Source organism: Gopherus evgoodei, chromosome 6, assembly GCF_007399415.2.
Source record: "Gopherus evgoodei ecotype Sinaloan lineage chromosome 6, rGopEvg1_v1.p, whole genome shotgun sequence".
Taxonomy (NCBI): domain Eukaryota; kingdom Metazoa; phylum Chordata; order Testudines; family Testudinidae; genus Gopherus; species Gopherus evgoodei.
The window spans coordinates 63239507-63370063 of NC_044327.1; the positions used below are offsets into that span (position 1 = coordinate 63239507).

Genomic DNA, 130557 nt, shown 5'->3' on the forward strand with positions numbered 1-130557 from the left:
ACTCCAGTACCTACAGTCTCTCCACTCACACTGTGATGCCAACAATTTATTCCTTCTCTTACAACCTTGGGGGCTGGAAAGGTGCAAATTAATTGCTGGGCGGGGGGATGGGCAGGTGTGTGTGTATGTGGGGGGAAATACAGAATTAATTAATTGATTAGAGTTTTGGAAGAAGCTGGAAGCTCCACATCACCAGGCCATCAGTGCAAGCGCCTGAAGCAGGGGCCAGAATCAATTTCTTCTATAAATGTGGGAAAGATCCATGCAATTACTGGGGGTAAGCAGCGGGGGTTCAAAGATCAAAAACCAAAACACACCATGGAACCTTTTTTGAAAATCTCATGCTGTTCATGGTCTGACTCATGAATTTTGCACCTTTGGGACTGGTGATCCTGTAACGCTGTGTTATAATTGGGTCCCCTGGCATAGTAGGATGCATAGTAAGGCAGGGACAGTGGCTGGTAGGGGAGCCCAGGCCCTCCTATTCCATCAGGCTCCAACCCAGAGCCTTTTGAGGGCAATCAATGATCTGACAGCCAGGGGCACTTAAGGCTGCCCTCCCTGGGCCACTTCCTACCACCTCCCTGCAATTGTCCTAAGGGTAAGATAGTGTGAAGAGTGTCCATTCACCAAAAGGGGCCTTCCAGCAGCTGTGCAACCTGGGAGCTTCCTTTCTCTCAGGATGGCAACTGCCTTCTCCTGTGGTGTGGGCCTCCCTCTTGGGCCAGATCAGGCTTAGAGCTTTCCCCTACCGGGGTAGTCCAAACAAAACAAAGGGAATTAACACAACCCAGAATTCGTATGAGAGGGATTGGGGAATGCTTCCCTATCAGACTCTCTCTGTAGCAGGACTTCCCTTCCCTTCCCTCAGGGAAGGACCTTTGGACAGTTGTAACAAATTCTGCTGTTCCTTCAGATCTCCTTTGCTGGAGTTACAGGGTCTGCTTTCTTTCCTGGTTTACCACCAAGTGAGCTGTTCTCCTGCCTTTTAACTCCTCCTCCAGCTAGTGCTAGTGCCTAGTATGGGGTTTGTACACCACACCACATCTTCCTTCCTCCTTCTTTTCCCCATTCTCCTCCTCCCATTCTCTTAGGTCTCCTCACTTTCTCCTGCAGTTCCTCTCACTTTCTTCCCCAGTCTCCCCTCGCCCCTTGAATCCGGTTCCTCATGCTTCTCCCCCATCATGCCCCTCTTCTGCCCTCCCTCCCCTAATATACCTTCTCTTCTGAGCCTCACATATCTCTCTCCTTGTAGTACCTGCTGTTCACTTCCGACCTCAGCTCCTCCTTCCTGCCCCCATGGCCACTTCACCTTTAGCACACCCACAGCAGCCCTTCTCTGACTCTGCCCTCCGGAGACAGTCCCCTGCTGCCGGAGACACTGAGAAGGAAGTAGCAGCACAGTAACCTATGTTTGCAAGACAGCATAGTAGTAAATCTGAGAAATGTACTTGGGGCAAGGAGCTGAGTTTGGGACAACTGTGAAGAGCACATGGGGAGGCAAGGACAAGCCTTATCTCACACCTTGCATCATGATAGCTACAATTTGTCCTCACAGCTCACCACCTACGACCTCCCCCATCACAGCCCAGCACCTATAAGTGCTTCTCTCAGTGGAGCTACGCAATTATGCCAGCTGAAGTCCTTGACCTCTTTTCCTACCCAAAACCTATCCTTTCCGTTCATTCCCGTTATCTACAATCTCTTCTCTCCACACCTTGCCATCTACAACCTCCCGTCCTCATCCATCTCCCACACACATACACACTGACAGCTATATGTACCTCAACACCTACATACACCCTGCGATTTTCTCGCCAAACCCCATGATTTCCTAGTCCTGAATACTTCACACTAAAGTCACTTTCAGCACCAAGCTGCCAGTCAGCAACCTTCCCTTCACCTCCACCATGCTCCAGCCAGCCACAGTCTCCACGCAGTAACAGCAACTTCTCCAAGTCACTTCTCTTCCCTGGCTGCATCATCTATTTTCCTGTTCTGAGCCTTTACTCTTCATAGTCACTCCCCCCTACTTGTCACCCTACTACTGTTGGCCACTGAGTCTGGGGGGGGGCCACTAGCAGTGCGAGAGAGTACATTCTGGTTGGGCTCCCTCTCAACCTCTTACTTCCCTGGCACTTCCTAGTAGAGATGTGTGGTTTGCTGAAAATTCAAAAAAAAAAAGTTGAGTAAAAATAAAATAACTTTGCATCAAACCATAAACATTTGTTAAAAAAAATGGTGAATTAATATATATATATTTATTTGCAAAAATCACTTTGTGGATCAAACAAAATAGTTCATTTGACTTGAAACAAAATGTTTCTTTTTGATTTTGAATTAAAAAAACTTAAAAAAAAATTAACTAAAATTAAAGAAAATTTTAAAATGAAAATTCATTTCAACCTGAAAAATTGAAATGTTTCATTCAGAAAATGAGAACCAAAACATTTTGGTTTTTTTAGGGTTTTTGTTTGTTTTGGCTTTGGGTTTTGTTTGTTTGTTTGTTTTTTTACTGAAACAATTCTGCAAAATTGACACATTTGCAAAATGTTTTGGAGTCACCAATCTATATTTGTTGCCGGAAAAAGAGCTTTGGTCAAAAATTTTCACCCAGCTCCACTTCCTACTCTAAGGCAGCTTGCCAATGAATGGCCTGTGCCAGTCAAAGCTTGGCATTCCCACCTCCCTTAACTAATTGCTGCTGCTGCAGCCTACAAGGAGCACACAATTCTTCATGCTGGGCCTGGCAAAAAAGCACTCTGAGAGAGAGACAGCCTCCATATAGGTGAATGCAGTAAAATGTGTTTTGTAGACTTCATTCTCACAGAAAACTGAATGTAAAGTGTGGTGATGGGTCATTATTTTTCTATTCTAAAACATATGTATCATAACACATATCTTTTTCCATAAAGAGAATTGATACACTGATTGTGATGTTTTGTTTTCTCTAATGCACCTAACATTAATTGGGCTTTAGCTGAACTGAAATGAGAACAACTGTAATAAATGAGGAAATAATAAATACTACAAACTATATATGTGTTATTGACATGCCTTCAGAAAGATAACAGAGGAAATTTATACCAATTTCTTTTTACATATTGATTGCTGCTTCTCTCTTGACCGGAAGAGACCAAAGAGATTAGTTCCATGATGACTTGTCTTGCTGCAAACTAAGGGCAAGCTAACATCAAAAGAGACTTACACCAAGCAGGCTGAAGTCGTTTTTCTTGACAGCTCAAGTATGAGAGAGATCTGACATTAACTGTGGATCAGCCTCTAATGTTTATAAACAATTATATTTTTAAATCAATTGTCTTAGTTCTGGTCCAATTTTAGCATGCCTGAGTCCATAATGGAATGTAATTGAGGCTCTCTTTCTCTCATAGAAGATTTTGCCTATGATAGCAGGCTGAAAGGGCAGGGCTAGTACTAGAGATACCATGTTGTTATTTTAATCTTTGAACAAATCTAAGTAATTCTCTCTCTGCTATTCTGCCTCTACAGTTATTTCAAACAGAATTACCTGGAAAAGGGATACGTTCTTAGACATGTTTTCAACTATCTAGTCTCAGCACAGCAAGAAGCGATATGAAGAGGTAAAAGATTCGCCTTCCTTTTCTTTGAGTGGCTGCCAACAGTAAGAACCAAGTAATTCCGTGTTTTCTTCCTGCTATTTAGTCTCAGGCTTGAAAAGAGACGTACAATATGGTATAAACCCTAGGAAAATCAATCACTATATTGTTGCTGTAAGGACACAAATGGTATGTTATTAAAGAAGCACACAATTAATCAATAGTGATTTTGAAATATTTTCTTATTTACAATTGCTTTTGTAAATATGTACAGATTGGTGATTAAATTATTAGCATATTTTTACTTGGTAAAAAACCTGACATTTCTGTAAACAAGAAAAGGGGAGAATGGTTACAAATAGCAGGGAAAGACAGTGGTTTGGATAGGCTGGCTGCTGAAAATTAGGTACATAAATCCTGCAGTGAGATTGGGTAGAGCGGTGCCCACCTGGGGGTAGCCTCGGTGTCATTCCATTACTTCTCCACCTCACACCAATCCTGCAGGCGACCAAATCAGTCCCTGCATCTCTATGAAGAAGCTCTAAGTCATGCAAGCAGGGAGCAGCTCCTTTGCTATCCATGAACAGTGGAACATATTGTATTCTGCTCCCAAACTCTTCCCATCCTGGAATGGGTGCTGGGGAGACCAGGAATGTCTAGCATAGAGCTGGCTATATCAGCATATACATCCCCTGTGCTGACAGAATCCTCCAGTACTGCCTTAAGGCAGCTTTAATTATACTTTGCACTATTGTGTGCTAAAAATAGAGTGTAGCCTTAGGAGCAGTGGGAGGGGCTACCCACCCCAAGCATGTATCCATCCAAGACCATAGGCACATACTCAGGGTGGCTAGTCTTTCCTGCTGCGGGCGCTGCCACAGCTATATGTCTCTTCAAGCTGGGAATCGCAACCCCCAGTGTCAAGTTTAGACATACCCTAAATTGAAGCTAAGGATGTGGCTGTCAGCTTCTTTGGATGTGCACTGGGAACCCAACAAAGGATTTTCCACATTGAAAACTCCGATTTTGAAATCCTGGATATTGCTCTGTTTGTGCTCTTTATTTCCTTTATAACACTGCCTGTTACTTCCTCACTGGGTTTCCCTAGGGTAATGTAATATTACTTTCTCTGTTTATAGGGGTAGTAGTGCAACTTCATTTTTTCATAATTTGTTAACTATGCAAATAAACAAACCCACAAACTAATACACTTCAACAAAAGCTAATAGACATGCTTTAATACTAATAGCCTGAGTTTTATTTGGCTGTCAGTCATCTCCATTAAGCCTAGTAATAGGCAGGAAGAAAGTAAAACTTCTACAAATTTTCTAATGGAATTTAGTGTAGATGAAAAAGCACTCAATGTATACAAACTTAAGCTTTTGATTCCTGGAGCACCTTTCCTCTGAGGATCAAGAAGCACTTCACAAACAAATGTTCAAGAGTTAAAGTTCCCTAACGCTGCTCTAACTTACATATTATTGTCCCCATTTCCTTTTCACAAATACAAAAACTGAGGCTCAGTATGATTAAGTGACTTGCCTAAAGGTCACACAGCAAGCCAGCAGGGGAACAGAGAATAAAGCCCAAGTCTTCTAACTTCCAGTCCTGTGTTTTAATTACACGGTTGATTCCTCCAAACTTCTGACATATTTATGCATCCAACGAAGTGGGTATTAACCCGCGAAAGCTCATGCTCCAATACGTCTGTCAGTCTATAAGGTGCCACAGGACTCTGCTGCTATTTAAAAAATGTTTCTGCAGATTTTTCTTAACTTTATTTAAGAATAAGTCTCTCAAGCATCATCCTGTATGGAAATAAGATAGATGCAATATGCAAATAGTTTTCTTGCATGTTTTCTGTAGAATTTTATCCTTCCACTGTGAATGAGGTCGGCCTGGCTTTGTGGTTAGAATATTTGGTTTTGAATATAAATCATGTGCTTCATCTCTTTATTAAATGATAAAATAGTATAAAAATGCTAGCAAGCTATATTCTAATATATATTAGAATACATATGAGAAACAGATTTCAGAAGTCAGTCATCTATATTTTTCCGTAACCAATCAGTAAATCTGGCTATGAATTTTCTCCTTTCCTTATTTGCAAACTTTGCAAACTGCAGTGTTTCAGTAGTAGCAATCTGTAGATCCTTGTCCAGAGTAGTATTGTAAAAAAGCTGCAACTAAAAAAATACATAAAGTTAGTCTACAGAGTACTTTGAGTGGAAAAATTGAGTGCACTTTCAACAGATGTCTTAGACAGAACTAACTGTCTAGATAAGAGCTTGTTTTTTACATTTAGGGTTTAAATTTACATTTAAGGTGCAATCCTGATCTCACTGAAATCAATGGGAGTTTTGCATTTGACATCAATGGAGCCAGAATGTGACACTTAAACCTTTAGTTTAGGAAGGTGCCTACTCTGCAAAGCTCCTATACCGTGGCTTAAATGTTCGAAAGTGACAAGTGATTTGGAGGTCAGAAATTGGGATACCTTAAAGGGGATGATTTTCAGAGTGGGAGTGCCCAGCACTGCAGAAGATTGAGCTCCTTAAAGATGAAAGTAGGAACTCTGGCTTCTGCAGATCTTTGAGGCTTCACTGGCCTGGCACCTTCTTTTCTCTTTCAAAATAGTTCATACCTATAGTTACAGACAGCAGAGTTCTGGGGTAAGAGTCTGTGCTGTGCCTCTTAGAAGCGCAGCATAGAACACACAGCCCAGAGGAAGGGGGTTAAGGTGGCTTTAAAGCACTTTTATGCCCTCCTGATCTTGGGTAAGTCTGTGGGCTGGAGGGGCACCCAGTGTAACTTATAGGCTTGCCAAAACACGTGTAACTTTACTGCAGGATAACTAATGCCTGTTAGCTATCCTGCTGTAAAATCCTAGCACAGACAAGGCGCTGTAGTCTTACCACTTGGTAAACTCGGTGAAGTCCACCAGAGGCCAGGGTATAGTGCTGACCTTGCCTAGCTCCTCATGGTAAAAATGTCAGTGCCTTGTCTCCACTAGGATTTTACAGTGGGATAGTAAAGAGCATTAGTCATTCTGCTGTAAACCCCCCCACACACTTTTGTTGCAAGGAAGACAAAGCCTAAGTCAGAGTTTCTCAAATGTGGTCGCCAGAGGCTTTTCTTGCGGCCACAGCCTTCTACGCAGTGATTTGGGAGGTGGAGCGAGAGCAAAGCAGCGGCTCCTCCCTAGGGGCCACCAGCAGTGGTTGGGTCCTGCCCCACTCTGGAGACACACAAGCTGGAGGAGCAGTCAGTCAGTGAGATCTCCATGTTCCCAAGGGTGGTGGAGTTGGGCTTCAGCCCTGGGGTGGCAGAGAGCAGGCTTCAGCTACAGGACTTTGGGCTCTGTCCCCAGGTGCTGTCCCCTGGGTGTGGGGCTTTTGGCTCCATTCCCTGGCTGTACAGTGGTGGGCTCTGGCCCTGAGCTCACCCCCGCCATTATCTCTGGCCCCCGCTGCTTCCTCCAGTCCCCATTGCCCCTGGCCCCCATTGCCTCTGTAGTCACCTCCCCATCCAGGGTTTACTTTGTCCCTGGGCTTGTAGGGGCTGAGTAAGTCTGCTGTGAAAAGTGATATTAACAAACATACAAATATCACTTTTCAGAGCAGACTTACTTACAGCTAGCAAGTCTTAAAAAAAACCAAAAAGCAAAAGAAATAAGAAAAAAAGACAAAAACATTCAAAGCACCTTATTTGTATTGCTATTCTGTTAGGTCCAGTAAAGAATAAATAACTGTACATTATTTTTATTATTGAGTCTGGAAAAAACAAAACCCTTACATAGATAAATTACAATGCTTTGGACATGGCTGTGTGCGTATCTGTTTGTTTTTCCTAAAGTTAATTACGTATTTTAGGAAAAATTGTCAAAGCGGCCACCAGCAAGAGTTGGTGGCCACATTCTGAGGCCACTAAAAATTTTGCTGTGAGAACATGTGGCCTAAGATATGGTAGCCTCCAAGGGAGCCTCTGGGTCTGGGCTTGGATGGCTAGCTCGGTCTCCACTGAAGCCACAACCTCCACACTGCTATTTTTAGCTACCTCTAGCCACTCTAGTGCAAGTCTGTCTACCTGGGCTGGGAGGCATGCTCGGGGTCCCCTTCACACCACAGCACCACTTCTCAGCATAAAGAAGCCAGAGCAAGGAGCTCTATCCAGATGTATAACATTTTAGACATCAGCTTTAGACACCAGCTCCCATGGTACAACTAGAAACAGCTATGATTTATAACTTGGGCTGGTTTTAATTTTTTAGACTAGCCTATGCACGAGATCTATGGACATCTACCTAAAGAGTGGTAGAAATGTTGCAAAAAAGAGAGAGGGGAGAGGCATTTGTAGGCTAGAAAGATCCGAAAAGGCTTTAGTCTGCAGCCATGAATGTAAATTTAATTTCTTTGAACTACTAATTTCCTGAATGGTTTTACTTGTACATTTCTGGAAAATACAATCTTTAGGACTTTTTCCCTGGAATAATTTCCCACCATTACAGCAGCTCCACTGGTGGCAGTAAAAGTGGTCGTACAATCCTAGATTAGGCTTCTGGCAGGCACTGACATTTTAATCATCATGTCATCTCAGTCTGTTCACAGCAGCTCTACACAACATGTTGTTAAAAACATCAGCAGCTACTATTGCCTTGACTACACAATTTAGGGTAACCAGACATTTTGATATTAGGGGCTTTTTTTTTAATACAGGCAACTCTACACCTTGAAAAAACAAAGGTGTCCTGATTTTTCACACTTGGTGTCTGGTCTCCCTAACACTATTGTTCCCAGAGTTGCTCCTACCAACTGAGCTGCTAGCATTGGTGGAAATTTTCACAGGCGGGAGGGGAAGGAGAAGCCTATAGTAGACAAGGATTAGGAGTAAATGCTGTCATTTTTGTTACAATCAATATTTATTTTTATGTCTAACAAAAAATTTAAACTCTGTTTTAACTGAAAAGCTAACTGCAACTTTAAAATTCCTCTGCAGTGAAATTATATTATGTATACATGTAAATACATTATAGGGGAGGTTGCTAGTTCTGCCTGTTAAAAATGGTTCCCAGTGCCTGCTTTCAGTTGCTTAGAAGTTGGTAAAACCTCAATAGTTTAGGCTGAAATTTTCCATGTTCTGAGTCTGCCTCAGACTGAATTTTTTGGAAAATTTCATCCAAAATTGTTTAGCTGTTTCAAAGAATGAGACTAGGGAAAAATACATTATTTTCCACATGTTAAACATTTCTAACAACCTTTTTTTTTAAACAGTCCTAGTGCCCTCAAGCTTTGGAACAGAGACTTGAAATTTGGCAGAGTGATCTTTGTGTCACAGATGTGCCTTTTGCTGTCCCCATGAAAATCCACTCAGATAAAGCCAAATTATAAGCCTTTGGGGGCAGCAGGGAATCAGATGGCATATGCTCAGTAGATACTTCTTTGATTATAGCAGTTAACTCTCCAAAGATTGTGCCTGCTCGAGCCTCTCACAGCTCCTACCTGTAACCAGACGGTTCATGTGCCATCCCACAGAGCTAATAAGCATGCTCCAGCCTAGGGCTACAGGGGCCAAGCCAACCTTTCCCTCTAATGGCCAGGCACCACAACTGAGAGAGGAAACCTGTCTCTCTTTTGGCATCAGTGGCCCTCTGCTGGGCTCAGGAAGCCATCTGATCCAAATGCACAGGGGGGACAAAAGCTAGACCCAAGGAAGGAAAGGAAGTAGACTGGCACAAGGAGTCTGGTGAGACTGGGACTGGAATAGGGAAAGAAACTGTGATTGGGAATTGGTGGGGAGACTGAAAGTAGTTGAACAAAGGGACTGGGTCTTAGAGCTGGAAAAGGCAAGGACAGGTTGGGTGGGGAGGCTGGGAGCTCAGGGGAGGATGCTGTGATTGGTTGGGCAATGAGACTGGGAGCTGGAGATTGGTTAGGCAGGGAGGCTGGGATTGGGAGCTGGGCAGGGGAGCAGAAGCAAGGCAAGGAAACTGGGACTGGGGGCCCGAGGGAGGAGAGGCAGGGTAGGTCTGGTTGGGTTGTTTGAATGGGATTAAAACCTTGGGAGGGGGGAGACAAGAGGCTAGAGTTGGGAGCCAGGGATAGGGATGAGAGGTGGAGCAAGGAGAATGGGAGTGCAGTTGGAGAGAAGAAGTTGGGGTTGGTTGGACAAGGAGACTGGGAGCCAGGCGGAATGGGTTGGGCAAGAAGACTGCCACAATCATTTGTGCAAACACTCACTCATGCAGTGGTGACTAACTACCATTTGCACATGCATTCCTCTGGTGGGGGGAGGAGGGGTGAAACTCTGGGTGCACATCTGTAAGTTTATTTCTTGTGCATTTTTAACATCGACAGACCTTGGTCGTCAGCAGGTGGGACTGAACCTGGGACTTCTGGAGCTTAGTGCGTGAGCCTCTACCCCATGAGCTAAAAGCCACCTGACCGTTAGCTAAGGCTGTAGACTCATTTAACTCTCTCTCAGTGGTCTCAGTGCCACTAGCTGGGACAGAGCACCACACCCAGGAGGTGTGTGGGTTACACATGGTTGTAACTTTTTTAAAATCACTGATCTCTGAGCAGAGCTGCAATGTGGGAGGAGGCTTAGGGGACCCAGGCTTGCCTTTGGACCCTGACTGGAGTTGGAAATTTGGCCCTGCTGTCCCCATCCTCAATCAGGATTGAAGGGTGGCCAGGCCAAATTTGAGTTGTTCTGTGACACAGTGCACCTACTTGGCTCTCCCATCTTTGCAGTCCTTTTGGTGCCTATGGGCATTAGGCAGCCCCATTCCCCAGGGAGAAGTGGAGCAGGGGGCACTGGACACCCCCAGGAAAGTTAGAGGATTAGATCTGTGCTTTTGGTGCTTCCTTGAGAAGCTGATATGAAGGAAGAGGATGAGGACAAGGGCTCCCACGACAGTTTGCCTGCTGAGGAGGATGGTGTCTCACTGAGTAAGAGCACGGGGCTGGGTACAGGGGAGAGAACTTGGAGCTGGGGCATGGAAATATGGGGGGAAAGCACAGGGCTGGGTGTGGGGCAGTAGGAGGGGTTTGTGTGTAGAGCTAGGTGCAGGAGGGAGAAACAGGTCTGGGTGAAGAGGCAGTGAGGGATTTGGGCTGGGTACATTAGGAAAATTCTGGTTGCACCCTTATCTCTATGTCTCAACAAAAACCATAATGAGTTTCCATATATTTATTCAATACATTTCATGCTTTCCTTTTCTTTTTAATAAATATGTAATTAAAAAAAACTATTTACAAATTGACAGCAAGGTTTAAATTAGTTATTTATCGAATGGCATATAAGTAACTTACTTCTTTGATCTGTAAGTCTGTATTGACAAAGTTTTCCATAACTCCCAATAATTTCTGAAGTATTCCATTCCTATGCCTATAAAGTAATAGAAATATCATTCAGGAAGAGAAGCATTTTGATAATATCTTGGTAAATATGCCATCAGCCTGCGTTCCTCTTCTGCAAGCATTTTCGCCAAGCCTAATCTATTATTATGTTGAAACTATTGTCTAAACTGAAATTTAGGAATCTGAGTTCTCTCCTGCACCCCCCCCCTTATTTTAAGAAATATTCTCAGAGTTTAAATTAGTGAGGCAGATATCTATGCTGGATGCAGAGTGCAGTTTACAAATAATTTTCTTTTCTGTAAAAGATTTGCTGTCAATCTAGAGTAAATAGACAGGAATCATCTGACTTGTCTAATCAGGTAAACTCTGCCATTTTTACACAGCTAAAAATCATAATCAGGTTAGAAGAGACTAGAGAAATATGCTCATCCATTGTCAATCACATGCAAATAACCAGGTGCAAGAGTTTGCAGGAGGAAGAGAAATATCAATGTCTTGAATCAGAGCCATGGCATATTGTGATATAAAAGATACTAGGGACTCTATCCAGGCCTGGAGTAAGCAGGTTAAATAATCATTTAATTCAACGAGAGTTATGCCCCTTCATCATTTGGCCTGATAGGATTAAAATGTAGTTTCAGGTATCTCAGTGTTTTCTTATTGGCAGTGGTTTCATTTGAAAGTAATGGACCAGATTCACAGCAGGTTTCACATAAGTATAACTGTGCAGTGATCCACAGTGGCACAAATTCTGCCAGGGGACAGGTTGTGGTGGCAAAAGCTGCCACAACTGGCCCTAAACTGGGTTATCTTTAGGAGCTAAGTTATGTTGCACACACACAAAATCAAATGGCTGCTCTGTTATACCACAGTAATGGTCCTGCTGGGACCATTCTGCCAGCCAGGGTTAGCAGGAGTGCAAGATGCTATAACCACATCCCATCCCACTGTTGTTCCACCACCTATGCTGGGGAGGGTAGGAGCACATGGGGTAGATGAAGTTATCCCAGCTTTATGCCATACAGGATTCCCCTATGATCTAACATTTCCAAATAAGAATGCGTTTTCTTACTATATAAAAACTGACTGCATGTTTGCCATACAATTTGTCCCAGGCTTTACTCTGTAAAGAGGCTGAACTGGAAAGTTTCATATTCATACACAGGAAGCCTGTGTGTCTTAAACCATTATATTGACAGCCTTGATAAACTCAGGATGGATCAAACTAAAGAGCAATAGCATTTTCCATCTGAAAGTTTGGATGGAGGGCCATCAGGGAGCCGGGGAAGCTCCCGGAACTGGTTACAGCTGGTGAGGACAAGCTCTAACTTATACAAGTGGCATAAGGTCCTTAAATGACTGCAGAACAATGGAGTATCAGCATAGCAGTGCTATGCTCTATCATGTCTCTTCTGTCCCCACCCTCACCCCCAATATACTCCCTCCATCTCCTGACATGCCCCCCCATTCCTCCCATGTCATCTGATCCAAGAGTGTTCCTGCCCACTTACCCTTTCCCCCATGTCTGACCACTCTTCAAACCTCCTCTGTTCATTCTCCTTGCTTCCAGAATCATACCACATACATACTAATCCTTTCTTTTTTATCTGCCCCCAACATCTCACTCCTAGATGACCAGCCATTCTCCTGCCACAATATCCGGGTCATACCCTTTCCTACTCTTACCAATGAGTTATAGGATCCAACTACCTTCCAGTGCTTCCAATTTAAATATCTGTGTTGTATGGAGTATATAGAACTCTGGAATACACCAGATTGCATGCTATTTAACAATAAGAAAAACCTCACATGTTTATAATGTTTTCGCCACAAAGCACTTTATAAGGTTGCACTGTGAGTCAGATTTTTAAATACTCACCATCTTACAGTTGAGGCCAGATTTTCAAAAAGCTCAGCTCCCATTTAGTCACCAAAATAGGGCCCAGATTTTTTAAAGTGGGTCAATATCCCTTAACTCCCATTGAGACACTTACGGGGGGACACATACTTCTGCTGAGCTCTTTGAAAATCCAGCCACTTATTTTGGTGCCTTAATGAAAGCTGAGTCCTTCTGATATTCTAGCCTTTTTATGTAGGAATCACTTAGACCACCATGGAAATGCAGGCACCTCTGGAGTAGAACATCTGCCACTGGGCTCTACAGCTCAAACTTAAGGTAGAGAAGAGAGTCAGAGAAACAACTGCAGAAATAAAGATGAATGACATAATTTGGTTGCTTACCATACCTTTCATTTAAAAGTAGCCAATTTTCTGTTACAAATTCCCATGCTATCCGTTGGCCAATCTCAGTAGCTGCCACATTTGAAATGACTATGGATATATTATCAGAAGACAGTAATGAATTGTTGAGTGAGTACTGCAAATATCTGTTGGAAACATAGAATAAAAATATTATTATTTAGAATACAAACATTGACCTTTTGAGCTGCCTGTATTGTTAGAGTATCATGTTTAATATAAATATTAACCTTTCATTACTTACTAACTTTACATTCTCAATGCAGAAAAAGTGTTGCACAGGGTATGGACATATTCATTTTCCTTATCTTTGCACTCCTCAGAAAATGTTAGGGGCAAATTATCCCTTCCACAGAAAAAAATCCATGGACTCATCCTGTCAGGAGCAAGGCTGGTGTCTGCCCTCCTGCAGAGTTAGCAGGCAGCAGGACCCTTCATAGAATCATAGATTATTAGGGCTGGAAAGGACTTTAAGAGATCATTTAGTCCAACCCCCTGCTCAAAGGGGGACTATCCACAAATATCCCCCCCAAGGATTGAACTCACAACTTTGGGTTCAGCAGGCCAATACTCAAACCACTGAGCTATCTCTCCCCCCACATCAAGATACCCAGGAGATGTGTGGCATTTCTGTTAAGTCCCTAGTGCCTAAGGAGTGCTTCCTACCCTCCAGAGCAACATGACTGCCAAAGAAGCTGCATTCTCAGAGGCTCTCCACTGGTAGCTGCCACATGCACAGGTGCATAAGGCAGGCGCAGGTCACCTGAATTTTCTCTGGCTGCACACCAGAGACAGGACTGTTAACTAATTTCTAACTGCAGAATATTTACTCTTTGTGAGACAGAATGAGCCCATTTTGACTTTCCTCTTCCTAAGTGACTTTGCAGACTGCCATTTGGCAAAATGCACTGGAGTCTCACTCTCTCAGGCACAGGGAGGAGAAGGCCATCAGGGAGCCAGGAGAAGCTCCTGGAACAGGTTAGAGCTGGTGAGGACAAGCTCTAACTTATAAAAGTGGCATAAGGTCCTTAAATGATCGCAGAACAGTGGAGCATCAGCATAGCAGTGCTCTGCTCTATCATGTCTTTTCTGTTCCTACCCTCACCCCTAACATGCTCTCTCCATCTCCTGACATGCCCTCCATGCCAGAGGAGCGGCTGCCAGAGTAGGCAGCTATGCTGCCTCTGCAAGCTTTGTATCAGTGGAGTTTACCCCAATAAGAGAGAGATGCTGTGCTTGCCTGTCTATCTTGTGCTTCTCAGTGGTGCAAAGTGGATATAAACGATCACAGAATCCAGATTCACTATATTTTTACTTATAAACTAAGTAGATTTTCTTTGACTCCATTGAGAAATAATAATGACGGTAATTATGGACTCAATAATGCAATGTTTATAAAGCCATTTTTAGGAGTAGCACTGCACTTTAAACAATGGGCAACTTATTATTGAATTAATATCTATTTTTGCCCTTAAAACCAAGAAATTAGTGATTTACTGTTAAATACATTAAAAATATGATTTGATCAAAGTCACCTGTAAAGCAACCATGACTCTCTGGTGCAACTCATGGCAAAGAGCATTATATCCTTATCTATTCCTGTGGAATTATGATGATTATACATTTTCCATGCGAAGTCCCATTCTTTATCACTTCCCATTGCAACACCATAACAACAGATTGTTCTTTTAATAGTAAAGGGAATGCTGTAAAATAGAATAATAGTTGTTGACACCATATTGCTATAAAATGAAAACAAGCAGCAGAAAGTTATATATTATGTTCACCAATCACAATCTAAAATACTCACAACAGAGCACTAAGCACAGAACAAAAATCTGAAAAGCAACTAGATCTGAGGACTGCATTTTTACATTTATTATTCAAGCATTACCACAACAGTGATGCTTCAAGGTGAACTGAATAGCTTTTTTAATATAGCTGGGCAAATAGTTCATATTAGCCAACATAATTAACACCCTTGTGTCACATCACAATATGGTGATGTCACATCCTAATATGATGACATTTGCATGAAAACACCATCTCAGAAAGGCCTTTTGGAAGGGCCTATCCCAGCAGTGCAGGTGATAGGAAAACACTTTCCATTTCAAGAAGAGTGTCATATGTTTCGAGAATGCAAGATGAGAGAATGGTCCCCTCTCCTTGCAGCAGATTGTCTCCCGTTATCCACACTTCAGAGGGTGGTACCTACAAAGTGATGAAGAATTTTGCAAAAAAACCCAAATCCAAAACATCTTTGGGCTCACCTACTGCTACCATTTTACATGCTGAGACCAGAGTGAAAATGCTTGTGTTTCTTCTGCAACAGTCAAAAGTGTCACTAACCCTAAAACAGCACAGGGTGGTAAATCTTTTTGGTGTTAGCAATATTAACTATTCTACTGAAATAATAACATATCATACATGTGAAGATCTCTATGCTCTTTACAAACATTTTATATCAACTGGATTTTTTGGTTGATTCCCTATGGCAGGAAGGGGCCCACTGATAGAAGACTCTGAACATTCTATTTACCTAATGTCTCTGTATTAAATTACTTACCATTAAAACTAGCATAGTCTTTTTTAAATTTCATTTCCTTGTTCTAAAAGAATAGGGCAAAACAGAAAAAAGGAACACCATGGACAGGAAAATAACTGAGGAGAAACAATGGGGCAGGGAACCTAGTTCTGGAATGATAGAGTTATATCATTTTGTTTTACACAACTCCATGACTTTGCACCTCAACCATTCTGAAAATGCAGGAGAGGGGAGGGGAGTCTATCTAGAGCACTATACACATGTGCAGCACACAGCTCTGTAGATCTGCAATGCAACTCAGTTCTCCACTACCACGGGGAATAGGTTAGGTCCATATTGCTCCCATGAGTAAAAGGAAGAAAAACCTGGAAGATATTGGCTGGTGGCTGTGGGAAGAGGGGAGCAGGGGCTCCACAGCATGCACTTTCCACAGATCCTATAAAAACCCATTTCCCCAAGTCCACTTGATTGGAGCTCCATGGGTCAGGAGGAAGTGTGCCTAGACAGAAAGGGATCAGGAGTCAGTTGCTCTCCATAGCAATATCCCCTTTCAAGCCTGTGGGGATGTCACTATGGAAGATAATGACATTGTCAGCCTATGGCAGAATGACTGCATTGTGGAAGAAAAGGAACTTGGGGGGTAGCATGAATGCACTGTGTCAGCACCCAAAAGGATTCCTCTGCAGCTCTTGTGTCTGTTACAGGCTTGGTGTGTTCTCCAGTTCAGTGTGTAGAAAAATTGTCCCTCCCTAAATACTGATCAATCTGGAGGGGGGACGGTGGGAAGAGATTCGTGAACTGAAATTTAGGGAGCCTCCTCACCCCATGCTATTTTTTCTCATTAAAACTTAGTAATGAACATATTTGAATCACTTATAGCTTCATAACTGCACTGGTTTTTCAAATATAGATGGCAGCCATTCCTTAGTGAGGACTTGCCATATGTGAAGATTTAAAGACTAGCTGTCATGTGAATTAACTGTGTGCAAAGAAAGAAAGGTCTTATTCATTATGAAATCAGAACAAGTAATATTTTTCTCCACCTAACTCAAAAACGGAAACTCAAACTTTTGAAAAAGTGGGATTTTGGATTCAGACTAAGCATGGAAAGATGAATATTTCAAAAAATTTTGAATAAGACATTGATTTTGTCATAGAGGTCATGGAAATCATGACTTTGAATAAAGTCTGTGAAATCTTGGCAACGGCTATTAAAACAGATTTGATTCCTGCCCCGCTCCCCCAGCTGAGTGGCATTGTGACCTGATGTATGGGTTGCAGTGCCACTAGGTTTGAACCATCCAATTTCTGTCTCCATCTGTGGAGGGGTCGAGGTGCAAAGCCTGAGTGGTGCTGTAACCTAGTGCTCCAGATTGCAATGCCTGAAGTGGGGAGCCAGGCCCAGCCCCTTGGGACAGGAATTCCACTGTAGGTTAAGTGTGGGATGGGCTCACTCTACAACTTATGCCCAATTGTAGCCTCACCCTTATTAATAACTACAGCTGCTTTTGCTATTTAATAGCTTTTGTGTAGGTACATGTAGCAAGAAATACATTACTTGGTGATCCTCATCCTTCCATAATTTATTCCCCCCCACCCCTTTGCTGTGAAATTTACTACAAATTTCTGTGCCAAAATTGTAGCCTTAATTATGAACAACTGAAAACAGGAGATTATGATTAAAATCATCTTGCATCCTTAATTGCAGTATTTACAGCTAACATTACACAATAATAAGAATATTCTGTTTTGGATACTAAATAGTGAGTAACATTTTAAAGCTTTCAGTTTACCTTTAAAAGAAGTTATTATGAGGTCAGTCATTACAAAGCTACTTAACCCCCGCCCCACAAACTTTAATATAAATACTACAGGTTCAGCTGACTTAGCCATGTGATTATATGAACAAAGATTCAAATAACAGCCAACAACATTTTTGTTCACATTTATTAACTATACGATAACAGGTAAAATAAAAATAGAAAAAGGATAAGAATAATAAACAGAATATAGACTCACCAGTGCCAAAACTATCATAATTGCATAGAAAAACAAGAAAAGAGGAAGGGAAAGAGAAGTGAGAATTACAATATGCCATATGGGCTTTTCTGCAGTGAAATACTCTAACACGGTTTTGTTGACAAATATAGGCCATCTTTAGTTACATAAAAGCGCAACATGCATTTTTGATTTCAGTTTGTGAAATCCATTTAGGATGCTTCTGGATATGTTCTTATTGTGGATTTATTTGTTTTTACCATATTACACAGCCTTAATAAAAACCTACCAAAAATAAAACATTGTAACTTTCAAGTTTCCCCCACAGCAATGCCATATACAACTGTAAAATTTCCCACAATGATGCTATATGTCACCATTTAGACTACTGTTGAAGCTGTGACAGTCACACAGTAACATAAACAGTGTATGCAATGTAACAGAGTTAATGTCCCTGTGGGAACATGCTTTTTAATTGCCTGTCTTTTTATTCATTTACATTCTCAACCTTAATGTTGTATAGGGCAATGGATGTCATGGCAGACTGGTACTTCTGCATTACTTATTAAAATCCTGCCTAGAACCTTGGTCCTGCCAACAGCACTCATGTGCTGCTTACACGCCCTCTTAGAAACCCATTGAAATCAATGACACTCCAATTTAGAGTAACCTTTTGCCTGATCAGGCCCTGGGTCTGTAATGGCTAAAAGCTGTTTACAATGAATACTGTAGTTGTTAAGCAGCACATATGAAATGATTTGGTATGGTCAAGTGTCCACATCACAAACAACCACCACAACTGGCAGCATTTGGCTCAGCTAAAGATTAAATGGGTGCAGACGATACCCAGAGGTTAGAACTGAGGCAAACTGACAGAGTGCTGAGGGATACTTCCACAGCCCTGTCTGCACTTGGCCTCTTTGGTGCTTAGACAGAGTTCAGTTTCCAGGGCAGTCAATCTGCATCCTTCATGAAAGTCAAGTTTACCTGAAAAAGCACTAAATATTATATCAGTGTAGGTTTTTACAATTTAGGTCTTGCCAATCTATATAGGAAGAAGAGAAGTACACAAGGAACCTTCCCTACACTGGCCTGTTAAATTTAAATCTGATTTACACATACATATCTATAATATTACAGTATCATTCTTACTCATTGTCAGGGTTCTCCATCCACTTAGTGTAAAGTTCAGAAGATAGGTTTAAACAGTCTTGGAGACCCAGCCAACATGCTGTATTAATAATTTTTTCCAAATGAATTCTTGAAGGGAAGTAAAAAAAGGACACATTACACATTTTGCATTATTCCAATGAATAATTTTTAACTATAACATAATTTTATCAAATTACACTGTATCTTGGGAAGTCATCTGCTAATAACAGCAGGTTCAATAATAAAAACATAACCAAATAGCAGTCTCATTGCACAGAGATGTTTGTAGTGATTAGCAAGGTTTAAATGTATTCTAGTCCCACCACAAACCTATCTGTCCAAGTTTTTACACTGCACTTGCCACTGTGAGATCTGATTCTATCTTTATAACAGTCATGTCTCAGCAGACATGTTAAGGATTCAATGGCCATGCAAACTGAACTACCTCTAATCTTTAGAAGTGGTTCCTTTAGGTCAGCTCTCAGGTACAAAGGAGCAGGAGGACCTAGTTGCCCTGCTAATAGCTATGATGCAAAAATTCTACGGATAAATCAGGGATATAATGCTCCAGGGTGTTAAATCACGATCATTCTCTAGTACTAAATTTACTAACCCCCACCCCCCATCCTGATAAAACAGGCAGCCCATCTTGCTGCTGCTATTTCATTTTAAAATTCACGTCATGCACATTTATGGTACTGCATTATTAACAATAATGTTTCAGTTACACTGAAATTAATTAAAATATCTTTCCTGCATACTGTTTTCAATTTGCATTAAAGTCTTTATCATATCAAATCACTTCAAATTTGATTTTTTTAAAAAATACTTACTGATCAAAATAGTCATCTGCCAAAGCATCAAAATTTTGACGAATAATACTTGCATAATAATGGTATATTGGCAACATTCTCTTTAACAGATATTTCTTTTAAAAGAAGAGAAAGAGAAATTACTTTAGTTTACATATGACATTGCTGTATTTTTCTCTACTTATTTATTTATTTTGATCATTTTAAAATTGGAACTCTGGGTACAGGTGCAAAATGTAAATAAAACATAAAAATTGGAATCAATGTCCAAAATACAAAATTCTCCCTGAACCACTCACACAGAGGTGTTCCCATTACAGCTCCCTTAGCCCTGGAAGATCAGATGAATTTTAGAACTTGATATGAAGATTAAACTCATGGAAGAACAGCTAAGAAAGCAAGTCCCAGAGAGCAGGATACTGGAAAAATCCCCTGCCTCCTCCATATTAAAAATTCAGCAAAGTACTTAATCACATTTATCTTTAAGCATGTAATTTGCCCCACTGAAGTCAATGGCACTACTCAAAATTAAGCACATGCCTAAGTTCCTGCTGAATTGCGGACTAAATAAGGGAACTGTTAGTTCAATTTCCTCAAATGATCTCACTGGTTACCATACAGGGAGAGTGGCAGCCTGAAGTATTTTGTACCTAAACTATTTAGGACATGACAGGTTAAAACAAACTGGAAGCCATTACAAATCACAGGTGTAGTGTGTTCTCTAGGACAGTGGTTCTCAAACTTCTTTTTTTGCAGACCACTTGAAAATTGCTGAGGGTCTCAGTGGTCCACTTAATGATCTTTCCAAATGTTGTTTGTACTGTTAGCTAACTATTGTAAAGCACTATATTAAAAAAAACCTTAATAATAATTAATGTTTTTTTTGTTCTGCAAATAAAAGCACACAACTAATATTTTAATATCAGTAGTCTTACCTTTCTAATGCGATAGATGTGCCCTCTCTCCCCTGCCGCAGCAGCCTCTGAGCTGGGACTGGGAAGGAGCGGGGTTTCTCCCCTGCCACAGAACCAAGGTTGGGAAGGAGGGCCATCTCTCCCCAGCAGCTGCAGCCTTGGAGCTGGACAAAGTCGCCTCTTTCTCTGGCCGCTGCAGCCTTACACATCCCAAATTCCCCTGCCCCTCATCTCACTTCCCCCTCAAGGCCACCACCTCACCTTACATGTGCATCTTCTCCAAGGTCCAGGCACCTAATCAGGGGAGCCACGCCTCTGCGGCTCCACTAATTAGGTGGGTGGCCCTTTATTCCCTCGTGTGTGGCTGCCCAGGGGCACACATTAGAGGGAACTATCCATGGACCACTTGAATGGAGTTCGGGGACCACTGGTGGTCCACGGACCATACTTTGAGAACCTCTGCTCTAGGAGAAGCACTGCTATGCAAGCAAACAGTTGCATTCTGTACAACTAATGGTGGTTGTCAGGCTGATGCATGTGCATCTACTTTTGACTGATTAATAGACAAATCAAATAATTAGCTTCCATTTCTTAAAAGAAAAAAAACACTGAATAAAACTTAAACGAAACAGTAATGTACCTTGTGGTACATCCTTGAGCATTTATAAAGGATTCATGTAGGATATTGTCTTTTAAACGGTCTAAAGTGTCCAATATTTAACAAATTAAGATGATACCTTTAAAAAGGGATATAATTCATAGTTGTTCAGAATATTTTCCAAATTGTCAGGTATTAGGTTTGACAGTACTGAATACCACACAAACATTTCATCTTCTTTGGCAAGGTACTTTGTTAGTTCAAATGCAGACTCAATCTCAATATATCCAGCCCTATTTTTAAAAAAATACAGATCTGAGTATAGGTATTCAAGTTAAACACACATTTCAACAATGGTATATTTAGATAACTGATGAAAAAACATCTAGATACTGTGGGGTCTAGGAAAGAAGACAGACAATGAGAATAAATATAATACAACAGTGACCAGTTTAAGAGTCTGATCCTGCAAACACATACTGCTGAGCCACGTGCTGTCACCAAGAGCCAATGGGACTACTCAGCTAACTCAAAACACTGAGCACACAGTACACTAAGGTGTGTTCGTAGGATCAGGCCCATGTCCACTACTGCCACTTTACATCCTCACTAGGATAAATTGAAGATTCCCTCTATATTTTTATGTAATAACATTTTGATTAAATATTTTAAAAAGACCATAAATATTGTAACAACAGATTTTCATTATAAACTGCTTTGGGGAATAACCATCACCCGAAAAGCTTAAACAATTAAATGGTAATTCAGGGATATTTAAATTTAATTAATTAATTAATTAATTAATAGAATGGCACCAATACACTCTAGGCCAGGGGTAGGCAACCTATGGCATGGGTGTCGAAGGCGGCACTTTTAAGCTGATTTTCAGTGGCACTCACACTGCCCGGGTCCTGCCTACCGGTCTGGGGGGCTCTGCATTCTAATTTAATTTTAAATGAAGCTTCTTAAACATTTAAAAAACCTTATTTACTTTACATACAACAATAGTTTAATTATATATTATAGACTTAGAGAAAGAGATCTTCTAAAAACATTAAAATGTATTACTGGCATGTGAAACCTTAAATTAGAGTGAATAAATGAAGACTCGGCACCCCACTTCTGAAAGGTTGCTGACACCTGCTCTAGGCTAACCTTCACTCTTTGCAGAGGGCCCATCCAAAACCCTCCATGGGAAGCCCCGCCATAACTATATGTGAGGAGCACATTTTACACATCCTTGTTACAGGCCAGCCTGTGCCCTCTGGTTGGAAAACCTACAGAAAGTGGGCGGAAGAAAACTCTAAGGTTCCCCTGACAGAGTTCCCTCCAAACTCCTCCAGTGCTGTAGGGTGCTTTGCCTACCTATAGATTACAGTGATTCTGATACCTTTGTGGATCTTAGGTATCTGGTGGACGCATAGGAATAACCATTGACTCCTGGGCTCCCTGCTGTTTTCCCTAGCTCCCTGGCAGCATGGCTCCAATGAAACTGTTATGCCCCCACCTGCAGCTGGTCTTGGATATCCCTTAAAGGAATTTTCCCATGGGGAGGGGGAGGGAAGGGAACAGTGCAAGAAAGTTAAGTTTTTTGTTGGTTTTTTTTTTGCAGAATCCGAACACTTGTCAGGGCAATCCCACCCCTCTGAACTGTCTCTATCAGTGTCAATAATGAAAGAGGCCATGATAATCATCTACAAGTAGTTGGAAGATTACTTATCAGGAACAGAAAGGAATTGTTGAATACAATGAGGTGTAGTTAGAAACAACTGAGATGAAGTAAGAAAAAGGACATTTAGGCTTAACATTAAGAAATGTTCCTAATGGGGATCTATATTAGCTTGCAGAAAAGTCTCTTGATGGAAATTGTAGCAGCTCAACTGCTTGAAGCATATGAGCTGGGACAAACAGTTAGAAAAGATACTGTAAGGAACTACTCCACACTGGCCAGGAATGGACTAGATGACCTAAATGATTTTTAAACTGTTCCCTGGTGAAGTCTGTCTTCTTTACAGGGTATTTATGGAGACAAAGGAGCAAAGTCAAAATAGGAATGTGAAGTATAAAAGTGTCATGTAATAGTGCATTAATAACAATTTTCTATCATAGACTCAAAATATACTCACTGTGCCAATGTAAAAGCATCATCTATCAAATGTAACCTGTTGACAACTGGAATGGCCTGCAGAAAGCATTCATCTGGTGTTAGTAGATCAAAGATATCATTTTGAGGAAAGCATACTTAGTTATGTTTTGAAAGTCTGGAACAAACCCTGCAATTTTTTCTCAAGACAAACTTTATAGACTTCAGTGGCAGCTTTGTCTGAGTAAGGATGGCAGGATTTGGTCCCATATTTTGAGCTGAAATAATTTACTCAATGTGCCTTTAAGAACAATTTTTTCTGTGTATGTAGACTTAAAAAATTCTACATCTGGTACCCATTTGCAACAGTTAATGAACTGCTAAACTTGAAAAATCCTCTGAAATATATGCAATATTGCAAATTGAAGTGAGGAAGCTCTACAGTATCTAAAATAAATCCTGATTTCTTCAGCTTGACAATGACTTTTTTCCTTTTGAGACTCCAATTCATAATCAAGTCCTCACACCAGTCCAGATGAGCATCTTACATTTGTTCTGAATTCTGAGTTGTTCTGGCTACAGGAGACCATAGGCAGAACTCCAGTTAGTAATTTTGTTCTCCATTGAATAAATCTTCAGGCTAATCCTGCACTGGATTATGTGGAGTGCAAAAATTATTTATGTTGTAACCAGAATCTGTAAAAAGAACTACAGGCATCTGGTTCTGGTGCAAAACAGACTATGCACCCAGCAGCTGAAAAGACACCTATCGTGCCATCATTTATGCACGTTTTGCAAATTCTGCAACCAGGAAGCAGAGTAGGAGCACAGCTTGCCCACCCTCTTACTATATGATTCTCCTCTACACATGTATTTTTCCTTCCTATTTCTATTTACAGGAGTAGCTTCTAGATATTTAAAGCCTATAATATATCTTAGCATAAACTTAGTTGGGCAATTTTGTCAGGTAAACCTGTATAATGAATTAAATTGCAAATTTCTTTCACACTGTTCCTTTGGTAGAGTTTCTGCAACAGCCTCAAAAGAACTTGCATGGGGGTTGGGGGTTGGTCCAAGGAATCTGTGGATTTCCTGCAAGCCAAGTGAATCTAGCATTTACCAGAGTCCAGTTCCATTTGTGTCAAAACTCCTGGCCCCTGCTTCTCTCTCTCCTGCCTGCATAGCAGGAATGCTCCGACATGTTCCCACGGATTTTCCCACTGACAAATGCCAACAGAGGATTCAAAGCATGGATTGGGAGCCCACTTAAATTTAGGCTGACATTCAGAATTTGTGTGATCAGGAAATCCATACAGGTTTGAAGGAAAGAAAAAGAATGCATCTTGTCTCCAACCCTGCCACACCCATGGATTGCAGCTCCTCCAGAGCAGACTCCATAAAGTCAAGAAAGCAATACCAATAGGAGGCATTTCCCCTTTCCATGTCTCCCCATTCCTATGCCAATATTGTTCATTATTTCCTATACTTCGTAGCAGAAGCAGAGTGGTTGATTTGGCCCTGTTGAACTATTTTCAGTGGCCTTTACATTTTCTAAACATTGTAATTAAAAAGTGATTCATGGGGTTTGGGCTACACCATGCAACTCAAGTGAGGCAGAATGCAGGGGTGCCTTAAAGCTCATCTCTATGCTCCCTTTACTCTGAGCCCAAGTTTTGCTCAGCCAGTTCTCTGATGTAAGTCAGATCAGCATGAAATTGCCTTAAGTTATATTAACTTTCAATGGTCACAAGGTGTTGAAAAGACAACCAGGGATTAGCAGAACATTAGTAGAACTGGCTGGAAAATGGAATTTTCCTCCTGCAAAAAAATTGAAAATTTTTTATGAGAGGAAAAACTCTGAAAATAATTCCATTTTGGGAGAACCCCGATGGAATTTTTTCAGCTTGTTCCTGGCTACCCAACTCCCCAGGGTGCTGCCTCTCGTGGCTGCCCAAGTCCCCAGGGAGCTGAGCAGACTCAGGGAGTCAGGGAGATTTTCATCAGAAGTTTTGATGGAATCAACACATTCATGTGGAATGATTCAATTCTGTTGAATCAGCATTTTCTGGTGGAAAAGTGTTCTGTCAGAATGTTTTCCATCAGTCTATGTGCAGGTAAATCCCAGCAACACCCATACACTGGTAAGGCTTTGCAATGGCTTGAAGTCATGGAAGAACCTCCTTATACTGGGAAATCCTTCCAGGGCTGATTAAGACAGCTTTACAGGTAGAATCTGGTCCTATGTTAATGAAAACATTTTCAGCACACACTTGAAATAAAAAGCTACTTTAGTCCCACTTTTGTTCCCACTAAAGTCAAAGTGAATTTTGTCAGTAACTTTAATGGGCACAGATCTGAAGTCTTTGCATGTGATGCACTAGCTTTCAATTATCAGTTAAAGTAACTACTGGTAATGATTGCAATAAGAAATCGATTGTATAGAATTTGTTTACCTCATTGATAAACAAGTTATCTTACCTTTGGGTCTTTTTCAAGCAGTTTTGCTAATCTCTTCAAATGTAATGGATCATAATTAACTCTGTAGTATCCAGCCATATTCACATTTAACAAAATCCAGTCATGTTCTGAATCTGTTATTTGCATTTCAGGAAACATTTCTGTGGGGACATTTGGAAATGGAAAGGCTGTATCATTTTACCAATAACTAATGCAGGTATGTAGAATGTTATACACTGCTATGAAATAAGAGCTCAGTTTTAATCTGATATATGTGCATGTACATCACCACATCATTAAATTATATTGCTACTATGCATGAGGCAAAAGAACTCAGCCAGTTTCTCAAGATTTTATGAGTTACAAGCTCACATGTGGACCCAGATTTTGCCTGGTGGGAGCACAAGCACCCCGGCAGGGGGAGCACATGACCCCCACATGCACCAGGCCCAATTGCACACTCTGTGTTCTACAGAATACAAGAATTTATCCCTTTAAGGCACTTTGCAAAGGAGGCAGGGAGGAGACAGAGCCATGGACGCATCTTGGTCCTTCACTGACCAAAGGAGTTGGCTGGCTGGCTGGCTTGCAGAATAGTGGAATGAATGATTCAACCTCCTAATGGATGGAGACTTGCTCTGCCTGTGTGCCAAGATCTCTGGGAGAAACTGTGTCCACCTGAGGCTCAATACATTCTGGAATTTTCCCTGGAGCAGCGTGCCTCCACACTGCTCCCACTGTTGGCCTCTATCTTCAAGCCATAACAGGGCTCACTGTTATCTTAGATTAGAATTGCCTCCTTATCAGCATTCAAATATAAATCTAAACAATTGTGGGGGCAACAGAATGGGTAAGTTTATGCAACAGTAGCAAAACATCCAACTAAATAGTTTTGTTGTAAACACAAGGCCCAATCCTTCAGATCTTACACAGTCTGATCACTCATCAAGGGCCTGATTCTGCCATTGGTACTTCATCCGGATCTTCCTAGACTAGGAAAAAAGTGTGGTTAGCCAGTTTGCTAGCCAGAGTCTAGGATAGACTTTGAGCAGCTAAAACAATTTTAAAGGTGTTAAAACTGCACCTACACAAGGTGCTTCAAATGTTTCAACTGCAGTTAAGCTAACCTGATTTAAAAGAAACAAAAACAAAACAAAAAATTCAATCTTTTTCCCTAGTCTAGATAAGATCATGGAGTAGTACTGATGTAAGTAGCATCAGAATAAGTATGAGAATAAAGACTGCAGAATCAGATTTTAAATGGGTGTTTTGAGCGAGTGGGAACTACAGGATTGGGCCCTGAAAATTGCCACTAAGGCCTGGTCTACACTACGAGTTTAGGTCCAATTTAGCAGCATTAAATCGAATTAACACTGCACCCATCCACACAATGAAGCCATTTTTGTTAACATGAAGGGCTCTTAAAATCGATTTCTGTACTCCTCCCCAACAAGGGGAGTAGCTCTGAAATGGACATTGCCAGTTCGAATTGGGGTTAGTGTGGAAGCAATTCAACAGTATTGGCCTCCAGGAGCTATCCCACAATGCACCATTGTGACCACTCTGGACAGCAATCTGAACTTGGATGCACTGGCCAGGTAGACAGGAAAAGCCTCGTGAATTCTGGGTTGAGCTCCCAGTGCCTGATGGGTCAAAAACATTGTCGTGGGTGGTTCTGGGAACATGCAGTCAGGACCCTCCTCCTCTCTCTCTCCGTGAAAGCAACGAGAAAAAATTGTTTCTCACCTTTTTTCACTGTCACCCGTATGTCTATTGGATGCTGCTGGCAGACACGGTACTGCAGCGCTACATAGCAGCATCCCTTTGCCTTGCCTTGTGGATGACAGAGGATACAATATGACTGGTAGCTGTCATCGTCGTCCTGTGGGTGCTCCTGGCTGGTCTTGGTGAGGTTGGTTGGGGAAGCCTGGGCAGCCATGGGTGCTCCTGGCCGGCCTCAGTGAGGTCAGTTGGGGGAGCCTGGGCAGACATGGGTGCTCCTGGCCAGCCTCAGTGAGGTCGGTCGAGGGCACCTGAACAAAAATGGGAATGACTTCAGGTCATTCTCTCTTTAAGTTTTGTGTAATAGAGATTCAGTCCTACCTGGAATATCATGCGAGCTGGAGGCTTCTGCCTCAGGCTGCTTTCCCAGTCAGCAGCACCGCGCAGTCACACCCAGCCTACCCCTTGCTTCCATGGCTCATGAAGCCTGGACAGTAGTAAGGAGCAGTCCAACTATAGGCTGAGCAACCACAGAACGATGGTTCACTCTGCTTCGCTGTAAGCCAACCACGTTCCCATCCCCTCTTTGATCTCTCCTTGCAGAGGCAATAAAGTCAGTGTTGTTTCAAATTCATGCATTCTTTATTACTTCATCACACAAATGGAGGGATAACTGCCAAGGTACCCCGGCAGGGGTGCAGGAAGAGGAAAGCAATGGGTGGGGTTGTTGCAGGGGCACCCCATAAAATGGCATGCAACTCATCATTTCTGCAGGATGTCTGGGGCTCTAAGCCAGAGCGGCCATTTGCATCTGTGGTTCTTTAGTAGGCTTGTCTGATATTCTAGGCAGGACTGAATCTCCATAAGACAAAACTTTAAGAAGACAATGACTTGGGGAGTCATTCCCATTTTTGTTCAGGCACCCCTGACTGACCTCACCGATGCCAGCCAGGAGCACCCATGACAGCAGCAGACAGTACAGTATGACTGGTAACCATCTTTGCCAACTTGCAAAGGCAAGGAGCTGCTGCTATGTAGCACTGCAGTAGTGTGTCTGTCTGCAGCATCCAGGAGACGTGTGGCGACAGTGAGCGGAGTGGGCTCCATACTTGCCATGGTATGTCATCTGCACGGGTAACCCAGGAAAAAAGGAGAGAAATGATTTTTTCCTGTTGCTTTCATGGTGGGGGTGGACTGACGACATGTACCCAGAACCACCCGTGACAATGGCCTGGTCTACACTACGCGTTTAAACCGATTTTAGCAGCATTAAACCGATTTAACGCTGCACCTGTCCACACAACGAGGCCCTTTATATCGATATAAAGGGCTCTTTAAACCGGTTTCTGTACTCCTCCCCGACGAGAAGAGTAGCACTGAAATCGGTATTACCATATCGGATTAGGGTTAGTGTGGCTGCAAATCGATGGTACTGGCCTCCGGGCGGTATCCCACAGTGGATCATTGTGACCACTCTGGACAGCAATCCAAATTCGGATGCACTGGCCAGGTAGACAGGAAAAGCCCCGCAAACTTTTGAATTTCATTTCCTGTTTGCCCAGCATGGAGCTCTGATCAGCACGGGTGGCGATGCAGTCCCAAATCCAAAAAGAGCTCCAGCATGGACTGTATGGGAGATACTGGATCTGATCGCTGTATGGGGAGACAAATCTGTTCTATCACAGCTCCGTTACAGAAGACGAAATGAGAAAGCATTTGAAAAAATCTCCAGGCTATGATACAGAGTCCACAGCACAGTACTGTGTGACAAGCATAACGGAAAGCCAAAGAATCAAATGGACGCTCATGGAGGAAGGGAGGGGGTACTGAGGACTCCAGCTATCTCACAGTCCCCGCAGTCTCCAAAAAGCATTTGCATTTTTGGCTGAGCTCCCAATGCCTGTAGGGTCAAACATATTGTCCGGGGTGTTTCAGGGTATATGTCATCAATTTACCTCCCCCCCACACCCATGAAAGAAAAGGGAAAAAAATCATTTCTTGACTTTTTTATAGGTCAGTCTATGTCTACTGCATGCTGCTAGTAGATGCGGTGCTGCGGCAATGAATAGCAGCATCCTCTCCCCTCCACTCCCCGGTGGCAGATGGTACCGTACAAAAGGACTGATAGCGGTCCTCATCATCCTGTGAGTGCTCCTGGCTGGCCTCAGGTGAGGTCGGCCAGGGGTGCCTGGGTAAAAATAGGAATGATTCCCAGTCATTCCCGGTAGATGGTACAGAACGGCTGGTAACCGTCCTCATCATAGCAACTGGGGGCTGAGTTCCATCAGCCCCCCACCCCATGTCTAAAGAAAAGATTCTGTACTGCCTGGACTATCATAGCAGCGGGATGTTGGGCTCCTCTCCCCCCCCCATCATTTAATGTCCTGCCTGGACTATCATAGCAGCTGAAGGCTGCCTCCCCCTCATTTTATCTCACTAAAAACTCAGTGTTTCTTATTCCTGCACTCTTTATTACTTCATCACACAAATGAGGGCACACTGCCACGGTAGCCCAGGAAGGTTGGGGGAGGAGGGAAGCAATGGGGGGGGTTGTTGCAGGGACACCTCCTAGAATGGCATGCAGCTCATCATTTCTGTGGGATCTGACACGGAGCAGCTGTGCTCTCTGGTTCTCTGATACACTGGTTCTCTAGTACACTTGCCCCATATTCTAGGCAGGACTGACTCTATTTTTAGATACAACATAAAGGAGGGAATGACCTGAGAGGTCATTCCCATTTTTGTCTTTGCGCCCCCGGCCGACCTCAGCAAAGGTCAGCCACGGCACCCATGACAGCAGCAGATGGTACAGAATGACTGACAACCGTCATCTCATCGCCAATTTACAATGGCACAGCAGACAGTACAGAATGACCGGTAACCGTCTGCGCTATCTTGCAAAGGCAAATGAATGCTGCTGTGTACCGCTGCAGTACTGCCTCTGTTAGCGGCATTCAGTACACATACAGTGACAGTGACAAAAGGCAAAACAGGCTCCATGGTTGCCATGCTATGGCCTCTGCCAGGGCAATCCAGGGAAAAAGGGCGCGAAATGATTGTCGGCCGTTGCTTTCACGGAGGAAGGAATGACTGATGACATTTACCCAGAATCACTCGCGACACTGTTTTTGCACCATCATGCATTGGAATCTCAATCCAGAATTCCAATGGGTGGGGACGACTGCGGGAACTATGGGATAGCTACAGGATAGCTACCCACAGTGCAACACTCCAGAAATCGACGCTAGCCTCGGTACATGGACGCACACCACCGAATTATTGTGCTTTGTGTGGCCACATGCACTCGACTTTATACAATCTGTTTTACAAAACCGGTTTATGTAAAATCGGAATAATCCTGTAGTGTAGACGTACCCAATGTTTTTGCTCCATCAGGCATTGGAATCTCAACCCAGAATTCCAGTGGTCGGCAGAGACTGTGGGAACTGTGGGATAGCTACCCACAGCTACCCACAGTGCAACACTCTGGAAGTTGATGCTAGCCTCGGTACTGTGGACACAGTCCGCCGACTTAATGCACTTAGGGTATTTTATGTGGGGACACACACAATCAACTGTATAACAACAATTTCTAAAAACCTGAATTCTATAAATTTGACCTAATTTCATAGTGTAGACATACCTCTAGAGTAGCAGATTGTATTGAGTGGCCTCTGCCTAAACTATTCCCAAGAAACACTTTTGAGCTAAAATTTTTATAGTTGGTGTCACCCAGAAGTGATTTCTATTTTAAGGGAGTAAGTGCAGGAGAAATTTCATGACAATTAATTTAGCTATTTGAGTGATTTGTGCAAAAAAGTGTTTTTAAGAAAACCTTTTAAGAAAACATACAGTCGCTTTCTTTTGAACTTTGGTACAGCAAATCAGAATCGGCTTTATTTTAAAACTTCAGACTTGGTGTGTAAGTAGCTTTGAATGAAGCCTATTGACTTTGATAGATTTGAAGACATTTGGTTTTCAAGTACAAGTTACAATATTTTTAAAGGGAGTACTGAATATGTGCAGTATTTTATTTTCTTCAGACAGATGCTCGAAATATTAATTCATGGGGATTTTTGGTCATTCGAAGAGCTGCACATAGAGAATGTGTGACAGGTTGATGGGTGAGGAAATGGAGCCTTTCTTTAATCCTACAACAAGTTTAATCCATAGCACTGAACTCAGTATAGCACCTTCAAAGTGAGCACTGCTGCTTAACACCTCTTTCCTGCAACAGCCCTAATTTGTTATCTTGTCACTCATGCAGTGGTTTATTGAATTTTAAATTGAAAAGTACAAGTGTTCTCTGGGATGAATAAATACTGTTCTGTTTATCTGCTTCTTCCACCCACCTGTGGCTAGATACTCACTTTGATAGCCCTATCTCTCATTATTCAAAATAGATTAAACAGCTTTTGACCTTACCACACCCACTCCAAAGACAGGACAGAGGAGAGTTGACATAGGTATGCAGTATATATTAATTATTAATTAATTATTATTATTATGTAGTGGGGAATTGAAAAAAGTATTTGAAGAAGCATGTGTCTGCCTCATATAGACGGTTCATAGTGTGGTAGAGTAAAGATTAGAATGAAGGCTTTTTCTAAAACCTTAACTCAAAATGTCCAAACTTTCAAATATGTAGGTTTTTAAAATGGCAATAATCTAATAAAGCTTCTTTTTGTTTAAAGTAGCAGTGATTATATCCTTATCTCTGTCTAAATGTACTTGCTTATTGCAGAATAGTAAATGAAAAGGAATTGCACCTTTTTATGACTGAGGATGCATGTGCAGTTGCATTTAAGATTAATTTTAATTCTGCTCCTCTTTTAAAATGATATAAACAAATTCAGTTATGTATTGTTGAAACTTCACCTTTTCAGTTTGCTTAGATGTATAAATGTGGCATTTTGAGTTACTCTATAAAGTTATTTACAGTATTTAGGTATTATGTGATTAGGACTCTTTGATAATGGCCAAATCCTGAAGTCTTTCCTCAGTCCAGGAGAAACTCGCACTGAAGTCAGTGGAAGCAGCATGTGTAAGGAATGAGTAAAACCTGAATAGGACCTCAGAGTTTGTCCCTCTGTACAAAATGGCAGATTTCTAGTTGTTATGGAAATCTCACAATGTCCATTCTATTGTGTGATTAAAACAGTACTTTTACAGTTACAATAGATTTTTGCACATAATTTTTCTTTATTTGAAAATGTACTTATTTTAACATGCAATATAACTAAAGCAAATTAATGTGGAGTTTTTTACTGATTTTTTTATCCTTTCTTATCCAATTCAAAATATAACTCATGTTTTCTGTTTGTTTGTTTGTTTTTTACACATGTATGAACAAAAACATTACTTACTGCTACTTTTATCTAGCCAGACTAAGGGTTGTGCAGATCCATTTCTTATCCAAGAAATAGGAACAATCCATGTGTTACTTAACAAAAAACAAAATTGGACAATTTAATTAATTTTTATAGTTAAGGAAACAAGCTCTAAACTGATGGTGAATAAAATTGCAAGTAATTTCTTAAAATTCCCAGTTGTCCCTTTCCCCTCTCTGATGCACTATATCTTTTCAGATGTTAGTACTCAAGTTGGGTCAACTCCTGGTCTCAATGAAGATCAAAGGGAGTTTTGGCTTTAAATTCAATAGGGCCAAGATTTAGCCTATAGTCCTTTGGCAGATCCTCAGATACTAGAATCTTTCTCTGGGGATTACTTTCCTTCTTCTAACAGTGATTTTATTTTTCCACATTCTCTCTTTTCATTACTCTTAACTCTTCATTCCCTTTCTAGCACCTGTAAAACTCTTTTTTTCAGAAACATGTTTGCTAAAAAGAGTTCTGTGCAGGCAAGAGACCCCAGATGCTCACTAAGCAGCACATCAGCCTTCTGCAAGAAGGCACCAAAGCTACTGCTACTAGAGTTAGTCATTTTGGAAGATCTTGGTCTCTGTGTCTGCCTTTTGCAGCCACATAATGGCCTTACACCATAGCTATCCAGGGGGAAGTAATCAGCTGGAAAAGGGAATTGCATGCAATACCACTTCAAACTCATGCCTCAGACAGATTTCATTTGACAATTCTAGGGGAAAAAACAAACAGCTCTTCAAAACATAATACGTTAATGCAATATTTTTCTGCAATAAAAGGTAAATGTATGCTAAATGCTAAAAATATGAACTAAACATACTTGTAAGTAGTATTGTTTTCTGTCCTTTTATTATAAAATTGTTCCTGACTGATAATGCCGGTGGACAGATTTAATGTTAAAACTGGAAACCCATTTTGGCATGTCCAGGAGTCCATTATTTTTTTTACTGATGCTGGCAACTGAACTTCATTCTGTGCATCTACAACCTTAAAGAAAGAGCTGAATTAGAGACATTTATGAAATATTTATTCATACTGATCCCAGCAACATGCTGGGAGATGTAGTAATGTATCTGAGAAATTATAACTGCTTAATCTTCATTCATGTGTCTTTTCTATTGAGAATCATTGTAACTAACCAGAAAAAAGTATTATTGTCACTAACCTATAGAGGACCCAACTGTTTAGGGAAATCTAAAGTATTGCAATGATATTTCTAATTCTTGTAACTTGATTCTTTACCTTTCTCTTGTTCATTTCAATATATTTGGACCTTTGGGTGGTTAATGATAGACACAATTTGTTGTATGGGATTTTGTTTATTCTATTCATGTGAAGCACCTAGAATATAAGATAGACACTATGAAAACTAATTAAATAAATAAATAAATAATGTAACACCTGACAACTGATTCTGGGCTGGATTCTCAATTAGTGGGAACTGGCATAGCTCCATTGATTTCAATACTCCTACAACAATTTATGCCATATGAGAATATGATCCTCTGTTCTTAAAATAAGACTCTGTTGCAGCATGATGGAATCTTTCTCCACAGTAATTTTGGTACAGATATTATAATAAAAATCCATTATTAATATTTGTTTTCTTAGCGTCCAGTCTTATTCAGAATTTTAGCAAATATTAAAGGTGCTGGTAGTGGGGACTTTCCCTGAAGTGTTGGGCCCTCATTGTAATATACATGAATAAATCCTGACCCTTTAGTGACTTAGGATAAATAAACTAAATTTAAAATATTGTCTGAGCAAAAATATTTACTGTGTATAAAAGTGAAGGTACAAAAGAAAAAGATCTTAAAGTTACACAGAAATAAAGATCGGAAAAGCTCTTATGCAGTGTTGTTGTAATTGTGTTGCCCGAGGATATTAAAGAGAAAAGGTGGCTGAGGTAATATCTTTTATTGGACCGACTTCAGCTGGTGAGAGAAAAAAGCTGGGAGATGGTTATTACAACAATTTATAACCCACTTAAATCCCTACTGCCCAGTTTTTTTTCCCCTTTCCCTTTCAGACTGGAGAGGTGTTAATGAGCCACTTCACCTGGAATGGTCCCTTAAAATATGTGTTTACTACTTATGATAAAAAAATCTGCTCCACTTGGTATTTAGCTGTGATATTTCCTAGACTGAAGAAGAGCCCGTGTAAGCCCGAAAGCTTGTCTCTCTCACTAACCCAAGGTCCAGTAAAATATATTACCACGTCCACCTTGTCTCTCTGTGAGAAAAGATTATCCATTTAAATGGCCAAGTGAAAGATGACAACATTTATTCGGAGCAAGAATAATCTCTGCAGGGTTGTGTAGGCAGAGGCAAGTGGTTGTAAGTGCACAGACCTCCTCTCTGGCCCTTTAGGTACATCTATACTGCAATTAAAAACCCACAGCTGGCCCATGCCAGCTGACTTGGGCTTGCGGGGCTTGAGCTAAGGGGCTATTTAATTGTGGTGTAGATGTTCAGGTTCAGGCTGGAGCCCAGGCTCTAAGACCCTGCAAGATGGGAGGGTCCCAAGCTCTGGCTGCAACATGAGCCCAGATGTCTACACCACAATTAAACAGCCCCTTAGCTCGAGCCCCACAAGCCCAAGTCAGCTAGCACAGGCCAGCTGCAGGTTTTTAATTGCAGTGTAGACATACTCTTCATCCCTCATCTCTCCCATCAAATCTTCTGCCACAAAAAGCCTGCAAAGTGAGTTTGGGAGGTGGGGGTGGGGTGCAGGAACTAGGCTAGGAGTAGATAAATTCCACTTCAAAGTTCCATAGTTGACATATGCGCAGAATTTGGCCCATTCCAACCATTTAAACAGAAGCGCTAACAAGACATGATAAGTACCATTTGTATGTGTGTCCACAGATCATCTTGGTTAACACTTGAAAAGGAAAATGCTTTCAGGTATGACTGCAATGAAACAAATATAAACATCAGAGTTCATTAGGCTTTAATAAAAAAATCAGAAAAAGAGAAACTCATTCATGCTCACTGTTATTTTCAAACTGATGAACCCAGATGAAGAAGTTTAGTTTTCTAAACTCACACTGAGTGCTTTGATAAACAGCCTCTCAGTCAGAAAGCTGGAAAGCATCCAGATAATGGAGGCCCCCTATGGAACAAAAGAGATGTTTGAACATATGAGTTATTATTTAAATAAACTTTAACCATTCAGTGATTGATATTCAAGCCATATTTTTCATAAGTGACACTGATCATTTCTATTTTGACTTTTAATATTTAATATAGATTGCAAATGCATTGATACTCACACTTCCCTGTAGATGAATACTTTTGAAACACACAATGTACTTGTGTTTATAACTAAACAAAAAATAGAACTATGGAAATTAAATTTTAGAAGAAAAGATAACTAAACTATTGTAAGTTTTGCAATAAAATGTTTTGCTGGTTCTTTTTAAATCTGTGTTTTACAAAATTGTTGGAAAGTACATAAAAGCAAAATATTTGATTTTCTTTTTTACCTTGCTGTAAGTGAAGATGTCAAATAGGCCAACTAGTGAAAATGTTTCGTTGATTTTTTCTTCTCTTGCTGATAATGATCGAGCTGCTATTTCTTTATCTTCCCTTAAGACTGGTTGTAATATGTGATAATAAAAGAATTTATTCTGAAAATTAAAAGATAGACTCCCATTTCAATTAATTCCAATTGTATAAACCACGCAGACTACATACAAGCTAACATTTGCTTTTCAGCTCATTTTTCCCCCTCAAAAGGAAGCAATCTCCCCCCAGAATAAAGGGGGTTGGGGCCCTGATCCTGCAAATACTCCAAAGGGGGAACTACCATCGAAGGCAGTGGGAGTTGTGCACACAGAAGGATGGCAGGTTTGGATCTCATGAAGAACACTAAAGTTTTACGATTTAAGAAAAATGTAAAAATTATTAAATGCAACAAAACTTGCAAAATGTAAAAATGAATTATATATTTACATTTCAAGTACAATCAGTTCTTGCTTCACTTATCTGGCAAGACACATTCAGTGTTCTCTATTTCCTATGTTGAAAGACTAACTAACACAATAGCCATCTGAAGGAGTGCAGTTTTAGGAGCTTCAGATGTCACTGAGTAGCAAATGTGGACAGCCAGATCCTCAGCTGGTGTAAATCAGCTTAGTTCCCTTATTTTTAATGGAATTGTCACCCCAGAGTCCTGAAGCCAAGTCTCATACTCAGGTAAGTAAAGAAGAAACTTGTATTCATCTGTTTTCTTTGAACATGTATTTGTCATTTTAAGTTTACCCGGATGTTCAGCTACTAATGTGGGTCTGCAAGAAGGTGGATTTTTATTTAATGTGTTTTTAAAACACTGCAGGTCTCTTTGAATACCTGTACTATCAAACAGGAGGAGACAGGCTTTTAAGAGATGTCAACTTATTTTGTATTTTCCAAACAACTTTGGGAGCCAAATTTTGAAATGTTGCAGATGCAATCTGTGCTTGTAATTTTTTACCTGCATATGAATTGTTGGAGAAAACCCTTCATGCAGGTACCTGCAATTACCTGATTCCAGACACGAATCTGTAGCTGTACACATAACTAATGATGTTAAGTGATTTGATTTGCAATACATTTTGTGTCATAAAGTTACAGGCACAGACTTTTACAGAGGCAAACTCCATCTACAAAAAAAGAGACAAAGGCTTCATTCTTAAAACTTAGCCCTTTATATGTTCCTGTAGTATTTTCTCCCGAGAATGTATTTGACATGCCCGTAGTAGTTTCCAATTCAGCAAAGTACTTAAGTGGGGGCTTAATTTAAGCACAAGCTTAAAGAGCAAATGGTAATTTTGGTGATTACAAACACTGATTTTCATCCCTAGCAGAGAATGAAATCCTGTTTAAAAAGAAAAACTCAGCACAACCTTAACTATGGAGATGTCATCAATGTCTCCATAGTGTCAAACATGAGAAGTTTACATTTATGTTATCAGTTGTGGAGTCATTTACATATAGAATACTAACCTAGGAGAGAGAGAATTACATTCATTGTATCACATAGTTAACCTAAACAAGAAACAGCTTCCCAGGAATCATTCGTGTGGAGTAGCCCCACCTCACACAATAAAGAAAAATATGCAGCTTTGCATTTTTGACAATCATGATTAATCACGTTGGATCACTGTGAATATATGAAACACATTGTAAAATGTTATGTTCTATTATCTGATGTAATATAACATGGAGTGTCAGAAAGCTTCTTACAAGCTGCATAGATATGTACAGAGTACATAAAACCAAGCCCACCTATATCAATTAGGGAAAGTGAATACCATTTCAAAATGAATGTATAGTAACAAACTGATTCAAAGCAAATACTGAAATGTTATCTCTGTGCTGCTGAAAGAGCAGATGCAATTGTGAGCCAACATTTGTCTCTATATTATATACACACGCCATTAGAGATGGTAGAAATGTTTTGGCTGAAACATTTTTTTTCCCCAACAAAAAAAAAAAAGCAGGTTTGGGTCAGCTGAAACATTTTGTGCATTCATGCTGAATGTGCCAAATTATTTTGGTTAAAAAAAATCTGAAAAAATTGAAAGGTTTCATTTAGAAAATGTTGGAATGAAATATTGATTTTTTTAATTCAAAATGACTTTTCATTTAGGAATTTGTTTCAATTTTATTTTAAAATGTTTTAAAAACTAAAATGAAATGAAACATTAGGTTTCAGGTCAAATTAAATGTTTTGTTTGATCCTAACAGAATTTTATTTTTATTTTTTGGAACAGCTAGAGAACCGAAAAATCAGTCATCCACAGTGCTCTATATACAATATCTATATTATTTTCATTTTAAGTTATATGGGAACTGACGATGAGCCCATTAAAGTCAATAGGAAAGCTCCCATTGACTGCACATCCCTGGTGTTGGATCAGGACAATAATGTAGGTTGTAAGGGGAAAGCGTTATATTCAGTTTTGGTACTTACAAGTGGTAGTCTGGGTTCTATGTAGCTAGCACCAATGTATTCAAAGTAAGATGCAAATCCTTCATTAAGCCATAGATCATTCCACCAATTCATGGTAACCAGATTTCCAAACCACTTAAATAGAAAAGAAAAAATGTCTCAGATTGCATTTCTTTGAACTGCTGCTTTCATTCCTATATGTTAAACAGATACGAAGGATCAAGAGAACAATGTGACATTATTTAATGTGTATACATTATCACAATCAAATGCTATAATTTATTCCAGTTGGTAGAAATTCAGTAGTGCAAAGACACAACTTGAGAAAAACCACCCAGATGCAGGTCAGTGGTTGTATATTTTTAAATTCCTATGTTTGAGATTTCATAACATAAACACATACAGTGATTTTAAACAACTCTCCATTCTATTTAAATAAAGCAGTCACTTATAAATCTGTAAATCTAAGAGAAAGCCAGACTACAATTTGAAAGTATGGCATTTCTCAAATAATATACAAAAGTATTTTCCAAATAGCTTCTCTCCAATTAAATAATATTATTTTATTTTTCCTTGTTCTTAACAAAAGGAAATTGTCAAATAGATGATAAACAGAACTGGGGAAACAGCCACTTCCAAAATCAGCAAATCCATACCCTGGTGAGCAATAAAACTTCCATAACAGCTGTGATGTACTAATAGTTGGCAGTTTACATTTAACAAAAATTTGATATATCACTTGGGGATTTGTGATTTCATTATATATTATTTGTTAATCCTTAAGATTTGTTATTTTATTTAAAAACTATGTTTAATTAAATAATAATATTTATTTTACTGGCCCTCAATAAACACACATGTGGACTAGCCAAGTTAAACTCTTTTGGCTAATTTTATTTTTTAAAATACTTTCTCTTGGCAAAGTATTATTAAATGAAATATAGCAAAAAGTGAAACTGCTTTATCATTCCAGACCAAATAATTTTAAATTCTGAAGATCATTATGTAAACAGTTCCAGCTCAGATAAAAATGTGTTTACCATGCCTTCTTTCTATAGTTCAATAGCCTAGTCACTATTTGCCTTCTTCGATAGTTACATGTATCCCCATTAAAAATTAACATTCTTTATGGAATGTATTCTCCCATCAGTGCATTGTGGGAATCATTACTCTATCTCTATATGCATACCATGTTCATTTCTAGAGTAGAGTATTTTCTTGGACGGTATCCAAGCATAATGTAAGAAAATAAACAAATGGTTCATTAGTAGACATTATGTGTATATCCATAACCCATCTGAGTCAACTTTTCAAATAATGGTAATAATGTTATCAGTATTTTATAAATTTCATTCAAGATAAATAAATATTGGGTGGGGGTTCTTGTGTCATGCTGGAATTTGTTTTTTATATTGATCTGCCAAGTTAATTTATAACCGAAGTGTCTTCCAACCAGCTGAAAATGGTTTTGGTTATTGCTGTAGCATTCCTTCCTCTAGTTACCATCAATTGTTACGCCCCTACATGTAAGTCGCTATTTTCCCATGTTAAACAGTGTCTTTGCATCTATATAAACTGGAAAAGAGCAATTTCATAGATAAATACATATACAGAATGTTTTACCACATGCCTGGTGTCCTATCTCATGTGAAACAATTAAGCAAATCATAGCCTTTTTGCTTCCGAATTGATCCCTTGGGATGTACATCAAGGCTGATTCTTGGAAAGTCATTAGCCCCCAGTTTTCCATAGCATTTGCTGCAAAATCAGGCAGTGCAACCAGATCTAAATTGATTTAAACAGAAAAAAAAATCTTTAAAATTTTCAAGAGTAAAATGCTTACATGACTCTTCTGTGTTTACCCAATGTGCAATTACAAGATATAGTTTTAGTGGTTCTCTGCTGTACCATTGCAATAAACTAGAAAACGCTTTTTGAAATTGTTTTATTTCATGTCTTTAACTGTTTATGACACTACTATGCCTCTCTAGGGATGCCGCCCTTTCAGTCAGAAAAACAAAAATCAACTAAGTACAAGCCAAGCCCCTCAACAGTTACATGTACCAAAGTACATTCTGAACTAAAATAGTTGATAAAAAAACTTTCCTCCCAGCTGCTGGGAGAGAGCAGATTCAATTCTCCCCATTCCTGAGTATTTCTGGCTGTCCATTTTCTGTCTTACTTTTGCCCCAGTTATGGGAGCATGCAGGAGGAAGGGAGGCAGCAGAAAAAGACATCTTTTCTCTCTCTCTCTCTGTCATGGCTTCTAGGTGTGTAATTTCCCCCTCTTTCTGCATCCTGGCTACTGATAAGAAAGGCTCTCTCTCAAACTCTGTATCCCTGGGTGAGCAGAGAGGCTCATTTCCACTCTTTTGTGTGGATCAAGTTACCCCAGAAACACCTTCTCCCTCTCCTCACAGCAAGTCTCACTCCACCATGTCCATTTTCCCTGTATTCCCCATTGTCCCTCGGCCTGTGCCCCTTTCTGCAGCCCCCATTCACCTGGAGCGGTGAACTGCGGGCACTGGGAGCCGCGATCGGCCGAACCTGAGGATGCAGCAGGTAAACAAATTGGCCTGGCCTGCCAGGGGCTTTCCCTGAACACGCAGCAACCCTAGTTTGAGAACCACTGTTCTAAAGGAAGGTCCATTCTCATTGATTGATATAACCATTAAAAGGAGAGGTTACTCGCCTTGCTCAGTAACTGGAGTTCTTTGAGATGGATGTCCCTGTGGATGCTCCACTTCAGGGACACCTGTGCCTTTAAAGGGAGGTTTTTGGTAGCAGTGCCTGTTCAGCCCACACATGTGCCCCACACATGCTCGCGCCTTGCACTGTGGTTATATGGGGCTGCATGAGTAAACTGCCCTCAGTTCCTTCTCCACTGCAAAGACCCATAAGGGAGACTCCAAAGCAGAGGGGAAGGAGGGTGGGTAGTGGAAAAGCTGCAGGGACACACATCTCAAAGAATTCCAGTTACAGCACAAGGAGAGTAATTTCTCCTTTTAATAGGTTATATCAACCAATGAAATGGCACTTTTCTTTAGAAAATAAATGTGGTGTAGTGTCCCTATGGGTGCTCCACTTTAGATGACTCCCGAACAGTATCCCCCCCCCATGAAGGAGGTGGGCGATTCAGAACAGAGTCCAATACAGAAGAGAGAACTACTGTCTAAAGCAGCATCTGATCTGGCCACAGTTATCAAGGCATAATGATTAGAAAAAGTCTGAACAGATGACCAAGTTGCCACTCTACACATGTCTGTAATTGATACATCCTTAAGTAAAGCTATAGAGGTAGATAGTGCTCTTATGGAATGTGCTATCACTCTTGAAGGGGGTTGAACATGAGTTCTGTTGTAACAAATCTTACTACAACCAGAGATCCATTTTGACAACCTCTGTTTTGAAATTACCAAACCCCTGTTTCTGTCCACAATGGATACAAATAGGCTAGGAGATCTGTTAAATGGTTTGGTCATATCTAGATAGAAGGCTAATGCTTTCCTGACATCTAGGATATAGAATATGGCTTCTTGAGTAGTTTGGTGCAGCTGGGGGGAGGGGTAAGGGAGATGAATGGTTTAATATGAAATTCTGAGGAAACCTTGGGTAAAAAAATCTTGAGTGTGCTCACAGCAAGACCTTCTCTACAGTGAATACCGTAAATGGGGAAGTCTGTCAAATTCTTCCACCCTTCAGGCAGAAGCGATTGCTACCATGAAGGCTGTCTTTGTTGAGAAATCTAATAAAGAACACATAGTTAGTGGCTCAAAAGGGTATTTCATAAGGTAATTAAGTACTAGGATCAAGTCCCAGATCAGTATAGGATCTCTGATTTGTGGGGATATATTTGATAAACTTCTTAGGAATTTTGCCATACTTGGGTGAGAGAAGAGTGCAAAACCCCCTATGGGTGTGTAACAAGCTGTTATTGATGCTAAATGAATCCTGATAGATTTCATAGAAAGACTCAATGTTTTCCATTCTAATAGGTAATGCAGTATCTTGAAAAGAGGAGAGTGAGTTGGCGAAATTTGATGACTATTACACCAAAGATAATATCATTTTCAATTCTGGAGGTAAGTATTTCTTATAGATTCTTTTCTCCTATTTAATAAAATGTATTGTACCTCAGACAAACAGGATATCTAGATTCCTCAGAACTATTAAGGAACCATGCTTGGAGATTCAGAATCTTCAGATTGGGGTGAAGTGTTCTTGCCTACTGACCCAGGATGCTGGTCAGACTGATCGGAAGTCTCCACAAAAGGGTGAGAGGTGTATATGATCAAATAGGGATACCAGACCTGTCTTGGCCGTATTGGTGCAATCAATATGATTCTGACTCAATTTTGTTTGATCTTGTTGAGAACCTTTAAACAGGAAAGGGAAGGGGATAAGATGTTGCAGCTGTTAGACTATGTTGGTAGATGGTTGAGACTCTCGATCAAGCCATCAAACTGCCGCTTGGAGGACATGGATGGCTGAGAAGATGTAGCGGTAGATGAAGGAGAATTTTTTTATTATTATCTTAGTCTCTTGGCTGCAGGTTCAAGGGGCCTACAATATGTTAAATATGGGACTTGGTGTGTTCTTTGTGCCTTGGTGTGTTCAGAGTCCTATTAAATCTCCTTTTATTTACAGAAGTGAAAATCCCGAAGGATTGCAGCACAGCTCTTGAGTCCTTTCAAGTGTGGAGAGATGTATCTATCAAGTCTAGGAAGTGCTTGCAACTGTCAAAGGAGAGGTCTTTGACAGTACTCTGAACCTCTCTTGGAAAGCCTGACAGCTGCAACCAAGGCGCTCTTCTCCTGACCACTGTAATGAAAATAGAACATGCTGCAGTATCTGCTGCATCCAAGGGGGCCTGGAGTGATGTCTTTGCCAGAAGCTGACCCTCTTGTACAACAGATCTAAACTAATCTCAATGTTTTTCTGGCAGATGCTCAATACAAGAATTCTTGGATTTGGTCATAAGCACCAGATGGTTTGCTATTCTGAACTGAAGTATGGCTGAAGCATAGGATTTATAACCAAAAAGATCAAGCCTCTTGTGGTTCTTCATGTACAGGGTGGACTTTGAGCTATGTTTGTCTGCCTTGTTCATTAATGGCCTTCACTACTAGGGAATTTGGAACTTGGTGAGAAAATTGATACTTCAATTCCCTAATTGGAACATAATACTTTTTATCCACCCTCTTGCAGGTAGGTGGTGTGATAGCTGGAGTTTGCCAAATCATCTTAGCAGGCGCCATAAAAGCATCATTGATCAGAAAGGAAATCTTCATAGATATCAAATGTGTAAAATATAGGCGTTTATGGTAAGATTACTGAATCTCCACTAAGGGAATCTGCAACATGTCAGAAATCCTCTTCCTCAGGTCTTGAAATTGCCTGAAGTCATCTGCCACAGAAGGTGATTGAAGCATGACAACTTCATCATGAGATGTGGAGGAAATATTAGTAAGAGGTTACTTCCGTATCAGACCTTGCCTCTTGCTCCTCAAAGGTCTCTTCCTCTGGCATAGGTGGTGGTAAAGGGGGTTGAGAAGAACGGGTCCCTCTCTGTTCCCTCCGATTTGCAAAGACCTTGATGTAAATTGTTAGTGATAGAAGGCCCACAGATCTCAGCAAGGCAACTGAGGGGGCCCAAATGGCAAAAGTGGTGGCAGCCATCTGTGTTCCTGCCATGTGGGCATCCTTTGAAGTCTATCCTCCTGTAATATGTCAGTATAGTATTGACATATTACAGGAGGGAGTGTGACGTGTCCCAGAATAGATAGGGGAACCTGCACTGAAATTTGAGAATCTGATAAGTTATCTTCCACATACTCTAAGGGGGTGATAGCTGTTCCACTTGCAGAGTAGATGAGAGTGTGTGTGGTGCTTTAGATGATAGAGGAGGTGGTCACCGAAGGCATCTTGACAGTGACAAACCTTCACTCATTCACAGAAAATACTCCAGCTCACAAGATATTATCAGATCCTTAGGGTACCTAAACTCTTGTGGTACCAACAGTATCAAAGATTGGGCTGACTGGGAACCTTTGGAGGATGGGTTTGGTACCGATGCAGCCAGTACCAAGTACTTACTATGGGAGTGAGTTGGCTCTGATTCCCTCAGTATCATAGGTAGGCAAGCAGTCTGGTACTATTTATCTTCTTGTTATTGGTACCAAGTATTGTTGCAGGATCGGCTTGGTCTTTTGAACCATGTTTCTGCTGCTCTGGACATGGGAATTTGAACTTAGTACTGAGTCTGTCTTAGAGGACTGACTCCTCTTTGCCTTTGCAGTACCATCCTCACTGGGAACCTACATGGAACTACCCTTGGGACTTGAGGTTTCTGTAGCCATCTTGTGAGATGGTGACTGAAAGATTCTTGGAGATTTACTCCTTACTTCCTTCTGCTATCCTTGAAGGAAGTGCTGATCTTGCACATACTAGGGATAGGAGAACCACACACAGGCAGCAGAGGCACTGGGAGTGTCTGTCTCTTATCGGAATAGCCTCATGACAGGAGAGACACCTCTTCAATCCTGGGGAGTCCAGCATTCCTGAGTAAAATTCATGAAAATTTAACCCCAGGAGGAGAAATCTCCTAACTACACAACTATATGAATAAAAAGGGGGTTTGTTTGCTTTTTTGGGGGGGGGGGCGGAGGGGAGAAAAGCAAAACAAATGGAACATTTTTTCCAGTAACTAGAACACTATAAAAAGAACAGGAGTACTTGTGGCACCTTAGAGACTAACAAATTTATGTCAGCATGAGCTTTCGTGAGCTACAGCTCACTTTTTCGGATGCATAGAATGGAACACATCTGAAGAAGTGAGCTGTAGCTCACGAAAGCTCATGCTGAAATAAATTTGTTAGTCTCTAAGGCACCACAAGTACTCCTGTTCTTTTTGCAGATACAGACTAACACGGCTGCTACTCTGAAACCTAGAACACTATAGGGTAAGTAACCATAAGGTAACCAATTATCTGAGAAAAAATGCTAAATATCAGAGAATCGGTACACAGTAGACACTGTCACAGGACAATGGTGGTTTGAAGGAACCAAAGGTGGTTCACCCATGCAGCCACATATAGCCTTGGTGCTGGGCACGAGGATATGTGGGGCACATGTGTGGGCCGAATGAGCACTGCTACCAAAAATCTTCGATTGAAGGCACAGTACTCAGATGTACCCGAAATGGAGCACACACAGAGACACTTTTTACAACTAAATAGCGCCTTTACACTAGATTTGGTATATGGTTTTGCTACCTAGGAGGTAACTATAATTATATACATTTATTTAAGGAATTATATAGCTTAATATTTTCAGATTCTTATTAAGTGTATATTTTTGTATGTTAGAAAATGGTGAATAATATATTGTTTATTTACTAGTTAATTAACTTTTTACTCATGATTTGTGTCTAAGATGGTAACTGGGATTTAATTAAACACAAAACATGGCATATAAAATGTTTATTAAACGAAATATTTTGGATACATAAACATCTCATCAAAACATGTTTCATATTTACAACTAAATTACAATAAGTTTAGGCCTTTGTATTAATTCAGATGTCATTTTAACCAGGTTTATTTTTAAAAAGAAAAACAGTATAATAAAAAAAATTAAATAAAAAATCCAATTTCAAAAAAACATTTTTTTAAATCTTCAATTTTTATCCATGCTGGATTTGGACATTGAAGGAAATAAAGAAAGATCTCGACTGGATATCAAGGATATCAACAACCAGGGATATTTCATTTTAAACTAGATAGGTGGTAACTAATGAGCACATTTAATCTCCCAGACTACTAAAAATTATTTAGATATTTTAAATTGTCAGAGTACAAAATAAAAGGAAACTGGTGGTTAAAAATGCTTTCTTTAGCTCTTATATATTAAGAAGAGCTCAATCTTTTAAACTGAAATGAATTGATTTTTAACTTTCTGTTTTTGAGCTCATAATAAATGTGCTCAGTATTTACATGAAACCATTCACAATGGGTCATGTCATGTCATGGGTTTTTAAGCCAAACTCTCAAACGAAGTCAAAAGGAAGTCCGCTTAGTAACTCATATCACCACAAGGCTGAAATTTTTACTAAGAGGCCTATGTCACCACTCCACTGATCTAGTTTATATGGGTGTCACTCTGTTCAAATCAATGAAGTTATGCTGGTGTAAAACTGGAGAAAAGCAGTGGTGAATCAGGACCCATAATGATGTCTAGCACCTTTGCACACAGTATACATAAAACTAAGATAATGAGGTTTAAAAAATGGCTATTGCACATTTCTTTCTAAGCAGAAATAGAGTTTGCCTACAGGGGATTTTTTTTTCCAGGAAGTAAGATGCAGGGAGATGTTTGTGAGTTACAAGTTAGGATGAGACACTGCACAAAAAGCTAGTAAGGTGCAAAGAGATGCTGGTGACTTACAAGTTAGATGGGGACATAGTACAGGAAGCAAGGAAAGTTTGGGAAGGTGTGGGTTAATTACATGTTAGGAATGATGTTTCAGGGAAAGCCAGGTCAGTGTGGGAAGAGGTCACTGACATAGATTCATGAAATATGCTGCAAAGAAAGAAGGGAAGAAAAGGGGAGAAATTGAAAAATAAAGGATTAGGGCTAGTTAGAGTTGCCAAGCGTCTGGTTTTCGACTGGAATGCCTGACTGAAAAGGGACCCTGGCAGCTCCGGCTGGCACTGCTGACAGGGCCATTAAAAGTCCGGCCGGCAGTGCAGAGAGGGTCCAGGGCTCAGACAGGCTCTCTACTTGCCCTGGCTCCACACGGCTCCCAGAAGTGGCTGCCAAGTCCCTGCAGCTCCTAGGCACATGAGTGGCCAGAGAAGCTCAATGTGCTGCCCCCGCCCAAGTGCCAGCTCCGCAGCTCCCATTGGCTAGGAACCATGACCAATGGGAGCTGCAGAGACAGCGCCTGCAGGTATGAAGGCAGTGTGTGGAGCCTCCCTGGCCACCCATGGGACTAGGTGCCACAGGGACCTGGTGGCCACTTCCTAGAAGCCATGATAATTGCCACCGGGTCACCGCACTCCAACCCCCTCCCACACCCTAGCCCCCTGCCCCAGCCTGGAGTCCCCTCCCACACCCAAACTTCCTCCCGGAGTCTGGACCCTGCACTCCCCCATAAACCCCAAGACCCTGCCCCAGCCCTGACCCCCTCCTGTACTCCAAACCCCTCATCCCTGGCTCCATGCCAGAGCCCACACTCCCAGCTGGAGCCCTTTCGTCCTCCCCCCGCCCTGCACCCAATCCTATGCCCCAGCCTGGTGAAAGTGGGGGAGAGCAAGTGACGGAGGGAGGGAAGGAGCGAGCAGAGGGGCAGGGCCTCAGAGAAGGGATGGGGCAGGAGTGTTTGGTTTTGTGCGATTAGAAAGTTGGCAACCCTAGGGCTTGTATTCTCTGAGCCCTGCACAGATTAAAATAAGAGTCTGGCAAGACAGGACCCAGTATTTCTGTAGCTGTTATATCATCATCAACCATTTGTGTTTAATGAAAGGAAGGTACCTCACCTGTTTTTGAAAGAGGGTAGCTGATGTTAAATAAATCTTCCAGAAATGAAAAAAGTGGGCCTGTGATATTTAAAGCATAGTCAGCATGCCCATTTTCAATTGCTTCTTTACGACCCCAAATACGTATCTATAATAAAACAAGGAAATGTTATTTTAGACAATTTAAATTTTCACTATCTTCACCTCTCTTCTGTGAAGGTAACATTTCTGAATAGCTGTTTTGGAAATGCTGCATCAGATTCTGCAATTAAACTTTTCATACAAGAAAAAAAGACCAAATTTATCACTTGTCCTAACAAACTAATGGGCAAATCCTAATCCAATTGAAGTCACTGAAAGTTTTGGCACTGCCTTCAAAGGGACCAAGATTTGAGTCTAAATGTATATAGAGAGTTTCCTAGTTATTCTTTTATTAAATATGAAACACCACCTTATAATGTAATAACATTGAAGACGACATATTTAAAAGTGATATTTTAACATGTACCAGCAAAATGGCATGTGCACCTGTCTGTGGTCAGAAATGGGCTTTTGGACAGGCAGATTAGGTGTTTGCAAGGAGAAATTGATAAATATACTGTTACCCCACCAATATGCCCATATGGGCACATGCATTAATCTGAGACCCTTGGAAAATTTAGCCAGCAAGTTTTGAATACATAGCAGTTAGCAAAATTAAAAACAGATGTGAGTTCCGCACATGCAAGTGCTTGTACATGTAAAATTTCTGGGCACAGTTTTAGAGGCATTTGATCTCCAGATTTAATTTAAAGTGAAAAAGTACTGATATTCAGTTAACATAGTCTCTCCAGCCTTGAGCTCCCCTTTTCTGCCAATGTATTGTAAGAGTCTCAAAACAGCATACCATTGTGTTCAATACCCAGACACAAAGGGTAGAGTTAAAATCATAGTGACAGCTTTAACTTTAAATACCCTGGCGTATAGCAGACTCTCGTCGATATATTTTCAAACAGACATTTATTGTAAATAATTCTTGCAAAAGAGACAAAGAATTAACTGTTTGTCCATTAATGCACATACTTTGGAGGTGAAACCTGGATATCTATGTTTGAAAATTAAAGACAAAATCCTGCCCCTTCTGCTTCACAACAGCAGGGAAGATTGCAACCAAATGCTCACAAGTACTAATTTGAGGGCCTGGCTACTGTCCTAATGAGCACGTCTTGGCTTAGCAAGACACAGTCTGCAATTTTGGAGGCTTGGTCAGACCTCCAAGCTCCCAATATGTCTGATGTGGTGTGCAACAGGCACCATATCAGTGCATGTTTCTCCATTATAAAGGAGCAGTAGAGTGCTTTCTGCTGCACATTCGTAGTGTCTTCGAAGGACCAGCCTGAGCCATTGTGCTTTGCAGTAGTAGGATGGCTATGGGACCCACCATGTAACTAATACTTCTCTGTCATTCATTGAGTGAATCAAATACTAAGTGTAAACTTTACACTTGGCTCAATATTATTTTAGCCTAGATTTTTATATCTAATCACCTTTTGTTTTTCAACAAATAAAAAAACAACCAAAATTAAACATAATAATAAAATAACATCTTTTTGACATTTTTGTCCTTAAAGAGTTATAGATACAATATCACAACAGGACAATTGTAACATGGTATGGACATCATTCACTGCATAGGAAAAGTAACTTGAGGGCATACAATAGGAGCTTTTAAAAGTTAAAAATTGTGTCAATATTTAAAAACAGTATGTTATACAGTATAAGTCTATACTAAGCACTTGAAGCACAGCGCTGCTCCCATTCAAGTCATTAGGGTTGGGATTTTCAAAGGAACTTAAGAGAGGTTTTACTCTGCTCATCATTCATATCAGAATGTATTTATGTAGTGATCTGTACAGAGTATATAAACTCTAATTATTATGAATGAGATTTTTCTGCACATGTATTTCTTGGATAAATGTTAACAGTTTTACCAGGTAATCAAATACTTTCAAAATAGGACGTATATTCAATACAAGTTACAGCTTTTCAAACATACAGTGCACCACAGAACCAATTTATTCTGTTAGCTGCTCTAATGAGTGATGCAGACTCTTATTTACCTCATTGCCCCTTTCAGTCCTGGTGATGTAATCAAAGTCACAAACTACAAAAGCAGTTAGATAAGTTGACATTTTCAGTGTTGTGTTAAATGTGGTAACAGTCCATAGGCTTCCATTCTCATCTTTCATTTCTGATGTATCTAGAACAAAAATAATTTTAGTATAGAAAAAAACTATCGCTACAATACAATAAAACAAGAGTTTGTGTTTTCAAACTAATCTTTTGTACATCTCTTTATTACATTTCAGTACTCCGTATGACAGCACTGGCTACATATATTTTGGTAATAGCACCATGCCAACTTTCCCACTTAGCTCATTCCATGTACTTGAATTATTACATATTACTTGTATTAAGACTCTACTACTCCACTCATCAACTTCTTAATCAAAATCTATGAAGCATATCAAACCGTGCATTAGTTTTGGAATGTGGAAAAGCATAGAACATATTCTCCCATGCTATACTTCTATAATATGTATGTTCATAATATCACTCAAGTAAATATCAAACATGCCTGAGAGTTAACAAATACTTTAATCTCACATGCTTCAAATAAAGGGCCAATCAAACCGTCCACAGAAAAACCTATGGAAGGCATTTCTGAGAGAGGAAATATCTGCAGACTACCTTCACAGATATTCCCCTGTTTTGGTACCAAAGTTACATTACATGCCTCACAGATTCGGTAACCATTGACTTTTCTTACTTGAAATGATGTACATGAGAAATAAAGAATCATGACAATGAGGATATTAAAAGAGACATTTACACACGAAAGGAAGGAATCTCACAGCTTTTTAGGTTTCCTGCATGAATACTATCTGTCCCTCATTTGGCATCTTTGGCCACGTCCAGACTAGGTATTAAAATCGATTTTAGATACGCAACTTCAGCTACGGGAATAACGTAGCTGAAGTCGAATTTCTAAAATCGAGGTACTCACCCGTCTGGACGGCGCGGCATCGATGTCCGCGGCTCTCCGTGTCGATTCCGGAACTCCGTTCGGGTTGATGGAGTTCCGGAATCGATGTAAGCGCGCTCGGGGATTGATACATCGCGTCCAGACTAGACGCGATATATCGATCCCCGAGCAATCGATTTTAACCCGCCGATGCCGCGGGTTAGTCTGGACGTGCGCTTTGTCACACACAGCATCCCACATTAGGTAAGAATCAGTGGTGAGAAACATTGCCAGGGCAGCATATAACAGCTCGCACTGCTGCTGACCCCGTCATGTCTATTCTGTGGACTAACAGATTATTTCAATTATGTGACTGTTAAGGAAGTTTTCATAAGCATCCAAAAAAAAATTTTAAGATACACACAATCTCCCCTGCCCCCTGTCCTTAAATAACAGAAGTATAGCTCTCATACGTACAACACCACAACTTCAGAAGTAAAAGTCATGCAGTAAAATATACTGAGTAAACACTGTATGGTAAGACTCAAAACATGAACTGTTGCGCAATCAAACATCATAGCTACCAGACATGGATATGTCACCATTGAAAGGTGACCCAATACCACCATAACCCACCTTTCAAGATTGTGACTGTGCATATTTGCCTGTGAATTTATAGATTTTTACTAACCCTCTCCGACTTTTTTTTCAGACCTACTTAATAATGTTCCTGCCTCAACAACCCATGTCTCTTAGGACTTGCCTACACACAAAAATTAATCTGGAATAAAAGTAGGGTATGAATTCAAAACAGATTAAGTATTCCCGATTAACTCCATGTGCAGATTCTTATTCCAAAATAAGACACTTATATTCTGGGGGCCAGAGGGAAGTTTGCACATGGAGTTAATCAGGAATAGCTATTCCTAAATAAGTCCCTCTCTCAGGCTGGTTGGCCCTTTAAGGCAAGTTGGACTGTGCCTTGCCCATGACCTAGCAGTTATCCATCAATCTTTCCTCTGATCTAGCCAGGCAGGGATAATTAGTGATCCCAGGTGGGTGTAATGGAGCTAGAATGACTGACCCCAGCCGCAGAGGACAACTTAAATGGAGCTGAGCTCAGCTGAGGGAAGAAGACCGGGGAGAGGGGAGGTAGAGAGTTCCCTCTCACTAGGAACGTAGAAGAAATAGAATCAATCCATGTAGTGGGCCTGAAATGGGGGCAAGATCCAGGGAGAAACTGCAGAGATGGTAGGACTCTTCTTTGGAGAAAAGCCCACAGGGAGTAGAGTAGATTTTTGTGTCAGGGAACCCTGAGATAGGGTTTGTACGTGGAAGCAGAAGACTTAAGTAGCCCGGGGGGGTGGGGGGGAAAAGCCTATTCAGACTTGTTTTGATTTTCATTTGAACCTTTCGGTTACCTCAGATAGGGTTTGAATTTTGTGACTTGGCCGGAAGGCTGAGCCATGGAAGATCTTGTTAGAGGCAGATGCCTGCAAAAGGCACTGGAAATAAGGAGACCAGTGACATTATGCAGGGGCCTGAGGGGGGTGGAGGGTGGAGGCACTCCAGGGAGCAGTTTTCCCCACCCTACTCCCCATGTAGACAAACCCTAACCTCTTCTGTCCCCAAACAGGAGCAGCAACTGCCTCCTTTTAGGAGATGGAGTCCTCCTCCAGTAATCTATCAACAGCACTCTTTTGACCAGCAAGGACTACCATAGGACCATTCAAAGTCTTTCCACACAAACCTGAGAACCTGATCTCTGCAACATCATGTTCTGCTGACCGCCTTCCACTTACATTTCTTTTTTTACAGTTAACTTCCATTCCATGCTTTGTATTATTGCTCTCTATTGCTAGGACAGAACACATTAATTGAACAGAATTTTCAAATATTTGAGCCTTTAGTCCATGGATAACCAATCACTATAGTACAGGATGATACAGTAAAATAATGTGCTATGATTATACACTGTTGAAGTAAATTCAAACCTTCATTAAGGTAACTTGGAGAAATACAGATGTCCATTTTTTAACCTACCTATAGCAGGCATGTTGGAAAGGGCCACGTAACTGGGATGATGGACAATTATGATATTAAAGGTTGCCTTCATGGCAGGTTCATCAAAGCAGGGATAAACAGTCCTGGCATATGTTGGTTCAAGCTGTGATGCAATCAGCATACTAAATTGGAAATACAGATATGGTTAATCCAGCATGTTGCAGCTGATCAAAAACATTATATAGTGCACAAAATCTGCCAAGTTAGAAAAAGAAAAGATAAATCATATACATATGTGGATTTAGAAAAGGGTTAGTCATTATTTAGAGAAATGTATGACTCAGTTGTCCCCCACAGAGATCCATGTGCAGATTTGCAGCTTGTTTAATTTAGCCATTTTAATGGCTAATTCTTTTCTTACATGTCTTTCTTTTCTAACTGATGAGGTCACATTTTTATATATTTGTTCTTATTTTTCTAATTTGATTTCTAATACGGTGTTAAAGTCTCATGCATAGTTCAGACCACTTACGGCAGTCAAGTGCTCAGAAATTATGTAGCCACCCATATTGAATCAGAAGTAGATTTGATGTAGATGCCTGATTTTCTCTCTAATCCAAACTTTCTTATTTTAAAAAAGGTCGAGTTTATTGAAGGATTTAAAGAATTATAGGATGTGTTTATGAGCAAAACGTGCCCCTCATCTCCACCCAAACCAGGCACAGAAGCACCCTACATCAGCAGCACAGCAGCAGTTCTATGGCACTGCGGAACACCATGGAGAAAATGCTTATGGGGACCCTGTAGCACCTCTGTGCTGTAGAACTCTGCTCCAAGATGCCACTTGTGGTAGTCTGGAAGAGGGCTTTGGGGCAGAGTGCAGCAGACCACGGGAGACGCCGGTGGACCCATTGGCCAAATTTTCAAAAGCATCCACTGGTTTTGGGTGCCCAACTTTAGACAATTGAGGAAAATCCTTACTGGAGAGAAGCAGGGAAGATGCTGACAGAAGCAATTTCCATTCTCTGTACAAACCAAATGCAAATACATCACTGTAACAGGGATTAGAGACAGATCTACAGGTACACCACGAGAGGATACAGCTGGAGATGAACCACCTGTGTTTTGAAAACCAGCTGTTGAAGATGGGTATCACCAAGATGAGAGAGAAGATGGGTAGCACCAATGTGAGGCAGAAGACAAGGAGTGCCACTGCCAGCATGAGGAAAGAGAGGACGGGGAATGCACCCACAAAACCCTAATCCAGTAGGTGAAACCAGACACCCACATATCTGTCCCAATGGGTGGCAGAGACTCCAAATTATTTCCTTGCTTTAAGGAAGGGAATGATATGGATGTGTTTCTAAATTATTTTAAAATAGGATGTGAATTGAATAAGATAGGGCAGGAGGACATGGTCTGGTGCCTGGCTTCATTACTGTCACAAATGAACATTTTCACCCTTATGGACAGAGAGAAATATAAAGATCATGGGCAACAAAAACAAGCTTTCTTGACAAAGTTCAAACTTCTCCCTGCATATAGAAGGTCCGGGGAGTTCAGAAAAAAAGGGACATGATCTATGCTGAGGTTTCAATTCAAATGATGGGCTATGTAAGAAAATGGGGAACTGATTGGAGGGTTTCCATGGTTGATGAGATCTATGAATTAATGGGCTTAGAACAATTCCTTAAACTCTGCTACCCAAACCTGAAATAATGGTTAATAGACAAAGATCCAGGAGGCATGACCATATCTGGGAAATGGGCCGACCAACATGCAGACAGCCCATCAGCAAGTGAAAGAAAAATCAAGGGAGATAGCACCAATGTGACCACCCAATCAAGACCCGTCCTCCCCACTGAAGGGAGAAGGGGCTAAATCCAGAAATGGTAGGAGGCAAACCATAACAAGGGCCCAAAAAGGGAACCTAGGGAGCGGGTATGTTTTTATTGCCATAAAAGTGATCATAAGACAAAATACTGCCTGGTGCTAGGGAGATCAGAGGCTAGTTGTAGCACACAGCAGGTTCAGGTGGCAATGACTCCACCATCAGTGGAACCAAAACTAGTCCCATCAGTGAACATGGCTCTATCAGACTCCAAATGGGAATCAATTAAACCCTGTTTCCCAATGGAGGTGGATGGGAAACAGTCCAAGGATGGAGGGATACTGGAACCCAAGTAACTGGTATGCCCATGATCAGTGGACCCCTCATGGATCATTCCAGATAGACTCAGGGAATAATAGGTCTCCATTTTCATGTCCCTGTGGCTCAGATCCACCTGAAATGGGGTGGCAATCAGGGCCCTAACACTGCTGGGATACCCTCTGGGATACCCACTGCTGGGATGCCAGAGGAGGTCTTGCTAGGAAATGACCTACAGTCCTGGGCCTGCACCACTTTTATGGTTACTTGGAGCCAAAAGCAGAAAGCCACAGCCCTTGCCTCAGACCAAGCTGAAAGTTGGCACACAGCTTTGAGCTGCTGCCTGACAGTGTAAGTGCATGGCCTGGGCCTCGGCAGAGTCCTCCTGATTCCCCCTCTGAGGACTGTGTAAGTGGGCCACAGTGATCAGACTAAGCTCTCCCAGTTTCCACTTTGGAAATCAAGCAGAAACAATTAATTGACCCCTCAAGGAAAACCTAGGGCTGCAGCAGACTGCCCTGGCAACTTCCTGGCAGGATGGCACCTGGAAAGGTTTCTCTGGGATCAGAGGTTGTTTTACAGAGAGTGGACGCTCCTTAAGAATATTGAGCCATGGAGTATACAGAGACAATTGGTGGTATCACAAAAGTACCATCTTAGACTACTCAGGCTAGTTGGGACACGTGGGAATACAGCTCAGCAAACAGCACTTACTCCAGAATTTCTATTGGGCTTGGGGTTTTGAGACAGTGCAAAAATACAGTAAGAGCTGTGACCCCAGTTAGAGAGTGGGAAATGGCTGGAATAAGAGCAAGGCTGGCCTGATTCCTCCTCCCATTATAGAGGAACCCTTTCAGAGGATTGCTATGGACATTGTGGGACCCCTTAGCAAGACTACCCATATGGAGAAAAAATATATTCTTGTGGTAGTACTGCTATCAAAAAGTGGTAGCTCTCCTCCATAGAGGCAGACAAGATGGCTGATACCTTGCTAACAACATTCAGCTGGGGGCAGGGGTGGTTTTCCCTGAGGTTTTGATTGATCGTGGGGCAAACTCATGTCTGCCCTACATGAAGGGCTATGGGAGAAATGTGCAGTTCCACAACTTTGGTCATCTCCCTGCTATCCCCACACTACCAGGCTGGTTGAGAGATTTAATGAAATCCTTAAAATAATATTGAAAATTTTGTGGACCAACAGCCTGGTGATTGGGATAGATATTTACCTGTTATTTGCCTATTAGGAAGTTCTCCAGGAATCTACAGGATTCTTCCTTTTTGAACTTCTCTATCGGAGGAGGGTACAGGGCCCCATGGACCCAATGAGGGCAGAGTGGGAACATACAGCCTCTCCCAAGGGAATGTCCATTGTGGAGTACTTGTTGGGTTTCTGGGAAAAAATTCATTGAGCTCCTGAGTTTTCACTGACAGAATCTATCTAGAGCTTGGAAGAAACAGTCTGGCATGACCATACGACACATGCTCTGACATAGAGTACAGGGGACCAAGTTATGATGATCATTCCAGTATTGGAGGCACTGCACATATGCTGTCAGTGCCAAATCCTGAGCATAAAGTGGTCTGATGTTGTGGAAAATGTCACAATCTTGCTCCAGCATATATAGATAACATTTGTATTTTCAGTCAGATTTGGGAAGAGCATGTGACCCCCGTAAGGAAGATGCTTTACAGCATTCAGATGGTAGGCCTGACTGTAGAGGTGGAAAAATGCAAGGGGGGGATGGCAGAAGTGGGCTATTCTGACCATGGAGTGGAGAAGGGCTGCATAAAACCGCAGCCTGCAAGAGAGGAGGTTATTAAGAATTGCTCCACTCCCCAGATAGAAAAACAAGGTACAATTCTTTACTGGGATGGCCAGATATCACCTGAGATTGTCCCTCACAGATCTATGTATAAGAAGGGTAAGTCAGACAAGGTTACCTGGTCCAAACAGAGTCAATACAACTTCTGTGACCTGAAAGAAGACATAAGTACAGACCTAGTTCTGGTATATCCAGACTTTGAAAAGGCTTCCATGGTATTCACAGATGCCTCTGACACAGGCGCAGGGCTGTGCTGATGCAAGCTGATGAAAAGAGGAGAAGCACCCCACAGTGTATGGGAGCAAGAAATTGCATCCCTGAGAAAAAACAACTATGCAACAAAGGAAAAAGAATGTTTGGTTCTGGTGTGGGCCCTCAGCAAACTACAGCCCTACTCTTTTGGATGACATTTCACTGCATGCACTGACCATTTCCCACTCACCTGGCTACATCAAATAAAAAGGACAAATACCACATTGCTAAAATAGAGATTAGTGCTCCAAGACTAAGATGGAAATTATTTGTGTTAAAGGGAATGCAAATTTGGTTGCTGATGCCCTGTCCAGTAAATAAGAAAATGATTCCCCTAAGATGCAGGTCAACCACCCTAGGCCATATTTGTATGTACAGTGCAGCATCTGTACTGATACAGCTGCGCCATTGCAGCACCTGATGTGAAGATGCTCTATGCCAACAGGAGAGAGCTTTCCTGTCAGCATAAAAAACCGCCTCCACAAGCAGCATGAGTTATGTTGGCATGAGAAGCTCTCCCACCAGTGCAGCGCTGTGCACACAAACGCTTATGTTGGTGTAATTTATGTCACTCAGGGGAGTTGAATATTCACATCCTTGAGCGACATAAATTTTTTAGACAGGTTGTAGTGTAGACATAGTCCTAGTTACACCCACTTCGGCAGGGGAGATGCGATATATGGCAATTTCCCGCACTTATCCTTGAAAATCTTTATAGTATTAAGTTTATGTATTATTTTGAGCTGGGGTTATATGTAACCCCTCTAGAGGGGAGATGTGATGTGAAGTCTGGTAGTTCAAAGTACTATACTGAAAATGTGCCAGACAAGAATAAACTTTTTGACAATAAGTTTGAAGTGGAGTTCCTGAGGAATACTTAGGAAGAGGTTAATGCAAATCCCCCATCTCTAGTTATGCAAAAACTCAGCCTTTTGCAGCTAAGCCCTGAAGAAGGGGTCATTGTATGCTCATTATCTCTTCTCCGAGACTGGAGATGAAGGACTCGTATAAAGAAACAGCTCAACTATCCAGCCAGGGATCTGGTTCTGAATCTAAGATTGTCATGAACATGTAACAACAGGGCAAACCCAGTTGTGGGTTTTGAAAGACTGACCAGAGCTTGAGGGGGGGTTGGGGATGATCTCTGGTAAGCATTTTTGCTCACCTAAAGATCTTTTATTGTTTTTAATGTTCTCCCTGTAACAATAAAAGTGCTTGCTTAGAAAGAACTCTGTGGTAACCTAAAATTGCAAGCAACACACAGCTCATAGCCTCGCTAGAGAGAAAACAAAGTACAGCTGGTGGCCTCTTAGGCAGTCTGGCTTGCTGGGGATATCACAGTGTAAATCCAGGGAGCTATACAGACTTAAAGAACTCCAGTCAGAGTGGAGTAAGACATGGTTCTCTGCCCAAGAGGTAATGGCTGGGAGCCAGAAATCATTAAATGGGTGCCCTCAAGGGAGCACAGAGGAGGAATACAGGGGCAGTCACCCTTAAACTATGATAGCCCTCTCTTTCGGTTTCCACAGAGTTAGAGAGCTCCTTTAATCTCTATGGATTCCATAGGAGCTGCAATGGCATAGGCTATGTAGGAGGGGACCTAACGAGTATATCCGTGCATAAATCTGACACCTAACCGTGCCCCTCCCCAACCAACAATGCCCAGTATTGGGGTAGCACTTGCTGTTGGTCTTAGAAGATGTTGTGGGCACCTTACACCACTGCAAATTCCCCAACCCCAGTGGAATTTCTGTCTCTGCCCCCACCCACACACACACATGGTGCCAGGATCTGTGCTAGTAGAAGCTAGCAGAGAGCCTGCATGAATTTGGTACACTGCCTGCAAATAATTCTCATTACAAAGCATAACACTTATGCTGACCAAAGCATTATTACAAAAAGAATTAAAAGTTGTTTTTCCAGCAGATTTCCACATAAAAAGAAAATAAAAGTAAAATGAAAATGCTTAATCTACTGTTTATAAACAGTGGGTATTTCACCCCTAGTTCCTCAGGTCAGGCAGTGGTATGAGTCACTGCTTGTTTGCATGCTTATTTTTAAAAAGATCCTAATGTGACTGAATTGCTAGCAAACTTTATTCCACATTGCAAATCTACCACATTTGACACAAATCAGTCCAAATGGAATTTTATTTTCCTACAGCCTAGGATTGTATAAGCAGATAAATTAACTCCCCCCACCATTCCTCTTTTGCACAAATAAATTCGTAGAAAATGAACCTTTTTATAAACTGTTTTAAGAAATGTTGTATAACAGTGCCAGAGGCTAGCAAAATAAAATCAAAATTAGAGTATTCTCACATACGAGCAACCTGACTGTTAACAGGCTCTTTAAGAATAAGGCATAATTACTTCAGCTATTCCAAGTTGTATTTCACCTTGTATGAAATGAACTAAGTTTAAAACACTAGAAATCTTTTTCATCATGTATAAAGACTTCATGTTTATAGGTGATAAGCTGGCATTTCTGCAATAACTCCTATTACCAGCCTTCTTGCTAGATCATAATAGTATTAGGATGACACTGGAAGTACAACAGTCTCCACCTTCTCCCCATGTCCCAACTGTTTAGGAAAGTAACATTTCTGAAATTGTTAACACTGTTTACACACAACTACATTTTTTAAAAAGCTGTTTACAACCACATTCAACTCCTTTGAACCATGTATGGGGATTGAATCTTGAAGATAGCTTAGTGTAAACCATCTTAGTTTAGGGTGGACAACAGGCCTTAGTATGTAACTCTTAATGGATCATCCTCAGTAATCCATATTAGTCCTGTTTCTAGTCCTTATCAATTGACATAATACAGGCAATTTAAAAAAAAGCAGAATAGCTAGTGGATTGCCCATTAACACCTACCAGTGTTCATTTAAAACACAAGAACACAAGAACGGCCTGTGACGTTACACCCCATAATGCTTTATTAAAATGTGCTTATGAGTGTAAATATGACAAAACTGGAATATGTTTTATGCTAGATATGCCATGTAACATATCTTTGCAAAGGTTATGTTCTACTTAATGTATGCATCCTATTTCTATGCAAGTATCATTTTTATATCTGAAGTTATGAGCGTTGGCTCTATGCTTGTATTTAAAGTGTTTGCTGTAGAAGTACATAAGGCAGATTTGGTCAACACAGTGTGAAGGAGTTATTCAAGTAATTGGGAGTACTTAACTAACAATGGACTTTGGGAGACACCAATCCACATCTAAGCTTTCCTGGGAACGTTCAAACTAACATGTAAACAATGGCGTTGGCCTGCAAAAAGCTGAATCATTCATAGACATGTGACTTGCCCAGGTGACTGCAAAACTCCATCTTGTTGAGGGGATTTTACACAGGAGAACAGAGGGGTTTACACCCACAAGAGAAAAACTATACAAGCCACTGGAAACCCCTCCATTTGGTCTTCAGCTGGCTCAGAAGATAGCCTCTCCACCCCAAAGAGATGCCTGAAAGAAGCTTGAACAAAGGACAGTAACTAACTACAGGGGTGTGAGTGATTGCTGGACTTAGACTAGGAAGGAGTCTAGTCTGTCAAATAATCTTATTGGAACATCTCTGAGGGTGAGATTTACCTGTGTTTAGTTTCCTACTGTATTAGGCTTAGACTTGCATGTTTTTGTTTTATTTTGCTTGATAATTTACTTTGTTCTGTTTGTTATTACTTGGAACCACTTAAATCCTACTTTTTACATTTAATAAAATCACTTTGTGCTTATTAATTGACTCAGAGCAAGTAATTAATTCCTGGGGGAGTAAGCAGCTGTGTATATCTCTCTATCAGTATTATAGAGGGCAAACAATTAATGAGTTTACCCTGTATTAGCTTTATACAGAGTAAAACAGATTTATTTGAGATTTGGACCCCATTGGGAATTGGGCATCTGGGTGCTAGACACAGGAGCACTTCTTAAGCTGCTTTCAGTTAAGCCTGGGGGATGTGGCCGGCTAGCGTGTCTGGCACAACAAGACAGGGTACTGAAGTCCCAAGCTGACAGGGAAAAATGGGCTCAAAGAGTCCCAGCACATCAAGTGGCAGTCCCAAGGGGGTCCTGTGACCCAACCCATCACACAGCCATACTGGATCAGACCAAAGGTCCATCTAGCTCACTATCCTCTCTTCCGACAGTGGCCAATGCCAGGTGCCACAGAGGTAATGAACAGGTAATCATCAAGTGATCCATTTCCTGTCATCCATTCCCAGCTTCTGGCAAACAGAGGCTAGGGACACCATCCCTGCCCATCCTGGCCAATAGCCATTGATGGACCTATACTCCATGAATTTATCTAGTTCTTTTTTAAACCCCGTTACAGCCTTGGCCTTCACAACATTCTCTGACAAAGAGTTCCAGATGTTGACCGTGCATTGTGTGAAGAAAAACACTTCCTTTTGTTTGTTTTAAACCTGCTGCCTATTAATTTCATTTGGTGACCCCTAGTTCTTGTGTTATGAGAAGCAGTAAATAACTTGTGAGTCTTCAAGAATCATTTACATTTGCTATCAAAGGGCAACACTATATTGTGTACAAAATGGGTACCAAGAAAAACTGCACTGATTAGGATAGTACCCAAAAATCCTAAAATGTAGATGAAATTAAGCCAGTACTTTAGTACATATTCCATAGGGACACACACTATCCTTGATCTGATCACACAGCCCTCACTTCACAGCAGTGAAAGTTCTGCATGTAGTCTGATGGTAAAACATGCCTCCCAAATTCCATGGACTTAATCCAATACAACTGAAGTAGGATGAAGGAAGACAAGAGTGTCTTTAAAACACCTTTCTGACTCCTCTAATCCTGACAATGACTCTCTTACCTATATGCCACCCATGGATTCCCCAGCTTGAGCCCCATAAGGATAGCTTTCCAACTACTTTGTACTGTCTGACCAGTGCAAAGCATCCAGAAGTGGGGCCGGGCTTATATTTGACTCCCTTTGGTGCTGTAAGCACTGCAGAAATGTACTCCACAGTGGCTACAAATAGTGCCTTCATTTTTCATTTCCTCCCCCACACTTCAAGACCTGATAAAGTGTGCAACTTAGATCACTTGCCATTATCTATAATCAAACAGACCATTAATGGTTATTGTGTTCTTATTCATATTACTTTTTTCTTATTTGTGAGCTTAGTGCTTATGAGAGGACTAGAGAGCTCTCGCTCTATAAGAATTATAGCACAGATGGACACAGGTTTTCCACATCAGTTCACCAATGTGCCTCAACTCTGATTTGGCAAAGTGAGAGAGAAGTTCATTCTCAATGCCAATTAAGCCTTTCACTTCTATTAAGCTGCCAACAGCTATGTGGACATCTGAGCAGGAGAAACTGTTAGCACAAAGTGATAGAAAACCATTATCTTCTGCAAGTTGTACAGTGGCTTTACCAAAATGGCTATCAAACTAGATTTGAACTGAAGACCTAGAGATGAAAGATGCCCTATTGCATAGTGCCTGGGCTATCTAATCCTCCACTAGAATTAGTCTTCTAAAATAATTAAAATAACCTTGTCAGGTACCTTATTAGACCTTACAAATGATGTCCCAAAAATATATCCATACTGCAGGAGAAGGATTGAGTTTCTGCAGCACAAACTGCGAGAGACTCAGAGCTAGGAAACTGCTACTATGGTAAGATTGAAGACTTCACTCTGAAAGAAGGAGAAGTTTCAAAATAGTGTTGCATGGATCAAGTTCAGATAAAGTCATTTAAAATAAGGAAAGATATGCAAAAACTGACTTAAGAACATCAAGAATGCAGGCAAGAGCAGATAAGCAAAGCAACACGTTAAATCTGCAACCCACAGACTTCCTGTGATTCAATCTACTGTCTGGACATAACTGGAATCTTTTAACCAGACTGCAATCTTACATACCATAGTTACTACAGGGTAAATTAAGGATAGAATGGAACAATTCATATAAATCTTTTTGCCACTTTGCTAAGCTATTTAGGGAGCTACCATAAAATGAAGTCATAACATAAAGAACAGTATGTAAATGGGTACTAAGAATACATACACAGGATATTCATTTATATACTTAGTGGTGTAATTTTCTATGCCTACTTGTATAAAACTAAAAGGGGCTTTCTAAAGAAATTAAGAAAAAATTCAGTTTTCCTTACCTCAAACTTCATAATTAGACAAATACCATTGTATAAAGAGATCCATGAAAGAATGGATGAAGATTGCAGGAAAAATAGAAGAAATTTGTACAAATAAGCTCCTATTGTTTTTCGATCAGGCCAACCAACTTTGCGCGCACGCACACGCACGCACACACACAGAGAAAAAAAGCAGCCATTGGAAGTTAATTTCTCCAGAGTTGGTATCAGTGGAGTTAGGTTATACGACAGTCTCATGCACTTTTTATTTCAATAAAACAAAAAAATTAAGGTTTTTTTTTATTGGTGTGTGTTCATGCATGAATGGATGACTTTTTTTTTAGCAAAATGAATATTATCTATTTGGCACATTCTCATAATATCCAGTCCACTAACAGACAACTTAATCTAGTGAACTAATCAGTAGATTGGGATCCAAGAATGCCAGAATTCTAATTCTAGCTCTACTGACCTTGAGCAATTCACTACTCCTTAAATTATTAAAGGTAAAAAAAAAATTAAAATCCCATTTTCTGATATGTTTTGTTTACCGTATGCATCTCAGTTTGGACAATGAAAAATCAATGAATTAAGTTTCACTTTTGTTTAAATGAGTTTGTTTCCAGATTCTTAGGATGAAATTTGCCAGCATGAAGTCTATGCAGCATGTAAGCACATAATTGCTATTTTGCAGGTTAATTTATTTAAAATGAATGTTTTTATTTAACTTGTACTGGACCAAGTTTAAGTTGATAGTGTCTCTATATTGTGTGCTCATTTTTTTGAAAGTGCAAAGCACTGTCATTGGTGATTTGATTTTTATAGTTGCAGTTAAGCAAATGCTAACATCCATACCACCTAACAACAACATTCACAGACTCCTCCACTCTACATCTAAGTACCATTTTATTCCAACATACACCTGCAGTGCATGCATCTAATTCCTCAAAAAAAAAACAAAAAAAATCCCCACCCTCAAACACACAGCCTGAACTCTAACCTTAACTCAATTAAGATATATTCTCTGCAGACAAACATACAGGTGAAGTGCATAATGTGTCATATGTACATGAAAACATCTGAGGTCAGAGTTAAGGTTTTGCATTTGAGTCTGACTATGATACATTGGATGTGTGTGCTGTCCTAATCCCTCATATTAACATTAATGGAAGGGGAGATCTGAAGCAGTCAGAGCAAAGAGCAGCATAGCTTGCCTCTGTTGAGGCAGCTGCTCCATTGGACAAACCTTTTATGGCCCCACTCCGGGAGACCTGAGAAAGTCTACTGGACTAGAAGTAGCGTTGGCAAACTTAGCAAGTGTGAGAGGCTGGGGAGAAGGAGACATGCAGAATGGTAAGAAGGCCGGGGAGCAAAACTGGAAGCAGAATGGCAAGTTCCATGTTTGTCATCTTTAGCACAAAGATGTCTGTACCACTTGTTCATGTGATGGGGCTAGGTCAGGGGAGCTAATGGCAACAGTGATGAGGAGCTTGCTGCTCCCCTACTGAGCTCTTCTGTCTAGGATGAACCTCCTGTAATTCCTGAGAAGGGGGGGTCCTGCTCTGACAAGCCTGCAGATTTTCTTGAGATTATGAGTAGTGCTGCCAGGGGAGAGCTTGGCAACACAACTCAGAGCCTGGGGAGGAGGCATGAATGACAAGAATCCCAGATGATGGCTTGGGAAGGCATTGTGGCAACAAGGGTACAGGCTGTAACAATAAACTAGGGAGGGAGATGAGGCTGGGGAAGCAGTCTGGGAGAATAGAAGTGGCCAGCAGATCTGAGCTGTTCAGATTTGTCTTTGCAGACCTAGAGTAGGTAGAAAAACAACTCCCCATCTATTTCACTTTAAAATTTGAATGTTGACTTTCCCTGAGCTGTTATGCTTATATGTGTGAGAAACTTGTACTTTATGGGGACTGTAGTTCTTTAGCTACAGGAGGCTGAAAGATGTCTGAGCTGCATTTTGCACTATGGTTTTACTCACATAATTGGTTTTGGGAATTGGTTCTATGGTGGACACCTGGGCTAATATAAATAAGGGGCTCCAGCATCTTTTTGCAAGCCTTCAACTATTTGGTCTGATTTGTAACATCAGATAATCACAGGACAGTCGCTACATATTCTATATAACTGCAACAGTGCTGACCATGTAGTGCTCTTTTTAGAGGATACCGGTGCCAATAATCCAGCAACAGCTAACTTTAACAGACACAAGTTTTTACCAAATCTATTTTTTGTAATAAGTCACAATGTAATTGTGGGGGCAGAGGAAGGAAGAGACATACCATAAAACACAGCTAATACAGGGCCCAATCCTGCAACCTTTACTGTATTGAGTTGCACTTTCTCATACTGAGGTCAATGGAACTGCTTGCATAAGTGCTACCTGTTCATCAAGAATAAGGACTCTAGAACCTGACCTACAGATTGCAAGCCAGCAGAGGGAATCTACAGTCTTGATTAATACCTCCATGACCTTGGTAAATAAAAAGCATGGAACAGGTTAAGGAGCAACTTATGAATGTATGTTACAGTGACTTTTTTCCATCATAGTGGATCTGCTAACACATTATCTAATAACAAACTGTATGGTTGTTTAAACCTGAAAGGCAGAGGGTGGGGGAGGGATATTCCTGTTGTCAGACAAGACTACTTTATTTTTATAGTGTCTTTTATATGTTCTATAGCCACAAAAGTGCTTTTCTTGTTTAACTCCACATAACAGACAAAAAGAGAACTTAAGCTATAGGCAAAGGAGAAATTTTCTTCAGCCAAGATCAGATACAAAATAGAGACACCACTTTCTCTATTTCCTGGCATACACCTAGAGGACATTACTAACTAGATGTGTGTGTGATTGCAAATTTGTATTGATTTTCCTAAAATGCAAGATGTGTTCAGATCTGAGGTTTTGGTTTTAGCTTCCTCCATCTCTAAAAAGCTTATAATTCCTTTTTGGGAAAAGAGGAAAGAAGAGAAACACCTGGCTGTGTTCCCCTCCCCTTTCCCACCAACCACCTCCTCAAAACGCACCAAAACAAGTACTTAGGGCAGTGGTCTTCTGCCTGTTTTCATTTGCGGACCCCTAAACATTTTCAACCAGAGGTGTGGACCCCTTTGAAATCAGACAGTCTGCGGACCCCGATGGGTTCCTGGACCACAGGTTGAAAACCACTGCTTTAGGGGATTAGCCAAAGCCCACTGAAGTCAAGGGCAATCTCTCCATTGACTTTACATGGGTTTGGATCGGGTCCTCTGATGCTCATCTGATGGCACTGTAAAAACAAGCGCCTCTAAAGTCAGGAGGAGCTGGTGTCCCAGCCTTTGACCGGAACAAAAGTGTCCCAAGCCCTTTCCCGGGCGTCATCTCAGAAACTGGCTCGGGAATTAGCCAGCAACTCTTCTGGGGCTCGCGGGAGCAAAGCGCCCTTCGGGGCCACGTTCTCGGAGCTGAGCGCTGCCCTACGCTAAACCCAGCGCTTAGCTGCCCGCTTGCCCGGGCGCCCAGATGGCGCGGCACGTCCCCGCGCGCTCACCTGCTCTGCCCCTGGTCCGTGTAGCGGGTGAGGAAGAGCCCGTCCAGATCCTCGCTCAGGGGCCCCCTGAAGCTGAGCTGCAGCACGTAGCGCCCGCCGGCCCGCAGGCTCCGCCGCAGCCCCAGCACCGCGTACTCCTGCCGCTCCTCCAGCCACAGCTCTGCCACCTCGATGCTGCTGCCGCCGCCGCCCGGCCCCTCCAGAAGGGGCCCCCGCACGGCCGCCCCCCACAGCTCCAGCTCGGAGCTGTGCAACAGGACGGTGGCCGTGTCCTGGGCGCAGCGCACCGTGATGTTCACCTGGCCGGAGAAGACAAAGGGGCCGGGCTGGCCGGGACTCACGCGGGGCCAGAGCCGCAGCTCGTAGTGGAGGGGCAGCAGAGCGCGGGGCAGGCGCGGGTTGTCCCAGACCCCCGGCGGGCGCGTGCTGCCGGGACTGGGACGGGGGCTGGAAGTTGGGGGGCAGCAGCCAGCGCCCTCCTCCTCCAGGCTGGCCGTGGGCGAGGCGGGAGCCGCGGCCGCCCGCAGCTCCTCCACCTCCTGCAGGCAGCGCCCGTACAGAGCCCCCAGCACGGCCAGGGCCAGCAGCAGCGCGGCCAGCAGCAGCGCGAGCAGGGCGGCGAGCTTCCTGCCCAGGTAGAAGCCGGAGGCTGCCTTGGGTCCCATGGCAGCAGGCGCCGGGAGCACAGCGCTGCTTACGGGCGCCCAGTTACTCTCCGAGCGCGGCAGCGAGTGGGGCTGGGGCTGGGCTGCACCCTGCGCGCAACGAACAAATACCCGGGAAGCGCTGGCGGAGGTGGAGCCCCTCCGGCGAGGGGCAAGGCAGGAGGAAGGGGAGAGGTGCCCACGCTCCGGGGCTCCCCTCTTGCTCTGGAGGTGGGAAAAGGTAAGAGGCGGACCCACTTGGATCCTGCCCACCTTTGGCCCCAAGCCCTCAAAGTGTATAATCAAAAACTGAGAACGAATCTAGACTCTCCTATTTCTCTCTCTCTCACACGTTCCTGATGCCTCTCAGCACAATAATGGGTGAGTCAGACACATTTTAGCCCCCGATTCCTCACATTCTAATACCTAATACCTCCGTTTATTTCAGAAAGTTGAAAAAGCTACTAGGGGGGAAGCTGTTCTAGACTTGATCTTAACTAATAGGGAGGAACTTGTTGAGAATTTGAAAGTAGAAGGAAGCTTGGGTGAAAGTGATCATGAACTCATAGAATTTGCAATTCTAAGGAAAGGTAGAAGGGAGTACAGCAGAATAGAGACCATGGATTTCAGGAAGGCGGATTTTGGTAAGCTCAGAGAGCTGATAGGCAAGGTCCCATGGGAATTAAGACTGAGGGGAAAAACAACTGAGGAAAGTTGGCAGTTTTTCAAAGGGACGCTATTAAGGGCCCAAAAGCAAGTTATTCCGATGGTTAGGAAAGATAGAAAATGTGGCAAAAGACCACCTTGGCTTACCCTTGAGATCTTGCGGGACCTACAAAATAAAAAGGCGTCATATAAAAAATGGAAACTAGGTCAGATCACGAAGGATGAATATAGGCAAATAACCCAGGAATGCAGAGGCAAGATTAGACAAGCAAAGGCACAAAATGAGCTCAAACTAGCTATGGGAATAAAGGGAAACAAGAAGACTTTTTATCAATACATTAGAAGCAAGAGGAAGACTAAGGACAGGGTAGGCCCACTGCTCAATGAGGAGGGGGGAACAGTAACGGGAGACTTGGAAATGGCAGAGATGCTTAATGACTTCTTTGTTTCGGTCTTCACTGAGAAGTCTGAAGGAATGTCTAGTATAGTGAATGCTTACGAGAAGAGGGTAGGTTTAGAAGAGAAAATAACGAAAGAGCAAGTAAAAAATCACTTAGAAAAGTTAAATGCCTGCAAGTCACCAGGGCCTGATGAAATGCATCCTAGAATACTCAAGGAGTTAATAGAAGAGGTATCTGAGCCTCTAGCTATTATCTTTGGGAAATCATGGGAGACGGGGGAGATTCCAGAAGACTGGAAGGGGGCAAATATAGTGCCCATCTATAAAAAGGGAAATAAAAACAACCCAGGAAATTACAGACCTGTTAGTTTAACTTCTGTGCCAGGGAAGATAATGGAGCAGGTAATCAAAGGCATCATCTGCAAACACTTGGAAGGTGGTAAGGTAATAGGGAATAGCCAGCATGGATTTGTAAAGAACAAATCGTGTCAAACCAATCTGATAGCGTTCTTTGATAGGATAACGAGCCTTGTGGATAAGGGAGAAGCGGTGGATGTGATATACCTAGACTTTAGTAAGGCATTTGATACGGTCTCGCATGATATTCTTATAGATAAGCTAGGAAAGTACAACTTAGATGGGGCTACTATAAGGTGGGTGCATAACTGGCTGGATAACCGTACTCAGAGAGTAGTTGTTAATGGCTCCCAATCCTGCTGGAAAGGTATAACAAGTGGGGTTCCGCAGGGGTCTGTTTTGGGGCCGGTTCTGTTCAATATCTTCATCAACGATTTAGATGTTGGCATAGAAAGTACGCTTATTAAGTTTGCGGATGACACCAAACTGGGAGGGATTGCAACTGCTTTGGAGGACAGGGTCAAAATTCAAAATGATCTGGACAAGTTGGAGAAATGGTCTGAGGTAAACAGGATGAAGTTCAATAAAGATAAATGCAAAGTGCTCCACTTAGGAAGGAACAATCAGTTTCACACATACAGAATGGGAAGAGACTGTCTAGGAAGAAGTATGGCAGAAAGAGATCTAGGGGTCATAGTGGACCACAAGCTTAATATGAGTCAACAGTGTGATACTGTTGCAAAAAAAGCAAACGTGATTCTGGGATGCATAAACAGGTGTGTTGTAAACAAGACACAAGAAGTCATTCTTCCGCTTTACTCTGCGCTGGTTAGGCCTCAACTGGAGTATTGTGTCCAGTTCTGGGCACCGCATTTCAAGAAAGATGTGGAGAAATTGGAGAGGGTCCAGAGAAGAGCAACAAGAATGATTAAAGGTCTTGAGAACATGACCTATGAAGGAAGGCTGAAGGAATTGGGTTTGTTTAGTTTGGAAAAGAGAAGACTGAGAGGGGACCTGATAGCAGTTTTCAGGTATCTAAAAGGGTGTCATCAGGAGGAGGGAGAAAACTTGTTCACGTTAGCCTCTAATGATAGAACAAGAAACAATGGGCTTAAACTGCAGCAAGGGAGATTTAGGTTGGACATTAGGAAAAAGTTCCTAACTGTCAGGGTAGTTAAACACTGGAATAGATTGCCTAGGGAAGTTGTGGAATCTCCATCGCTGGAGATATTTAAGAGTAGGTTAGATAAATGTCTATCAGGGATGGTCTAGACAGTATTTGCTCCTGCCATGAGGGCAGGGGACTGGACTCGATGACCTCTCGAGGTCCCTTCCAGTCCTAGAGTCTATGAGTCTATGAGTCTATGAGTCTAAATAGAGGACAAGTCTCGCTCCTCCTACAACACCAAAAATACTTTATCCTGGCACATCCTCCCATGCCAGCCCCACAAAAACCTAGCGCCACTACCTGGAGCTGGCCATCCCCAGTCAATTTTTGGCCTTCCCTCGTGACATTCTGTGGCAGTGGGCCCCAATCTTTGTGTGCCCAGTGGCACATTTATGTTTTCAGAAGAGTGTGGCGGGTGCCAACAATTTTTCAAGGCTTATTTTGTATTTGTACATTAAATAATACAAAAAACATCATATTTAATATTACATAATATATGAATCCAGAGAGAAGAGAGAAGCTGAAGAGAAGCCGTGAGGCCAGAGGACACCAGCGCCTATAGCCCCAGAGTACTCTGTCCCCAGCAGGCACAGGGCCGTGGCTTCTCTACCCTGCTGGACACTAGGCGGCCCCGCGCCTGCCTGGGACCGAGAATACTGGTGACCGCAGCCCCGGAGTTCTCTGTCCTCGGCAGGTGCGGGGCCATGGTTTCTCTACCCTGCTGGGCACTAGGCAGGCCCCGTGCCTGCTGGGACCAGCAAACACTGCGCCCGCAGCCTGACTTCTCTGTCCTTGTCAGGCATGGGGCCATGGCTTCTCTCCCCTGCTGGACACTAGGTGGGTGCACATAAATATCCCGGTGGTTGCCATCACATTGGGGACCACTGTTCTAGGGCATGAACAAAGAACAAGTTTAGCTCCCCCTAATACACAAAAATAAATAAAAACAATGAGGCATCCTTGTGGCACCTTAGAGACTTACACATTTATTTGGGCATAAGCTTTCATGGGCTAGAACCCACTTCATCAGATGAATGGAATGGAAATTCAGCAGGCAGATATAAATACACAGCACATGAAAAGATGGGAGTTGCCTTACCGAGTGGGGGGGTCAGTGCAAAGGAGGCCAATTCAATTAGGGTGGATGTGGCCCATTTCCAAAAGTTGACAAGAAGAGATTAATATCAACAGAGGGAAAATTATTTTTTGTAGTGACCCAGCCACTCCCAATCTTTATTCAAACCTAATTTGATGGTGTCAAGTTTGCAAATTAATTCCAGTTCTGCAGTTTCTCATTGAAGTCTGGTTTTGAAGTTTTTATGTTGAAGAATTGCCACTTTTAAGTCTGTTATTAAGTGTCCAGGGAGGTTGAAGTGCTCTTCTACTGGTTTTTGAATGTTACAATTCTTGATGTCTGATGTGTGTCCATTTATTCATTTGCATAGAGACTGTCTGGTTTGGCCAATGTACATGGCAGAGGGGCATTGCTGGCACATGATGGCATATATCACATTAGTAGATGTGCAGGTGAACGAACTCCTGATGGTGTGGCTGATGTGATTAGGTCCTATAATGGTGTCCCTTGAATAGATATGGAGACAGAGTTGGCAATGTGGTTTGTTGCAGGGATTGGTTCCTGGGTTAGTGTTTCTGTTGTGTGATCTGTCCACGCAGCTATTCAAGGGACACCATCATAGGACCTAACCACATCAGCCACACCATTAGGGCTCATTCACCTGCACATCTACCATCTCTGTCAGGAAGCAACGAAGCTGTGGCTTTTCTGCATCAAGGAAGGCATTATTCCAACAGCCAATGACTTACCCATTGGTTAGAATCACTTGGCTGATCACCTCACAGGAATTTCTCCCAGAGTCATGAGTGGTCTCTGAAGATCAACATCCAGGGATCTATCTTCAGAGAATGGGGCATTCCATTGGTTGACTTGTTTGCAATGAAAGACAACAGGGACTACTATCAGTTTTTCTCTCAAGAAGGTCTCAGTCTCAAGCCTTCCATCTGAATTGGGGGATCAGCCTCGATGTATACCAGGGGTCTCAAACTCAAATGACTACGAGGGGCTCGAGGGGGGCAATCCTGTGGCTGTAGTTTGCCCAGCCCTGGCCTGGAGGTAGGCCGGGGGGGTGGGCATGGGCCGCTGAGTGGGCCGCAGGAAATAGTCCTGCAGGCTGCATGTTTGAGACCTCTGATGTATACCTTCCTCCACCCTGGATTCCACTCATCCCTCAGGTTATTCTCAAACTTAAGCTAGATCATGCTGAACTGGTACTCAATGCACCAGTCAAGACAATTTTGGTTTTCCAGTCTTCACAGTCTGTTTGTCCAGCCCCCCAAACATCTTCCTCTTCTTCCCAACCTACTGATGCAGCACCAGAATCAGATATTGCATCAAGCACTGAGCAGCCTACACCTCATAGCATGGATATTGCAGGGTTAGATGAGGAGGAAGAGCAATGTTCAGTGGCAGTTCTGCATATCTTATTTAGTAGTAGAAAGCCATCTACCAATTTGGCCAAGTGGAAATATTTTTCAGTTTGATTAATGACTCAGGGAATTCAGCCAAGACTTGCCTGCATTAAGGTAATTTTGGATTACCTGTTATATCTGAAATTCTCAGGTCTCACTTTGAACTTGTTGAGGGTTTTTTAGCCACGATTTTGGGATTCCACTCTCCAATCCAGAGGATGTCAATTTTTGCCAACTCAGTGGTAGTCAGATTTCTAGAAGGTGTGGTCCATTTCTTTCCACCCGTGAAAGAAACTGCTCCATTGTAAGACCTTAGCTCTGTATTGCCCATCCATTCGGGACCTCTGTTTGATCCCCTAGTAAAGGGGTCGGCAACCTTTCAGCAGTGATGTGCCGAGTCTTCATTTATTCACTCTAATTTAAGGTTTTGCGTGCCAGTAATACATTTTAACGTTTTTAGAAGATCTCTTTCTATAAGTCTATAATATATAACTAAACTGTTGTTGTATGTAAAGTAAATAAGGTTTTTAAAATGTTTAAGAAACATAATTTAAAATTAAATTAAAATACTGAGCTCCCAGACCGGTGGCCAGGACCCAGGCAGTGTGAGTGCCACTGAAAATCAGCTCAAGTGCCGCCTTCGGCACACATGCCATAGGTTGCCTACCCCTGCCCTAGTAACTTGTTCTCTGTCCCTCCTTTGCCAAGTGACATCTTTTTTGATTGCCATAACATCTGCAAGGAGAGTAAGTGAACTGCAGGCCCTAATGGCAGGGCCTCCATATGTGCAGGTTTTCAAAGACAAAGTGGCCCTAAGGCCACATCCAAAATGTTTGTCTAAGGTGAGTTCACAGTTTCACCTTAACCAAACAATATACCTACCTGTATTCTTTCCTAAGCTGCACACAAATGCAAATGAACAGTGTCTTCATATGTTGGATGTGAGATGATGCTTGGCATTTTGTGTGGAGAAAATTAAACCATTTTGGTTATCGCCTGAAGTATTGGTCTCCTATGTGGATCAGATAAACGATCACGCAGCCTCTGCACAAATGATTTCCAGATGGATCACTTCCTGCATTACGACAGCATATGGGTAGCTCACACCACATCACCACAGAGACTTGTTGCTCATTCGTTGAAGGCCCAAGCGGCTTCAAATCACATTCCTTAATGATGTTTCTATATTGAACATTTGCAGGGCTGCTGACTGGTCTTCAGTGCATACTTTTACCAAACAGTATGCTATTATGACCACGTCTGAATCAGATGCAAAGTTTGAAAAGGCAGTTCTGCAGATGTTCTTTAAGCAGACTGAGTCCCCCCTCCTTCTGTTATTGCCTGTGAGTCACCTGACTGAAATACACAACCACAACCACTCAAAGAAGGGGGAATAATTACTTACCTATACTGTACCTGTTGTACTTCAGATCTGGGTGCAGATGTATTCCACAACCCACCCTCTATCTCTTCTGCCTCAGAGTCCCCACTCATGCTTTCTCATGCGAAGGTACTGAGGGGACAGTCATCTTGGCACTGCCCTTAAACACCCTAGGGAGGGGAGGTGCTGCCTGATGGGTACTTTTAAGCAAAGTTCTCTGGCTTCAATATGCTGGGCCCATGCACACATGAGTGGAATATATGTCTGCACCCATATCTTGAAGATCAGCAGTTACAGTACAGGTAAGTAACCATTTTTTTGTATACATTCTTTGTAAAATGAAAAGATTACGTCAAAGAAATACCTGGACTCCATCATCAATTTCCCTTCCTAATTGAAACAACCTGCAGGATCCTACATTTTGACAAACTGCTCAGGTCGAAAAAAGATAACACACATTTGCTTGTACTGTGTAATCCCCATGCAAAGGGGAGAGTGAATGGATAAGTTCCCCCCACTCCCCTCCCCCGTCTTGAGACTTTAAAAACTATTTTTCCTGGGAAGATTATATCATGGAGTAATTCACTGGAGGAAACCAGAAACTCTTTTGAATGCATCTTTTTGTTGTTCACATGAGAGGAAGACTAATGGGAATTTAATATTTTATTTCCAAAGTCTCCGGAAACACTTCTCACATCTAATCCAGCTGTAAAACAGAATCGCTTCAAACAGGGATCCCAAAAACCATTTAGATGCACTGATACTTTCTACAATGCTTGTAGATGTTTCACACTAATACACTCACTTCTCAGTATTCCTTAGCTTTGAATCAAAATACAGGCAAAAGGATTTGTCATGTGCAAGGAGATCAAAGAGTTGAGGTCCAGAAATAAAAAAAAGATGAATTTGGGCCAGGAAGACTATCCATTTGCTAATCCAACTTCTATTTAAGGGAAAATTATGAGAAGTCACTATTAAGACAATTATTCTGCAGAAGCAAGATTAGTCTAGTGTCTAGAATATGCAAAGTGTATGTGTCTTGGGCAGCTGGATTTCCAGCAAGCCAAAAAAAATCAGATGAGGGAATCATAAATAAAAGCTATTATATAGGAAAATTAGTGCAATGTGGTGCACAAATGAAACAACAAATGGCACTTTTTTTTTAATAATTGCACTGGATTAAGCGCAGCTAGTAGTAAGAACCTGAACTGATTTCAAAAGGCTGCTGTGTGCTACACGTGCTGCAATGTACTGTTTTGTAGTTGTTTGAAAAGTACTGTACAGATACTGCAGGAACACAGGACTGAAGAAAACATTAGTGTCCTTCCTAGTAGTTCAATAAGTTCTCCAGCTGTCACAGGAGAATTTCAGTGTTTTTCAGTTTTTACACTTGTTTCCCCTCAGACTGTGCTAAACAGTAAAGGAAACTTTTGTTTGTGAGATCAGAGAACAACTAGCCAGTATTAACTTCAATGCAATAACAATGATTGCAAGGATTCAAATCTTTTCATGCTGTATTTTTTGGCATCACTTCTATAGATTTACCACAAGTCACAGGAGAGCTCATTCTTCTGTTTTTCTCTCTCACCCCCTCCATCTCTCCACTCCCTCCTTTGTTCCTATTTCCTCTGTCTTCTGTTCCCCCATCTGCTGCTGTCCCACTCAGCCAATTCCTGTTCCTAACACCTCTCCTCCTGTGCAAGCTCCTATACTCCCTCCATTGAGCCTAACCTTTCTCCCCTTACCCTCACTCCATTCAAATCAGGCAGCTTCTTTCTCCTCCTCACCTGGGAGCCAGCTGGGGAACACTGAAAGCATAGGACGGACAACATCTCTGCTTGCTCTCAGTTCTAGTGCCTGGCACCACAGCAGCCCCCCATCTGCCAGGAGGAGCCGTGACACTGAAAGTCCTGCATGGCCCCTGCAGCCCTGGAAGGGAGTATGCTCAAAATCTGGTTAGCATATAAAATCTGAGAGAGAATGAAGAATGCTCAATGGAGATGAATTCTTCAGAGAATTTAGCAGCCAAAGTCTAACAAGCCTGTACTGAGCATGTGCAAACTGTGATTCTTTTTCAGAGATGTATGTCAGTTTTTCATGGGGTGGGAAATGGCACTTCTCTGACAATGAAGCAATTTTTCCTGTCAAATTTCAAGCCTTTGCTCCAAAGCATGGAGACACTAGTTCTTATCAATAAAACAGTTGTAAGAATATTTTTAACACTGGCAAAACAATGTATTTTCCTCTAATATTATTCTTGAAAATAGCTGTAATGTTTCAGTTGAAATTTTCCAAAAGTATTCAGCCTTAAGCAGACCCTTAGCATGGAAAGTTTCAGCCTGAAACTTTACATTTTGCAAAGTTATAAGCAACTGAAAACAGGGTCAGATAATGGAAAGTGTCGGGCAATCTTAACGGTAGGCTTTGCTAACTGCGCCACCTATAATATAGAGTAGGACTGTGCACAATATTTCAAAACATTGGAACTGATGTTTGTTCATTTAATTATGATTTTGTGAAAATGGTCAACATTGTGAAAAATCGTGGAAAAGATTGTGGTTTTTTGGTTGGTTGGTTGGGTTTTTTTTTGGCTTTAAAAATAACTATTTTGAGTGAAAATTCCAATGTTTTTGACATGCAGTTTGGAGAAGATCAGATTCTACATTTCCATTAGAAGACACCATTTTGTGAAATTTTATGAAAAAGTAACAACAATATTTTACACATACAAAATCACCTCAAATGAAATTGTGATGAATTTTTTCTGAAAATGATTGCGGTTTCACACAGTCCCAGCATTCAGCTTGTCAATAGTGCTTTCTTTAAAAGGTGAAATTGATCAAAGCAATTTGCAATCTGCATACTACAATAAAACAACTAAATTATTATTATTTTATGTATAGTATCAATAGTTTCTGAGGAGCTTTTCAGACAGAAATAAAGAGAAGGTCTCAAACAAATAAATTATAATCTTAATACAGAACACTAAGTAATAGAATGTTTGGAGAAATAAAAAGCAGTGTTACTACATGGTGGAGTTTAGGGTACGTCTACACTACGGGATTATTCCGATTTTACATAAACCGGTTTTGTAAAACAGATTATATAAAGTCGAGTGCACGCGGCCACACTAAGCACATTAATTTGGTGGTGTGCGTCCATGGTCCGAGGCTAGCATCGATTTCTGGAACGTTGCACTGTGGGTAGCTATTCTGTAGCTATCCCATAGTTCCCGCAGTCTCCCCTGCCCCTTGGAATTCTGGGTTGAGATCCCAGTGCCTGATGGGGCAAAAATCATTGTCGCGGGTGGTTCTGAGTAAGTGTCGTCACTCATTCCTTCCTCCGGGAAAGCAACAGCAGACAATCATTTCACGCCCTTTTTCCCTGGATTGGTCTGGCAGACCTCATAGCACGGCAACCATGGAGCCCGTTCAGCTTTTTTCTACTGTCACCGTATGTGTACTGGATGCCGCGGACAGAGGCGATACTCCAGCGCTACACAGCAGCATTCATTTGCTTTTGCATGATAGCAGAGATGGTTATCAGTCGTTCTGTACTGTCTGCTGCCAGTGTAAATTGGCAATGAGATGACGGTTATCTGTTGTTCTGAGGTCAGCCAGGGGCACAAAGGCAAAAATGGGAATGACTCTCTGAGTCGATCCCTCCTTTATGTTTTCTAAAAATAGAGTCAGTCCTGCCTAGAATATGGGGCAAGTGTATTAGAGAACCAGTGTACCAGAGAACCAGAGAGCACAGCCGCTCCGTGTCAGATCCCGCAGAAATGATGAGCTGCATGCCATTCATGGGGGGTGCCCCTGCAACAATCCCACCCATTGCTTCCCTCCTCCCCAACCTTCCTGGGCTACCATAGCAGTGTACCCCCATTTGTGTCATGAAGTTATAAAGAATGTAGGAATAAGAAATAGTGACTTGTTAGTGAGATAAAATGAGGGGAGGCAGCCTCCAGTTGCTATGATAGTCCAGGCAGTACAGAATCTTTTCTTTACACATGAAAGGGAGGGGGCTGATTGAAGCTCAGCCCCCAGTTGCTATGATGAGGACGGTTACCCGCTGTTCTGTACCATCTACTGGGAATGACCGAGAGTCATTCCTATTTTTACTCAGGTGCCCCCCCTGGCCGGCCTCACCTGAGGCCAGCCAGGAGCACTCACAGGCAGATGATGGTACTCCAGCAATCAAGCATATTGTACCATCTGCCACCGGGGAGGGAAGAGGAACAGATACTGCTCTTTACTGCTGCAGCATCGCGTCTACCAGCAGCATTCAGTACACATAGGGTGACATTGAAAGAAGTCAAGAAACTATTTTTTTCCCTTTTCTTTCACGTTGGGGGGGGAGGGAGTAAATTCATGAGCTATACCCTGAACCATGCCAGACAATGTGTTTGAACCTCCAGTCATTGGGAGCTCAGCCAAGAATGCAAATACTTTTTGGAGACTGCTGTGGACTGTGGGATAGCTGGAGTCCTCAGTACCCGCTCCCTCCCTCCATGAGCGTTCATTTGATTCTTTGGCTTTCCTTTACACTTGCCATGCAGCACTGTGTAGCCTGGAGATTTTTTTCAAACGCTTTGGCATTTCGTCTTCTGTAACGGAGCTCTGATAGAACAGATTCGTCTCCCCATGCAGCGATCAGATCCAGTATCTCCTGTACGGTCCATGCTGGAGATCTTTTTGGATTTGGGACTGCATCACCACCCATGCTGATCAGAGCACCAGGCTGGGCAAACAGGAAATGCAATTCAAAAGTTCGCGGGGCTTTTCCTGTTTACCTGGCCAGTGCATCCGAGTTCGGATTGCTGTCCGGAGTGATCACAGTGGTGCACTGTGGGATACCACCTGGAGGCCAATACCGTCGATTTGCGGCCACACTAACCCTAATCCAATATGGTAATACCGATTTTAGCACTACTTCTCTCGTTGGGGAGGAGTACAGAAACCGATTTAAAGAGCCCTTTATATCGCTATAAAGGGCCTCGTAGTGTGGACGGGTGCGGCGTTAAATCTGTTTAACACTGCTAAAATCGGATTAAACGCGTAATGTAGACCAGGCCTAAATGTCTTGTTAAGTCCATTATTTTGTATGGGGTTTGTTGTTTTAATTGTGCACATGTGTAAATTAAGGGTGAGGACTGAAATTTGTCTATGTTATGGACTACCCACCTTGGCAGTAACTTAAAAATATTGAATTTGAAATTTTAAAAAGATTAGTATGCAGTAGATTATAAATAATTAAGTTCACCATTTTGCTGAACATATGACAGAATTGCTAAATTTAGGGCACCTGGGTTATATGATTTTGGGGTGGAAATTATATGAAGAGTATGGTCCGGACACAGCCAATTAGGCACTATACATCAGGTATATTTTACACTCATATCCTACATCAGGGCAAATTCTGACCTTGGATGCACACAGGTGGCTTCCATATAAGTAAATTACACATCTGATTGTAGAATTAAATCACATAATATAAAAGTACTCAGACACCTTGCATTCTTAAGGATACGAAAAATGTTTCAAACTTTATTATTTGATTAACAGGTTACAGACATGATTTCACCCTTGTTCTTTATGCAGATGTCCTACTGATGTCCAGATTTTTAAACAAAAAAAAAAAAAAGAAAGAAAAAATATGACCTGATGGGTTCACTTCATGCACCATCTTTTAAAGTGAAATATGATAATCAATAGTGCACTTGATAGTCTCACTTCCTGATCTAAATTATCTACAACTGAAATTTTCAATTAAATTTTAATAAGCAGAATATTAAACCAATTCAGACTGAAATTTCATCAGGACATTTAGTTAGCAACTTTATTCTTGTGAAAAGCACCAGGGCATAGTTATAAAATCACACAAATAAAGTTAATAATTCTAGAAATGGAATTCACCTTTTAGATTGCAGGATTGTTCCCTAAATTACATTTAAAACTGTATGAATAACAGATTTTACAGTTTGCTGGCAATTCTGTAAAACTGAAAAAAAAACCATTTTGGGTCAATCTAAAAACAAAAATTTTTCAGTGAATCAAAAAAGTAAAAAAAATTCATTTACTTCAGATTACGCATTTTTTAATATTTTTGAATTTTTTAAAAGTAAATATGAAGGACAATTCTGAATATGTCATTTTGAATAAAATAATCAAATGTTTTGTTTTATAAATGTGTAAGTGGAGCATTAACTATTTTGAATTTTGAGGATGGGAGGCTGTTTTTCCACTTGAATAATTTGGTGAGACCAACATGAATCCGCTAAATGTTTCAGTGTCACCCAATCTGCCTTTTTTGCCAAAAAAGTTTCACTTGAAAAATTTTACCTAGTTCTAATAACACTGTCATTTTGTTCAGTCTAATTTTTAAAAGTTCCAAGCTATGGGGCTTCCACTATTTATTCTTGGAGACTATTTCACACCCTATGTCTTAGTTTTTCTCTTAGTTCATTATCTCTAGCTATACTCCCATATATTACACTAGTTCTTCTCTCTCCTTGGTAAAGTAATAACATTTGTAGCCTATAATGTCACCTCGTAGCCATTACTTAGCAAAAGCTAGCCATATCTCAATATTTCCTTTTAGGTAGTTTCTCCAATCTTCTGATTAGGTTTGTTGTTCATCTCTAAACTCTGTCCAACCTATCAATGTCTTTCTGGTATATAAATACAATATTCTAAGGAGCATGTTGCTTCCATGCTTTGAACTAATACCTTAATTTTTGCAGACTAAAATTCACATTGGTCTTTTGTACAGATATATCTAGTAACTTGGGAAAGATTATTATGATATAGTGTTTACTGAAGAAATTAATGAGAGATTTTCCCCCCGGACATTCACCATAAAGCTCTAAACTAATGGCTGGACAATTAACCATAGCTGCATGGTCACTTGTGTATTTGTGCGAGAGCAACAACCCAGGATATGAGCAAGAGAGGATGTCATCAGTCTGCCTCATTTGGAATAAAAGAGGCTGTAGTTGTATCAATGGTGGGTTCGAAAGTCAATTAGGCTACATCAGTTGGAATCAGAGATGCCTGGGAAATTCTGGAAAAAGCACCTGATTTCCAGGATTGGGAAAGCCGACACCTTTGCAAAGAAAGATATACAGCAGACAAGTTAGTTATATTTCCTTTAATTAGTTTTGGCATGAATAAAAAAAACACACTGTTAACTGGAACTGAGATTTGAAAATTGTATTGTTACAACTTGAGATGAAAAGAATGTCTGAGTGCAAGAATTATACTCAATATTGAAAAATCTAGTCCAGATGGAACTTATTATGCTTTTTATAAAGAAAAGTTTAACTTGATTATGATTTTTACTGCATTTAAGCAGCTATAGAATTATATTCTCTAAAAAGTGCCAGAAATTTAATTTGAAATTTAGTTACTGAAAAAATATTCTATGTACCATATATGTAATTGAATTAAATAAATATCTTAAAACATAAAAGTAAGATTTGATTCACCATAAATCAAATTAACTCAATTAAATAGTTATACATTTTCAGAGTTGTGTTTGAGAGACTGTGTGAAGTGAGTAAATGGTTGGCCAAGAATTAACATGTAAAGACAATATTTGTTAAGTAGGCCTTATATTAAAGTAAATTAAGTTGATGTTAGCTAAATAGATAAAGGATAAATTTTTTTAAAGTGTCTAAGGGTATGTCTACACAGCAAAGAAAAATCTGTGACTGGCCAGTGCCAGCCAACTCAGGCTTGCAGCACTCAGGCTGTGGAGCTGTTTCACTACTGTCTAGACTTCTGGGCTCAGGCTTGAGCTCTGGGACCCTGCAGGGTGGGAGGATCCCAGAGCCCAGGCTCCAGCCCAAGCCTAGAAGTCTAGACAGCAATGCAACAGGTCCACAGTCCAAGCACTGCAAGCCTGAGTCAGCTGGCACTGGCCAGCCAGCACTGGCCAGCTGTGAGGGTTTTCTTTGCTGTGTAGACATACCCTAAGTGACTTGAAAGCCTAAGTACTATTTTCAAACATCACTTAAGCCCAGATTTTTAAAAGTATTTAGCTGTTCCTGCACTTAGTATTGCAATGCCTAACTGATTTAGGTGCTTTAGGGCATGTCTACACTACCAAATTAAGTCAATTTTATACAAGTCGATCTTTAGCAACCAATTTTTTACAGTCGATTATGCGTGTCCGCACTAAGTGCATTAGATCGTCAGACTGTGTCCTCAATACCGTGGTGTCATTAACAGATAGCTAAGGGTTAATGTTCTTTTACCTGTAAAGGGTTAACACAGGGAACCAAACACCTGACCAGAGGACCAATCAGGAAACAAAACTTTTTCAAATCTGGGTGGAGGGAAGTTTTGAGTGTGAGTCCTTTGTTCTTGGTCTGTTCTTTTCTCAGCTCTGAGAGTGACCACAGGAATCTGCAGGCTTTCTAATCTTCTGTTTCCAAGTTGTAAGTACAAGGATAGTAAGACAATAGGTTTATATTGTTTTTTTTGTATTTACATGTGTGTAGTTGCTGGAGTGTATTCTTTTTGGATAAGGCTGTTTATTCATTTTCTTTTAAGCAATTGACCCTGTATATTGTCACCTTAATACAGAGACCATTTTATGTCCTTTTTCTTTCTTTTTATATAAAGCTTTCTTTTTAAGACCTGTTGGAGTTTTCTTTAGTGAAGACTCCAGGGAATTGAGTCTGCAGCTCACCAGGGAATTGGTGGGAGGAAGAAGTCAGGGGGAAAATCTCTTTGTGTTAGATTTACTAAGCCTGACTTTGCATACCCTCTGGGTGAGGGGGGAGAGAGATTAGATCTCTCGGTACTTGTGTTTCAAGGACTTGAAGCAGGGAGTATCCTAGGGTCCCCAGGGTGGGGAAATCTGGGAGGAGGTAAAGAGGGTGGAATCCCTTTGTTTAGATTCACGGAGCTTGAATCTGTATATCTCTCCAGGAACCCAGGGAGGGAACACCTGGAGGGGAGGAGGGGGAAGGGGAAATGGTTTATTCCCCTTTATTGTGAGACTCGAGGCATCTGAGTCTGGGGGTTCCCCAGGGAAGGTTTTGGGGAGACCACAGTGAGGTAGGCACTGTATAATTCCTAGCTGGTGGCAGTGATACCAGGTCCAAGCTGGTAACTAAGCTTGGAGGTTTTCATGCTAACACCCATATTTTGGACGATAAGGTCCAGATTTGGGAATTATACTTGACATGAGTGGCAGTGGTGTGGATAGACAAGAATCCAGAAGCCAGTAGGAATATTATTTTCTTTTTCTCTGCTAGGGCTTTTATGCAGAGAGAAAGGGTGGTTTTAAACAGAGCCAGAGAAATTTTTTTTCTGCTCTCTCTTGCAGTTTTTGGCTTGCATATTAAGCAAGGAACCATTAAGGATTGACAAAGGGTCTTTTGTTAGACAATAGCACTCCGATTGAGAGTCAAGTACCCAGCACAATACACATGCAAATAAAGTGGTTTTTCTGGTTTACTTTACATTTAAAAGATTAGCTAGAGAAAAAAAAAGGCACTGTTGCTAGGCAGACCCCAGGAGGCAACAGAGAACCTGCATTTCAGGCAGTAAACACCAGAGGGTGCCTCAGCACAAGAGAGCAGGAACCATGAGTTCCAAGGAAAGCCTGAGACAGGAGCGAGCACGGCAACAAGCCATGGACAAAGAAAATGAACGTAGGAGACGGATGGAACTAATTAATGCAGAACTAGCCAAGGAAGAGGCAGCCCACAAAAGAAAACAACAAGAAAAAGAGGTGGCCCACAGAAGGAAACAAGAAGAAGAAGAGGCAGCCCACAGAAGATAGATAGAATTCCAGAGGGAGACCCACCGACAGGCCATGGAATTAGAACAGGCTAGGCAACAGAACACAGCCAATCCTAACAACCCTTCGCCAATACTTGTTCCACAGCACAGGAAATTTCCCACCTACAAGGCAGGTGATGACACCGAGGCCTTCTTAGAAAATTTTGAAAAAGCCTGTCTTGGGTACAGCATCCCTGAAGACCAGTACATGGTAGAGTTGAGGTCACAGCTCAGTGGACCCTTAGCAGAGGTGGCGGCTGAAATGCCAAAGGACCGAATGAACGATTATAAACTGTTTCAAAACAAGGCCAGATTAAGAATGGGGATAACCCTGGATCATGCCCGTCGGCATTTCAGAACCCAAAAATGGAAACCAGATGTGTCATTTCCCAAACACGCCTACTACGTTGGGAAAAATTATGAGACCTGGATATCAGGAAACAATGTTAAATCCTTGGACGAACTGCACCTCCTCATACAAATGGAGCAATTCTTGGATGGTGTTCCTGAGGACATAACACGGTACATACAAGATGGAAAACCCAAAAATCTCACCGAGGTGGGGGAGATTGGAGCCAAATGGATGGAAGTGGCAGAAAGCAAGAAAGCTACTGTCAAGGGGAATGAATACCCAAGGGGGCATACTGACAATAAACCCTACAACCGAAGGCAACCCAAGACCCCTCCTACAACCCAAGGAAAGCCTCAGACACCCTATTCTTCCACCTCACCAGTCTCCAGTAACCCACCTCGACCCAGTGACCAGTCAGCTGGAAGATGCTACAAATGTAATGAACTGGGACACATAAAGGCCAACTGCCCAAAGAACCCCAACCGAGTGCAGTTCATTACACCACCATCAGACCAAAGATCCCCAGGCCCAGATGCCTCTCAAATACCCTTGGAGCGAAGGGAAATTTTGAGAGTGGGCGGAAAGAAGGTTATTGCGTGGAGAGACACGGGGGCACAAGTGTCAGCTATCCACCAATCCTTCACAGACCCCAAATTCATCAACCCAAAGGCCCAAGTGACAATTTACCCCTTCATGTCACAAGCTGTAGACTTGCCTACAGCTGAACTGCCTATCCAGTACAAAGGCTGGTCAGGAATGTGGACTTTTGCAGTCTATGACAATTATTCCATCCCCATGCTACTGGGGGAAGACTTGGCCAACCAGGTGAAGCGGGCCAAGAGAGTGGGAATGGTTACACATAGCCAAACCAGGCAAGCTTCCAGACCCATTCCAGTTCCTGAGCCGTCCATAGGGGCCCCGTCTGTGTTACCAGAGACCCAGACAGAGGTAGTGGACCCGGATCCCATGCCAACAACGGACACAGCCACAGTGCTTCCAGTCCCAGACCAGGAACTGGAAAAGCAGCCAGCACCAGAACCGTTGCCAGCACTGACGACAGTGCTTGCAAATCCATCTTCAACCCCAATGCCAGTGGACGCCAGCGAGCCTGAACCAGCAGAAGCAGCAGACAACCATATCCAAGAGGCTCAGCCAGAGCCTGAAATAACCCCTGGTGCACCAGCGGAAAGCGGCTCACCAGCAACAGAAACAACCCCATCACCTACATCGCTTCCAGAGGGACCAAGCCCAAGTCCACAGTCTAAGGAAGAACTGGTGTCCCCAGCCTCAAGGGAACAGTTCCAGACTGAGCAGGAAGCAGATGACAGCCTTCAGACAGCTTGGGCAGCAGCACGGAGCACCCCACCGCCTCTCAGCTCTTCTAATCGATCCCGGTTTGTTGTAGAACAAGGACTTTTATACAAGGAGACTCTTTCTGGTGGACACCAGGAAGACTGGCATCCGCAAAAACAGTTGGTGGTTCCAACTAAGTACCAGGAAAAGCTCTTGAGCTTAGCCCATGATCATCCCAGTGGCCACGCTGGGGTGAACAGAACCAAGGACCGGTTGGGGAAGTCCTTCCACTGGGAGGGGATGGGCAAGGACGTTGTCAAGTATGTCCGGTCTTGTGAGGTATGCCAAAGAGTGGGAAAGCTCCAAGACCAGGTCAAGGCCCCTCTCCAACCACTCCCCATAATTGAGGTCCCATTTCAACGAGTAGCTGTGGATATTCTGGATCCTTTCCCAAAAAAGACACCCAGAGGAAAGCAGTACGTACTGACTTTCGTGGACTTTGCAACCCGATGGCCGGAAGCAGTAGCTCTAGGCAACACCAGCAATGCCTAACTGATTTAGGTGCCTTAGGGCATGTCTACACTACCAAATTAAGTCAATTTTATACAATCGATCTTTAGCAACCAATTTTTTACAGTCGATTATGCGTGTCCCCGCTAAGCGCATTAGGTCGTCAGAGTGTGTCCTCAGTACCGCGGCTAGCATCGACTCACGGGATGGGGCACTGTGGGTAGCTATCCCACAGTCCCCGCTGCCCATTGGAATTCTGGGTTAAGCTCCCAATGCCTGATGGGGCAAAAACATTGTCGCGGGTGGTTTTGGGTACATGTTGTTAGTCTCCCTTCCCTCCTTCCCTCCCTCCACGAAAGCAACGGCAAACAGTCATTTTGCACCTTTTTTCCTGGGTTATCCGTGCAGATGCCATAGCATGATAAGCATGGAGCCCACTCAGCTGCACACTGCTTTTGTGAGCATTGTAAACACCTTGTGCATTATCCTGCAGTTTGTGCAGAGCCTAGCTAGGAACTGGCAGCACGAGGAAGATTGTGAGGAGGACATGGACACAGATGTTCCTGAAAGCTCGAGATGTGGCAGTTGGGATATCATGGTAGCATTGGGCCTTGTTGATACAGTGCAACACCGATTCTGGGCCCAGCAAACAAGCACAGACTGGTGGAACTGCATAGTGTTCTGAGTATGGGATGATTCCAGTGGCTGTGAAACTTTCGCATGAATAAGGCCACTTTCATGGAACTTTGTGAATTGCATTCCCCCACCCTGAAGCACAGGAATACCAAGAAGAGACCTGCCCTGACAGTTAGAAGTGAGTGGCAATAGCCCTGTGGAAGCTTGCAGTGCCTGAGTGCTTGAGTCAGTCAAGAATCAATTAAGAGTGGGCAAATATACTGTGGGGGCTGCTGTGATCCAAGTAGCCAAGGCAATCAATAACTGTCTGTTAACAAGCATGGTGATGCTGGGAAATGTGCAGGTCATAGTGGATGGCTTTGCTGCAATGAGGTTCCCTAACTGTGGTGGCGCGATAGATGGAATGCATATCCCTATCTTGGCATCGGACCACTTTGCCAAACAGTACATAAACTGCAAGGGAGACTTCTCAATGGTGCTGCAAGCACTGGTGGATCACACGGGCCGTTTCACCAACATCAACATGGGATGATCAGGAAAGAGACTTTCTTCCCAGACCAGAAGATTACAGTTGAGGATGTTGAAATGCTAATAGTTATCCTTGGGGACCCAGCTAACATGTTGCTCCGATGCCTCATGAAGCCATACACAGGCAGCCTGGACAGCAGTAAGGAGCAGTTCAACTATAGGCTGAGCAAATGCAGTATGGTGGCAGAATGTGCCTTTGGGTGTTTAAAAGGGTGCTGGCACTGTTAGCTGAGTAGGTTAGACCTCAGCAAAACCAATATTTCCATTGTTTTTCTGCTTGCTGTGTGCTCCATAGTATTTGTGAGAGTAAGGGAGAGATATTTATGGCGGGGTGGGAGACTGAGGCAAACTGTCTGGTTGCCAATTTTGAACAGCCAGACACCAGGGCAATTAGAAGAGCACACCGAGGTGCACTGTGCATCAGAGATGCTTTGAAAAACAGTTTCATGACTGACAAGGCTACAGTGTGAGTTGTGTGTGTTTGTTCTTGATGTAAAGCCGCCCCCTTTGGTGAATGTACTTCCCTGTGAAGCAATCCCTCTCCCCCCCTTCGACCACAGGTGGCACAGGAAATAAAGTCCCTATTGTTTTGAATCCAACATTCTTTATTTTAAAAAAAAATTGAGATCACTGACTAGTCGGGGAGGAGGAAAGGACAAGGCCCCATTGCTTATTATAGCCACACTACAAATCAGAACTGTTTGAATAACAGCCTTCTGTTGCTTGGGCCATCCTCTGGAGTTGCAGCAAAGAATCCTGTGGCACCTTATAGACTAACCGATGTTTTGGAGCATGAGCTTTCATCGGTGAATACCCACTTCGTCAGTTGCATCCACCCACCAAAGCTCATGCTCCAAAACGGCTGTTAGTCTATAAGGTGCCACAGGATTCTTTGTTGCTTTTACAGATCCAGACTAACACGGCTACCCCTCTGATACCTCTGGAGTTGAGTGGCTGGGTGCCCGGAGGGGCCCCCCCATCACATTCTTGGGCATCTGGGTGAGGAGAATATGGAACTTGGTGAGGAGGGCAGGTGGTTACACAATGGATGAAGCAGAGGTCTGTACTCTAGTTGCCTTTCCTGCAAGCTCCACCAGATGCCTCATTATGTCCATTTGCTCCCCAATTAGCTTTAGCTTCTCCTCCTGTGTGTTCTGATCATGCTCACTGTATGCTTTCCTGGCCTGTGCCACCAAATGCCTCTATGAATTCAGCTGTGCCCTATCATTGTGCGAGGACTGCATGAGCTCTGAAAACATGTCATCGCAAGTGTGGTTTTTTTGCCTTCTAGTCTGTAATAATCAGGGATGGAGTTGATACGGGAAGCATGGAAACATTTGTAGGGGGGATAAAAGGGAGAGTAGAATTTAAGAAGATACATTTCTGAGAACAAAAGGGAGACTCTTTCATAAGCAATTCACAGCAGACAGCACATGTGCTTTAGGTACAAGGTCGCATTTTGCCTTTTATATTGATTGCCTGCCAGTATGGTGACACATCACACATGGCTGGGCAACAAAATTCAGTTTCCAGGCAGCCATGGTAAGCCAAAGGGTATGTGGGTTGGCTTCTTCTGCATTCATAATATGTGGGAATGGTTTCAAACTGCAGTGCCCTCCTTTCCTATAGCACCCAATGCTGATTGGTTTTGCCATTTAAAAGGAGGGCCTGCAATTGCTGTTTAAAAGGAGGGGCTGTGGGTTTTGGGGTGGATGTGAAGCACACCCCTCCCCACCCACATGGCTATTCTCTGGGATGATCTCTTTTAGCCAAGCACAAACATCCCAGCATGACTGGGGTCTAATGTGCTAGGGATCACCAAACAGAGGGGATTACTGTTCCCTTACAAGACTTCCCCTATTTCAACTAGGTGACCATAAATGATTTCACCCTCCTGAGGCTGACAGAGAAAGATAAAGACCGAATGTTGCACAAATGCGACCAAAACCCAGGACCATTCGCTGCCATGCTTTGTGCTACAATGATTCTAGACTACTTGCTACTGGCTTGGCGTGGTAAAGTGTCCTACCATGGAGGTCAAAATAAGGCAGCCCTCCCCAGAAACCTTCTGCAAAGGCTTTCAGAGTACCTCCAGGAGAGCTTCATGGAGATGTCCCTGGAGGATTCCCGCTCCATCACCAGACACATTAACAGACTTTTCTAGTAGCAGTACTGGCCATGAATGTATCGCAATTGTTCAAGACAAATCAATTATTAAATAGAATTGCTTTTAACCCCATGGTGTAGTTACAAATGTGCACTTACCAGAGGTGCCCTCTCCACCTTCAGAGTCCAGGAATAATTCACCCTGGGAAGGTATTGGATCTAGGGTGATGAAAAGGTCCTGGCTGCCAGGGAGAACAGATTGTGCAGTAGGCAAGCGGACATTCTCCTCTTTCTCCTCCTCCTCCTCCACAAAATCCTCATCCGTGTTGCATGAGGCTCCCCCCTTGCAGGTGTCCATGGACAGTGGAGGGGTAGTGGTATGCAGCTGATCATAGAAGCGGCATATCTGGGGATCTGACCAGGAGCGATCGTTTGCCTCCTTTATCTTTTGGTAGGCTTGCCTGAGCTCCTTAATTTTCACACGGCATTGCTGTGTGTCCCTGATGTAGCCTCTCTCCACCATGTCCTGTGTGATTTTGGCATATATATCAGCATTTCTTCTGCAGGATCAGAGTTCTGCCTGCCCAGATTTTTCTCCTCATATAGCAATCAGATATAGTGTCTCCCGTTCACTCCATGCTGGATTTGCGATTCTGGAACTGCATGGTCACCTGTGCTGCTGAGCTTGCCACACTGACAGGAAATGAAATTCAACCGGAATTTGACATTCAAAAGTTCCTGGGGCTTTTCCTGTGTATCTGGCTAGTGCATTGGAGTTGAAAGTGCTGTCCAGAGCAGTTACATTGGAGCACTCTGGGATAGCTCCTGGAGGCCAATATCATTGAATTGCATAGTGCTGCGTCTGCACTACCCCAAATTTGATCCAGGAAGGTCGATTTTAGTGCTACTCCCCTCATTGGGGAGGAGTACAGCAGTTGATTTTAAGAGCCCTTTAGGTCGGCAGAACAGGGTTTGTTGTGTTTATAAAATCAACCTAATGTGGCTAAATTCAATCTAACCTTGTAGTGTAGACCAGGCCTCAGTCTCACTTTCACTTGGGACCCTAAATGACATCAGCTGTCAATGGGATTTTGTCTCCCAAGTGCCTAAATCCCTTTTTAAGTCAAGACAGGCTCCTAAATCAGTTAGGCATTACAATACTGAGTACAGCAATGCCTAAATACCTTTAAAAATCTGGCCCTAAGGCCCACGGAAAAGAAGTCAGTTAGAATCTGGCCCAGCAAATGGAAGCTGCAGATAAGCCATAAGAAATAAGTATTTGTTCTGGACTTATTTTCCCTATTAACTGCATAAAAGGCTCACACCATTTCCAGCCAACTCCATAGTTGTAATTAGGGTGACCAGCTACCAAGTGTGAAAAATCAGGACAGGGTATTGGTGGGGAGGGTAATAGGCATCCATATAAGATAAAGCCCCAAAAATCGGGACTGTCCCTATAAAATAAGGATATCTGGTAACCCGAGTTGTAATGGAGTCAGGAAGGTGGTATTTGTTGCCTCAGTACAAAACGCACTTAGACTGCATGAACAGGCCTTCCGATGGTGGGGGGGAGGCGGCAAAGGGAGCAATTGTCCAAAGGCCTGGGTGATTTAAGAAGGGCTCAGAGGCCCCCGGCCACCGCCACTGCTGCGGTAGCTGGGAGCCTGGGACCTTTTAAATTGCCCAGGTGGGCTGCAGGGCTCCTAGGCGTGCGTGGGGTAGTACTGGTGGCAGCAAAGGCAGCTAGGCAGGCATGTGGAAGCCCTGTCCATGCTGGTAGAGCACCAATTGACTGTTCTGTCCTGGGGCCCAGAATTTCTCTCGGCGGTCCTATCCGTGAATCCTCTCTCAGCCATAGCACATCAAATGCCATATAGTGGATACCCTGGGCCATATCAAACCTGATGTATAACGCTACTCAATGAGTTAGACCAGGGAGGAATTTGTCTCCTCTAGTTTTATCTGTTTTTAAAGAAGGCCAAGTTTTCTGGATGGCACGAAATGTTTACCAGAGCCTTGACTCACATTGCTCACTTTGTCCATCTGTTTCAGCACAACATAATTAATGACAGCTGCAGGGTGTCTCCACAAAACAGCACAAAATAATACAAACTTCTTTTGCTGATAGTGTTTTTAACATCTGTCCCATTATCTTGTAAATCAAGATGGATTCTATTTTTGACAATATGCCAAGTAGTCCAGAGTGATTTTAAAAAGCAATGGAAATTAAGTAGGCCTGTCAGAATTCAGTTTTTATTTTTTTTATAACCTCAATGGATAAGATTTATTTTAAAGCTTTTTTTAAGATCAACAATATAAATTTTCACAGGTGACATATGGGCAGGTCCAGTCAATTATCAGACACTTATTTAGTGACAGTAAGACATTGTGTTTTTAACAGTTAAAGCCTTGAATGTTAAAACACAAATAGTCAACATTATGTCAATATATATAAAGTAAGTATCTTTAAATCAAATTCACATTCAACTGTATTTTTCTTATTTTGCCTATCTGTAAATTTTGATTAACAATGGAAGTATTTGTTGGTTTGTGTGTGTGTAGTGAGACTGATGTTGACTGACATTTACCTATACCAATCTAATCCTTCCAAACCTAAAATTAAGGCATCTATGTGCACATCATGGAAGGCCTTGCAATGCAGAACTGATTTTCTATTAAAGTCATCAATCACACAGACTAAACAGTGCCTGAACGCTGTGAGTTTGGATCCATGCTGGCAGTGAATTAAATGAAAAGTGATGATTTAAGCAGCTTTAAAGCTCACAGGTGGACTTCTCCTTCCCCAAGATTTCTGGTATCATTTTGCAAGATAAGCTTCCAGGAGAGTTCACAGCAATGTTATAGAACCTTTATCAATCAGACAAACCCTTTGTGTTTCACCACAGAAGATGGCTGTTTATCAAATTGGCCACAGCTTTGTGTTTTACAGACTCTAAAGAGTCCACTTTCTAGGGCCTCTTCCTGGCAGAACATTCAGCCATAGTTTATTGGAACAAGTTGATGCTTCCAGCTGATCTACAAATGGATTAACACAGGTCTCTGACTGAACCCTTTGGTGTGTCTCAGGACTAGGTTTGCTTTACTTGGGGTATGTCTACACTTCGGAATTACTCCGATTTTACTGAATTTGATTTTTGGCAACTGATTGTATAAAGTTGAGTGCATGCGTCCACACTAAGCACATTAATCGGCAGTGTGCGTCTATAGTGCCGAGGCTAGCGTTGACTTCCAGAGCGTTGCACTATGGGTAGCTATCCCATAGCTATCGCATAGTTCCCGCAGTCTCTGCCGCCCATTGGAATTCTGGGTTTAGATCCCAATGCCTGATGGGATAAAAAACATTGTCGCAGGTGGTTCTGGGTACATGTCATCAGGCCCCCCTCTCCTTCCCTTCCTCCTTGAAAGCAATGGCAGACAATCATTTCGTGCCTTTTTTTCTGGGTTACCTGTGCAGATGCCATACCACAGCAAGCATGGAGCCTGCTCACCTGACCGTCACCATATGTGTCCTGAGTGCTGGCAAACTTGAGACTGCATTGCTACACAGCAGCAGCTCATTGCCTTTTGGCAGCAGACGGTGCATTACGCCCGGTAGCCATCATCATTGTACTTCTGGGTGCTCTTTTAGCAGACCTGGACAGACATGGGAGTGACTCAGCCAGGTCATTCCCATCTTCTGCCAAGCACCCAGGAGATGATGATGGCTAGCAGTCGTATGGCACCATCTGCTTCCGAGCACCCACGAGATGACAATGGCTAGCAGTTGTAATATAGTATCTTCTGCCGAGCACCCAGGAGATGACAATGGCTAGCAGTTGTAATGTAGTATCTTCTGCCGAGCACCCAGGAGAGGACAATGGCTAGCAGTCATACTGCACCATCTGCTGCCAGCCTAAGATGTAAAAGATAGATGTAGTGGATCAAAAGAAATAGATCAGATTTGTTTTGTATTCATTTGCTCCTCCCTCCCTCTGTGAAAATCAATGGCCTGCTAAGCCCAGGGTTTTGAGTTCAATCCTTGAGGGGGCCATGCTGTGTGACAGTTGTTTGTGTTTCTTCTTGACACAAAGCCACCTCCTTTGTTGATTTTAATTCCTTGTAAGCCACATTGTCAGTCGCCACTCCCCAGAGCAATGGCAGACAATCATTTCGTGCTTTTTTTCAGTGCATACCACTGCAAGCATGGAGCCCGCTCATCTCAGTGCAGCAGTCATGAACATTGTAAACACCTCATGCATTATCGTGCAGTTTATGTAGAACCAGAACCTGAAAAACCAGGCAAGGAGGAGGCGACGGCAGCATGGTGATGAGAGTGATGAGGACATGGACACAGGATTCCCTCAAAGCGTGGGCCCCGGAGCTTTGGAGATCATGGTGTTAATGGGGCAGGTTCATGCCATGGAATGCCGATTCTGGGCCTGGGAAACAAGCACAGACTGGTGGGACTGCATAGTGTTGCAAGTGTGGAATGATTCACAGTGGCTGCGAAACTTTCACATGTGTAAGAAGACTTTCATGGAACTTTGTGATTTGCTTTCCCCTGGCCTGAAGCACCAGAATACCAAATGAGAGCAGCTCTCATAGTTGAGAAGTGAGTGGCAATAGCCCTGTAGAAGCTTGCAATGTCATACAGCTACCGGTCAGTTGGTAATCAGTTTGGAGTGGGCAAATCTACTGTGGGGACTGCTGTGATGCAAGTAGCCAAAGCAATCACTGAGCTGCTGCTACCAAAGGTAGTGACTCTGGGAAATGTGCGGGTCATAGTAGATGGCTTTGCTGCACTGGGATTCCCTAACTGCGGTGGGGCGATAGATGGAACCTATATCCCCTATCTTGGCACTGGACCACCAGGGAAGCCAGTACATAAACCACAAGGGGTACTTTTCAGTGGTGCTGCAAGCACTGGTGGATCACAAGGGACGTTTCACCAACATCAACGTGGGATGGCTGGGAAGGGTTCATGATGCTTGCGTTTTCAGGAACACTAGTCTCTTTAAACAGCTGCAGCAAGGGATTTACTTCCCAGACCAGAAAATAACTGTTGGGGATGTTGACATGCCTATAGTTATCCTTGGGACCCAGCCTACCCCTTAATGCCATAGCTCATGAAGCCATACAGTCAGGAGCTACTCAACTATAGGCTGAGCAAGTGCAGAATGGTGGTAGAATGTGCATTTGGATGTTTAAAGGGTCGCTGGCACACTTTACTGACTTGCTCAGACCTCAGTGAAACCAATATTCCCATTGTTATTGCTACTTGCTGTGTGCTTCACAATCTCTGTGAAAGTAAGGGGAAAACATTCATGGTGGGGTGAGAGGCTGAAGCAAATCGCCTGGCCGCTGATTATGCAGAGCCAGACACTAGGGTGATTAGAATAGCACACCAGGAAGTGCTGCACATCAGAGAAGCTATGAAAACCAGTTTCATGACTCATCAGGCTACAGTGTGACAGTTCTGTTTGTTTCTCCTTGATGAAAACCCTGCCCCCTTGATTGACTCATTCCCTGTAAGCCACCCACCCTCCCCCCTTCGATCACAGCTTGCTTGCAAAGGAAATAAAGTCACTATAGTTTAAAAACCATGTATTCTTTATTAATTGATTATAAAAATAACAAGGTAGCCCAGGTGGGGTGTGGGAGGAGCAGAGGAGGGAAGGAAAAGGCCACTTCAAAACTTGCTGAATGCCAGCCTTCTGTTGCTTGCGCCGTCCACTGAAGTGGAGTGGTTGGGTCCCCCGAGCCTTCCTCACTTCCCGTGTTCTTGGGCTTCTGGGTGAGGAGGCTATGGAATTTGGGGGGTGGGAGGGCGGTTTAACAGGGGCTGCAGTGGCACTCTGTGATCCTGCTGCCATTCCTGAAGCTCTAACAGATGCCAGAACATGTCCGTTTGATCCTTCAATAACCTCAGCGTTGCATCCTGCCTCCTCTGATCTTCCTGCCACCACCTCTCATCTTGATCATCCCTCCTGTCCTCACTTTCGTCCCTCCTGTCCTCACGTTCATTGGCTGCTTTCCTGTACTGTGATACTGTGTCCTTCCACTCATTCAGATGAGCTCTTTTATTGCGGGTCAACTGCATGATCTCAGAGAACATTTAATCGTGCATGCATTTTTTTCGCCGCCTTATCTGAGATCTCCTTCCTCCGTTCCGAAGGCTGCTTGAAAAATTTGCAGCTGGGGGGAGGGAAAAAAGGGAGAGAAGTATTTAAAGAGATACATCTTACAGAACAGTGGGTATACTCTTTCATGGTGAACTATACTATTCACGTTACATAGCACATGTGATTTTGGTACAAGGTCACATTTTGCATCTTTTATATTGAGTGCCTGTGGCTTTGGTGTTAGAGATCACAGACGCAGGGTTGGGCCGTGAATGCATCCCAAGTCCTCAGGGCAAATTAATCATTAAAAAATGCTTGCTTTTAAACCATGTATTATATACACAAAGGTACATTCACCAGAGGTCTCATTACGGCTTCATGGTCCGGGATACTGCCTTGGGAGGGTATTTCAGTCAGGGTGAGAAAAAGATCCTGGCTGTTGGGGAGAACGGTGTGCTGTGTGCTCTCCTCAAGGTCGTCCTCCTTCTCCTCCTCATCTTCCCTGTCTGCAAAATCTTCAGGCATGGCTGAGAGCACCCCCTCCTCGGAATCCACGGTCGGGGTGGGGTAATAGTGGCGGCCCCCCCAGAATTGCATGCAGCTCAGCATAGAAGCAGCATATCTGCAGCTCTGCCCCGGAGCATCCGTTTGATTCTTTGGTTTTCTGGTATGCTTGTCTGAGCTCAACTTTCATGCAGCACTGTAGTGAGTCCCTGTTGTGGCCTCTCTCCATCATGCCCTTGGAGATTTTTTCAAATATTTTGGCATTTCATCTTTTGGAACATAGTTCTGATAGCATGGAATCATCTCCCCATACAGCAATCAGATCCAGTAACTCCCATACGGTCCATGCTGGAGCTCTTTTTCGATTCTCGGACTGCATGGTTACCTGTGCTGATGAGCTTGACTGGCCAAACAGAAAATGAGATTCAAAAGTTCATGGGGCTTTTCCTGTACACCCGGCCAGTGCATCTGAGTTGAAAGTACTGTCCAGACCGGTCACAATTGTGCACTGTGGGATAGCTCCCAGAGGCCAATACCATCAAATTGCGTCCAAACTAACCCTAATTTGAACCGGCGATATCAATTTCAGTGCTAATCCCTTCGTTGGGGAAGAGTACAGAAATCGATTTTAAGAGCCCTTTATGTTGAGGTAAATGGCTTTGTTGTGTGGACAGATGCAGGGTTAATTTGATGTAACGCTGTTAATTCGACATAAACTCATAGTGTAGACCAGGCCTTGGACATATATTTTCATTGTCATAGTATAGCTGGGATGGCCAACCTGCGCCTGAGAAGGAGCCAGAATTTACCTATGTACATTGCCAAAGAGCCACAGTAATACTTCAGCAGCTACCCATCAGCTCCCCCCTGCCTGCCAGCAGCCCTGCTGATCAGCGCCTCCCGCTCCCGCCCCATACCTCCAGTGCAGTGAAAGGGACAGTGGAGTGGCAGTAGCAGGACCTAGAGAAATCTTACTAACCTTGGAGTCCTTGTGGCACCTTAGAGGACTCCTTATTGTTTTTGCTGATACAGACTAACATGGACACCACTCTGAAACCTTACTAAACTTGCTGCTTCAGAACAAGGACCAGGATAAGCATGCTGCATAACCTCCTGAAAAAAATCACTTGGGTTTGAACAGGAAGCCAGTCTACTGGCCATTCCCCTAAACAGACAGCAGGGGAAACTGACCAGGTGTTATATTTGGGAGGAAGAAGCAGGCCAGTGGCTGCCCCCATGAAGATCCATGAGAAGGAGAGTGCCAGCTAATCACAGAAGTGAGGTAAAGTGGCAGGAGTCCACTAGGCTTACCCCTCCAAAGACAGCTAATGCTGTGAGTTTATGCAGCTGATATTTTCTCATGGATCAGGCTCCCAAAATACAGCAGCAGTACACATTTGACATGGAGAAAGTCAGGCTGGGGAAGGGGAAATTAGAATGAGTTTATCAGTCTTATAATGACTAACTGAAGCTTGCAAGGTCAGATCATCAATTCTATATGGGGAGTAAGAGGAATCCCAAGTTCTTCACCACCACTACATGAGTGATCCGAGCACAACTGGCCTCAGGAGAGTGAGGAGAGGTTCCCAATCCTGTGAGACGCTAAAGAAAGGACTTCTTGTTTAGCCATGTTCAGCATGAAGAGGTTTGGGCCTATCCAGACACACATTATTTATCAACTGCTAAGACAAGAACGATGTCAGCAGAGGATCGTAATAGCCACTTCCCTCCTTTTCCCATCCTGCACTAGGATTAGTAGATCCAATAGCTGTGCAGTAGAACAGGGATGCCTAGCAGGCAGAGAAATCCTGAAGCAAACAACACACATACGCGCTAAGGAAAAAGTGTGTGTGCTGGGAAACAGTTCAAAGCTCCATGCTCTATGGTAGTACAGTTGGGGATGGGAAATGCCACTGTTCTTATTCTTGTGGTCATTCCAGAGTGGACCAGACAGGTCCTGTGGTTTTCTCCTCCACACTCCTCTGCAATATCTAGCTATAGACTGGATCTTCCTAGGGAAACAATGCTTGGTCCAGGGATGCCACTCAGAGATTGTACTAAATCCCAGACAGGTTCCATTTGGAGGTAGAGGAGTTTCCATAAATGAAGAAGACAGACTACCTGTCCATCTTTTAGGTCCACTTCATCGAGATTCAGGCACCCTAATTCCACTTAAATAAAGAGGGCCCGATTCTCCTGTGCCACTAGTTTTCCCTTACGTATCTTCATTGACTTCACTGGAGGCATCCTTTACACTGATATATAACTGAGAACAGATCCAATCTTAAAATGAGTGAGAAATGGCCTCACTTGCAAAGTAGCTTGACATCTCCTCCCTTTCTTTTGTTCACATGCAGCTCTCTTCACTCTCAACTCTACATTATTAATCCCCATAGTAATAATATCAAAATTCATTAAGGCTGGCGGGTTGATGTCTACCAATGAACTCTTCAAAAAGGCACCTTTAAACCAGTGTTCATTGTCAGCTAATGGCAATTTTATGCATTGTTAATCTGGGTCTGTGGGACATGGGATTTTTGACTCAGTGGTTCCAAGCCCGGGTTTGGGTGTCCAAACTGCATTGTTACCCTCCACCTCACCCTATTCTTAATTTTGTTTTTGTTAGGGCTATAAATAGATGAAATGTTATTATTAAGGATATGATTCTGTCATGGACGTCACAGATTCCGGGACTTTCCAGAATCTCTGGGATTTCTGTGGCAGGGCTGGAGCAGTGGCCCTAGGAATGAAGCAGCGGCTGGGATTGGGTCAGACCCTGCTGCAGGAGCAACAGTCCCAGGGCCGCTGGAGCCACTGGCCAGCCCTGGGGCCACCGGAGCAGCAGCCATTTGGGTCAGCCTCCCTGGGGCTGGAGCAGCAGTGGTCAGCCCCTGCCACAAGAGCAAGCCTCTGTATCTCTCCCCCCTACCTCTCCCAGGATATTTTTAGTAAAAGTCAGAGACAGGTCATGGGCTTCTATGAATTTTTGTTTTTTTGCCTGTGACCTGTCCCTGGCTTTTACTAAAAATACGTGTGACAGAATCTTAACCTTACCTATTATTAAGGTTGCCCAAAACTTCCTATTATAAGACCCTGTTTACCATCGTTTATAACTTTGCTAAACTTTAATTATTTGGGCTGAAATTTTCCATGCTTGGTGTCTTCCCAAGGCTGATTTTTTTTATGTCAGCCAAACTGGCACATTCATTCTGAAAACAAGGCTAATAAAAAAATTAATAGCTTTGCTCATGTAAAAAAATTCTGGCAACCTGTCTTTTGAGACACTCTAGTGCCCACATGCTTTCAAGCAGGAATTTAAAATATGGCAGGGGATGGCCTTTGTGTCAGGGACAGACTTTTTGACAATGCTGTGAAAAATCAGCCCAAATCTGGAAAGGGTATAACCATCTGGAACATCATAGTTCACAAATAATCAGTAGAGACTTGGTAGAGCTTTGCAGCTAAACTTCCAAAGTTTCCATCTGATTGGGCATGCTCCAGCCCAGGGCTGAGCAGAACTTTCCCACTGAGTTAGGAATCATGGAGGAGGAAGCTGGCTAATTTAAATGCAGCAGGGACAAGAGCCAGACATGGTGGGAGAGGGCAAGTGGAGTAAATTGGGACAAGACGCTTGCAGGGATGGAGGGTGGGGAGACTGGGACTGGAGGCTGGAAAGTGGAGGAAGAGGTGAACTGGGAGTTGGGGCAGGCAGGGACACTAGGACTGGCTGGTCCAGGAGATTGGGACTAGGAACCAGGCTACAGAGACTGGAACTGTCTGGGCAAGAAGCCAGGATGAGAAATGTTGGAGGGAAATTGGAAGCCAGATGGTGGGCTGCAACTGGGTTCAGAGGAGAAGCTGGAAGGGAGACTGGCTGGGCAAACAGACTGGGACTGGCAAGGCACAGAGAACGGGACTGGGATGTGGAGCCTGGGGTGGGAAAGAGACAGGGCTGGGATGGAGGACGTTAAAGCTTCTGGGTGGGTGGGGCGGGGAATAGACAGAAGAGTCTGGGCCCAGAGCATCCTACCCTACAGGGCCTGTAATGGAACCTGAGATTCCCGAGTCTCACCATTCCTCTGCGATTAATCAATAGCTGGGAAAATGCATGTCTCATCACCCTCTAGTATGGGTCATATTTTTGTCACTATACACCCTTTCTGCATTCTCATGGTTTATGACATCACCAGAACTCCTCAAAGGAGTAGCCCACTAATTTACTCTTATTTCTTCCCTGTATTTTTAATTCCCTTGTGGACATCAATTAATGGAGTCTGACAGGAACAGATGATTAATCTAAATTTGAGAGTGATTCCATCTATGCACGTCATTTGTAGTAATTAGAATTCTCCTTTTATAAGCTTGAAGAAAGACTTGAGCAATTTTGAATTTTCCAAATTAATCTAATTTGTTTCCATTTCATGACATTTATTTCTACAGAACACTTGTTATGTTTTCCCATCCAGTTAAAAATAGACACTCTTTTCAGATACAGTCTCATTCCTTGACAGTGTTTTAATCTAATTGCCACTGCCAGAGAAAACAGAGCTCTTCAAATTAAGTTGACCTTAAACAAACCTGTACAGAGCTGTCATGTTACAGCTTTTGTGTTGACCTGCGTTATAAAACCCTAGCAATAAGCATGTAGAAAGTACTTAAAATAAACCATTTTCTTTAGGGGAGTTTTTCTAGTGATGCTATAGGAATGGAAAATGACAGAGAATTAACAAAAAAATGACAGAAAGAGGTTGGGAAGTTGAATTGATATAAAACTTTAAAGGAACAGTGACAGGTAGCACTCATTGGTGGTGCTGCTTAGTGGGTTAGGTACCTGGGTCACAACTCTCTCCCATCTGTAGCATCCCCTGCCAGTGGTCACTTCAGCAGTTTCCTTTCCGCTTTCCAGCCAAGTCACCAGTTTAGACCACCTCCTTCTGGCAGGTTAAAAGAGTCCAACAAAATATATAAGTCCAGGATCCCTGTGACTGTTCTCAGGGCACTCAGGACTGTGAATCACCTTGTTACCCCTGCCTCCAGCAAGTGAGAGTTTTTCTTGTGGTAGCTGGGTGCCCGCTCCTGACACAACCAGCCTTTCAGCTACTCAAGCACTCTTCTCTGGACTATGCCAGCCCTAACTCTGCCTGGCAGGTTAACAATAGACACATCCCAATCCCCTTGTCCCTTTGAATCATTCTCTTGTGGTATTCAGCCCCGACACTGGCTGCTTTCAGAAATTCTGGATTCTCAACACCCAAAGTGCAGTATACTTCAGTTTACTAATTTTACCTTAAGCCCACTGCTCCTGTACAACACACATCACTTGTGAGCAGTTGTAATAAAACAAAAGTAGGTTTATTTAAGAAAGAATAAAGATTTAACTAAAAATGAGAGAGTGGTGGAAAAATGGTTACAATACAAAACAAAATCATAAAACAAGAACCTGGGTCTACAATTATCAGTAGTTAAATTTCCTATCCAATAAAATAGTTCCCCCCTACCTCCCAAAGTCTGTTGCAGAGCTGGCTGGTTTCACAAAACCCAGGATCCAAACATTCATAAAAGCATCCCCGGTCCACAAGAGTTTCTCCTGTGAGTGGATACAGACTGCTTCTCCCTCCTCCGTTATACTGAAACAGCCATGGGCGCTGGAACTAGGGATGTGAGGGGTGCTGCAGCATCCCCTGGCTTGAAGTGGTTTTCATTATATACAGGGTTTACAGTTTGGTTCAATGGCTCACAGCACCCCACTATACAAATTGTTCCAGCAACCCCGGAAACAGCCTTTGGTTTCTATTCACAGACAAGATGAACCCTTGTCTTGTAAAATTTCTTTTTTACCTTTAAGACGTTTCAGTTTTTTGCAGTTGCCTCTGATGGTTTCCATTTCAAAGTTTTAGTATTGTGCAAGGCTAAACAATTGAGATTTGCATTACCTCACCAGCTAAACAGGGTGGGGTGACAACTCTTTCCTGCCTGAATAGGCCATCACTGAACCATATTATCTTCTGGAGACTAATTTCTACTCCAAGTCCATAAAACATACTTTCAATATAAATACATGATTCCTTAAATTTTACCCATGCACACATCACATAATGATTATGAATCTTGACAAGTTATAAGCTTTCTGGAGATACCTTGTGTGTTACTCTTTATGGATTAATATCTTGTAAAATGTGTTTCGTATAGTGAGTTTCTCAGATCTGAGGTGAACATCGTTTGCAAAGATCAGGGAACCCTTTGCTAAAGGATGTCAGTGTAAAAGTTCCCCTCAAAAGAGTCTTCAGCCCATATTCAGGTCCCCACAGGTTGCACACCCTTGCCTCCAGACTTACAATGTTTCTATTCTCCCTTATCTCTAGGAGTGAGGAGGTGGAAAGGGAGGGAGTTTGTACCCCTTCATGGGAGAGAGTTGGTAGAGGAGCCCAGTCCTCCCTGTCCACTGGGCTCCAAACCAGGGCTCTCTGAGAGGCAGTCATCAAACAGCCAGGAGTGCTTCAGGGCTACCTCCTGCCACTTACCATCCCAGTCCATAGAATCATAGAATGTCAGGGCTGGAAGGGACCTCAGGAGGTCATTGTTGTATCAACCAGGCAAGGTACTAACAAACTTCAACAGGACTTTATTTTTAAAGTGGAAACCTCTTTACCAAGCTGCTGCTGCACCCTCTGTAATTCTCACTCTGCCTCCTTAACTGTTCCCCCCCTTCCTGTCCTTTCAGACTCCCAGCAGCCAGTGCTCCCAGTTCTAATAATCACAAGCAACATCTAAACACCCCATTCCCTCCTCTTTTAAGAAACTCTCCCAATTAAAATAAACATTGTTCCAACCTCAGGAACAAATAGGAAACAAGACACTATACTATTGGCAGAAATATTACACTGAAAACACTGTAGATGCTACATAACATAGTCTCTAGTCCAGGCAGGTGGTTGTCTGGGTCTGACAGGCTGTCTCTCAAGCCCCGGTTCCAATGCAATGTCTTGTTGTATTGATACTAGGGTGAAATCATCCAATACAGACTGGGCATTGGCATAATCTCCTCTTGCTGCATAGGCAGGTGCAAGATAAGAAGCATTCCATATCCGCCCATCAGAAAGTCGATAAGTATAAGGTCCCTTCTTCTCTATGATTTTAAGAGGAGCTGTGAATTTATGATCCCCTTTGCATAAAATTCCTAGTTTTCGTATTCTAATGGAGGAACCACACTCAAACTTTGGTTCCTTAGCACCTCGTTGCTTGTCTGTGAAAGCCTTATATTTTGCTTGGTTCTGTTCAACTGTTTGTCTCACATCATCCTTGGCTGGGGCCTCAGGTCATGCCTTTAACAATCCAGCAATGTTCAGTTTAGTATTCATCTGTTTCCCATGCAGTAACTCTGCAGGTGATCTTTGCATAGTGGCATGTTATGTAGTCTGATATGCTTGCAAGAAATCAGTAGTGAAGGGTATCCACAATCGCCCTTCCAGTTTAGCTGTTTGCAAACTCTCTTTCAAACTTCTGTTAAACTATTCGATTTCCCCATTGACTTGAGGGTAATATAGGGATGACCTTCTATGTAAAATGTCCCTCTCTGCTAGAAAAGTTTCAAACTCTAGGGAAGTAAATTGACTACCATTCTCTGAAATCAGTTCTTTGGGGTTACCTTCCCTGCTCAAAACTGAATAGAGGAACTTAATTATTGTAGCAGAAGAGATTTGCAATGTAAATGCTACCTCAGGCCATTTACTGAAATAGTCTATTAAAGTGATAACGACAGTCAATTGTAGCAGTGTCAAAGGGTCCTACAATGCCATTCACCACTTCTTCCCATGCAGATTCAGGAAGAGGAACAGGCTGTAATGGAGGGGTACATGTCACTGCTGTCTTATCATGCATGTGGCAAGTGACATGGGATTTTATGAGTTCTTCAGTTTGAGAGTCCATCCCTGGCCACCAATACAGATCCTGTAGTCGTTGTTTGGTTCTGACCATTCCTTGATGAGTATCGTGTGCCAGGTGTATGAGTTTTGACTGTAATTCTTCTGGTACAAGTAGCCAGTGTGTACCTCATAGCACACACAGCCATTGAGCAAAGAAAGTCCATCCCGAACGCTAAAATAAGGCAGCAAAAGTGGGTCAAGGTTTTTAGGATTACATGGGCCATCTCTTTGTCAGAAATTCTCCTAGTTTTTGTTGAATTGGACAAGCTGAACAAACAGCTTGAAATTGTTCTCTTGTAACTGCAGTAAGAGTGCTTGTAATAAGCGCAACTACTACATCCTCATCCTCCAGTGGACCATCTAGTGAAGGCAAAGGCAGGCGAGAAAGGCAATCAGCTACCACATTTTTGTTTCCAGGCTTATATTCCAGTTCATAATTGAAACAGAGTAGCCTTGCAGACCATCTAGCAATAGGATATTCTGCTCTTCCCAGTCCTTTCGTGGTGAACAACATCGTCAAAGGGCTGTGGTCTGTGCGCAACTTAAACGTGCGGCTCCACAGGTAAATTCTCCATTTTTCAGTGGCCCAGAGACAAGCGCTTGTTTTTCAACTGTAGAATACTTTCTCTCAGCATTACTTAGTATCCTTGAAGCAAATGCAACAGTCTTCTCTGTGTTGTCCTCATGAAGTTGTGTGAGGACAGCCCCAAGTCCATAATCAGAAGCATCAGTAGTTACAATTGTGGGCAATGCAGGACTGAATAGTGCAAGTACTGGACTATGTATAATCAAGTCTTTCACCATTTCAAAACTAGCTTGTGCATCCATTGTCCACACTAAGGTTGAACTTAACCGTTCAATGACATAAGCATAATTGGGAATGAATTTTGCATACCAGGAGGTAAGACCCAAGAAGGAACGAAGGTTTGCAAATCTGTTGGAGGAGGAGCATTTGAAATTGCCAGGATATGACCTGGATCAGGTTTTAGTCCAGCCTGTGAAATTGTATGCCCCAGAAAGAAGAATTCAGTTTGTCTAAATTTGCATTTGGACCTATTGAGCTCGAGGCCTGCTTTGCTGATGCAGTTTAGTACAGACTGCAGGTTATTGTCATGCTCCTCAGTTGTATTTCCAAACATGATAATATCATCCAAATAGCACTGAACTCCATGTTGATTCTTCAGAATCAATTACATCATTTTTTGGAAGGCACTTGGGGCTGATGCGAGACCGTATGGCACACGTTTAAAATGAAATAGTCCCTCATGTGTAATAAATGCTGTGAGGTCTCTGCTATCTTCATGCAACATAACCTGGTGGTATGCGCTCTGCAAATCAAGAGAAGAAAACATCTTTGCTCCATGGAGTTCTGCAAATACTTCTATGTGAGGAAGAGGATGGTTGTCAATCACAATAACTTTATTTGGCTCCCTTAAGTCCACACAAAGGCAAATGCCTCCACCCTACTTCTGCGTCACTACTATAGGTGAAACCCATTCCGAGGAGTTAATCTCTTCAATAACGTCCTTTTGAACAAGTCTTCTAAGTTCCTCTGAAACAGCTTCCCTGACTGAAAATGGTAAGCGCTGTAATTTCTGTCGTTCAGGCATCACATTATTCTGCATTTTAACTTTATGCAGAAACCCATAAGCACAGCCGAGTTTCTCCTCAACCTGGTGTTGGGTCCCAGATGAAACTGGTGTGTGTACCACAAGAGTGCTTTGCTGAGGAAGATCAATTCATTCATTAAGTACCATGAGATTTAAAGCAGCCAGTAAATCTCTGCCAAGGATAGGAGTGCCTTTGTGGACAATGTAGAACTCTGCAGTTACACAGCAATCACCAAAAGTAACTATTGCTGGCAGGCAGCCATGTACTGGACTATGGTTTTTCAAATAGCACACCAACTGAAGTTTGGGTTCAGTACGAGGCATATCTTTAAAGTAATGCAAATAGATGGAATGAGGTAGCATAGATACTGCTGAGCCAGTGTCCAACATTAGCTGAATAGCGTGTGATTTGCCAGAGGGTATGGCGGAAATGTTTACAGTGCACTTTATCTGTTCTGAAATATGTGCAGTAGTGGTTTTGTCCACGCTCAGCACAGTAACATCTGGTATTTTAATTGCATGCACCTGTTGATTGAACTGGCTACTGTGACATAGTTAAGCAAAATGCCCAATCTTTTTGCAATGATTGCACTGAACTACTTTTGCTGGACATCCTGTGTAGCTTGCAAGATGTTGTGGGGATCCACAGCGAAAGCATGCTTTTACTGAATTTTGCATTTGCTGATTCAGTGGCTTTTCATTAGTTTTCCTCCTGCAATTGTTTGTCTGCAGTGATAGTGAACTTTTCTGCAAAGGAGTCACAGCCTGGACTGTGCCTCCTGTATCCCTGCTCATTATTTTGGCTTCAGCTGTAGCTGACTCAATCTGAGTAGCAACGGTTATTGCTTTTTCTAGTGTAAGTTGTGATTCTAGAAGTAAGCGTTCTCTTATATGAAGCATGGTTGTTTTCTCAATGAGCTGGTCTCTAATCATCTCATCTGCCATATTCCCAAAGTCACAAGTTACAATCAGACTCCTCAGGGAAGCAATATACTGCATCATAGTCTCCCCTGGTCTCTGCTCATGCTGGCAAAATCTGTAGCAATTAGATACTACCTTCACCTTTGGCACAAAAAAGTTCTTTAATGCAGTGAGTGCAGTCTCATATTTATCATTTGCAGGGGAAAAGTGTAAATCTCTGTAGCACTGATTGCAAGCAGATAAGTCTCAAACATATGGATCCAGGCAGTAAAAGCAATTGGAGGCTCACTTGGGCTTTGCAGAAAGGGTGCAGGTGGGTTCAGAGGCAGAAGATCCATTCTCATTGCCAAAATGTTGTATCAACCAGGCAAGGTACTAACAAACTTCAACAGGACTTTATTTTTAAAGTGGAAACCTCTTTACTAAGCTGTTGCTGCACCCACTGTAACTCTCACTCCTCAACTGCTCCCCTCTCCTTCCAGTTCTAACAATCACAAGCAATATCTAAACACCACAGTCAGCTAGTCCAAACCCCTGCTCAAAGCAGGACCAATCCCTAACTGGCCCCCTCAAGGGCAGAGCTCATAACCCTGGGGTTAGTAGAGCAGTGCTTAAACCACTGAGCTATCCCAATTTCCACTTAATTCCCAACAATCAGTATATATTAGCTTAGTATTATCATCTTCACTATTACCTAGAACTTTGCCCCAAAAGTTTAAGTCTAAGAGTCTTCATTGTAAGAGTGAGAGGCATTGTTCCAGCTGCTATTTGCATTAGACACAGAAGCGTGTTAATGAAGATACCGCATGCTATACACAGTGCCTGTTTGGATACAGTCTAGTTTTCTGAGATTTCATTTCAATTCTGACCTCAAGGCCTGGCAGTCATATCAATAAGAAGTATCATTAGTGCTCTGTATAGCATTATCACCATTTTCTTATTTGTTCCCCAAGAGGATCCAGATATACTTTTAAGTAAGTTGATTCTTACTTCTCTATAATATTTTCAGTATGGTCCTTCCAGATGAGTTTGATGTCAGATACCACACCTAAGAATTTGTACTTTTTCGCTATACTTTTCTGATGGTCATTTTATATATACACACATTTTACCTTTTTTTGAATCTTGTGTTGTGAAGATCATTCCCGTGTTTTTTTCAAGCGAGAATCTGAAACCCCACCTGTTTCCCCATTCTATATTCCTCTAAAGTGCATCACTGATTCTTTTGGTGGCACTTCCAAGGTTTCTGCTTTTGGGCCTGTCATAAACAGATAGCTAAGGGTTAATGTCTCTTTCACCTGAAGCACCTGACCAGAGGACCAATCAGGAAACCGAATTTTTTTCAACTCTGGGTGGAGGGAAGTTTGTGTCTGAGTTTTTTTTTTTCTGTCTGCCTGCTTTCTCTGAGCTTTGGAGAAGTAGTTTCTGCTTTCTAGTCTTCTGTTTCTAAGTGTAAGGACAAAGAGATCAGATAGTAAGTTATATGGTTTCTTTTCTTTGGTATTTGCATGAATATAAGTGCTGGAGTGCTTTGATATGTATTCTTTTTGAATAAGGCTGTTTATTCAATATTTCTTCTAAGCAATTGACCCTGTATTTTGTCACCTTAATACAGAGAGACCATTTGTATGTATTTTCTTTCTTTTTATATAAAGCTTTCTTTTTGAGACCTGTTGGAGTTTTCTTTTCTGGGAAATTTCAGGGAAATTGAGTCTGTACTCACCAGGGAATTGGTGGGAGGAAGAAATCAGGGGGAGATCTGTGTGTGTTGGATTTGCTAGCCTGATTTTGCATTCCCTCTGGGCGAAGAGGAAAGTGCTTTTGTTTCCAGGACTGGAAACGGAGAGGGGGAGTCACTCTGTTTGGATTCACAGAGCTTGTGTCTGTGTATCTCTCCAGGAGCACCTGGAGGGGGGAAGGGAAAAAGGATTATTTCCCTTTGTTGTGAGACTCAAGGGATTTGGGTCTTGGAGTCCCCAGGGAAGGTTTTTCAGGGGGACCAGAGTGCCCCAAAACACTCTAATTTTTTGGGTGGTGGCAGCAAGTACCAGGTCCAAGCTGGTAACTAAGCTTGGAGGTTTTCATGCTAACCCCCATATTTTGGACGCTAAGGTCCAAATCTGGGACTAAAGTTATGACAGGGCCATATGGCACAGTCATCAGAAAAACAACGTAAAACCTATTCCTGCTTTCTTCTCCTTTGAAAGGCCATTTATCATAGTATTAGAAATGGCTGAGCTAATGACAATCCCTTGGAGAATTCCATTGCTAATGGAATATACCCACACTTGTATAATTCTTTTGCTAAGGAAATCCCTTATCCAGCTGTATGTTCTTCCTACCACACTCAAGGTTGTTACTTTATATAACAGTCCCTCTCACCAGAACAATCATAGGCTTTTTCTATGTCCAGGAACATTACTAACATGTATTCTTTCATTCTCATGCTTTTTTGGGTGCATCTATCTCTATCCCTACAGCATGGTCAGTCACACACCTACCTCTTCTGAACCCACTTTGTGTTCCATCTATGAGCCTATTTCTTTCCAAGTGTGCTACCAATCTCACAATCACCAGTTTTTCCATAGTTTTACATAGACATGCTGAGAGGGCAACTGATCTGTATGCCTCAGACCTAGAGTTCACCTTGCCTGGTTTCCCCAGTGGAACAATAATCAGGTATTTCAAGTCTCTAGGTATTTTCCCCTTTTCAATATGTTATTGTATAATATACTATTGTTTAATCTCTCAGGCTTTCATCACCTAGGTGTTTGAGCATTTCAAAGCTTACTTTGCCCTTGTCTGGTGTGTTGATTTTGCTCCTCATCACCACTTTCTGGAGTTTCCTCCTACTGAAATTTTCATTTAAAATTAGATCCACATCCTTCTCCCACCTCTTCATCATTTCATAATTATTATTAAGGATGATTCTTTTCCTTGTTTCTATCCTCTGATCCTCATCACTTACTGAATTTTTTAAACATAGGAGGTGAGGTAATATCTTATATTGGACCAACTTCTGTTGGTGCAAGAGACAAACTTTTGGGCATACGCAGAGCTCTTCTTTCAGTCTGGGAAATGTCAAAGTGTCACAGTAAATACAAGGTGGAACGGATTGTTTAGCAAGAGTAAACATATATTTCAAGAGACCATTCAAGGTGAAGTGAAACATAGCACCCAGAAATTCTCATATCTTTTTGTTGGAGATTATTACTCTGTGGCCTTCCACTGCAAGGTTCCAGTGTACTGGTATCTTTACTTACTTTCCCACAATATTTACTCCAGCTGTCTCTTTTTGCCCTTTTTATTGCCCTTTGTGCAATTCCCTTACTTTTTTCATATGTCATTAACTCCTCAGTGTTTAGAGTAGTTTTTCCTTTCTTATATGCCTTGTTCCTTTCCCTTAATTACCTTGTCACATTCCTTGTTCCGCTATGGTATACTTTTCCTATCTCTAATTAGGGTTGGTATCTTCAGCATAGCTAAGCTGTCTGTCTTCACAATTCCCTTAGTAATATTACTATAGAATTCCTCAATATCCTTATTTATACATTGCTTGCCCACATATTCCTCACTTTTATGTCTAAGGAGGTTCCAATTTGCTTTTTTCTTTTTTTAAGGTTTCTGGTAGGGGTATTTCCTTTTCCTTGATACATAATTAACCTCAGGAAGTGGTCACTATCCATTCCCTCTTCTTTGTAAATTGCTCAGCTGTCTTTTGTTGCTATGTTACTAGAAGCTATTCCCGGGTTTAGGCAAGAGAGGCTTCTGTCCACTTCATTGAAGTTGGTAGGTGCTCCATCATTTACTATTACTAGATTATTACTTTCAAAACATTTGTAGCCAGTTTCCATTCTTCTCATTTGTCCCACTTCTCCACAATCTATCATGACTGTTCGGATCACTGCAGATAATGTATGAGCGTGCAACATCTTCAATTAATTCAGTGCCACAGCCTCTAGTTTTCTTTGCAATTTATAAATATTATATGGTCTGAGAGACAGTGTTTTGTATCCATGTCTCAACAGCATTATAGTCAATACTTAGCTTTGTAATCTCTACTTAGAGGTAGTTTAGGGTCTCCTTAACAATGGTGCAGACACCCCCCCCAACACACATCTTTTCTTATTTCTCTATCATGTTTATATATGCTACATCCTGAGATTTTATAGTCTCAAGTTTTTTTAATTAGCCGAGTCTCTTGTAGGCATATTATAATCAGGTTTGGTTTTCATATCAATAACATGTTTGTTTAAATCCTGCCCATATGCATGCCAGCTAAAAATAGTCACTCCCACTTATCACTTGCAATACTTCTTTCACTTAGGAAAGTATGGTGTCATTCCACTGATAGGTTGCTAGCTCGTAGGTATTTTTCAACATCAACTACAATTCTCATATTTTTCTGTTTTCTTTCCTGTCTGATAAGTGCAATTACTCTCTCATTTTCTGTAAGTAGCATGTCATCTCCTTTTACCCTGATATCACTCATTACTTCCTTCCCAATATTTTGTTGCCTTTAATCCCTGTCCCTATATGGGTTTTCTTTTTCCCTCCTGTTAGGTGTCTCCTAGGAGCTTTTGCAGAGGAGATGTTATTAATGATTTGGGGGGGTTGTATTTCTGTCATTTACTTTCCTGCAGTACATTCTCCATATGCTGAGCTGTGTTTTCCTTCCACAGTTAGAACATGGTTGTTCTGCCCCTTTCTCACAATTGTCATATGAATTGTCACCTCTCCACTTGCTGCACCTTAATTTCCCTTTGCAATTATTTGCTACCTGACCAAATCTTTGACACTGGTAGTATCTCACTGGAGGAGCTATATAAAGTTTAAACCAGAACATCTCATACCCTAAAGTTACTCTGGAAATGTCCTTCCCTTAAATGTGACTAGCACCTCCTCTTCTGCTAATCTGCCTTTATCTTCACCTATTCTGGCTTTATTGTCTCTTCTGACATTTCAAGTGCCACACCATATACTGCCCCTCTCACCTCAGTTAGGAACCTGGGTGATAACAGCGTTTTTTTAGCTTTCCTAGCAGCTGTGTCTTAGGAGCTTTCCTACTAGTTCTTTGTTTTTGCATTCCATTAACAAGTCTCCATCAGGTAGTTTCCCAGCCCTTACTATATCGCCAACACTTTTTTTGAAGTACTCTGCAATCATCAGGGGGCTGACATTCCCTATCTTTTTGTCCTTAGCTAGCAATTTTACTATTATGTAATTTTCCCCCATGTCCCACTCCTGCCTTCCCACTTGCTGCTTCTTCTGCTGGTTCCAAAGAATCTATCCTTCTCTTCTTCCTTGTTTGCATCCAATCTTCTTCAATGCTTTCTCTATCCACATTTTCTAGCCAGGTTTTAGTATCATTAGCTATCACTTCCATTTCCCCCCCACACCTGCCAATCCAACCTAGCCCAGTCGTCACCTGACCTGTTCTGAGCTGTCTGACTGACTCTGTTTTTAAGCTCCTTGTCCAATTAGAACAGGCTCTACAAGTGCAGTGGGATAGAGCCACGTAGGCCCAGAACTGCTCCTTAATCTCTTCAATCCCAGGTTTATACACACCATCCAGGAACGCTCCTCTCTTTTTCCGCATTTGAGTTAACTTAGATAGACTACGCTGATGCCAGGAGTTGCCTATGTGCCATCATGGCTTCTGTAAATACTATTTATTTTAAAAAAAAAGACTCCCCTTCCTTCCCCCCACAAAATAAATCAGTATGTGTGACAATATATCTATGTACTTATCAGAGGTGCATTGGTCTAGTGGGTGAATAATTCCAGAATACCTATTTAACTCAAAAGCCTAAATACACATTTACGCACGCCTAAATACTACGTTTACCTAGAAAATAAGAAAAGCATCCAAGAAGAAATTTTGATCACACCATTAATGGTGAGAGTGTTACCAAAAATGATATCTGCACATGAAGGGCCAGAATCTACTCTCTGTTAAAATAAATAATTTAAGATTATATCAATGAGTAAAATTTGACCCAATATGGCCAATAAGTTAAACATAATAAAAAATATTACATACAAAATTTGAAGTGACTCTGAAGTTTAATGACACAGACATCCTTTAGACTAAATGTCATGTCTATTAACTAGTAAATTATTTATTTTATTCTTATTCTGTTCTCTCTGTGTTCTTATATCAGACCCACTGGTCTCAGTGTCTATAAAGTGCTTTAAAATGGGTTAAGCAAGTAAATAACCAATATTTAATTAGTGATATATTCCTAATTGCATATTTTCTCTTTTACTTGTACATTGCATTTAAAAGAGCTCATGGAATTTAAATATTTCAGTAGCATTCCCTGAAGTATGAAAATATTTAGAAACTGGACTTCAAAATGGCTCTTCTCTTTCAAGATATCATCCATAGAGTTCAAGTTTTCCCCAACTCGCAGTACTGCTACGCAATAGGAATCTGTTAGGGTTACACATATGGTGTTCTTCAAATGCAACACTCAAGTAGGTGACCATATTAATTTCAAATTTGCAGTTCAGGATACAATGTTCCTGTCCAACTGTGTAGGAGGGAAGTGAAGAATATGTTTACAAAACAATCTGTACAAGTACACAAGATCAGAATAAGGCCTTCATTTGTAAAATAGACAATATGGCAGTACTTTATCCCACCAAAAGAGATCAACTTTCTCTCTTCAGTTATTAAACTCTACCTCTAATTAACAGAAAATCCAAGAGTACCATGCAGCTGTCTGCATTCTCCTTAAGGCATGAGTAAATCATTTTGGATAAAAAAAAAAAACTACAGGTAAAATATATTTAGTATTTGAAGCAATAATCATCCTGCTAATCCTGAAGTTTTGTGCCCTTTTGTATAAATTATCAACCAGTATTCTTTAAAAAAAAAAATCAGTCCAGACTTTATCAAAATGCCAGTGATTTACAAAGAGGGGGAAACAGGCTGTGTCTTTCTTTGTTTTATGATATATACCTTTTCAGGCCTTCTTTATATCAGATAGGGGCACAAGTCCATATTTTATAAAATCTCTTTATTACTGAAAAATAAACATTGCAAACGGTAATGAGTGTTCTTGTCAGGTATCAGAGCTTGCAGCAGAGCTAGTCTCCCAGCAACCTCATCAGTACAGCTGTTCTGCATTAGCCATGCCACCTGACTGGCTGCAGGGACCAGCAGGCTGGCTCTTAAGCCAGCAGCAGCTTGCTGCTTCTCAGTGCTCATGCCCACCATTGTGCCTCCTCATGTGTTACCATGTTTCTCTGCTCTTGCCTTGAACCCAGGGCCAGATCCAGGCACCAGCAAAACAAGCAGGGGCTTGGGGCTGCACATTTCTAGGGGCGGCATTCTGGAGCCGGCCATCATAGGTGTCAACTCTGGGGCATGGGGAAAAAGTGCCCATGCTGCCCCAGCTCGTCTCTGCCTGCTCCCCTGAGCGTGCTGCTGGCGCTCCACTTCTCCCCCCTCCCTCCCAGGCTTGCTGCACACGAAACAGCTGTTTCACGCAGCAAGTCTGGGAGGGAGGAGAAGCCGAGCGGCAGGGCGCTCGGGGGAGGCAGTGGTGGTAGAGCAGAGGTGAGCTGGAACGGGGAGTCATTCCTCTGCACCTCGCCCTAGCTCACCTCCGCTCCACCTGCTCCCCTGAACACGCCAGTGCTCCGCTTCTCCACCCTCCCTTGCCTGAGAGGGAGGGGGGTGAAGCGGAGCGGTGGCACACCCGGGGGAGCAGGCGGAGTGGAGGTGACCTAAGGTGGGAGGTTGCACGGGGCCCCCAGGAAGCAATGGGGGGGGAATGCGGCATGCCCAGGGGAGGAGATGGGGCTGGAGATTTGGGGAAGGAGTTCGGAAGAGATGCAGTTGGGGCAGGGCCGGGGGCAGGGGGGCATGAAAAAAAACGGGCCACAATTTTTTTTGCTCGGGAAGGCTAAAATCCTAGAGCCAGCCCTGCTTGCACCCAGCTTTGCCTCTGTCCTTCCCTTGCCTTGAACCCCTCCTTGTCTGAAACCCCGCTCACTCTAGTTCCTGACCTCCAGTTTGAATCCTGGCTTTGGCTCCTATCTTAACCAGTAGGCCTGCTGGGACCACTAGGCTAGACCACTCTGATCCTGGTCAGCTAACAGATTGAGAAGCCCTTAAAATTGAGGCCAGCAGCTCTTGGCACTAGCATGGACCCTACTAAAGCCCCAGTGAAATTTGTAGATGCTATCCAGAACCTGCAGTTCCAAGTAACTGCCTCGCAATCACAAAATACAGCACTGCAGGTACAGGTTGCTCCTATTCTGCCCCTCCTGGAGCCAAAGATTCTGCCACCTGACAAATTTGATGGTGATTGGGACAAGTCTGCGCGGGTTCCTGAACCAATGTTGGCTCCTTTTCCTCCTATGCCCCTGATCATTCTCCATGGACCAGGCCCGTGTGGGGCTCATCTTAAGTTTGTTGACTGCGGAGACCTGGTCTTCCCTGTCCCTAGAACAGTTCAGCTCCCTCTTGCAACCATTGGAGGAATTCATTCAAGCTATGTCCATTATCGTTGGTGACCCCAACCATGTGCCAACTACTGAGGCAACACTTCCAGGCCTTTTGGCTGGGAGGCCAGCTCGTAGCCAAGTACACTGCTGAATTTTGTTGTTTGGCTCCTGATACCAGGTGAAATGAGGCAGCACAGCACCACCATTTCTGTCTGGGGTTAAACGAGATAAAGGAGGAGTACTACAAACCTGCTGAGGCTATTACACCCACAATTCTCAAGTCCTCAGACTTCCTTTCTGGCACTACAACCTCTGACTTATTATCCTCTATCTGCTCTGTTACACAATGATCTCTTTGCCATCCAAGCCTTAGACCATTACCAGGAGCAAACCACCACAGACTTCACATGCCAGGATGGGATCCTATACCATGAAGAACATGTCTATGTGCCCAAAGGTGCCACCTAGTTTTGAATCCTACAACTCTGCCATAATACTCCCCTAGCATACTCCCCTTGGCCATTCTGAGACCTGGCTTCCACGTACTTTTGGCAGCCTGCCGTATGCACCTCTGTTGCATTCTAGGTTGAATCCTGTGATCTTTGTGCCTGAACCAAGATTTCTCTGTTCAAGACTGATGGGTCTCCTCCTGCCCTTACCCACTTCACCTTGGGCTGGGGCCATTGTTTCCATGGACTTGATCATGGAATTACCACCTTCCCAAGGCCACACTACCATTCTAGTAGTGGTTAACCATTTAAACAAGATGGTGTATTTCGATCCATGTCAAGCACTCCCCTCTACTCAGGAAAAAACCCACCTGTTTGTGAGCAACATCTTTCATCTTGACAGTTTGCCTATGGGTGTAATGGCTGACCGAGGATTTGAGTTTATTTCCCCCTTCTGGTGAGAATTTCTATGCAGCCTGAATATCGAGACCTTAACCTCAACATCTTATCACTCCAGCACCAACAGGCAGGCAGAGCAGATCCTTGAACAGTACCTACATTGTGTCCTAAACTATCAAGATAATTGGCTGTCCCTGATCCCTCATGCTGAGTTTGCTTACAACAATGCCATACATGCCTCCACCAAACAGATTCCCTTCTTTGCTAAGTATGGTTTCCATCTGTGTGCTCATCCAGAGATCCCCTCCTAATCATCGATGGCTGTAGTTACCAAACTCACGTGCAGCATGCACACCAAGAACTCCAGAGTCAATTAGAAGTCACCAAGGCTACCTACAAACCAGGGCTGGCTCCAGGCACCAGCCAACCAAACATGTGCTTGGGGTGGCACCTTTTTTTTTTTTGTTCGTCGGGGCAACGCTGGAGGAGGTTTTTTTTGTTTCGGTGACGCGGTGCTGGGGGGGTCGGGGGTTGGCACAGCACTCAGAAGGGGGGTTGAAGCGGGGGTATGGTGTGGCACTCGGAGGGGGCGGGGGCATGGCACGGTGCTCTGAGGGGATGGGGCTTCAGGGGGCGTGGCGCTCGGGGGCAGGCTTGGGGCAGTGCGGTGCTTGGAGGGGGGGCGGGAGCACAGTGCAGCACTCTGAGACGGCGGGGTTTCGGACAGTGTGGTGCTTGGGGTGCAGGGTTTCAGCAGGGCGGCGCTCGCGGGGGGGCGCGGTTCTCTTCTTTTTTGCTTGGGGTGGCAAAAAAGTTAGAGCCAGCCCTGCTACAAACACTATGCTGACCAGCCAACACCTGACTTTGGGGTAAGGGATAAGATGTGGTTGTCTGTCCAGAATTGATGATCTACTTGCCCCTCTGCAAATCTGGACCGTAAGTTCCGGGGCCTTTTCAGATCACAAAGCAGATTAACCCAGTTACTTTCAAGTAACAACTACCAGATTCCCTGAAAATTCATTCTCTCATCTTCCAGGTCTCCTTTCTAAAACCATTAGTCAAGAACCCTTCCCACTCCATACTACTCCCCCTCCTTTGCCTATAACTCTTCAGGTCCAAGAATACATGGTTCTGCAGATTCTAGACTCTCGTTGGGGCTGAGGAAAACTACAATATCTAATTGACTGGGACAGGTAGGGATGACTGGGACAAATGTTAATGGGAGCCTGCAGAACATATCCAGGCCCCGGATCTCCTGTGTGCCTTCCCCCACACTTATTCTGAGAAACCAGTCCCAAGCCACCCTCGAAGTGGGGGATACTGTCAGGAATCAGGACTTGCAGCAGAGCTAGTCTCTAGGCAGCCTCGTCAGTACAGCTTGCCCACAACAGGCTGCCTGAGTAGCCATGCCACCTGATTGGTTGCAGAAGCCAGCAGGGTGTGTCTCAAGCCAGCAGCAGCAGCTTGCTGGCTTCTCAATGCTTATACTCATCATTGTACCTACGCCTGTATTCCCTGGCTCCAGCTGCTTCTGCCTCGCACCTAGCCTTCTGCCCCTTCCTTGAACTGCTGCTCTTCCCTGATACCTTGCTTGCTCCAATTCCTGACCTCTGGCTTGACCCTTATCTCTGGCTCCTGACTCCTGCTCAACACTTGGCTCTGGTCTCCAGTTCTTGCTTTCCAGTTTGACCTTTGGCTTTAGCTCCTGACTACAGCTCTGCCCCTAGCCACTAGGCTTGACACCTGCTCCAACCACTAGGCTTGATTGCCATTGTCCTCATTGGCTGACAGTTTTTTTGAAAGGCCCTTCATACTGTTATCCAAGAGGCAGACTTGAATGCTGTTCTCTGCAAAGGACACATTGCATTTATATAGGACCTTTCATCCAAAAATCTCAAAGCATGGTGCAAACATGCAGTAAGTTTCAGAACATCTTTATATGGAAATAAAGCAGAGACTAAGTGGGTTACCCAGGGTCAAGACAATGGCAGAGCAGAGAATAGAATGCTGATTGTCGCCTGATGCACTAACCCCTAGCCATGCTTCCTTTCCAAATGCACAGACAGTACATATGTGCTGATGCCTGCAAGAGCCATGCTATTTTCCATTAAGAATGAAGCTTTTTATTTTCTTAAGACCTTGGAACCAAATCCAGCAAATGATGATGGGTTAGTTGTTGGTGAGACTATCTAAAAGGAGACACTGAATTCTTTAGGACTCTCTCTCAGTTCTTTATTAACCATTGCCACTCTTCAGAGCAGTCATACTCAACCTTTAACATCCAAACAGCCTTAATCATGGACCTGAGTTACACAGTCACAAAAGAATGAAGCTATTTAGAATACAAAATGCTACAAACTTTTCAGCTACAGTAACAGGGCCCAATCCAACTCCCATTCAAGTTCCACTGACTTTAATGGGACTTGGACAAGTCAACAAAGCAATTAAATGAAGTCTGAACTGTGAATGGTCTTTTTAGGGCTCAAAACTAAATCACAGATTCATAGATCTAACATTCAGATTCTGGTACCTGTTTCAAAGCAGTTGGTTCTATCAATATCTCTGCTCTCCCAGGGGTATTCTGCAGCAAGCTTCAGTCTGATCACTATAGGCCTGTTTTTAGAGGAGCTGGGTACAGCAGCTCTCACTGGTTTCAGATGGAGTTTTGGATGCTCTGCATGTCTGAAAATTTTTGGACCTATATTTTTATATAGCTAGGCCTGATATTTGGATCCAAAGTTTCCACTAATTAGTTTCAGCTCCAGGACTCTGGATCTCTAGGTTTTTGGACATTCTCAGTTCTTGCACAGTGTGCTCTCAGCTGTACAGAGAGGAAGACAATGGGCCAGAACTTCAGGTGGTGTAACCTGGCAAACATCAATGAAGCTATGCCAATTTACACAAACTAAGTATCAGGCCCACAGTCTCTCTCCCTAGTGACCTTATAATCTGAATAAAGAGCCAAAACAATACAAATAAAGGATGCACAGGATGAACAGTGGGAAGCTATCATAGCATGTTGAAAGTTTTATTCTAAATTATTTTAGACTGGTCAACACTGGAAGACACGATGGCTCCAAACCTGTGTTAACAGCCAACTACCATAAAATGTTGTGTATTGGTGTGGATAATTTTGAGGTTAAATATTTCTCTATGCAAATGCAACTCTAAATATATATGTGAGGGTGGGTGGGGATGCTGCTGGGCTTTTGTATTTCTTCCACAGCACAGTTGCTGCATCAACTATAGCTGAACCACTTGGTAATAGTGACTACAATATAATTAAATTTAACATCCCTGTGGTGGGAAAACCCCACAGCAGCTCAACATGGTAGCATTTAATTTCAGAAAGGGGAACTACACAAAAATGAGGAAGTTAGTTAAACAGAAATTAAAAAGGTACAGTGCCAAAAGTGAAATCCCTGCAAGCTGCACGGAAACTTTTTAAAGACACTATAAATAGAGGCTCAACTTAAATGTATACCCCAAATTAAAAAAAAAAACATAGTAAGAGAACCAAAAAAGTACCACAGTGGCTAAACAGCAAAGGAAAAGAAACAATGAGAGGCAACAAGGAATCCTTTACATAAGTGGAAGTTAAATTTAGGACTGTCAAGCGATTAAAAAAATTAATTGTGATTAATTGTACTGTTAATAATAGAATGTCATTTATTTGAAATCGCTATATTTCAAAATGTAGAAAACATCCAAAATATTTAATTACAACACAGAATACAAGGTGTACAGTGCTCACTTTATATTTATTTTTGATTACAAGTATTTGCACTGTAAAAAAAAAAAATAGAAGAAATAGTATTTTTCAATTCACCTAATAAAAAACACTGGTAAACCTATCTTCAGTACTGGGCAAACTGGCTGAAACTATAGTAAAGAACAAAATTGTCCGACACATAGATAAACATAATTGGTTCAGGAAGAGTCAACATGTTTTTTGAAAAGGGAAATCATACCTCACCAATCTACTAAAATTATTTGAGGGGGTCAACAAGCATGTGGACAAGGGTGATCCACTGGATATAGTGTATTTAGATTTTCAGAAAGCCTTTGACAAGGTCCCTCAAAGGCTCTTAATCAAAGTGAGCTGTCATGGGATAAGAGGGAAGGTCTTCGGGATCAGTAACTGCTTAAAAGATAGCAAACAAAGGGTAGGAATAAATGGTCAGTTTTCAGAATAGAGTAAATAGTGGTGTCCCCCAGGGGTCTATACTTGGACCAGACCTATTCAACATATTCATAAATGATCTGGAAAAAGGGGTAAAAAGCAAGATGGCAAAATTTGCAGAGGATACAAAACTACTCAAGATAGTTAAATCCAAAACAGACTGCAAAAGGGTTACAAAGGGATCTCACAAAACTGGGTGACTGAGCAACAATATGGCAGATGAAATTCAATGTGGACAAATGCGAAGTAATGCACATTGAAAAATGTAATCCCAACTATACTTATAAAATGATGGTAATTAACTGTTACCACTAAAGAAAGAAATCTTGGAGTCATTGTGAATAGTTCTCTGAAAACATCCACTCAACTATCAAGGGATAGAGAATAAGACAGAAAATATCATATTGCCTCTATATAAATCCATGGTACACCCACATCTTGAATACTGTGTGCAGATGTGGTCACTCCATCTAAAAAAAATAAATAATTAAAAATAAATTTAAAAAAAGATACCTTGGAATTGGAAAAAATTCAGAAAAGGGCAACAAAAATGAGTAGAGATATGGAACAGCTTCCATATAAGTAGAGATTAATAAAATGGGGACTTTTCAGCTTGGAAAAGAGATGACTAAGGGGGATATGATAGAGGTCTAGAAAATCATGACTGATGTGAGGTAAATAAGGAAGTTTTATTTACTCCTCATAACACAAGAACTAGGGGTCATCAAATGAAATAAATAGGCAGCAGGTTTAAAACAAACAAAAGAAAGTATTTCTTCACATAATGCACAGTCAACCTGTGGAATGCCTTGCCAGAGGATTTGAAGGCCAAGATTATAACAGGGCTCAAAAAAGAACTAGATAAGTTCATGGAGGATAGGTCCATCAATTGCTATTAGCCAGAATGGGCAGTGATGGTGACCCTAGCCTCTATTTGCCAGAAGCTGGGAATAGGTGACAGAGGCTGGATCACTTGATGATTACCGGTTCTGTTCATTCCCTCTGAAGCACCTGGCATTGGCCATGATTGGAAGATAGGATACTGGGCTAGACAGATCTTTGGTCTGACCTACTACGGCCGTTCTTATGTTAACAAAGATATCACACTACACCGTGCTCAGATCCAAGAGCAGGGCTATGAAAAGCAACATGCACATTAATGCTTACAGGCCAAACATTTTTGGTGTACAGTGAGAGAGTTCATTTTATCACAGCAAGCCACATCAGCCAGTGCAAGCATTTATAAAAAGATAGCTGCATTTTCAAAGAAGGAGTTGCTCCGAAGATCGCTAGCCTTGAACAACTGGAACACAGAACAGAGAGTTACCAAATAGTTAAGAGACTAGGTGAACACAAGCGATCTGTCCGAAAGGGGATGTGGGGCCCGATCCAAATTTTGCTGAAGTCAGTGAAAAGCCTCCCATTGACTCCAATAGGGTTTGGATCGTGCCTTTAAGGCGGGGTAACCAACAGTGCCTGTTGCAGTATAAATCTGAAGTGAGAGAGAAGCGGGTCAATACAGATAATATACTCTGCCTCTTCCTCTTTATCTCTGAGGCTCAGGTTCTTTAGGGTGATCATCTTGACCATGCATATTGCTGCTTTGGCTACATTCTTTGCATTTTTTTTCTACTTTACATAATGTGCAACCAGAACACTCTCATAAGATTAGGTGAGAAATTGCTGGCACAGAGAGTTGTGTACCCAGTCTTACCTCTGGCATTTCTTGGCTTTTGACTACTTTGCTTTGCAAACTTCAGTCCCAATCATGCAGTTAAATAAGTATACGTGAATTCCTGCACCCCTACATGGAGCCCCCCTCAACTTCAACAGAACTTTAGTGGGGCTCTGCCTGGGTACAGATATCCATCTGAACACATGTAGTTGCAGGATAAGTGCACTAATGTTCTCAACATATTCTTTAGCATAAAATTGTATAATTAATGTAAGGTCATTACCTATATTCCCTGACAATATGACACTCTGTCTATGATATACTGTGGAAACTAACTGATTTGATGTTGTTGATTATAAATTTAAGAAGCTTGTGATTAGAGTATATGAAATCGAGATCAATTTAAATCCACAGATTTATATTAACTGATTCACTGTTAGTGTAATACTTTTACTTGGTCCTAATACTCCATTGCTTTGTTGCTGTGGTTGGTTTTCATTGCGAATAACTGCCTATTTGGTTGATATTCTGGCATAGTCACATGCGATCCCATTATTAATAAAAATGTTAGTTTAACAACTAGATTTGTCAACAACAGCCAGTATCATGTCATTAATACTTCTTGAGTTCTGCATGAGGTGATCACTTGAAATTAAAATCTATTTACTTTTGGAAAATATTTACTTGCTATTGCATCATACAGAAAATTTAGTTTCTGCTGTTGTGGCTAACACAAGATACATGAATGTGATGGATGTTATATATTTTAAGCTGACGGCAAGAACACACAAATTAAATTAAGGTCAATTTTCCTGTGGTAGAGCCCACAGAGAAAATAGAGAACATTTTTGTTTGTTTGAAATTTTTTTGGGGGGTAACAAACTGTTTTTATGACATTGTAGTCATATTACAGAAAAACAAGCACTGTTATGTATCACATTTCATTGTTACATGCTCATAAAAGAAACAGCATGTTGGCATCCAAACATAACTAATCTCATCCTGACAACTGAAAATGATATTTTAAAATGTTGAAAATGTCAGTTTTATTTTTTTAACTCCCAAGGGAGGAGAAATATCTATCAGAAAACCTGATTATAATGCTGGTGTGAAAATTAATATCACAAATTCTAACAGTAAATCAGTTTGTTATAAATGAACTAACATGGGACATTTCCAATTGGTATTTTAAAAATGTCCATAATTGAAACATGTATTTCAATACATTGCCATGCTAAGACACTGATGGTTTAGTTAATGAGAACTCACTACAGAAAATAAAGATTTCATATTAGTCTGAATAAAATTATCTGTTCTTTAAAAATAAATAAATCAAGGTTAATATTTCAGAAGTTTTTTGAATAAAAACAGAGATGGTATTAAAAGACAACAACAGTTCATAAGGTCAATGACTCATTTCTTGACTAAATAGATTGTTCTGTTTTGAATCATGAATAGCTGCATTTAGTGAATTAAATATGCAATAAGGAATACAGAAGTTTTTAAGAAACAAGTGTGTTGTGTAGAAAACTAACTCACTCTTTAAGATCTTTACCCCATTCATGCCATCTGTTGACCAGAAGGCATATTTCTTGAGAATGTCTATGAGGAAAAGCTAATACCACATAGATTGTGAGGTTTTAGGCTGCAAATAAACAATGTATTTCTGATTATAGCACTAAGCCACGATGGGTGCAAATCAGTAGGTTATTGATGTGTTCCTAAAGTCTGTCAGATTCTTTCTTTCAACTATTTGAGAACAGCCTAGAAAAATCACATGAACAACACTATTATCCACAAAGCTGCATTAGGTGCCTAGGCACCTACACAATGAATGGAGAAAGACGCATTAGAATGTGATCCAAAAGCCAGCATACTAGATGGGGAGCTGCCTAAGATAGCCAATGGGAGATGCCAAGGACAGGAGACATGGCCCCCGCTCCCCGTCTTGAAGCTCAGTGCTTAAATCTAGGCTGCAGGGAGGAATCTGTCTCTGCTAGTGGTCCATGAACCAGGGAAAATAGGCTTTTGGTGTCTAAGTTGTGTGCAGGGCCTAATCCAGCAGGCATGCTCAGAACCCCCCTAATTTCACACACAAAAACCTGGAGCTGGGGAGGGCAGGACCACCTCCCTTGTGGGTAGGGTACTCACTTTCAATGGGGGAGAGCCCTGCCTTTAAGTCCCCTCTACACCTGATGAGGAGAGGGGCTTTCAACAGGGATCTGGCACCTCTCAGGTGAGTGACCTAACCACTAGGCTGTAGAGTCAATCTAACACTTCCTCTGGCTCAATTAATATTTACTTAAAGTGGAACAACTTCAATAGGAGAGACTGAGGAAGACCCACATCAGGATATCCCATAGCCCAGTGGTTAGAACCATTACCTAAAAGGTGGCAGATCACTGTTCAAATTCCTTCACTTCATTAAGCAGAGGGGGAACTGGAGCCAGGAGTCTTCCACATCCGGGGTGAGTACCCTAACCACAAAGGTAAAGATTATAATGGAGGACCACTCGCTTTGCTTTGCATGGAGTTAAGCAGCTTCTGAGCATAGCATAGCATGCATCTTAAGTGGTTAAACACCTATCTTTCCCTTGGTTTGTGAATCGCTCTGGCTAGAGACAGACACCTGGTTGCCTAGTATGAGACAGCACTGCATATGCTGAGAGAGAGAGAGAGAGAAATGTAGATGGCTAGAGAACTTTTACTGCAAAAAAACAAAACAACACCAAACCCTTAGCCCTGGTCTACACTACAAGGTTAGATCAAATTTAGCCACGTTAGGTTGATTTTCTAAGCAATGTGGCTACACAACAACCCCGTTCTGCCGACCTAAAGGGCTCTTAAAATTGACTTCTGTTCTCCTCCCCAGCGAGGGGAGTAGCACTAAAAATCGACCTTGCTGGGTCGAATTTGGGGTAGTGCAGATGCAATTCGATGGTATTGGCCTCCAGGAGCTATCCCAGAGTGCTCCAGTGTGACCACTCTGGACAGCGCTTGGAACTCTGATGCACTAACCAGGTACACAGGAAAAGCCCCAGGAACTTTTGAATTTCATTTCCTGTTTGGTCAGTGGGGTGAGCTCAGCAGCACGAGTGACCATGCAGTCCTCCTAGAATCACAAACAAAAGGGAGACACTGGATCTGATTGCTGTATGGGGAGAAGAATCTGTACGGGCAGAACTCCAATCAAAAAGAAGAAATGCTGATATATATGCCAAAATCGCAGAGCACATGGTGGACACAGACAACAGGGACACATAGCAGTGCCGCATGAAAGTTAAGGATCGCAGGCAAGCCTACCAAAAGAAAAAAAAAGGCAAATGGTCACTCTGGGTCAGAGCCCCATACATGCCACTTCTATGATCATTCTAGGGGGGGACTCTACCATTACCCCACCACTGTCCGTGGACATCTGCAAGGGGGGAGTCTCACACAACAGGAAGGAGGATTTTGTGGATGTAGAAGAGGAGAATGTGCAGCAGGCAAGCAGTGAATCTGTTCACCCCAGCAGCCAGGACCTTTTCATTACCCTGGAGCCAATACCCTCCCAAGGCAGGATCCCCAACCCTGAAGCTTGAGAAGGCACCTCCGGTGAGTGCACATTTGTAACTACAGTACCAGGGTTAAAAGCAATAGGGTTTGATGTTTGATTTGTTCTGAAAAATTGGGATGCATTTGCAGTGAGTTCAGCTATTGGAAAAGTCTGTTAACGTTTCTGGGGATGGAGCAGGAATCCTCCAGGGACATCTCCTGAATCTCTCCTGGAGGTACCCTGAAATCCTTTGCAGAAGGTTTCTGGGGAGGGCTGCCTTATTTCATCCTCCATGGTAGGACACTTTACCACACCAGACCTGTAGCAAATAGTCTGGAATCACTGCAGCACAAAGCATGGCAGTGAATGGTTCTAGGTTTTGGTTGCATTCAAGCAACATTCAGTCTATATCTGTCTGCGTTAGCCTCAGGAGAGTGAAATCGTTCATGGTCACCTTGTTGAAATAGGGGAATTTTTGTGAGGGAACAGTAAAAGGACCCCATTCATGCTGAGCTGTTTGCGCTTGGATAAAAGGGATCATCCCAGAGAATAGCCATGCGGAGGGGTTGAGGGAGGTGTGTGCTGCACATCCACCCAAAAACTGCAGCCCCTCCTTTTAAATGTAAAACCCAACTGGCATTGCTTGCTAGGGGAAAGGAGGGTACTGAGGTTTGAAATCATTCCCACATGTTATGAAGGCGGAAGAAGCCAACCCTGCATACCCACTGGCCTACCATGGCTGCTTGGAAACTGAATTCTGATGCCCAGCCATGTGTGATGTGTCACCATACCAGCAGGCGCTCAATATAAAAGGCAAAATGCAGCCTTGTACCTAAAGCACATGTGCTGTCTGCTGTGAATTGCTTGTGAAAGAGTCTCCCTTTTGTTCTCAGAAATGTATCTTCTTAAATTTTACTCTCTCTTTTTATCTCCCCCGCAGGTGCAAATGTTTCTATGCTCCCCCTATCATCTCTGTCCCTGATTTAGCAGATTAGAAGGTGAAAAAAAAAAAAAAAAAGCACTTGTGATGACTTTTCCAAGCTCATGCAGTCCTTGTGCACTGATAGGGCACAGCTGAATGCATGGAGGCATTCGGTGGCAGAGGCCAGGAAAGCATTAAGTGAGTGTGATGAGCAGAGGCAGGAGGCGATGCTGAGGCTAATGGGGGAGCAAACGGACATAATGAGGCATCTGGTGGAGCTGCAGGAAAGCCAACAAGAACACAGACCCCAACTGCACCCACTGTACAACCGCCTGCCCTCCTCCCCAAGTTCCATATTCTCCTCACCCAGACGCCTAGGAACGTGGGGGGGAGGGAGGCCGTAGGCACCCAGCCATTGCACTCCAGAGGATGGCCCAAGCAACAGAAGGCTGTAATTAACAGTTCTGATTTGTAGTGTGGCTGCAATAATCAATGTGGCCTTGTCCTTCCCTCCTCCCCCACCCCACCCGGGCTACCTTGTCAGTTATCTCACTATTTTTTTTTTTAATAATTAAAGAAAGAATGCATGGTTTCAAAACAATAGTGACTTTATTTCCTTTACCAGCCGTTATCGAAGGGGGGAGGGTGGTTAGCTTACAAGGAATTAAAATCAACAAAGGGGACGGGTTGCATCAAGGAGAAGCGCACACAACTGTCACATCACAGCCTGGCCAGTCATGAAACTGGTTTTCAAAGCCTCTCTGATGTGCAGCGTGCCTAGCTGTGCTCTTCTAATCGCCCTGGTGTCTGGCTGCTCAAAAAATCAGCCCCAGGCGATTTGCCTCAACTTCCCACCCCACTATAAAAATCTCTCCATTACTCACGCAGATATTATGGAGCACACAGCAAGCATCAATAACAATGGGAATGTTCGTTGTGCTGAGATCTAACCTAGTCAGCAAACAGCATCAGCGAGCTTTTAAATGTCCAAAGACACATTCTACCACCATTCTCCACTTGCTCAGCCTGCTCCTTACTACCGTCCAGACTGCCTGTGTATGGCTTCAAGAGGCATGGGAGCAAGGGGTAGGCTGAGTCTCCAAGGATAACTATTGGCATTTCAATATACCCAACTGTAATTTTCTGGTCTGGAAAGTAACTTTCTTCTTGCAGCTGCTCGAACAGTCCAGAGTTCCTAAAGAGGTGAGCATCATGCACCTTTCCGGACATCCCATGTTGATGTCGATGAAACGTCCCTTGTAATTCACCAGTGCTTGCAGCACCATTGAGAAGTACCCCTTGTGGTTTAAGTACTGATTGGCAAGGTGGTCCAGTGCCAAGATAGGGATATGCGTTCCGTCTATCACCCCACCACAGTTAGGCAACCCCACTACAACAAAGTCATCCAGTATAACCTGCACATTTCCCAGTCACTACTCTTGATAACAGAACGTCAGTGATTGCACTGGCTACTTGGATCACAGCAGCCCCAATAGTATATTTGCCCACTCCAAATTGATTCCCGACTGACCAGTAGCAATCAGGCATTGCGAGGTTCCACAGGGCTATCACTGCTCGCTTCTCAACTGACAGGGCAGTTCTCATCTTGGTATTTCTGAGTTTCAGGGTGGGGGAAAGCAACTGAAAGTTTAAGGAAAGTGGCCTTACGCATGTGAAAGTTTCACAGCCACTGTGAATCATCCCATACTCACAACACTATGTGGTCCCACCAGTCTGTGCTTGTTTGCCGGGGCCAGAATTGGCATTCCACTGTATCAACCAGCCCCACTGCTGCCCCGATGTCCCAATTGCCACAGCCCGTGCTTTCAGGCATGTCTTCCTCACAATTGTCCTTGGGTTGGCATCTCTTAGCCAGGTTCTGCACATACTGCAGGATAATGCGCAAGAGGTTTATAATGCTTACAACAGCAGTGGTGAGCTGACCGGGCTCCATGCTTGCCATGTTATCGCGTCTGCATGGGTAAGCCAGGAAAAAAGGCACAAATGATTGTCTGCCATTGCTTTCATGGACGGAGAGAAGGGAGATTGACAACATGTACCCAAAACCACCTACGACAATGTTTTGCCCCATCAGGCATTGGGAATTTAACCCAGAATTCCAATGGGCAGCGGAGACTGCAGGAACTGTGCGATAGCTACCCACAGAGCACCGCTCTGTGAGTCGATGCTAGCCACAGTTTGCACTCTGCCGACTTAATGCATTTAGTGGGGAGGTGCACAATCGACTGTATGAAAACAATTTCTAAAGATCAACTTCTGTAAAATCAACCTAATTTCTTAGTGTAGACACTCTCTTAGGTGCTGACCAGCTTTGGAAGCCTACAGGACTCAGCAGCAGCCAAGTGGATGTTTTGTGGATTGCAGAGGTGGCTAAAAATGGGACTTAGATGCCTAAGTACCTTTGTAATACCTACCCTGGGAGTCTTTCCATTGACTTTGATGAACATTCGATCCAGCCCTATTTCCTCAAAGTGATCTTTTTGGAGTATATTGCACTTAGCTGTCTTATTTTAAATAAAGAGGGAGTGTGCGTGTCACAGAGATCTTCAGGTCATTTCACGAGTATCTTATTTTTTCCTTTCAGCTTATTAGTTTAAATTTTCAAGGGTTAGAAAATTGAAAATTATTATTTAAACAAAAGCTGAGATTCTTTTGTCTACAAAACAGAGTTTATTGTGACAGTCTTCAGAGTGTCAGACCCACTTACATTTCTGATACAAAATAATATTTTACTGTTTTTTACTCCTAATAGTAGTATTGGCTCTGAAGGACTATGTAGAGTGAGCTGGGTTCTATCTGGCTCATGTAACATCAGCAGAATCTTTATTAATGGTATTGATTGATGGGCCAATGCAAATTCAAGCTTCAGCTTGACTCTCAAATCCCAAATTGAGTTTGTAGGGCGAGCAGTTAGAAAAGTTATGTTTTTATTTGTGAGCTAAACAAGACTGATCTGAAACTTGTTGAGAAACAAATATGGGAACCCTTACTGTTATTTTTACTGTTATTTTTCAGTTTAGAATGGCACTTTAAAAACAATTTCATAGTGTCATTTTGTTCTGCATCTATTTTATTTAAAGACTGTGTTTGTTAGAAAAGCACAGGAAAAAAAATAAATCCGGAGAAAACCCTTGGGGTGGTATTTTTGTGTGTGTTTGTGTTTTGTTTTTAAATTATAGATATTTCAGAACATGTCAGAGCATGACTGCAGACGAGACATGTTAAATGCGGTATGATTATAATAGCTGAGGTTATTCCATCAATTGTCATCTGACTTAAGGCCATTTCCAAAGTACAATCCTCATGGGTACAATACTGTACAAGTTGTGCTGGGCTTTACTTTTCATACCCATCACTAGAGTTGAGAGAAGCAACTGGAAAATTGAAAACCTGGCTAGATTTTCACCCAACCACTAAACCACATCTGTTTATGGTTTGGCTAAAGATTATTCCCTTCACCCCTCCCCAACTCCCAGTTTGGCCACAGCTTTCATCCTCCTCAAGGCGCTCTAATCTCTCATTTTCTTAGCTAAAAGAATACATTATCCACAAGATTACATTCATTAAGCATGGTATAGCAGCACCACTCAGAGTAGATTATGGTCAGGTGGGTAAACAACAGGAATGAAAAGAAAATTAAAATATTTTCCCCTACAGTCTCAGCCAGATAATTACAGTCAAACTGAGTTGCTTCAGAATTGTGTGTACTAAATGCAGGAGGCCTTAAGTGTTCTGATAGTGACTACAGATATCAGAAGGCTAGTAATAGACTGTAGTGTTGTGCAATAGGAGTTATTAAAGCTCTGTTGAGATTAATACATTTCAGAATTACTCAGCCCAGCTGCAGAAACTCCATTAGGAGTTTCAAACTACAAAACAAAAGCTGAAATTCAAAGGTTTCTGGTGTGCCTGATCCATCCCACCACACTTCAAACACAAAATTATAATAAATGGTCTCTTTCTCAGGGCACGTAAATCTTGCCTGACCTGAACTCCAGTATTATGGCTTACTCTGGGAACACCCTTTCTTTAGCTAGAAGTTCAGTTTTTGAGCTGTTTGAAAACTAACAAGCTGGGTCTTTTACAATAATTTGGACTCACCTTGCTTTCACATTTACCTCTTGGTCTTCTCCATGAATCCCTCCCATGTACAGACACGCTTGAGTCTAGTTTTATTTGGAGGTGGACTTGGCCTTTAATTTTTGGTAAGGGACAGAGCTATTCTGCACAGTGGTCCCTTTAGTGGACCCAAACTTGCTGTTTCAAGCCATTTCCCTAAAGAGTCTAGCCA

General features: G+C 42.4%; 1 protein-coding gene and 1 long non-coding RNA gene across 2 annotated transcripts; both read right to left on the reverse strand.

Moving 5' to 3' along the window:
* Nucleotides 1-3852: 3852 nt before the first annotated feature.
* LVRN (laeverin) lies at nucleotides 3853-67886 on the reverse strand. The gene is made up of 20 exons (XM_030567859.1): nucleotides 67222-67886; nucleotides 53360-53502; nucleotides 50412-50551; nucleotides 48334-48460; nucleotides 40425-40579; nucleotides 38816-38929; nucleotides 36345-36488; nucleotides 35906-35971; nucleotides 35704-35769; nucleotides 33678-33844; nucleotides 32843-32919; nucleotides 25776-25915; nucleotides 23341-23396; nucleotides 21354-21507; nucleotides 19724-19818; nucleotides 18891-18998; nucleotides 14731-14901; nucleotides 13183-13323; nucleotides 10889-10964; nucleotides 3853-5764 (listed from the first exon to the last, which is right to left on the reverse strand). The coding sequence occupies exons 1-20, from the start codon at nucleotides 67884-67886 to the stop codon at nucleotides 5618-5620; spliced, it is 2952 nt and encodes a 983-aa protein (XP_030423719.1). The 3' UTR covers nucleotides 3853-5617.
* Nucleotides 67887-103301: 35415 nt separating this feature from the next.
* Nucleotides 103302-116342, reverse strand: LOC115653921. Its single transcript, XR_004001037.1, has 3 exons — nucleotides 116332-116342; nucleotides 109124-109128; nucleotides 103302-103527 (listed from the first exon to the last, which is right to left on the reverse strand). It is a non-coding gene; the product is annotated as an uncharacterized LOC115653921 (long non-coding RNA).
* Between the last annotated feature and the right edge of the window lie 14215 nt (nucleotides 116343-130557).

Coding starts and splice junctions, on each gene's coding strand:
- LVRN (XM_030567859.1), bottom strand. CDS start 67,886: ATGGGACCCAAGGCAGCCTCCGGCTTCTACCTGGGCAGGAAGCTCGCC. Junction 48,461..50,411: donor GGACTGAAAGGGGCAATGAG/GTAAATAAGAGT, acceptor GTTTTATTATAG/ATACGTATTTGGGGTCGTAA. Junction 35,770..35,905: donor TGTTTATCAAAGCACTCAGT/GTGAGTTTAGAA, acceptor GTTTCATTGCAG/TCATACCTGAAAGCATTTTC.